Source organism: Lontra canadensis, unplaced genomic scaffold, assembly GCF_010015895.1.
Source record: "Lontra canadensis isolate GAN:19392208 unplaced genomic scaffold, GSC_riverotter_1.0 scaffold3, whole genome shotgun sequence".
NCBI lineage: Eukaryota > Metazoa > Chordata > Mammalia > Carnivora > Mustelidae > Lontra > Lontra canadensis.
In genome coordinates, this window is record NW_022630997.1 from 6462650 (window position 1) to 6605233 (window position 142584).

Consider the following 142584-nt stretch of genomic DNA (forward strand, 5'->3'; position numbering starts at 1 on the left):
AGGAGACAGATAATTTTAAAAAGCAGAGATTCTAATATTCAGGATCTCAGGTGGCAGTTCACTGCAATTAAGAACATAAAACAGGGTAAGGGTCATGGGAGGTAGTTAGCTGAGGAATGGAACAGGTCAGGTGCCATCTTTTTTAAGCTGTTCCCAGAAGGCTGTTTTAATGTGACACTTAGTGGACACTGAAGACAATGGAGGGGCTAACAAAGCCAAGAGGAGAGGGTTTGTCTTCAAGCTGCCCCACTTCAGGCCCAGGAGGCAAGAGAGTAAACAATCAGAACTTGGAACAGTTCAGGATAACATAGGGGCCAAGACACTGAGTGTTCTAGCATGTTCCTAATTTTGCATTCTCGTAGAAGCTAAACAGAAATATCTTGATCAGTTTGCAGCCTCGCTTTAAACCATTAAAAATATTTTTTTAGATTTATTTATGTATTTGAGATAGATGTGAGGGGGAGGGACAAAGGGAGAGACTCTTTAGGCAGACAACCCCGCTGACTGTGGAGCCTAAGACGGGGCGGGGCTGCACCTCAGAACCCTGAGATCACGACCTGAGCCACAACCAAGAATTGGATGCTCAACCGACTGGGCCACCCAAGCGCCCTGTGTTGTAAACATTTTTAATAGATAAAGCCAAAATTTCAAATATGGTGTTTATCCTTTCCATGGATTGGATCAACCCTGTTTTATTTCTTATATTTTTGGGGAGCTGGCCTTTCTACTTTAGTCACAGGCCTCACAGAGTGAGCTTTTCTAAATTGGATTGTTGGATGAGTGTATGGCCTATCTCTTTGTATTCTTTTCTTGGGTTATGATCACAGTTCGTGTTAAACTACTACATGCTGCCTAGTCATACACGAGGATTTGGTCACCCACATAAACATGATGCTGTTGTGAGTTCATTTTTCTATTTAGAGAAGCATGTCAGCTAGAAATACCTCCACCTAATTTCCCGGGCGCATGCGTGCTGTGTGAGTCGCCAAAATAGCCCCTTGAGTAAGTGGCAGCTTTAAAAACCATCCAGCTGCTGACTTCAAACTAGAAGGTCAGCAAAGGAAAGTGGAAGTTGGATTTTGAATGATCAAGGTCCCCGCGGGGATTGAACTGTGGTCAGGATTTGGGAAACTTGCACAGCTAGCCTGGGACTTTTCCTTGGATTTCTTGCCTGTTGCCTAGATTTGTCTTCTCTCTTCGGATATCAAGATGGATGTGCAGGCTTGCTCTAGGTGTGGGTATGGAGTTTATCCTGCCGAGAAGATCAGCTGTCTAGATCAGGTCAGTGGACATTTCTCGGCCTTTGGAAATAATAACCAATATGGTAGATTTATCTTCTTACAGAGGGATATGTAGGGTTTTTTGAACCATCAAAAGAAGATGTATTTCTCATCTTTCTTCAGTTCTACTCATTTCTATCTCTGTCTTCTATGTTTCTTTAGGAAAAAAAAAGTTATTTATTCATTTAACATATTATAGTCATGTTTGTGTCTATGTGTGTGTACATTACCATTTTATCTCTAAGGATCCATTTTTACCTGGAAATGAATAAGAATCCTGAGTTTGGAAGAAAAGGTAATTTTGCCACATCTTCTCTATGATTTCTAGATCTGGCATAAAGCATGTTTTCACTGTGAAGTTTGCAAGATGATGTTATCGGTTAATAACTTCGTGAGTCACCAGAAAAAGCCATACTGTCACGCGTAAGTGTTTGGTGCCCGCCTCCACCACTTCTTGAGTTTTATTTATTTTTTAACAAGTAGCCAATCAGAGTTTCCAATCACACAGCCCAGAGTTAAATCCAAGAAATATCTTCCCCAAAGTTTTCATTTACATAAAATCACTGACGAGCCCTAAGGCAGGATTTTATGCAAAGGACAGAAAGTTGGAATTTTCAAATTTCTTCCAAGTAAAAAGTCAAATCTATCTGCTATAACCACATGTCAAATCATTAGTACTGTGCAGAACAGTGTAATTGCCATAGATATGCCTAAAGAGCTTTAATTTTTTTTCTTTAAAATAATTCCAGAATCCATTTCTATATTTTTTTTCCTGAAAGTTTTTAAGTGGCTGTTTCCAGTTAGATTTGGTCTTGTAGTAATATATACTAAATTTATTTGATTTCCTTTTTTTTTTCCTTTAAGACATTGCCTGGAAAGTCATAAACTTAATTATTAAGTTTTATATTTATCAACTTAAAAAATGACTATACCTTTAGGGATACTCAATCATCTTGGGTAAAAGTACATTTCTAATTTTGGTTTATGTCTATTTTTTCTAGCCATAACCCCAAGAACAACACTTTCACAAGTGTCTATCATACTCCATTAAATCTAAACGTGAGGAAGTCCCCAGAAGCCATCCATGGGGTAAGTGACTTAATTTTGAACTTCAAAATAGCCTTTGAAGAAAATTTCTTACCTCAGGTTTTTAAGTGTCTGTGTCAACATTGAACCTGCTCATGTTTTTCATTTAGAGGCGCAAAGTGCATTTAAGTAACAGATATTGCTCTTTGTCCTACCACAATGTAAGGTAGGACCCAAGATAATCCAGCTTAAATATCTGACGCCTTTGTAATCTCTGTCTGCCAGCTCTGTTCACATTGATGATGGTTTACCCGGCAGGCCCTGTACACAGTAGGTGCCTAATAACCCAAAAGTTTATATAGCTGGAACACATCACAAGAGCCTTTCCTTACTTTCTCCCATGATTATTTTGATATAGAAAATTAAAAACCTCTAGTTCCACACTCTTAAAATCTCTCTGAATTCAGGTGTTTACCATTACTAGCAGCTTCTCTTTCCCCTGGGGGCAGGGGTAGGTCAGAGATAATTTGATTTGGAAGTGATGTTCGGATAGACCAGGTAGCCTTGTTGATACACCAACCTCTTTTGAAAAACCAACAATGGGGTCTTGTCAAATAGCTAGGGATGGCTTGGATGCCTGCATTTATTAAGATGATGACTCATTTCACTTCTTTCCCCTGCCCCACGGAAGCTGCTCTGTGGGATGGAGCTAACAACTTTCTAAAATTAGAACATTGCACAGGAGGTGGAAGTCTGTTAGAGATCTGCCCTCCTCACGTCACCTTGCCTCAGACTGCCTCTCCGGCTGGCCCAGGCTGCGGGTCTCCTCAGGAAAACGTGTGTTGGAGGGAGCTTCCCCCACACCTCCTGCCAAACAGCTTATTTTGCTAAGAGCCCTGGACTCATTGTGAGCTTATTATTTTTTTTAAAGATGCTTATGTAACGTTTACTGCACAATCATTTAATTCACTTAATACACATGACTGCCCACTAGGGTAAGTACTATTGTTATCTCACTCTGCGGATGAGGAGCCTGAGGTGCCGAGCTGCTTAAACATCACTGATTTCGAAGGATTTGCAAACCTTAAGAATTCACAAGCAATCTTACATTACTGAGAGCATTCGTTCTATGGGGATCTTGTTCTCGTCTCTTGATGTCTAAGGGCAGCTACCCAAAGCTGCAATGAATACTGAGTGTAGCTCTCACTTAAACAGAGGACCTAATGTGGGACTCTTCTCCTGGGCTCTTTCTCTATCTTATCTCATTTCTTCTTCGCAAGAATCCTCTGTAATATTACTGTTTTATAGCCGAGGAGGCTGAGGCTCGGAGAGGTTAAGTAATCTGCCTGGTTTTACCCAGATACTGGAGTGGGTACAAATCCAGATCTATCGGACTCTAGAACGCTTACCCTAAACTGCTCCATTGGCCTATTTCTATGCACATAGCGTAAACCGTCCAGGAGGAGAAAAGCATTTGTTTATGTTAACGAACATCCAGATGTTTCTACCATTGGATAGCCAGGGTTTTACAGATTCAACACCAGGAGAAGTACTTACACCATCCGAGTGCTGTTTGTAGGTATTACACACTCTACAACAAGATCCCGAATGTCTTTACTTTTCCACGCTACACTAGCTTCTAACTGGCCTGTCCCTACCTTCCAGTCATACAGCAGGTCGCACAATGTTACCTTTCTTTGAGGTGGTAGTGGATTCATTCTCTTTTTACCGTGTGTGACAGGCCCGAGCTGGAGTGAGAATTGTGCTGGTTCTGGTGCTAGCCACAGACAGTGATGTGAACTTACCGGGACGCGTGTGTGTGTGCGTTTGTTTGCTTCTGTGCGAATATGTGTGCGTGTGTATGCATATGGTTGTGCGTGTATGGGGAGCGTATGTATGTGTGGGTGTAGGTGTGAATAGGCATTCACGGACACACATATGTGTGTATGTGGTACGTGCATATACCCATGTTCGTATGCATGCCCATGTGTGCGTATGTATATGTGTGTGTGGTGTGTGTGTGTATGTGTACATCTCTGTGTATATTTTTGTGTACATGGTATGTGTGTGTATACATGCATATTTGTGTGTGCATGTGTGCATGTGTGTGTATGTGTATGTTATGCCAAACAATTGGCTGTTGAGATCACTTTCTCCTTCTTCCCCATCAGGAAAAATTTCAAATGGACAGCTGTGCCCCTTCTAGGCCCTGGGTCTCATAGGCACCTGAGGAAGGGGAATGGATGATTTTTTTGCCTAACTCTTGCATCTCTGAGTTTGCCCATTGAGTAAAAACAAATTCAATGCACTTGTGCTAAAGGAGGGAACAAAAGGGATGCTTCAGTGATGGTAATGAAGGAGAAAAGGAAAGAGTTTGAGCTGGCATTCAAAGCAGGCTGACAGTTTTGTGTTTCCTAAATGTCACCCTTTTAAAAATAAATAAATGTCTAAGCCAAAATTTCCTGTTTGGTAGGTGTGCATGGAATTTTTAGGAAAATAAAACATCTAGATTCTCTTTTATTCAGCGAGGGGACTTTAGCTTTTAATGCTTCTTCCTTACCCTACTAGCAACACTTACTATTTTTCCTCTTCTTCCTACTTCCTCAGAATAATCCAGAATCTCATGAAAAGTCTCTGGGGAGGCAGGCACTCCCCAGTGATGGATTTGTTCCATGGGTGGAGAACAAGCAAATAAGGCTTTCTAACTATTTTGATCATGCGATTCTGATTCCTTAAGGCAATGGCTCTCTAGGAGGGCGATTTTACTTCTCACAGGACATTTGTGATGTCTGGGGATGTTTTAGAATGTCACAGCTGGCAGGGAGGGGTACTGTGGGCATCTGATGGGCAGGGAGCAGCTATGCTGCTAAACATTGTGCCATGGCAAGGACAGGGCCCAGGAGAAAGACTTAACCTGCCTCCAGTATCAGCAGTGTTGCCGCCCAGAAATGCTGCCTTCAGTCTATGTCACGTTTGTGGTAGTTTCTCAAAATCCAGGGGAAGAAGCAGGTAAAGCACTCTCAATTTCTATATTTAAAAATACACATATTCTAGGTGCACTGGGTGGTAGCCAGCCTAGAAATTCGATGAGAGGAAGTGCCTTTCGTGTGGAAATAGAATTCCTAGATTCTAAGCCTGGCTCTGATTACCTGTTGAATGATTGAATGACTTTGGTAAGGTCACTTCTTTGCCTTCAGTTTCTTCCTTCATCTGTAAAATCCATGATTTCAATTTCCACTTGTAAAAATTGTAGGTTTCTGGGCCCATTTTAGACCTCATTTATTATGATATCTGGGTTGGGACCTAGGACCTTTTGATTTTTTTCTTTTACGGCAGGTCCCTCTTATGTTGTCTTTAAGAACTCTTGGCCTACACCCAAGGCTCTGAAGATACCATCGCGATGTCAGTTCCGCCCAAATTGATCTATATGTTCACAGTAATTCCAGTCTAAGTCTTGGCATTTTTCGTAGAAATTGACCCAGGATTCTAAAAATGGTGTGAACCACACGAAGATTCTAGAATAGCCAAGAAATTCTGAAGAACAAAGTGGAAGGACTTCAGTTACGAGATTTCAAGATTTACTACAAAAGGAGTAGTCATGAACTTAGCGTAGTATTGTGTAAGAATAGACCAGCTAGTGGAATGCAACCCAAGGTCCAGAAATAGAGCTGTGCCTATGCAGTTACTTGGATTATGACAGATGTGCCACTGCAGTCCAGTGTGGCAAGGACGATCTGGAGTTATTGGATATTTGCATGGAAAAGAATGGACCCGGACCCCTACCTCACACCTGTACACAAAAACTAACTCAAGATGTATTACAGGTCAAGATAGGAAAGGTAAAATTATAAAGCCCAGGGGAACATATACATGAGTCTGGGGAGCCAACCTGTTAACCAAGTTCCCCAGGTGATTTTCACACAGACTAAAATTAAGAACCACTACTCTGGTATCTAGCGTTTTCTGCGGTTACTCTAACCTGAATACTGGGTGTCGTGTGATAAGTTCATTGAGACCCTCAGTCTTTTTAATTACACTGCTAGCTAGAGCTTTGCACTCTGCAGGGGCTCTGCACGCCTCGCCTGGCTGGTGGAGCGGGTGAAGCCACAACGCGACAGACCCAGTGTGTGTCGTTGTGCCCTTATGAAGCTTTGCCTTTGCGATTTAGAACAATCCCTCCGATTTAACTCTATGTTGTCTATTTTCCTTCTCTTCTCCGATGGAAACGTTACTGACAACGTCTCCGTGGTGCAGATTGATGACCAAGATGAGGGCGGACAGTTTAAGTCGGTTTTTCACTGGGACATGAAATCCAGGGATGGAACAGCTGCACCTAACGGGCAGCCCCCGATGAACGAGGTGAGAGGAGACGTGTGACCAGGTTTGGGTAAAAGGGAAGAGAACCACGCACTCTGCAAGTGAGACGCATCATGAGTATTACTTCTAGAGAAATGGATTAGGCTTTCATTTACCCACTTTGTGATTCCAGCTGTCTACAGAAGACATCCCGCAGCCTGTCGTGGGGTCATCTCCACTGTTTCTGCTTCCAGCCCAAACTCACTAGTGAGTTTGTCCCTTCCAACTACTGTGTTTCTGTCCCTGGGAACAAGCACCCAGGCTGGGAACCACGGCTGCCCTTCCTCCCTCTGATACTTCCCTCAGCTCTGCCCCTTCTCCTGCATTTCACTCTCCCTGCTCCAATCCACATCAGCTCCTGCCTGGACCTTCGCCAGGGCCCCCTGGTTGGCCTTCTCCCTTCTGGCTTTGCCTCTGTCCAGCCTGTCCAGTGACCTTGGTCACGCACAGCTTCCTAGATGGCCCTAACTTACTCTTCCTGCTACCTGAGAATTTATGCTCACTAGGGAGAGTCTCATCATTTCAAAAGTCCTCAGCCGTTTACTTTTCATTATACACGTAATATTTGTGTTTTCCTTGTTGTAAAAAAAAAAAAATCCGAAGTACAAAGCTAACCCCTGTGCACCGTCTCCGATCAGTCCCTCTGGAGAGGGACCTGTATATTCTTTCAGACTTGACTCAATTACAAATATAGATCTATGTCATCTGTCTCTTAGTACTCCCATTTGAATACGACCACTGCCATGTACTGAGGGGCCTTTGATGAATTATTTAACCATTCTTTTCTTTGGCTTTCTCATCTGTAAACTGAACTTCTGACAATTCCTGACTCACAGAACAATGGCGAAGGTTAAGAGAGTATATAAATGTAAAGACCTTAGAACAATGGAAGGCACAACAAATATTAGCCATTATTTTCGCTGAAAATTGCATATGTATATTGCAATTGCATATTATATGTATTATATGCATGCATTATATGTATGCATATGCAAACATATTGCATATGTATATTTCTATTGGGATATTTCTATGTTTTCCCCATGAAACAGCATGCCTTGTTTTGCAGCTTATATTTTTCAATCAACAAATATCTTGGAGATATTTCTGTGTCAGCCTCCTTTTAAGTTATTTTGGATGGATATGTCATGAATGCAACCATTAAGAATGGATGTATCATGCTCTTCTGTTGATGGGCAGGATTCTTTCCATTTTTTTTTTTTCTATTATGAAGTTGCAGTGGACATCCTGTGTGTGACCTCTTTTGGACACAAATGAGTGTTTTTCTAGAACAGGTAATGGAAAATGAAAGGGCACATGCCTTTTAATTTCCATGGCCGCTGTCAAATTGCACTCTGAAGTGGCTGTGCATTTGATACTCCTACAGGCAGAGGATGGGAAGACTTATTCCTCTATACTCTCACTGATCCTTGGTATTTCCAGATAAAAGTTTTTGACAATTTTTTTATCTTGTTGTTTCAAGTTAAATTTCCCTGATTGCTAGTATGGTTGAGCATATTTTCACATATGAACTATCTGTCTTTCTAGATCTCCAAAGCATGGTTCTACCCAACCTGTTCAATTTGCCCTATGTCTAGCCCACTTGGCTGCCATCTCTTCCCCCCGAATTCCAACCAAACCCATCTCCTTATGGTCTTTCACATGAAGCCCATCATTGCCTTCATGCTTTTATTCATGGTAGCTCCCACTCCTGGAATTTATTCAACAAATATTTCTTGAGTCTTATGTGCCAGGCACTGTTCCAGGCTATTGGAATACATCAATAAGCAAAACTGATGGAAATCCCTGCCTTCATGGAACTGACCTTCTAGAATGGATGTCCTTTCTCCTTTTGCCCCTGTTAACTGACCTCAGCCTTGGCAGTCCAGCTCAGTTCCATCTTCCTATCCAGAATGGGGTCCATCACATACAGATCGCTTCTTAAAGCCTCATGTTTGTCATCAATACAGTACACTTAAGCATACAGACATTTTCTAATCATTATTTGTTTCCTGTGTTGGTTTCATGTCCCTATGGAGGCCACAGATATCTTAAATAAGGAACAGCCTTCTCTGTTTTTGGCTTTTCTTTTCCCAGTGTTAATTGCTTATCCCAATATTAGGCACATGACAAGTAGTAGGGTTTTGCATCATGTGTGAATCATGCTGGTTAAGCTCGTATTGCCTGTCCATAGCAACTCCCCATTGGCTCAGTCTAGGTACAGTGATGAGCCAAGAAATGCCAAGTTACATTTGAAACCCTTCTAGAATATAAATGAATCCCAGAAAGTTCTACTTTTTAGGATATTGGATTATTTTCTAGGTGGAAAAAGTTGAACATTTCTTTTAGCTGAGACCCACCATAGGCCACTAGGAGTTTATAGTTTTTAGAGAATTTCTCTTATGTTGACAGTGTATGTGAGCATTGCTAAGAGGGTGGGGTAGGTCTTACCAACCAAATGTGTGGGGTATGTGTTTATGCATTTGTTTGTTTCCTTTATAGAGAGCCTATTGGACTGGGTATGGCGAAGGGAATGCTTGGTGCCCAGGAGATCTGCCAGACCCGGAAATCGTAAGGATGGTTGAGGCCCGAAAGTCTCTTGGTGAGGTAAGGGCTTTAGAACTTATTCTAGGAATGAGTTTGAATGTTTCTTTATCTTAAGATTGTGGTAGACTACTGGCCTCTCCCCTAAAGATTACCATGTCCCAACCCCAGGAACTGTGTATCTGTTACATTACTGACCAAAGGGACTTTGCTGATATGATTAAGTTAAGGATCTAGAGATAAGAATGTTACCCAGGATCAATAGGGTGGGTGAATGTAATCACAAGGGTCCTTTATAAGGAGGGAGGCAAGATGACCAGAGTCAGAGACAAGGTGATGTGATAACAGGAGCAGAGGTCAAAGCCATTGGGAAACAAACACTAAGAGATGCAAGTGGTCTCTAGAAAATGTAAAGAAATGGATTCTCCTTGAGAGCCCCCAGAAAAGACCAGCCCTGATAGCCCATTTTAGACTCCTGTCCCCCAGCATGATAAGAGAGATTTTATTAGACTTTCATGTAGAGAAAGCAGTTTTGGCCCAGACTATGGAAATCCTTAACGATTTACACACAGTACCTTCTGGTTCTCTCCACACACCCCAGGCCCTTGCCCTTTGAAGAAACCACTTTGGAAACCATTGTTGGTCTTTAGTGACTTAGCCTTTAGCAGATGGAAAGAAGACAGAGACACAAATGCTAGGAGCCATGTCTTAGTAGGAAGACCAATCATCAGCGATATTCAAAAAGTGAGAAGGGAAGCCTAACACTTCGTTCTCAATGCTGTAGAACTAATTCTAGCAGACAAGTTATAGAAAAGACTCCCACAAATTATCATACAAATTATGTATGATAATGCTGCATTATCATACAAGCCTTTGAGTCAAAGGGGTGGTGTTCTCTTTGGGTCCCTTGGGTTGGGCCAGGTTCCATGCAATTTGATATAAGCACGGAAGGGGAATCCCTTTGACCCGGAAAATAGGATTTCTTTAGTGTTGAAGGTGCTATTCAAGTCACCAATGGAATAACATTTTTGAATTCACTCCAGGTGATTGAAATGGTTTCTAACTACCTTATAAATTCAGTTGCATTGGTTCTGATGATGCTCACAGTTACAGTTTGTTCATTCTTATCTGATATCATATTTGTTCTTGTGCTGATATTGACTCTGACCAGCAGGAGTATACAGAAGGCTATGAGCAGCAGAGAGGCAAGGGGAGCTTTCCAGCCATGATCACACCTGCTTATCAAAGAGCCAAGAAAGCCAACCAGCTGGCCAGTCAAGTGAGCATCCCAGTGCTTATTCACCGTAGATTATGCTAATTTTTGTCACTAATGAAACTCTGGGATTCAGATAAAAACCAGTAAGAGAGTGCTTGTGGACAGTAGGTGTTATTAGTGTGATATTATGAAGAGAACTGTGCTGTTCTGTTTTCCCTCTCCCTTGAGGGAAGACTCTCTCTCAAGAGTTTATCTTGCCTTGAGAGATCCTCTCTGCCTTGACTGGGCCACATCTATCAAATGGAGAGACGAGGTATCTCCTCCAAAGACTGGACCAAATAATTTCTTGAGGTCAATTTAACATTTTAGATACTGATTCTTGTTAAGTAGATGGCACGTCCTCCTGAGGAATAGAAAGCTTGTTGGCTAAGAGCTCGGATTTTAGAGTGAGAGTGCTAGGATTGGAATCCTGGTACTCTCACTTACTAGCTGTGTACCGTGAGCAAATGATGAAGCTTCTCTATTCCTCAGTGGTTCATTTGAAAAAAATGGGGACAGTAAGAGTCTTGCCACATGCAATGGTTATAGAGATGAGGTGGGTTAATATTTGTTAATGGTTAGCCATGCCTAGCATTCTCTTGGACTTAACACAGTAAGCACTGACTTAAAAAAGTAGCACAGTAGCTTTTTGAAGAGGAGCCTAGGAAGCCTGTACTAAAGACTTGGTCATAGGCTTGTATTGATTCTAAGCTGATGGTATAGCTTCAGGACAGCTACAAGGAAGGGTCCTCACAAAGGCTGGTGAGTATGACCTTGACTCCATGCTATCTCTTCATCAGGTGGAATACAAGAGAGGGCATGACGAGCGTGTTTCCAGGTTCACCACAGTGGCGGATACCCCTGAGCTGCTACGGGCCAAGGCAGGGGGACAGCTTCAAAGTGATGTAAGAAACGATGGATGCCTAGAGGCTTTTAAGATTCTCCATTCCTTCCTTCCTTAGAGGTAGAGAGAGGAAGAATGGTGGAGGCCTCTTGGTCCTGCGTGAGAGGCAGGGGGAACTTTCTAAGGTCAAGGACAGTCAAGTCCCATAAGTTAGCCAGCACAGACCTTGTGAAATCTCTTCCTTAGAGAGAAAGCTTAGTATCAGTCACAAGTCAGATGTATGTGATTAATCCAGAAAATTTCAAACCTTGTTGCTGCAAATAGAGAATATAACTTCTAAGGGTTTTCTACCATTTGCCTTTTCACAGCCCCATTGTTCCCTAACATAACAAGACCAAGAACTTTGTGTCTTTTTCTGAGCAGGAAGTGTAAGCACAAATCCAGGTCCAGCTTAACAAGTAGCTTCTGCTCACCTTGGTTTGAGAAGCCTCTTTTGTCTCCTAGACTTGACTGGTGGCCCCTTGAGGGCAAAAGCCTCCTCTCCTTCCTCTGCCTAGCCTTACCACCTGGCCCACAGCATGTGCTTCATGTGTTGAATTCTGCATTGAGTGTCTTCATGTACTGGCACTGTGCTGGGTTTGGGGGAATAAAAAGGTAAAGAAGATGCATATGGTACATCAAGCCATAAGCCATTGATGGTGCCATAGGGGCTGTGAGTGGTGATGTGAGGGTTTCATGCAAACCCTTGGCAGGGGTTCTCATCAGACAACCTCATACATAGCATGATTGTGGCATGAGATTCCTTTTCTTTTTTCATCTTCCAGGTGAGATATATGGAAGACTATGAACAGCAGAGAGGGAAAGGTAGTTTTCCTGCCATGATCACACCCGCTTATCAGATCGCCAAGAGAGCCAATGAACTGGCCAGTGATGTGAGTGTCCCTGACAGTGTATTCGTGGTAGGAGAGGAAACAGGAAGTTACCTGTGTCGGGCGACTACAACTTCCTGTCTGCTTTTGTATGCTCCATGGTCCAGGGAGTAGCTTTCCTTCATAGTTTTTTTTTTTTAAGATTTTATTTATATATTTGACAGAGAGCAATCACAAGTAGGCAGAGAGGCAGGCAGAGAGAGAGGAAGGGAAGCAGGTTCCCTGCTGAGCAGAGATTCCCGATGCGGGGCTCAATCCCAGGACCCTGATATCATGACCTGAGCCTGAAGGCAGAGGCTTAACCCACTGAGCCACCCAGGCGCCCCTCCTTCATAGTTTTTAATGGGTTTTATCAAGACCATGATCTGGCACTTTGATGTCTAAGACACAATCGCTGGACCAACGCAGAAAAAGAACATTCCATGAGACGTTTGTTTTTACTCTTCTGGCTTCTGTGCATAGAAGGTAAAACTCACACCAGGTTTGTCCTTCCCCTTCATTTAGGTGAGGTACCATCAACAATATCAAAGGGAAATGAAGGGAATGGCTAGTTCGGCTGCTGGAGCTGCAGGCACAAGGGAATGCATGGACCAATACGGCCAGGTAGGTGATGAAATCACTCCCTGGGAAACTGCCCTTTCTGATGGTCAGTAGCCCACTGGCCTGTCACACAACTGATGGCCCTGGAGTTAGGGGTTGGGTTGTGGTTTATCTAGCCCTGTTTATGAATGGTGGATTTTCAAGTCAGAAAGCAATGATAAACAATTACATTGAGCTCAAACTGATCCATGTAGGAAAAGAGTTTCTAAGCACTTTTTCTTTTTTCTTTTTTTTTTTTTTAAGATTTTATTTATTTATTTGACAGAGAGAAAGAGATCACAAGTAGGTAGAGAGGCAGGCAGAGAGAGAGGGAAGCAGGTTCCCTGCTGAGCAGAGAGCCAGATGCAGGGCTTGGTCCCAGGACGCTGGGATCATGACCTGAGCTGAAACCAGAGGCTTAACCCACTGAACCACCCAGGCGCCCCTCCTTTTCTTTTTTAAAAATAAAGAACCCCTGTCAAGATGGTGAATTTGTCAAGAGTAAAACATTCTCACCTATTCAATGAAGAATGGTCCCAAGGCCCAAGACTGGCTAATTTTAGCTCATCACTGTGTAAGCACGAAAGGGATCCAAAGGCATGTCTGGAAAAATATTGGGCACTTCACTGAGTAGCAAGTCTCACTTCTTAGAAACTACATATCTTATCTAGGTTGTTAGAGGAAGCAATTTGGCAGAGAATGCAAATCTTTCCCCCAATTTCACTTCTCACGTGAACTACCTAGTGATAGGGGGTAAAAAGGTTGAGATGATAATTGGAAGCTAATTTTTATTTGCACATCCCTCTGTATTTTCTGGTACTAAACAGGTATAGGAAAGAAAGGGAATATTATCTTTTCATAGTTGTAAGTAAAGAATACTGGAAGGCTAAGTATGTGTACCAGAAGAATGCACTCAGTGGACTTAGTTGATTTTTAAAAAAATTGATTGGAAAGTTGTTTGAATTTTTCATCAGTGGGCAGATTCTACAACATACATGATTTATTCAACATACATAATTTATGACAGAAACAACTTGTTTCTTTTCTTTAAAAGAGCGTCTAGGGAGACACTCATGGAAGACTAAGGATGTGTATGAAGATGGGGGTGTGACCCCTTTGCAAAAGTCTGTCTGAACAAAAATGTTCAATCTTAAAAGAAAAAGTCCATTTTGCTAAATTTTGTAAGTTACTTAAATGGCCTCAGTGCTTAGCCTCAATAAAATTATGCTTTTAGAGATTTCATGTTTTAAATCTGTTGTATAGAAGGCTCAAGTTGACTTTTAAAAATCACTTTAAAAAATATTTGGTTCCTATATTCGGCAGAAAATATTTTGTTCTAAATGTGGTCAGCATGTTCTGGCAGCACATGAACGTGTTTAGACATGTCTGTACCCGTCACGGAGATGCAACCTCACAGTGTGGTAGTTGGTTCTCGCTTATTAGGACATGTTGGCTGAAGTTCCCCGTCATGGTAATAACAAATCTTAGGATCAAAGTGGGTGATGTTTGATAGGACCGCCAACAACTGTCGAGAGGATCAGCCTCGTGTGGCATTTCCTGGTGTGATTTAGCAGGACCCGCCAGGCACAAGGAGGAGGGAGTGAGAGAGAAGCAGACAGACAGTCAGATAAACTATAAATATCTGTAATGCCTAAAATGCCAAACAATGCATTCTTCCTTTTCACGAATAACTTTTTTTTTAGGTCAATGGACTATATCGTGTAATTGACTTACTGTTTGTAACCAGCCAACTCCCCGGTAGGATTGAGTGTCTCACTGAAAGATTTACACACCCAACGTGGATACTTATAAGCAGAGAAGTTAAAATAAAGTTCTAAGCCAGCCTAACCCATACAGCAAAAGGGGCAAAAAGAGATTACCAAAGAATTTGGGAGCCTTCGTTATTATTATTTTTTTAGCTTAATTTTTTTTACTTACTGCATTCGGCCCAGAACAGTTTGGCAGTCAAACATAAAGGAGCACTCGGGCTGAACAATTGTCATTACTGGATAAAAGGGAAGCCTGGACTTTCTAATTCAACCCAAGTGTTTTATTTTTAAAAATGTGTGTGCTGGATTCTGACCCCGCTGTGGGAGTAGGGCAGGCCCTTGCCTTGGAGGAGGCCATAGGAAGATGGAGTCATGAGCTTGAGGGAGCACTTGGGTTTCTTTAGATTGATGGGAACACGGAAGAGGAAGCAGCTGACTCTGCCTGGGGGAGGACTGGGAATGAGGGAGGCGTTTCCCGGAGAGCAGGTAGCATCAGATGGGGTCTTGAAGTACATCCCATCCCATCCCAGGAAAGTTTTATGCTACTGACATCACGACAGGTCCATGAGAGAGAAAGTTTTGTTTTGTGGGAGTAGGTGGGTGGTGTGGGGAAGAGGAAGGAAGAAACAGGCTCAGATTATAATAGTCTGAAAATTCACATTTAGCCCCATTTAGAGCCTCTTAGGGCAATTTGAAATTTCCCCCTGAATACAAAAAATTCAAATAGTTATAAAATGCTTTTCTTTGCACATGGGAAAACAGTATCTGGGATGTTAATGGGTTTCTCTGCAGGCCCAACAAAGGCAGCTTTTGGGATTATTGGAAGGCAGACAGACCTCCCTGGTGTCAGATAGGGGATGAGAACTCCATAATCCATGAGTCTGGGAGACGTGTAGAATGTCTGGATTTATCCAGTGGGAATATTGATGATGTTCGTTAGCATTTATTTAGTGCCGACTGTGTGCCAGGCACCATTTAAGTACACCTGACCACAGAGTCCACAGTCTTAGTCACCTCATGGTTCTGCTCCTAGGGTGTTCCCTGCAATGTCCATGGTGGACGGGCCTCTATAGGAACAGGCTCTAGGGGCGATCATTTCCAACCCCCCACACTCTGAGGGAGGGGAACATCACTGAGGGACATTTTTGATTCTCCCAGCAGGGCTACTTGGAGGACTATCAGGAGCACAGAGGAAAAGGCAGCTTCCCCGCCATGATCACCCCCGCTTATCAGAATGCCAAGAAAGCCAACGAACTTGCCAGTGATGTAAGTACCATATTGGGATGACCCGCAGAGCCGCCAAAGCAGTCAGGATAAATGAGATTCTGAAGACTATGTTTAACGGAAGCCTACACACAGATCAATTAGCGCTCGATTTCTCTCCAAATTTCTGACACCTTCTTTCAGACCGTTTGTCACATTTACCTGCTTCAAAGGAGCGTGACACCGACAGACGGTGGAACTTACTTTAGGCGAGTTGAAGCAGGTGCCAGTGCTGGTCCAGCCAGATAAGCTGGGGTTAGGAGAGGCTTTGCAAAAGAAGCCATCTAGAAACCTAGCACTTTAGGGGAATAGCTGATGAAAACAGGTCACATGATTATCAAACTGGGTATAACCCAGTGGATGAAATGATTTTAATTTGCAGAATGCTGGCCAGCTGGCGGTCCTTGAAAGATAGACTATAATTAAACTCAGTCGAGCGATGTGCACATGCAGATCCAACACTCCAACTTGAGCTTGGTCTATATATAGTCAGAAGCCGCACATGAATTTCACACCTCCTTTGCCCTTCTCCTTTGCTCTGTGCTCTTCAGTTATTAAATCCATTTGCCCAGGACAGTGCATTCTTGGCCCAACAGGGGATGTAAAACATGTGACTCACTTGGCCCCTCGTTAGTGGGTTAGATGAGAAAAGACGTTGAAACCATGGGCAGACTGGGTTTGGAATTACACTTTTTGGCATGCTTGTTTCAAGACGTTTCTTCATGCAGAATTAGAGTATAAAGTACCCAAAATGTGTAAAGGGCCAGTAAAACTTTAATACAAAAGGGACTGAGTGGCTTATGGATTTCATGGAGGAAAAAAAAAGCCTAAGTAGTTGGTTTTTTTTTCCCCCTTCAGAAAATTCTCTTAAGTAACTATTGACATGAAATGCTGGGTCATTTTGGAGTAATTTCTCTCACGGAGCATGAAAATAACAACTCTGGGCCCTCTTTGTGTGCTTCTTTCAGATAAAATACAGGCAGGACTTCAATAAGATGAAAGGCCCTGCACATTATCACTCCCTCCCAGCCCAAGACAACTTGGTCCTCAAGCGGGCCCAGAGCGTGAACAAGCTTGTGAGCGAGGTGCGTACAGGGCACCGTGGACGGGGCAAGCCCAGCGTGAAAAATTTTGTTCAGTGCCACAGGAGCTGCACACGGTTGCCACTTTCCATGGAACAAATGGACAGTAAAGAGAGCAACTCACGAGAGAGCCTAGAATCAAACAAATTAAACAAATTAAGTCTCTCCAAGGGTTCCGAAGTTTCTTCTCAAATTCTCACAGAGCTTCTCACAGAAGTTTCAGGCAGTCAACTTTTAGTTGCAGAATAGTGACCCCGCCAACCTTTATAACCATACGTCACTCATACGGAGTGGTAATCAAGGATCAGAAAAGTGTTTCCAACATGGAACCTCTCATTGTCTTGTTATCGGAGTCCGGTTTCCCAGAAGCTGTGTGTCTCCTCTGAATTCCTGTAGGTTAGAGGCTGGACTGGCCGCCAGACGGTGCATTTTGTTCAGTCTACTCTGTGATTCAGATTTCTTGAATTGCTGAGACTTTGGCAAGGAAATAACCCCTCAAGCTCCCAAATCCTTATCACGCTCTCCAGTCTTTTCTTTCACAGTGGGGCCTCATTGGCATTTCCTCTCTAGACCCTAAAGGCATCTGAGTTAACAACCTCTTTCAATGGGAAGAAGGAGGGCTATTAAAAGTACTCCCATAACAAGTTATCTGCAATTCAGAAGAAGATATTCAAGTATCCTAAAATATTTTTCTTCCCTAACTTCTAAAGGCCAGTCTTCAGGCCCCCAACTATTCATCTGTGGCCCTCTAACTGTGGGCTGCTCAAAATCTCCAGGAGTGACATTTTCCTGATCTCAAGTATTTCGAAGTAATAGATAGGTGCCTAGGTCTTGGAATCTGCATTTTAAACAGATGTTTGAGATGGTTCTGATACTCTAGGCCAGAGGTCAGCCAACCATGATAACCTGAGTGCCAAATCTGACCTGTAGCCTGGTTTTATAAATAAAGTTTTATTGGAACACAGCCACGTCCTGCTTGGTTACATTTCATCTCTGGCTACTTTCATACCACAAGAGCAGAGCCAAGTAGTTGCCAAACCTTGCTCTTGATTCACGGAATATTAGGTCTAGATGGGACCTCAGCAATCTTTAGGTCCTGATTTTGTCATAGGCCTAGAGAAGTAACGTGTCTTATTCTGGTTCAGAGAGAATTTTAGGGAGAGAGTTGGAACCAGATCTCTGAAAGTACATTTTTATCACCCAGGAAAAATACTGTTAACATTTTGGCCTTTTTCTAGGTGAAGATATTATAAACAAGTATATGAATATAAAGACATTTATAGATTAGAATTAAACTCTATTTATAGCTTGGTATACTTTTTTCACTTCTTATCAGATTGTGAGCATTATAATGTATCTTGCATACTTTAAAAAGCATGTTTCCACCATGTTTCATAAGATAGGATAACAAATTGTGGGGGTTTTTTTGTTTTGTTTTGGTAAGAGGTCACAAGAGAAACTTCCATTTCTTTTTGCCCTTATGTTTACCCAGTAGGACAAACCAGTCCTGCTCTATTTGTGGTAATCGGCCTTCAGCTGGCTCCTCCAATTAATTACCTGGGACGACTTGGGGCCTTTTCAGTAACTATAACCTCTCATCTTACATCCAGCTACCCAGGGGAGCTCAACTAGCCAACCCAGTTAAAATTAGAAGATGCTCTGTGCATCTGTGAGTGGTCTCATTTATTATACTCTTTTGTCAAGTAACTTTTGTGGTTAGATTTTATTGAAGTGTACATAAAGAGAAATGTACACGCCATTTGTGCCTGATGGGAGAGATTTCTGCAAGTGGACACATCCATGTAGCTAACACCAGATCAAGAAACAGAACATGATTCAGATATATACCCCCACCCCTGACCCGCAGACACTTTTCCCCAAGAGTAACTGCCATCCTGATTTCTAAAACCTATTTTTCCACTTTTTGGGCTGTATGATCTCTTAATGGATTTTTCTCTTGGAAGGGACCATGTTTCTTTAAATTTCCAGAGCCAAACTACTTATTTACTTATTTATTATTTGAAAGGAACACATGTACTGTTAACTTACGGTGTCCAATGCCTAGTATTTTTAAATGTTGGGTTGAAAGTTTTCTAAAAATAACCTAGTAAAGTCCTGGGGACATTTTCAAGAGTGGCTTTGGGCCTGGTTCTATTGTGTGTCTGGTGTTTTGGTTTCCAAGGTGGAATATAAGAAGGACCTGGGAAGTAGTAAAGGTCACAGTATCAACTACTGTGAGACGCCTCAATTCAGGAACGTGAGCAAGATCTCAAAATTCACCAGCGATGTGAGTTTTTAACACCTAAGCATTTGTTTGGGCTTTTTTTTTTTAAAAATGAGCTAATCTCCAGGTCTCTTAAGAGACAGTCTATGTGAATATATCTGTTTGTCTCGGAGAAGCATGGCGTCTTAGGCACAAATACCTAAGAGTGTTGATTAAGATTGCCTGCAGGGAGTAGTCCACCTGGTGTTAATTCTGTCCTACCATGCACTTGACCTTGAATCCTTAATAGTAGCACCTTTCCTCTCGTGTTCTCCCTGTGTAGCAATGTCGGCTCCTGCTGGTGAATGCTGGGAGTCTGGCTGAGCATGCGACATCCCCTCTCAACGCGACTTTGTGCTTCTTAGTTAACGTCTGATCTCTTCTCACCTGGGGACCCAGATGTGCTTTCCTCATTTTACAGAGGAACAGATGGCATTTGTAAATTTGGAAATTCTCAGCGAAGCTCTGGGGATATTTCCGTGAGAACATCAAGGACTTATACTAGATGATGTGATTTTATTTCTGCCCCACGGCATACTGTAGTAGAATTTAAGATCACGAGGGACTTTGTAAGGCTCAGGGAGGAATTTCTTTTGGCTAAAGGTAGTGGTGAAGAGCACCAGCCTTGGAGCTGACAGTCCCGGCTCCAGAATTAGTCAAGTGTTCGACTTTGGGCCTGTGGTTTAAGCCCCCTGGAGCCCCTTTGTCCATGTGTAAAATGGGGATGATACTAAGTCCTTCCTCCTCATGGAGTCCTTGTGAAGACGAACTGAGTAGAATCATGTCTGACACGTGGTTAATAGTATTTGTTTAAATAATCTCAGTGCGTAGAACTTCGTGGCTTCCCAGGGAAGGTGATTTTAATGCAGCTTCATTAGAAGCTACCCAGATTTTCCTATTTATGACTTCTTGGCATCCTGTTTTGGTTTTCCCTTCACTTGGTAAGCTGCATTTGGGACGTGACATCTTTATTTCACATGGCTTTAGTAGCCACCAATTTGTATGTAAAAAAAACCAGAATTTGGCGAAGCTCAGGTTATATTCTTCGTGTGATTAGAAACGGAGGTAACAGCACGTAGTGATTTGTACCATTCCCTAGTGTGGGGCTTTGTACCCAGTGTCTGCACGACCAGTCTTGTCCATTGGAAAGGCCCCGCTCATGGGAGGTTTTCACATGGGGAAAATCGGACACATTCCCAAGTGAAAACGTTAAAAAGAAAATTGGGTCTGTTGACTGCTGCCTGTACTCACCAGATACTATGTTTGGCTGTGTGCTTCTGTGCTTGTCTCCCTCCATCTTCCTGTACTTGCTTGAAATTCAAGTGGTTTTTTGAAAGAAGGTTTGGGGGCGCCTGGGTGGCTCAGCGGGTTAAAGCCTCTGCCTCTGGCTCAGGTCATGATCCCAGCGTCCTGGGATCGAGCCCCACATTGGGTTCTCTGCTCAGCAGGGAGCCTGCTTCCCTTCCTCTCTCTCTGCCTGCCTCTCTGCCTACTTGTGATCTCTATCAAATAAATAAAATAAAATCCTAAAAAAAAAAAAAAGAAAGAAGGTTTGGCTTCTTTTTTATTCAGTGATACACTGACTACTTAAATAGGTTCTATTTAGTCGTTTTTATTTCCAGTTCGTTGCATTAAGATGGGAAGAGAAGTCTTTTATTGAAAGCTTTGTGTTTCCTTCTAGAATAAATATAAGGAAAATTACCAGAACCACATGAGAGGCCACTATGAAGGAGTTGGTATGGACAGACGGACTCTCCATGCTATGAAGGTTGGAAGCTTGGCCAGCAATGTGAGTCCAGGTTTGAAGGGCCTGTAGGTCTGGGGACCTGCTGGGGTGGAGGGAGGTAAAATTTGAAGAATTCAGCCAACTCTTTTTCAAACTTCCTTTTTAAAAGTCGGTGTCCTGTTGTATAAAGACTGACCCATAAAATCTTCTAAACATTAACCAATATAACGAAAGCTAGGTAAAACCCTTGAAAATTTTCAAAAGCTTCCATTTATTTATCTCAGTTTTCTCTGGCTTGAAGAGTACTTAGATCTGTTATCTTTGATCCAGTGTGAGAAAAACATCCCGTTTCTGAGACATAAAGAGAAATGGATGAACATATTCTTATTCGAAATTTCTCAAACTTCCAAAGCATTTGTGATTTATTTGGAGTTGGTTGGTGGGTTGGTTGCTTCATTCATTTATTCAACTGTAGTGTTCAGTGAAGACCTCCTATGGGCAAGTACTGGTCAAAGTAGTGGGGTAACAAAATAGATCAGATCCCATAGCACGGAATCTCTTAATACCTCCTTGGCTTTGTCAGTTCACCTGACAGTTTGTAAATGCCAAGTTGTAAATCTTGAAGGTAAAGGGCACTTCAAAGGAACCGATTTCATTAGTAAAACATACAAAGGTCAAATTTCCTCTGCTTGAGAATGTCAAATTTGACCTTTAGGAAAAAAATTTAAATACTCTGAAGACTCTTGACTTTTCATTTATTTTCTAGGGGGTTAGCCAAGAAGACCTTTCATCATACACCCACATGCCGGTGTTTCTTTTTAACTAAAACTATAAGGAGGTCCATAATTAATAAGAAAGATAAAATAAATGTGCTACAGATGGAAGTTAGTTAATTTTGGATTAATTAGGAAGAATTCAAATTAATTAAAGGCAAAGTATGAACATAATTTTCCTTGGAGGTGATGAAATGGAATTAATTTTATTTCTCATTACTTTTTAAAAAATTTCCTATGACATTCAAACAAGGTCAAAACAAAGAAAGTGGGGACTAATTTCTTTTTTCCTTTTCTTTCTTTCTTTCTTTCTTCGTGTGTGTGTGTGTGTGTGTGTGTGTGTGTGTGTGTGTGTTTTAGATTGCCTACAAGGCTGATTATAAACACGATGTTGTGGACTACAACTACCCAGCCACTCTCACTCCTTCCTATCAAACAACAATGAAACTGGTTCCCTTGAAAGAAGTAAGTCCTCCTCCAAGAGCATCTTCTGCTTTATTCCTTGTTACTTCCTCTTGTGGAGTGATTCTTAAGTAGCAAGATGGGAAGAAAAAAGTTCTAAAAGCTCCTCACAGATGGAAGGGATTGAGAAAGGGAACTCTTCCACTAGGAGAGTCCATTCATGCGTGTGTGGAAACTCTTAGATATTCCATGTAAGGTGGGGACAACTCTGTTTTCATCCTGAAAATAATCTGAAGTTCAGTTAAAATTTGGTAGAATATGTCTGTCTTTGGGCCCTAAATTTATTCTTCCTTAACAATGAGGAATAATCAATCTTTCTTTCTTTGCTCCTATTTGAAGTTTTGGAGTGTGTTATGTTGAGGGACTAAAGGAAGTAAAATATAAAAAATAAAATATATAAAAAATAAAATAGTTATAAGTTGAGAGGAAGTAGTAATGTTGACTTAATGTGACTCAGGAGCACTTGGGAAGGTAGATGTATTTCTTCATATAGCAGTGATTTTATTTCTTCACAGTTTGGCTTATCTTGGTGAAATACATATAATTAATTAAATTTATTATTTTCTATTATAGGAATTTTACTATATATGTTTGTTACAGGAAATTTAGAAAATTCTGAAAAACACAAGGAAAAAGATTAAAATCATCTATTTTCTTAAAAAGTAGTTAAGGTGGTTTAGACCTGAGTGTATATCATAGTTATTTGTCAGTGATGATTATCTCTAACCAATTAATAATTTAACAAATAATTCAGCATATACTTACTAAGTGCCCAGTGCTACTTTCCTTCACATTCCTTTGGGCTCAGCGTGAGCCTAGTAACATTGACTTGGGTTTTGCTCTTGGTAAGATGGTCTTCACATTGCTCTCCCTTTTGCTCAGATTGAGAACAGTGGGGGTCCTGCTTGACATCTTTAGTGTTTAACATGGTTTATAGGACAACAAAGGAGGATCATTGGCAAATGATAGTTTAATGGATGAAATGGGCTTTCCAAATGTATAGTAAAGCAAAGGATGGGAAGTTGAGGGATATAAAGGGAGACTAAGCCTTGCTTCTTCTTTTCCCAAGAAGTTTGGTTGTGTTGACTTACCACTGCGCGTCATGAAACCCAAGGATACACTTGACTACCTAAGCTACTTCCTTCCTTTTTTGGCTGCATGCATCACCTGGGACTTGAGGACTGAGAGCACCTCATTAGAATGGGAGCTATTCTGTTTGTAGACCTCCATCAACCATGTTCGAGAGCCCAGTGAAAACTAGAGAGATTCTTACAACTTTGTACTCCTGTTGTAACATGACTTGCTATTATGTTTGTTTGTGTAAGGCTGTGGATCAAACTAAGCACATGAAATATAGCCTGCTCACCTGGGCAAACCCAATAGAAGAATGAAACCAGCCTGGGTTAGAAGGATTAATTAAAAGCAGAGGGAGATTCTGAACTGAAGGCCCAGGAGCCTGATTGAGGTTGCAGAGGTGTTTAGTTTGGCCGCACAGTATTTAAAAAACAATGGTGCCAACATATAGAGATTTGGGGGGTTGATAAAAAAATTCATATTTTCATCTCTTCTAGAACAATCTAGAAACTCTGGAAATGACAGCCCCAGTTCCCATGTGGTAGCAGATGCCTGGGACTGAGTGGCAGGTGCTCTGTCTTATCTTAGTCTCTTTGGCCTTCCCTTCCTGGTTCCTGTATGAATTTGAGTTTATCACCCCTAGTGTAGGGACTTAAATATTCAGGAAGTTTGGGAAATCCATTACAAGAGCATTTATGGTCTCTCTGTCTGGTGGCTCTAAAGGTGGTCAAATAGCTATGAAATTAAATAAACAGGCATGGGTGTTTAATTAGAGGGCTTTCCTTTCAGAGGGATTTTATCAGCACTAATAGCATTAAAATGAGACTCCATCCTCAGCAAAGCGTTCCTTCAGAAAGTAGATGGAAGCAATGGCCAAGGACCTATGATGTTGCAAGGATGTGATTAATCATGGAAACTGTTAATTATGTCCCGCAGAGGAGAGTAATTGTGCTCTGCAGCACTTTAATGCAAAATTATTGGGAAGGAATATGCCTTTTAAAAAATACAGTTTTCATGACATTTTATCATGCACAATTCTGAACTCTAATAGACTCTTTATTATGAGATGATAATTTCTCCTCTGAGTTTCTCCTCTGAGTAAATGCATTAGGATGCCAGAGCACTCTAGTCTCATTAATAGTTGACATTGAAATGACTTTGTATTTCCTACTTTTTCTATATACCCTACATCTGCAACTGAGAATGAGCAAAACTTCTGTCATTGAACCATTAACCCAAAAGCACAAAGTGATGCTGTTCTTTAGCTCTGAATCCAACAAAATACCCCGTGTCCTGCTGTCAGGAACACTCTGTTTTTCCTAGATGCTGTCCTAGAAATTAATGTATAAGTCATTTGTTTGTACTCAGAATATATTTCCCTGTCTAAACAGTAGTAGCTTTGGCTACAGGGGACCCCAAGTTCATCTGTAAAATAAAAGTTCCAAGCACACTACACTAGCTTTGGCAAACTGGGTTTAAGTGCAGAGGATGAGAGCCACTTCGGGAGGTAGAGTGCTAGAATTTGAATCCTGACATTAGCTGGGTGACCTTGGGCCAGTCACTTCAGTTCTCTGGGCCTCAGTTTTCACATTGTAAGGTAGGGATAATAAGAGGGTGGTGGTCAGAGGAGCATGGCCAGAGGCGGTCAGTGGAGGTCTGGGCAGAGATGGCAGCAGACTGTGCGGACACAGCAAAGGGATGTTATGTTCTTAGGCTTGGTGTAAGCCTAAAGAAGCTGCCCCACTGTGTGGGATACCAGGTGGGGTCCTGGGCTTCAGGCAAGAAAACAGAGGCATGAAGCTTAGGTGTGAGAGGTCCAATGGTTCGATTGCTGTGAACAAACCCGGAGGGTCGCTGATGTATAGGGCCTCACCTGGAGCCTGTAAGTGGGAGGGGGGGTAGTGTCAGGTGTCCCCAGGACTGAGTCAGTTTGGGGTCCTGAGAGCAAGGACCCAGCTGAGATATCTACATAGACAGGGCTGTGTCTGAGTGTGCTCACTCTGTGCAGAGTAGACGCTCTGTGACTGTTTGTTTAAGGCATGAATGAATGAATAAATGAAGGACAGGGGACCACGCCGGCAGAGGTCATTCACTGGCCACAACCTCACACTCTTTCTCTTCACTTGTCTGCATCCTGGCTCCCCTTGCCCCCATGCGGGTCCCTGGGGCTCTCAGTCAGCTCCCCTCTACCCCTTCCCCTTATTCCCTGCCCTCAAGCCTCCAACATGCTCTTCTACCTCCCTGCTCAAGTCCCCATTCCCTCTGCAGTGGCTCTTAGGAGGTTTGGAGGAAAATAAGATGATTGGATGAATATCTTCTCATGGGCAAATGGCTAATAATCCTTGAGTCTCTGAGGGGCAAATTGTACTTTCAGAAGGGAAAATCCACGAGTCCCCAGTTTCTTGAAATGGTGGGAAACCAGAAGTCCCTGTACCAGGCAGTCCTGGAGGCTTCTCTTCTAAACCCACCCAGCCTTCTTCTTTCAGGAAAGTGCCTAGCTTCCAGCCCTTTTCTCAGGGACTCGGGCAAGGCCAAAGTGAGGGCCAGGCAGGGGCTGGCATACAGGGTGAAGCCATGTTTAGAGTATCCTCACCCAGAGCCTGATGTGCCATTGCCTCCCACTTACCGTATCAGCTGGACTTTTTGTCTCTCTTTCATTTTTCTTTCCCGTTTTAAAAAACGTCTTTTCTTTTGAAGTATAAAACATATATAGAAAAGTACATTAAGTATAGACAGGCAGCTTGAATTATTATAGAGTGACCTTGTGCATGTGTTTTCTTTGGAAGTGCACCTAGGAATAGAATTGTGGAGACTTGGGGTACGTGTGTGTGCCAAAGCGCCATATTGGTTCCCAAAGTGGCTGTGCCAACCCTCACTTCCGCCAGCTGTGTTGTGAGAGTCTCCGCAGCTCCACATCCTTGCCAGCCCTTGGTGTAGTTGGCAGTTTAAATTTTCACTCTTCAGGCAAATGTCGAGGGGTGTCTCATTGCAGTTTTAATATACATTTCTCTGATTCATAATAACAATGTGGATGGGTGCCTGGGTGGCTTAGTCGGTTTGGTGTCTGCCTTGGGCTCAGGTCATGATCCTGGGGTCCTGGGGTAGAGTCCCGCATCGGGCTCTCTGCTCAGTGGGGAGCCTACTTCTCCCTCTGCGCTCCCCCTGCTTGTGCTCTCTTTCTGTCAAATAAATAAAATCCTTAAAAAAAAAATAACAATGTGGATGAGCAGCTTTTCCTATGCTTACTGGCAGTTTAGTTGACCTCTTCTATAGTTGACCTGCTCAAGTCACTTACTCATCAACGACTGGGGTTTTTTTTGTTTTTGTTTTTGGGTGTTTTTTTTGTTTGTTTTTTGTTTTTGTTTTTGTTTTTTTGGTTTGTTTGTTTATCTGTGGGCTTGGAGTATCTGTTGGTTTCCAGTTGGAATCTTCGATCCTTCTTTCGTAATAGGAGAATTAATAATAGGAGAATAGAATAGGAGAATTAGCTCTGCTGGACTTGGGGGGTAGGGAACTAAGCAAATCTTAGAGAAAACTGCTGGTGACATCTTGTATATATATATATATTTTTTAACCAGGTCAATTACAGGCAAAGCATCGACAAGTTGAAGTACAGCTCTGTGACCAACACTCCTCAGATTATCCAAGCCAAAATCAATGCCCAGCAACTGAGTCACGTAAGTCCCCGGCCCTTGCCTAGCCAGATGTGGGGGACTCAAGTGCTTTGTGGCCCCTGGATACCTGGCTCCCCAAGGGTTTGGCATTCATTAACAGTAATAGATGTCTTGTGACAACCATGAGATGGGCCCCCTTAATTTAAACTTTTTATTATGGAACATTCCAAATACATCTAATTGTAGAAAGGATAGTGTTTTGAGTCTCCATGTATCCCTCATTCAGCTTCTATCCATCATGGCCAGTCTTGCTTCATTTGTATGCCCATCCCCTTCTCCCTCCTCTGTTATTTTGAAGAAAATCCCAGAGATTAAATAATAAAATCTATCAATATTTTAGGGTACCTCTCTAAAAGATAAAAAAAAATTTAAGCATATTTAAACAATTTACTACATCACACCAAAAACTAATAATAATTCTTGGTGTCACCAGTATCCTATTAGCATTTAACATTCCAGTGATCTCATAAAGTTATAATTCTACAGTTTTACATTTTGTTTGAATCAGGATCTGAATGAAGTCCATGCTTGTGGCTGGTTGATAGGTCTTTAAGATTCTTTTCATCTTTAAGGTTTCCTGTTTATCTCTTTTCTTTCCTCACAAGTGGTTTATGGAAGAAGCTGGAGTGTTGATCCTGTTATGTTTCCCATGGTCTGAGCCTTGTGAACTGCATCCCAGTGTGGACTTCATGTGTTCTTCTGGCTTCCAAATGTCTTATAAAATAGTATTTGCATCTGTAGGTTTGATCAGGGTTAGGTTCAGTTTTGGGACAAGGATGCTTTGCAGATGATGCTGTATTTTTCCACTGGAAGTCACATAATGTCTGATTGACCTTTCTTTAGGTGACTTAAGGTGGCTTTTTTTTTTCAGTGTGGGCAGCCATGGGATAATTATTCTCTGAGTATCTTCTCTGTATGTAAGCAAGATGTGCAGCACTGCGGCCGTTAAAACACACACACACACACACACACACACACACACAAAAAAGCAAAAAACAAATTCTCTTCCCTCTAGTGCTTCATGGAGAGTTGGTGAAGTAACCACAGGGAAATCTTTTATAAACTCATAACCCTGAATGTGCCTTTGAATCATTTTTCTTTTCATTCGACCTCTTTAATCAGTTCATTTAAACCATTCCTAAAATTGCAGGCTTCCTTGTCAAATGCCTTTTCTAGAAACTCCTTCTCAGCTATGGGCCCAAGGGGAAAGTAAAAAAGAGAGCGTTGCATCCAGAATTCACCTCTGTCTATCTAGACACCTTGCGCTTACTCTGTGGGTTTATTTTAAATCCAACAGGTGAATTATCGTGCTGACTATGAGAAAAATAAGTTGAATTACACCTTGCCACAGGATGTACCTCAGCTGGTGAAGGCCAAAACCAATGCTGAACTATTTAGTGAGGTGAGCAAGCAACGGAGGTGAGAACATGGTAGAGTTTAACTAACCAACGTGAGGATGAGGGCACCAGGCCCGGCAAGCAGAGGCTATTGTCTTTGTGAGAGACGTTCATCAAAGGCGCCCATCATGTTACGGTTTTGAATTTTGCTGTCTCATGGCACGTGGTTGTTCCCTGGGGATAAACTGATCACAGGAATTTAATTTTTATTATGTAGACATGTGTTCAAATGCACACAAACCATCATCATCATTGTCATGGTCCTGGTGAATTCTGACTGCTGCTTTGCTGTGCAAAGAAAATTTAAGATTTTTTTTTTTTTTTTTTAAGATTTTTGTTATTTATTTGAGAGGGAGAGTGAGAGAGAGAGGGAGCACAAGCAGTGGGGAGAGGAAGAAGCAGTGTCCCCACTAAGCAGGGAGCCTGAACCGGGGCTCGATCCCAGGACCCTGGGATCATAAACTGAGCCCAAGGCAGACGCTTAACCAATTAAGCCACCCAGATGCCCTGAAAATTTCAGTTTTAAGATCAATATTAATCACTAGATTGTTCCTGGAGTCACAAGAGGGCTATGATTAGGCTTCTTGTCCTAGATGGGGGCAGGAGAAGAAAAAAAGGAGCCACCATTTATTAAATGCCTGCTTTATGCTGCTCATTGAGGTGGGCACCTTACATATGAAATTACTGAATCATCCTAACCCCTAGCACCTATTTATGGCATAGACACAGTAGCATGGGCTTTGGTATCAGAATGCCCTGAGTCAGAAATTGGTACTACCATTTTTAAGCTGTGTGACCTACGTAAGGTCGTTTGATGTCTCTGAGCCTCACAGGCCTAAAGCAAAGATTGACCATTGAAGAGTAGAAGGCGATTAGATAGGTGTTGTTACCATGCCAACATTAGTAACTTATGTCTTTACCAGCTTAGTTCCCAGGTTCATGTTCTTTATCCAATTTATCCCCACAGCAACCCTGAGACAGGTAATAGGAGGTTTTATGTTGGGTTTTTTTTTGTTTGTTTGTTTTCTTTTCTTTTTTTCTCTTTTTCCCTTTTTCTTGCAAATGGCAAAGCAAGGCTGAAAGAGGTAATGTGCTTTGCCCAAAGTCTCATGATCAGGAAACAGCACAGCCTGGATAGACACGTGACTCTACTCTTTGTTCTGTCCCATCACCGCTGCCCTGCATGACCCCACAGCTCAGGAATCAATGCACTGTCTCAAAAATTGCTATTTTGACAATAATAGCCGAGATTCTGGTCTGTAAACAGATGAAGAAACCAGCTTTGTTGTTGTTGTTGTTTAGAGAGGGAGAGAGGGGAAGGGCAGAGGGAGAGAGAGAGAATCTTAAGCAGGTTCCACGCCCAGCACAAACCTCGGTCTCACCACACAGAGGTCATGACCTGAGTCAAAGCCAAGAGTTGGATGCTTAAGCGACTGGGCCACCCAGGTGCCCCTGTTGTTGTTCTTTTAAATGTCTTTTTAACTTTGGGCAGGAATTTGGATCCTGACTCTTAGTCACCTGTGTTTCTGTTTGCCAGGTTAAGTACAAAGAAGGCTGGGAGAAAGCCAAGGGGAAAGGATTTGAGATGAAGCTGGATGCGATTTCTCTGCTGGCCGCCAAAGCCTCCGGAGAGCTTGCTAGCAATGTAGGTTTCCTCTCATTAACTCAGAAATGTATAAGAAATGGTTCCCATAAAAATGTCGGCGTTCCTGCGGAAAAAAATAATGACTGCTTACATTGTAAACATCCCAGGACTTTAATCTTCTTCTGGGTTCGCGGAAGACCTGGGAGGTTGTTTTCAGAATTATTCCTGTTACCTTGCGAATACCAAAGCCCCTGAGGTGGCACAGTTTCTCTTCCCCTCACCCGGGAGGTTGTTTTCAGAATTGTTCCCGTTACCTTGCGAATACCAAAGCCCCTGAGGTGGCACAGTTTCTCTTCCCCTCACCGTAGACTTTCTTCTTTCTCTCAAGATCAAATATAAAGAAGAGTATGAGAAAACGAAAGGCAAAGTCATGGGCACTACAGACTCGAGGCTTCTGCACTCCCTGCAGGTGGCCAAGATGAGCAGTGAGGTAAACTCTTTACTGTCCCTCAACCCCTTCCTCAGACTTGTGCTGCTTTAAGTGTCCTTCCAGGGCCAACTTCACCCAGGACCTTATGGTTGACTTCCACCTACAAATTCTCTCGTGGCTTGTGTGAGGAGTTTGTTCACTTTCTTTATTTAGATGAGGCGTGTGGGCCCAAAGGGTGACTGGCATCTACGGCTCAAGGTACAAAGGTGTCCGCCCACCTGTATTAATTCCGCAGAAGTCTACCAAGCAACTACGATGAGCAAGATCCTGTTAAGACACCAGGGCTGTAGGAATGAACAACACATAACAGGTTCCTCCCCAGGGGAGCTTAATCTTATAGGGAGAGTCAGACACTAAGCATCCTGCTTGTTGTGGCAATGTCCCTGGTGGGTCCTGTGGCCGTGACACACTTGATGTACAAAGTCATTAGCAAACAACTGGAGCATGGAGACTGCAACCAACCAAAGTGACGCTGCTTGTAAACAGCTATAATGGCTGGAGATTAACCCTCTTAGGTGTCATTTACCAAAATGCTTTGGGGGGAGGACAGACTTGGTGTCAGGTCAGGTCTTCCCTGACGATGCTGAGCAGGACAAAAGGACACAGGAGCGTTGAGTTTCTGCTTTACAATTGCCGCTCCAAGTTAGGAGGCCAGCTTATGCTGCTCCCATGGTGAGGCCAGATATAATAACCTGGTGAGTCATTCAGGAGCCATGGTTTGACTAGAATAAGAGAGTTGGCATCTGGGTTGCCATTTTGGATGTGACTATGGAACAAGTCCTGTGAAGCACATAATCATGAAATATACTAAGACATTGAGAATTTGGCTTCTTTTTAGACAGAGAACAAAATGACATTTCTTATTTGCAGTGGAACAGTCGGGACCAAAAAGATTATGTCTTGTCCAAAGCCATATAGTAGTCAGTGATAAAGGTGGAGGGGTAGCGTTAGAGCCTAGGACTCTTAGTACTGGCACTATACTGCTTCTTCTGTAGCATGCCACCTCTCCCACCACCATTACCACCATCACCATCATTATTATAAGCATCATCACCATCACCACCACCATCATCACATATTCACTATAATCACTATCATCATTGTCACCACCACCATCATTACCATCACCATCACTACCACCATCACCATCACCACCATCTCCACCATCACCATCATTACCACCATCATCATCATCACCACCATTACCACCATCATCACCACCACCATTACCACCATCACCATCATTACCATCATCATCATTATAACAACCATCACCATCACCACCATCACCATCATTACCACCACCATCACCACTACTACCACCATCATTGTCACTATCACCACCACCACCACCATCACTATGACCACCCTCAACAACACCATCATCACCACCACCATCACCACATATTCACTATAATCACTATCATCATTGTCACCATCACCATCACTACCACCATCATCATCACCACCATCTCCATCATCACCATCATTACCACCATAACCATTCATTACCACTGTCATCACTATCACTATCACCAACACCACCATCACTATCACCACCACCACCATCATCACATATTCACAATTATCACCATCACCACTGTTACCACTATTTTCACTATCATCACTATCACCACTGTCATCACCACCATCACCACCATCATCACCATTATTACCACCATCGTCATCACTATCAACATTATTACCACCATCATCACTATCATCACGATCACCACCATCGTCATTATCATCCTCACTGTGAACATTTTTCAGGTGTTTGCTCTATGCCAGTCCTTGTACTAGGTGGATTTCAACTACTATTTTGTTTGCTTATCACAACAGTCCCCTGAGAACATTAGCCCTTATAGAGGTGATGTAACTTTCCAGAGGTCATCCAGCTGGCAAGGGGTAGACCAGCTTGAACTCGGGCTCATCTGGCTCTGGAGCCCAACCTTGTCATTCTGCCTCTTAAAGAGTCTACAGAAACCTTGGATAGAGCCTTCTCCTCCTGGATCAGCTAGATAAAAAGATTTAATATTGGTGAGAGGCATTCCTCCTAGAGACAAAGTAGTGTGGAACCATAGCTCCCCAGCACTGCCCCCTTCTAGATCCAGAAATTGAGTCACACCTTTCTGATAGATGAGTGGCATTGCCAATTCCTCATGAAAGCCCAGGCTTCTTTCCTGTGTTGTAAATCACTCCTGCAAAGGCAGATTTCAAATAATGGCCTTGTTGATAACGTTCAAGGTTGAATACAAAAAAGGCTTCGAGGAGAGTAAGACCCACTTTCACCTCCCCATGGATATGGTACACATCAAGCATGCTAAGAAGGCCCAAGCTCTGGCCAGTGACCTGGACTACAGGACAAAGCTGCATGAATACACTGTACTGCCTGAAGACATGAAGACTCAGTGGGCCAAGAAAGCCTATGGGCTCCAGAGTGAGGTGAGCCCCCACTCACTGCCAGTTCTCCTCACGCCTCTCCTGCAGTTGAGTACAGGGACATTTTGAGGGTGATTTGGAACCCGTGCATGAGTCTATGATATAACTCGTAGGAGCAGGAAGAACTGCCAAGAGGGGCTGGACCCAGGGAGGACAGGCGGGGAGGTAGAGCTATGGATATTAGTCAAGACAGCGGAGGCTAGAGCGTGGAGACCTGGGGCTCCGAGCTATTGCAGGAGTCAAGATGTGCTGGTAATGGTGACAAGCAAAGAGGAAGAAGCAAGTGTTGAAGATGGCAAGTAAATCTTGGAAATTTAGCAGGTTGGTAGATAAGATTTTTGGTGAAAAAGTCTGAAAAGCCCTCTTTGTCGTCAGTGGTGGGGTTTCAACACTGAGACAGAACATGCTATGAGGTGGGCACAGTGGCTTCACCCCCAAGGAGAGTGCTGTAAAAGTGTAGGGGGACAGTTCTTTTAGGAAAACAAAGGCAAGAGTACGGATTCCCCTAAGTCTCCCATCACCTTTGCCCCACCTGCCTCCCTGTGTCCCATTACAGCCTGGGTTTTCTCTCACAGCTTCAGTACAAGGCCGACCTAGCATGGATGAAAGGAGTCGGGTGGCTGACGGAGGGAAGTCTCAATCTGGAACAGGCCAAGAAGGCTGGGGAGCTGGTCAGCGAGGTAACCCGAGCGCAGGCCCTGGCTTCTAGTGGCTCTCAGTCCACGAGACCCTGAGAGCCGTCTTTCCCTCTGCTTCTCCCTCCCCAAGCCCTGTGCTTGTTTAGGGCCTGACTCAGAGGAGTCCTTCTTCATTTTGGCACCTGCAGTGCACTCCGGGTAGTCTTCCACACCCTTACGCATCCTGGGCAGGTGTCTGCAAGGAGCCTCCCGGTTTACATAGAGTAGCAGTGGCATCCAAAGAAAAATTCGGAAGGGTGGTCATACTCAGTCGATGGGCACGTGGGGAAATGTGTTTGTCACGGAGGTGTGTGCGATTCCTCCTGAATCAGAGAACCTGATGTTCCGAGGTCAGCGTTCCCATGATGCCGGTGCCTTACCCTCACTGCCGACTCCGGGCAAGTTTCTCGAACCTTCCGATCCTCTTCCTCTTGGATAAAACCGAGACTGTTAGAGCATCCCTGCGGCTCTAAGCCTCTGCTTCTCTTTGCACCATGCAAAGCTGGCTTTGGCAGAGGGCAGAGGAGGACTTTTGAAGGGCATTTCATTTGGAAGTGTGACTATTTCAGGAACTCTGTTTGGGCTCTTCAAAGGGAACTCTTGTTTCAGGATCGGGAAGGCTAAGTCGGCATATCTCTTGCAAATGGTAATGATAATGGAGCTGACCTTCGTGGGCTGATAATAATTATGTCGTTATTTGATGGCTTCGAGTGCATTACGTACATATGGCTCATTTATGGCTCACAACCGTCCTATGGGAGTAGACACTCTGACTAAGCTATCAATATCCTCATTTTCATGAGGAAAGAGACGGAGAGTCACATTTCAAGCAGGCGGCAGAGCTGGGCTCTGTTCCGGTGTGTGTGATCCAAGGCCCCAGCTCCTGCCCACGAAGTGGTCTTATATCCCCAAAGCACGTTTTGTAAATTAATCTTATTTTTCCTGCTCATCATTCTCTCAGACACAGACACACTAAGGGTTGGAACATAGAAATAAGGAAGGTAGAGAAAAGTGAATGACACATTAGGGTTCCTCTTACTTAGCTTCTTTTCCAGCCTGCTCAACTCCAGGTGGAGCAAACAAAGCCCCGTGTATCTTGGATAAAGGTTTGGGGAAGAGACCCAGCTGGCTGACCTCCATCCTTGGGAATTCCCATCTCTGCCTGACTTTCTGGGCCTACTAGTTATTAAGCTCCTCGAGGGCCAGGAAGACAGCACCCTCTTCTCCTGTTTTATATTTCTATTGTGCCCTGTACAAGGTGGATTCTTGGCTCCTCAGTAAGTTTTTATGATTTGACCAAAGGCAGAGTTTGGAACGACTGGGAATTTCCCACCATGGAAGGGTAATGCGACTTCCTTCAATTGTGTGGGGAAGTTTTCCCATTCAACACACTAGAACGAGAGAGGAGAATAACAAGTCTCTTTGGAATATTGTCTCTAGAATTTCTTTTTTTTTTTAAGATTTTATTTATTTATTTGACAGAGAGAAAGAGATCAGAAGTAGGCAGAGAGGCAGGCAGAGAGAGAGGGGGAAGCAGGCTTCCTGCTGAGCAGAGAGCCTGATGTGGGGCTCGATCCCAGGACCCTGAGATCATGACCTGAGCCGAAGGCAGAGGCTTTGACCCACTGAGCCACCCAGGCGCCCCTATAATTTCTTTTTCCTCAAGGGAGGACACTAGGAAGCTTCGATATTCCAAACCCTATTCTGGGCTCAGCTGGTATCCGTGACCCTCTTGCTGACGGCCCCGGGGGTTTGCTCCTCTCGGCTCTCCCCTCCACGTGAAGCTTCAGCTTCAGTCCGCCATGCTCAGCTGCCTCCTTTCCCGTCAACTTTGGCATGTCCCGTGGAAAAGCCAAAGGAGCCAACCTCCAGGAAGAACAAGGAGTCCCTGTGGGGAGACAGAATTAGCACATCTGAAATATTGCCAGTTACTTTGTGGCTGGGAGGTGGGGACACCAGGAGGACAAGATCTCAGTGATCTGGAACACGGAGAAACTGTGAGGGTGAATCCCACCAGGTCGCCAGCCTGCTCTGTCCGCGACCCCCCCACATGTCCTCTCCCTAGAGCACTGGGGCTCCTTGGATGGTCGCAACAGCACCGCGCGTTCCGGTGATGGCTCACGTGAACACTCTTGTGCCCCCGGACTGCCCTTACCGAAAGCAGAGCCGTGAAGCTTCTGGCCCTCCCACAGTGGGGCAGCTGCTATTTTTTGTACCATTGTGGCCATAGTGGCTCTGGGGATTAAGGGATGTGCCCAAGGCCACGAAGCTGGAAAGAGGCAGAGGTGAGCTTTGGCCTCTGTCTTCCCGGTGGTAAAGTCCCAGTTCCCTCCGCCCCACTTTCCTATGCCAGATCTCGATTTACAAAATGGATGCATCTCGGGGCACAAGGAGGGATATAAGGGTTAGTGGGGGGAGAAGTTCAGGGCCTTGCTCAGGACCAGCAGCTAGGAGAAGCTCCCCAGAGCAGGCTGTGTCAGGTCTGAGGGGTCCCGATGGAGCTGCAGGCCCCGCGGGAGGGCTCCTGCCCAGAAGATGGGGGAGTCACTGAGAACGTGCGTGTGGTCGAGAGCACAAGTGCGGTGGTGGGGACAGCCAATCCGAATGCCACAGGGTCCCTTTTCTTTGGAAACAGAAAAACTACCGGCAGAGGGTGGATAAGCTGAAGTTCACCAGCGTGGCCGACAGCTCCCAGATGGAGCACGCCAGGAGGAGCCAGGAGCTGCAGAGCGGGGTGAGTCCCGGGCTGCCCCAGCCCCGCCGGGCCGCTGTGTCGCAGGCTGGGCCCAGGCGTGGTCTAGGAACCGTGAGCCTTTGCTTTTGACAGGCTGGGCTCGGCTTGCCCGGAGGCCTCCAGGCTGTCTGTGGGAACCAGAGTCCCTGCTCTCCCTGCCTCACCCACTCCCCTCCTCGGCTGGTTTGAGGGAGATACCCACTGACATTCTTCTCTTCTTCTGAGTGGGCTCTCAGAATTGCCCACTCTCTTCTCTCTCCCTCTCCTCTCTCTCTTCAAAGACTCCATAATTCTCTGCAGCCAGTAGAGAATTACCTTTGAGGAGGGTGACCTGAGCTCAGATCTGGGTGGCACGACAATGAAACAGCACGTGCCTTATTTACACATCAGTGTTCAGCACTCGCCACCCCTGCCACCGAGCATGTGCCAAGCTGCTACAATGGGGCCAGGACCTTACTGGCCTTCCTTCCTAAAGGTCTAAGTACACATGCCAGAAAAGGTGCCATCAACAGAGCTCAGAGTCAGCAGATAGCCGCTGTGTGGGTGGGTGGGAGGGAGGGAGAGCGAGAGAGAGCAGAGTGCTCAGATGCCCACCGACGCTGACTTTCGGGTCACTGCTCACTTTCCGGTCACTGCTCACTTTCTGGGTGTCAGCACCTGTGAGTGCACTGGGATTATTGGGATTGATGGTGGGGGTGCAGGCGGCAGGGTAGGCTTCTAATTTTTCTCCTTTGGGGAGTCTGTGCTCATTTGAGACCTCTGGGGGGTTATTTCCTGCGGCTGTGGGCAGCGTAGATGGGAACAGCTTGGGAAGGTTGATGCCTTCTCATGGCAGAAGTGTGGGGACAGAGACCCTGGAGGTGTTGGTTCCCCAGCCACGTTCTCCTCTCAGCTCCTTACTGCTGCTGCTTCTGCCTTCACCCCTCCTGCCGGAAACCTCCTTTATTGGATTCTGCTGGCCAGTGTCTGGTCTGGGCGGTTTTGTAATGGACTGCCTGTGCAAGTCACAGAGACGGCAAGCAGATCTGAAGTCACGTCAGTGATGCCAGCCCACCCTGCACCACTGCTCCTGACCCAGGGCTCTCTCCCAACAGGTGGCCTATAAGGCAGGAAACGAGCAGTCTGTCCATCAGTACAGCATCAGCAAAGACGAGCCTCTCTTCTTACAGGCCCGAGCTAACGCTGCCAATCTCAGTGAGGTATGGCAAGAGGGAGAGAGCAGCTATAGCCTCTGCTTCCCCATGTAGGCCCCTGGGCAACAAAACCCACCCACCGTATTGGTGTGTCAAGGGAGGTTCCACACATCTGGGCACTGTCAATAGCCCATCCAGCAGACCTTGATCCTGGCCAGTGTCTTAGGGGGAGGGAAGGACCACCTTTCCTAGAACAGAGTTAGTGGGAGTCTTGAACGACTGAGAATATAACAGGGTAGGAGGCAGTGGTGATTGCCGGGTCCTATTTAGAAAAGCATTAGAGTATTGGTAAGCAAGTGAAACTTCAAGGTGTTCATGCCACACTGCTTGGGTTTGCTCCTTGGGTCTACCACTTACTACGTATGTGGCCTTGGGCAAGTTCTTTGCTCTCAGTTGTCCCATTGGTAAAATCAGGGTCATACTAGTTCCTGTCTCATTGGGTTGTCACAGGCTTCAGTGAGTTAATATACAGAAATCCCTGGAAGGAGTATGTACAATGTAGCTATTACTCCTAGACACAAAAGCATGCATGGTCCCAAATTCCTTCTCTCTGTCTGCTAGGAGAGGCCTTCCTTAGCTCTCACACTCAGCAACCTGGTCCTTGGAGTCCTGGTCCGAGTAATAGGTAGAAGGGAGAGTTAGAAGGAGCAACAGAGGCTAAATCAATTCACACACATAGAAAGAGCAGGAGACTTGCAGAGGAAGGAACTTGAAATCTGCAGGTGGGGGCAGGATAAGAGATAGGAGGAGCAAGGACAGACCCAGGGGGACTAGAGACTGGGGGCAGGAAGACAAAGGGAGGTAGTAGCTGTAAATGCAGCAGCAGCTGGTCTGGAGTGTGAGTAGGCGGAGGTGGGGAACAGGCCTTTCAGAAATATTGCTGTGGGTTTTGGAACGTTGCACCACGGCCATGTGTTTGAGACCTCCCTGAAGACTCCTGGTCTCCAGGTCTTTGGAGTTTGAATTCTGCTTCTTTTGACGGAAGCCCTGTGTGTCAGGAGGCCCTGAGGCAAGAACAAGGAGGTCCGGTGGTATTGCGGGTACCAGTTTGCTGTGGAGGGACGGTCAGTGTTGGCCTCTGAGAGAGAGCATTACAGAGGCCAGGGTAGCCCTCGCATGGGAGGATGATCTCTTCTCTCCTGCCTTTCCTCAGAAACTGTACAAGAGCAGCTGGGAAAACCAGAAGGCAAAAGGGTTTGAGCTGCGTCTCGACTCCTTGGGCTTCCTGGCAGCCAAAGCCAACAGGGACTTGGCCAGTGAGGTGAGTTGGTGCTCAAAGAAGGCTGCCATTTTCCATCTGGGAGAGTCAGAGAGTTTCTGCACAGGCTCTTCAGCTCTCTGAGTGTCCGGGTCCAATCTGTGAAGTGGGGAGAGAGGTGACCACTTTGCAGTGAGACTGCCACATAAGTGCCCAGCACACTGCATGCCACACGTTGGTTTTTAGTAGCTGGAAGCATTAGTAGTAGTAGTAGCAAGACTAGTGAGCTAAATGGGTTATTTGACAGATTAACTGATGCCCAGAGACCTTCCAGGACTATCTAAGGACATTGTGGCTGGTCACTGACTAAGAGTAAGGGCTCTGGTAGCAGGTGGACCTTGATAAAATCCTCACTCCATCCCCTCTCAGCATTGTGACTCTGGGAAGGCTGTGCCACCTTGCACCTCTCCATTAACTCATCGGGAAATTGGCAGTTGCAAAGCAGTTATGAGGAAAGGAAACGATTTCATGCGTACTGAGTTTCCGTCGTCCAAAGCCATCTGCTGGGAGTCTGATGTGAGCTAAGAAGCCTAAGCCAGAATGTAAGGCCAAGTCCGCTCACTTCATCAAGACAGTCTGGCTTCCGAAATAGATGCACACCCATAAATGTACTTGTCTCTATAAATATATGGAGATATCAGCTGAACTAAACAGTGGCTTGGTGACATGGTCGATCTACCTTCTGGCGTAAGCTCCTTCTCTGCTCACCTGGGAAGAGCTCACCAAGCAGCCCTGGTCTGCAGACACGCTCTGAGGCCTGGAGTATGTGTGTATGTGGGGGGGGTGCACGCTCACCTCAGAGTGAGGGTTCAGTAAAGACTGCTGTTGTAGCTGGCACAGAGGAGAGGAGAGCCCAAGTCTCCTGATAATGTTGAAAAGGTTGCCACATGCTTGTGTCCTGTTACAGTTTTTAAAGCATTTCCACACATATTTATTTCTTCTGATCTTGGCCTCACATCTTTTTCCAAGCCGGTGTGCTCCCTCGTGCTCCCCACACTCCTGCATATTTCTGTGGGCTCCAGTTGTGTCATTTGAACTCTTTTCTCAAACAGCAATCATATTTTGGCTCTTCTGTGTCTTCTTCTTTTCATGATGACTTTCTGCTTATGGTGTTTTCACTATTCCCAGGAAGGTATTTAAAGTGACTTTCGTGAAAGCAGCAGGCCACTTAAAACTAAAGCCAGGAAAAACGAGGTTGAAGAGTAGAGACAAGAGACAGAATGTCACCAGGAACTCGGGAAAAGACCGTAGCGTAGCTGAGCCTTCAGTGTAGCTCTGAGCTGACGGGCAGCTGAGGTGAAAAGGGAAATAGCGAGTAATATTTTAGTTCACTGTGTGACGATAGCAGGCACACTCCTTATGACTCTAATTCTAATAACATTCTGTTGTGTGGCTGTGTTGGAATTGTCGTGCCTTCAGTCTGAAAGTGAACAACGGCTTCAGGAGATGCTAAGGCACTCTACTCTCTTCCTCCCATTTAGGTGAAGTACAAGGAAGATTACGAGAGGTCCCGAGGGAAGCTCATTGGGGCAAAGGACGCCCGGGGCGATTCACAAATGAGTCACTCACTGCAAATGTCCAAGCTGCAGAGTGAGCTCGAGTACAAGAAAGGGTTCGAGGACACCAGATCCCAGTGCCACGTCTCCCTGGACATGGTCCACCTCGTGCACGCCCGCAAGGCCCAGCATCTAGCCACAGACATCGGCTACAAGACAGCATCTCATCAGTTCACGGCTTTGCCCACGGACATGAAGGTGGAATGGGCCAAGAAGGCGTACGATTTACAGAGTGACGTAAGCTCCGTGTGTGCACGTGTTCAAGTGTGCTAGTGCCCCCACCAGTGTCTGCCCGAGCCACCCCAGACAATAGCTGATGTATCCACATACCTGTTTCTGGACCGCAGGGCAGACCCATCCTCCCTCTCCTAGCGGCTCCACTTTTATTCCAGCTCTGCCCACTTTAGATCCTATACCAGCACCCAGAAAAATCACGAAGGGACTTTCTTCTCCTGGGGTTTGCTCTGCCTTCGTTTTCCCTGTTTCCTTTTACTGCAGAGGGGGCAGATGTATGTGTGACATTCCTAAATGTGGCCTGTTCTGGGACAGCATCTCCCATCCTCCTTCCAGCTTGGCAGTCCCTTTTCAGGAGCAGCACGTTAAACCCCAGAGCCCCCATCCCTTTCTCCCTGTGTGCCTCACCTGGCTGTTCCACGAGGGGCTGGCGAGGGCAGTGTTGACACCCCCTTCCTCCTCGAGCTGTTTCCGGATAGATGGGCGATATGCTAGTTTTAGACAAGTGTCCATTTAAATGGCTTTCCATGAAAACGATCAATGGCGAGTAAAGAAATGAGAACCCCCCCATCCCCCCGCGCCACACCGAGGTGTAGGAAGGAATACGGCGCGGTGGGAAACCTCGGCTGTCTTGTGAAATTCCCTCAAATAGCTCCCCACCTGGGTTCTGTTGTGAATTCTCATTTTCTTCTCCCCTGCTTGTCATTTTAAGCAAGGAAACGGGGAAAGCAGACAATGAGGACGCTCCTCTTCCCGAGGTAGACACGCGTCCTTAATGAGGGACCAGGTGGATGAGCCCCGCCCGCTCCACCCCTGGCGCTGCTGGGCGGGGCCTAACGCGCTGGCCCGGGGACGCTCCAATTACAGGGGAAATTAATTGACATTTTGGAGCCCTACCTGTGACTGTACAGAAATGGATAAGACAAAAGTGGCATCTAATTTGACTCAGCTGGCACCAAGGCGACATCTGGGCGCCGTTAATAGCCCTTTAAATGTCTGCGCACCGACAATGGCCTGCCTTTTTTTTTTTTTTTTCCCTCTCTCCTTTGTCAGAACCGATACAGGGCAGATGTGAGGTGGATGAAAGGCGCGGGCTGGGTCGCCACCGGGTCATTAAATGTGGAGCAGGCGAAGAAGGCAGGAGCACTCATTAGCGAGGTGAGATTTCCTGACAGCGTGCAACAGGCCTGGCTGCACTAGGCGTGTGGCATTTCTGTATAAAATTAAAATAATTTCCACTCAAAAGGCGAAGAAAAAGGCAAAGCTACATGAAAGGCCTGGAAACCCAGACGAGGGCTGGTAATTAGGGGGAAACTGCATACCAAACACACACCAGTAGGGGCCTACCGAGCCCTGGCAAAAACAAAGTTGGTGACAAATGGTATTAGGAATAGTAACGACAATCAAAAAAGAGCTCAATTGCTACCCACCAACTTACCTTTTTAATGAAGCAACAAGGGAGAGAGGAGGAAAAGACCCATTTATTGCACCCAGAAAGCTCTTTCATGACTTTCTGTGCATGTTCTCCCTCTCCTTCTGCTACAGTGTAAACAGTTTGAATATTCACGTGGAGTGGAGCATGTGACTTGGGTCTCTCCTGATTGGGGAGGGGGGGGGTCTCATTTCTATTTAAATCTCACTCCTGTCTACTTGTAGCCTCCCTGGCTGGACCCGAAGGTGTCACGGCGTGTTAAAAAGAGCCGTCTGCTCATATTTTAGGAGAGTTTCACTAAACAGATCGTTTAAAGACTAGGTCAAGTTTTCTCAGTCTCAAGACTATTGACATTTTGAAAACTCTTGCTTGGGGGGAGCAGGGGGCTGTCCTGAGTCTTGTGAGGTGTTTGGCAGCACCCCTGGCCTCTACCTTCTAGGTGCCAGTAGCACCCTCTTCCCGGTTGTGACAACCAAAAATGTCTCCAGACTCTGCCAAAAGGTAGAGAACCACCAGACTAGACAGGCCAGGGAGTGGTCCTTGCCTCATATTCACACTGTGGCTGCATACCCTCCAACAACCCAAGTCCCCCTCTGTTCATGTCTGTTTGCTCAGGAGGCAAGTGAGAATTTTTTTAGTTGCTTTCAGAGTAATCTGGTCTTTCTAGACTTTTCTGGATCAGGGGGAGACCACAATGACATAGCCCCGGGAAAACCTGTAGCCTTAGTTACTAGTCTCCTGGGACCTTGTTTTGAGAAGACTTTCCTACTAAGTGAGTAGGTAAAACAGAAAGACCCCTCAGTTGTTTTTTCAAACACACCTGCCTAGCGTTGATATTTTCCTGGGGAAGGTTATTCTGACATGTCACAGAGTGGGTTCTGAAAGTAGGATCGGTCTGAGTGGCCTAATTTTTTGGAATCTTAGTCAACACGCAAGCCTTAGAAGACCCTGGGAGCTCTGTGGCTACTGTACTACCCTAAGTAATTCAGTCTGATTGAAGAAAGGCCCCTTTAAAAGGATGATTTTGATTTTGCAGGAGCAAACATCTAGGTTTGAGGATTCATGATCCTAAACTCTCACTGGACCCACTCATAAAAGGATGTAAAAAATGAATTATACACTCAATTTAGACTTCAAGATGATCCCTTCATGCATCTAAGTCTGGCACCCAAGGGATCTTTCTGGAACTATTTATCCCATGGTGGGCTTAATTTTCCACCTCATTTTGCAAACCTACTCAACAAATGTGCTTATCTTCTACGCTTCACACCAGTTCTCAAATTCAGTCAGGCAAGAAAATCCTTCGGTAACTTTCCCCAATCATCTCATTTCAGTTTGGCACATTTCCAGTTTAGTGTCAAATTGCCTGACCTCTTAATTTTTGGACAGAATGCCACACACTGTTGAAAGAGCCACAAATGTACACACGCCTATCACTTAAAGCAGGAGCTGGCAGACCTTATTTGTCAAGGACCAGATAGTAAATATTTTCAGCTTTATGGGCCACACGATTTCTCTTGCAGTTCCTCAACTCTGCCATGTAAATGAATGAGCACGGCTGTGTTCCAATAAAACTTTATTTATAAGAACAGGTGACAAAACAGAGAGGGCTGGATGTTGAACTGTATCTGCTTTAAACAAAACAGGATACAAAAATGGAACCTGATAAATGAGGAAGTGTTTATAAAATAACTATTCAATTTGTGGAAAGATACACTTTATAATTCCATTGAGATAGCAACTGTGCTAGTCTTCTGGAAATGTATTTGGATTAAAAAAAACACAATAGGAATTAATTAAGCGTGACTTTTAGAATCTGAATGGGGTATCTAGATCTTTGCCAGCATTTGAATTCTTTGTAATTCTTTGTCCCCCCCCCCAATGTCTTTCAAAATGTATGATGGCTCCTTTCAATAATAGCGGTCTTCTTTGTGTTATTGTAACATTTTAAAGAATTCTTGCTTGTGTTAACTGGGTCCTAAAGTGATTGAATTGTTATATCGTTGGCTGTTAAATGCAAAGGTTTTGACTGTGATGATCTCTGCGGTGTCCTTTTGGGGAAGGAAAACTGGACACCTCAATTGATAAATGTGACTTCCTTCTTGCTTGGGGGACCCAAACTAAGATAAGTAAACAACCGTGACACAGTATTTGAAGCCTATAAAAAGAATCCTTCCCTAAGTGTGCATCCCACAGTATTTTACGGGAATAGCCTAATTTTGCGATGTTTTCTTTGCACCAGGTAGAAATACTTTAATGTTAATTGACATGAGGTTATTCTTAAATTGAAACAAATATTAACCTGAAGGCACTGAGGATATAAAGATGGAGGAAGCCGAATAATAATTATGTTCACAAATTCACTCTAATCTCAAGCAACCTATGATTTTCCCTTTCAAATGGCATGAAAGAGCAGCACAAAATTCACAGCTTTGATCTTTTTCTGCTCAACAGAAGAAGTACCGTCAGCATCCAGGTGCTTTGAAGTTTACCAGTATTAAAGACACTCCGGAGATGGTCCAGGCCAGAATTAGTTATACCCAAGCAGTGGATGTAAGTGATAATATATATACATTATGACTCTAAGAGTGGGCTCTTCTTTCAACACCGCGATTGAAGCTGAGGGGTTCTTGTCTTGCTCCTTCTGTTGTTCTAAGGATGAAGGAACTTCTTGTCCTTTTGCCGAGACACACCTTAGCGGGGGTGCCTCCTCATTAGGATGCAAATGGGGTGTTACCGCTCTTCGGATGCCAAGTGGGGCTCCGCCACCCCGCCGTCCCCATGCTCTCCTATCTTCCCATTTGCATGTTTTCAAGAATTGTCTGTGGTGGGGCCTTTTCCCCCTGTCCTTCTTGTTTTGAAGTGTTGTTTTCAGAACTGGAACTTTGGGGGCCAAAATTCTTGGTAATTGGCAGACTCAGCCCTGCTAGGACTCCTTGGGACCCAAGGGCAGAAATTCTTGCTCTCTGAATTCCCCTAATGACTTTGAAAACGATTTGGGTCTTGTGTACTTAAGACTAACTTTGAAGTCATTTCCCAAATTCCTTTTATAATGTGGAACTGAGATCTGGCTTTTTGCCCTCATGGCACAGTGTTTGTTGGGGACTAAATTGAACCATGAGATCCTATAAAAACTCACTTTAGGATATGGATCAACCCCATTTGGCTGATTTTATTGAGACAGGCCCATGGATCCTTATGCAGGGCAGGCGCACCTTAGAAATATCTTCAAACCATTCAACTTGCCATAAGGAAAATTTACAAAAATTGATGGGAGAGGAGTTTTAAGATTCTCTCTGGCTTCCCAGTTGAATACATTATTCTGGGGATGCCTTATTCAACAGGCACTTGGAAATGTCCTCAGTGCCTGTCAGAACATGTTATGGGATGATTTACACACTTATGGGTTTAGGAATTTATAATTTATTGACGAGCAGCCCAGCAGAAGCACCCTGAATTCTGAGAAACACAGATGGTCAAACAAGAACTTTTTTATGAAGGAAAACACCACCAGATTCTTCCTTACCCTAACCGACTCTAGGGGGCACTGCTGTGATACGGAGAAGCTTGAACACACTAATAAGATTTAGGATGGAAAAGGCTGGTTTAGAAACTCTCTCCGGTGGTCGATGCCAACTTCGTGTGTCGTCTCTACGAGGATGCCATGAGCCCAAATCAGAGTTCTGGGTGACTAGTACCCCAGACCCACCGAGTGGACATTTATTAGCACAAGAATCCTTGAGATGAGGAGAGGGAACAAGGACTGAAGTCGGCCCAGGGCAGACCTCACCTGTGGAAGAGCCACGTCTCATGCTTCTAGATTTCGATGCCCTCTCACGGTTTGTAGGGCATAACAGAATTACTAAGGTTTAACTAGATCTCGTTTTCTGCTCACCCACGGTCAGCAGATGCTACAAGTGGAGAGTGTTCGCTGAGAGGCGAGTTTCAGCCTATCTTGTCCCGAGCTGGGAAGGGGGGCTCGGGAGGGGATGAGGCGCACGTCGCCGTGCTGGCTGTGAGATCTCGGTAGAGGCACCCAGCATCCTGTCTCTGCGGGGAGGGGGCAGCCACCCCACCCTTGTCCCCGGGAGTGCAGCTTGGCTGTTGCCTGCGTGGAGGAGGTTCCCGGGTCTAATACAGAACCTCTCTTTGTCCACAGAGGTTGTACAGGGAACAAGGAGAAAACATAAAGCATCATTACACTCAGACAGCTGACCTCCCTGAAGTCCTGCTGGCCAAGCTGAATGCCATGAATATCAGTGAGGTGAGGCGGATAGAAGGGGTCCTGGTTTTAATTAGGGGAGACCAGGGGGCCTGGGCGGGGCATAACAGCCTGGGCTCAGAAGGGCCTGGAGCCTACTTTAACGCTCTGCTGTCGCCATCTTAAAATGTGTCATATCTTCATTGGCGTGGAGCTCTGCAGATTAGGGAAGCTGTCCTGCAGAAGAGTCAAGCCCATTTACGAGAAGGAGACGGGAAAACTGCCTTAGTATGAAGGGCATTTGTACTGAGGGGCTGAAATATGGAAGCATCAGAATATAGGCAAGTGCATCCAATGGCTCCGCCAAGGAGAGACCCTGCCCTCCGGGGATCGTGATCAGCAACATCCCCCCACCCTGTCCTTTGATAGAGACTGTTGAGTTTTCTCTATTTTACGTAAAGAGCTCTGCACACTCAACCTTATACTTGCTGCTTCCTATTCAGAGACATGTGGGTCTGTCTGACTCCAAGGAGTCCCCCCCCAGGAGGCTCTACCCCCATCATGGGTGGACACAAGGCAGGATCCAACTCTTGGTGTTTGCTAAGACACTGTGATTTCGAGCTTCAACGGGGGGCGGGTTGGCGGGGGGGTGGGTGTGTGCGGGGAGAAAACCCAACAACAAAGCAGATCCCCATGTCGGTAATGAGAATTTCAGAACCGCCAGATCCCATGACGTCTTTATTTGTCCACATCTTCCCAACAGACACGTTATAAGGAATCCTGGAGCAAACTTCGGGACGGTGGCTATAAGCTGAGATTGGATGCCATTCCGTTCCAGGCAGCAAAGGTTTCTGGCGAAATCATAAGTGATGTGAGCATCCATCCCCATTACCGTGTCAATGTTTAATACTGACCAATTTTTACTGCATTTTGCCCCTCACCTCTGCCTTCTTTTGCCTGTGGATACAATCCTCTGCTCTCCCAAATGACTGTGTTAGGGCGATCGGATAACGACCCGCGAGAAAGAACAGACCAGACAACAAAAAATTCCCTGGGCCCGGATACAAAGCCCAATGCCGGACTGTAACTCCAGACCCCGGGCAGATGAAATGCACCCTCCGCCAGGCACTTTCCTAAAGCGAGTCCGCGGGCAGAGACTGCTAACAATGCACCCACCTTCCTCCAGCGTGGGCCGCCCAAGTGCTAGCGTGTCCTGCCACTTCATACCCAGCCCTTTAGTCATTGGGAGTCTTGCATATGAAAGACCGGGCCTTTTGACGACTCCTGCGCATTTTCTTTTAACTCACCCAGTCACTGTCAAAAGAACAAAACATTTTCGCCCAATACCCACCTCTCCCATTCCGTGTCCCTTGTCCCCGAGCTGTTACTCTCTCCCGCTCTCTTTCCCTTTAGTACAAATACAAAGAGGCATTTGAGAAAATGAAAGGGCAGATGCTTGGCTCCCGGAGCTTGGAAGACGATCTCAGCCTCGCGCATTCAGTGTATGTGAACTCGCTGCAGAGCGAAGTAAGTGGGAGAAAATACGGTGGAGCTGGTCCCCCACACCCCCGGCTAATGATGTCCAGCCAGCTTACGTCCTTGGTCCTTCTGGTTGTGGCCACTGGTTCTGTCCAGATGAACTCTGTGTCGCTGTTAGGTCCCTTGGCTCCTCTGGGCTTCCGCTTCTTCCTCCATCAAGAGAGACTTAGCTCCCTTTGGGACTGGACATTCTGTGATTTGACTGGTGGCCCCAAATGGGCGCTTGTGGGCTAGATTTGCACAGCAGAAGCTCTTTGGTCTGCAGAGTGAATCGATTGCAAACCTTTAACAATGGAAATTTTCACATAAAAGTTTTAGACTTCTGGCCAGAAGCTGGGCCTGGATCCCTCAAGGCTAGAGTTGAAGTGGACTGCAGAGAGCTCCATTGAGAAGGGATCTCTGTTTCCCTGGTCATGCAGCTCCCCCTCCCAACCCCCTGCCACTACCTGCTTTACTCCCTGGTGCTACTTGTCTGGCCCCTGGAAACATCTGGGTGTGCAGCCCTTGATTTCGATCTCCTGGGTGCTGGCACGAGTGTGTACATGCTGTCCCCTTGCACACATGTGAGTTGGCTGATGGATCCACTATGTCACAGAGGACTAAGCCCTTTTGCACGTTGAGCCTCACTTGACCATCAAACTGACCTAAGAGTGTGGGGTTGGACATGCATTGTCCTTAGCTTTATGCTGGGAGTCGGGGAGGATTCATGGAAATGGGAGCAGGAGGTTAGGGAGGGGTAGCTGGAGCTCTGGGAAGGATGGAGGAAGTGGAGATTATGCATCAGAGTTCCAAGAAAGCCTGGAGTGAGTTTCATCGATCTTTCAACAGCTTCTCTGAGGACTGCAGTGGGGCTCATGGTCTGGAATAGGTCTCTCCTTTCTTCCTTCAGCATGCATGTTGGGCTCTTGGGAGCGCCATCCCTCAGAGCTGGCCCCTCTGCTCCTGGCCCCCAGATTTCTTAGGAAGTCTCATCTGGTGCTTTGAAGAAGCTCTTCACAAGCTCACCCAAGTAGACAATTCCTGATGTCAAAAATCTGAACTTGAGAGGGTGATGGGGAGAATCTGGTATGTGACAGGGAGAAAACCAGGTTAGCCTGTAGCTTCTTCCCTCTGGAAGACAGGAAGATCTAAAGACTCGAGCAAGGGAATCACTGACATTATGTCTGTTTCTTGAACTTTTGTATGGTCTCCAACTGGGGGAGCCATGGGCCTTCATCATCCAAATCAGGATGACCTCCAGGAGCTGGGGGTGGTGAGTGTCAGCCCCGGTCCCCACTTCTGAAGCCTGTCCCCGCAGGAAGGGAGCACTGGTCTGGCCAGGATTGTCTCCCCAGCTTATCTGGGACAACTGCATTGCCACCATTCTCCCTGATGGTCCTTCTGCAAATGGTGGCTTTGAAACAGGCGCTGTTGTTCTGTCTGCCCCTCTAGGTGAATTACAAGAAAGGCTTTGAACTCTCAAAGGCACACTTCCATCTGCCGTTGGACATGGTAACCCTGGTGCATGCCAAGAAGGCTCAGGGCCTGGCCAGCGACCAGGACTACAGACACCCGCTCCCCCAGTACACTTCCTTGGCCGAAGACCTGAGGCTCAGCTGTGCCAAGAAAGCTCATAAGTTGCAGAGCGAGGTAAGGAGACCCGGTGTCTCTCTTGGGGCTCCGTCAGCTGAAATTTGACCATGATCATGACCATGAAGCTCCTGTTGGCACTGTAGGGGTCTCTGGAGGTGAGAAATCCTAAACCCGGGTTTTCTTTGGAAACACTGCCCGGTGTTCCTGCCCAGCATGATTGTACGGATTTAACAGCAGCAGGAAACATTTACTGTTTCTGAGCATTACGTTTTCATGCATGATCTCATTTCTACCTCAAAAGAACCCTAAGTCAATAGTCTTTATCCTATTTTAAGGATACATTATAGTGAGGCTCAAAGGAGGGGAAAATGTAGCTTGCCCTAGGTCCCACAACCATCAGTGAGAAGGGGGGGCTCGAACTTACATGGTGTCTCACCAAGATGCCCTCGGTTCACAGGTCTGCATGTTTAGGATTTGCCAATGGCATTGCCTCTGGCCTCAGCTCGGACTGGGCGTTCTGTATGGGGCTCAGTACATTCCTGAGCTGCCCATTTTCTGCGGGAGCCTATGCTCTGTTGGGAGAGGGTGGGTCAGAGCGGACCCACTTCAAGCAGAGGAGAGTGTCCAGCGGAGGGCAGGACATCGGGCCCCAGAGATCCTTCCTGGGTCCCTGAAGGGAGTTGTAGAGGCCTTGATGGGCCTCCCACATGCATTTCAAGCTCATGCCGCCTGTTTGCTGAAAGAGGTGGCCCGGGAGTGTTGGGAAGCTTTGAGGATTTCCTTACTCCCAAAGAGAGCCTGGATGTCTCCTCTCAACAGGCAGGGGCATCCTGTTCAGTGCTCGCTTTATTTCCCAGCTTGCTGGGTTTCCCTGGGATGGGGTTTGCAACTAACGTGCCAGGATTGGAAAGCAAAACACCGTACAAAGACTGCTTCCTGTTCCGGCAGGGGCTGGAAGCAGAGGGGTGCTCAGATTAGGGATGTCTGTCATCCATTCGAATCTTCCGGCTGTGTGCAGTGTTTATCGGATGACATGAACTGTCAGGAACCCCAGAGCCACTGCAGGAACGAGGGAGCAGCCACGCTCCACTTGGAACCCGTGTGTTGCCGGAGCAGAGCCCTCGCCTGCCGTGTCTCTCATTGTGATAGCAGTTGGAAGACAGCACGCCCAGGGGTGGGGGGCAGGGCAAGAAGGGGGGAACACCTTGGTGGCTCTGCAGGGAAATGAATTTGGGGACCCTTTAAACTGTCAGCCCAAATCACTCAGGTGCACGCACTCGTGCCTACCCGCGATAGACTCAGGCCTGTGCCAGATGATTCTGGATTCATTTATTAGTTCTTTCTTAACCCATGATTCATTAATGCCGTCCTCTGCTGCTGGGTTTTGTTTCAGAAGACGTATTAAGCCATCATTTCCACATTTGCCCCAAGACGACTGACTTCCTAACCACATTATTTTCTGATAGCCCACATTAAGATAAAAACCTGCCTTCCGGGGCGCCTGGGTGGCTCAGTGGGTTAAGCCTCTGCCTTCGGCTCAGGTCATGATCTCGGGGTCCTGGGATCGAGCCCCGCATCGGGCTCTCTACTCAGCAGTGAGCCTGCTTCCTCCTCTCTCTGCCTGCCTCTCTGCCTACTTGTGATCTCTCTCTCTCTCTCTGTCAAATAAATAAAATAATAAAAAAAACCCACAAAAAAACAAAACCGCCTTCCGTCCCTCCGCAGCTCCTGAGACAAGTGACAGCAGAAAAACCTTTTGTCCTGACCTACGTTTTTGTTTCCCCGATGAGCGTTAACTGAGGGGCATCGTGTGTGCGCCGAGCGTGACCTCTCCGGAGAGACTGGCGTGGCCTGGCGTCCTAATTCTGATGTGGCCCTGCCTTGGGTCCTCTGTTTTTTTCTTCGCTTCCTTGTTCTGTGAGTTTGGCGTTTCTGATGCCTCGTGTTGTTTCTTACAGAATTTGTACCGCTCAGACCTGAACTTCATGCGAGGTGTTCCCTGTGTCATCCCGGGCACGTTGGAGATCGAAGGGAGAAAGAAAGCGTCTGAGCTCATCAGTGAGGTAACCGGGGATCCTGGATGGACCGGTGATGGGGGTCAGTCTCTTGCCATGGCAGAAGTTCCCTCCCAGCTCTCAGCTTGCTGCTCACTGCTAGAGCGAGTGAGACGTTCAGCTTCACAGTGGCCTCTCACGGCATTATCTCTCGGCCGGCCCTTCTTCTTACTAGATTCTCCATTCTGACTGGATGTCATTTAACACAGTTTTGCAAACATCGAGCCGGCTCCTCAGTGAACCTATAAGAATCATTCATTGACTCGTAAGATCTGCTTTCCTAGGGTACAATGACAAGAAGGCAGGCCTTGGAGACCAACAGAGAGGGAGACTGAGATTCTAGGCCAGCGCTTATTGGCTGTGTGACTTCTAGCCTCTCACCTGCCCCCTTGGTCTCAACTTCTTAGTCAGGCAAATGCTCCTACCTCCCTCATTTAGTTTTTAGGGGATTAGCACTAACAATCTACGCAACAGTCCTACTCTGGTGGCCGGGAAATGATTGATAGAAGCTTGCTGATAATTTCATAGTAAAAATACAGAAGACTAGGATTCTAAGCTCTTTGAGCGCCTGAGGAATCTTACTTACACCTGCGAGGGCTCTGAGACTTCCACTCGCTTACAGATGCAAGGACAGGAGGGCATGTTGGAAGGCACTGGAAGTGTCATGTGGGCTCACACATTGATCAGAAGCTCTGGGAAAATGGAACTGACCTCACCGTGGGAGTTTAGACTGAACTCTGTGCTTTCTTTTTCCAGTGAAATCTCAAAAGAGAGTGGTTTCTGAACCTGGTGGGTGCGTCAGAATCCTCTTTGGAACTTTAAAAGAAACACAGAGGCCTGGGCCCATGGGCTCCAGGGTGGAATGTAGGCATTATATATATATATTTTTAAAGCCACACAGTTGTTTCTGGGATACCCCCAAAGCTGAGCACCTCTGGGTCTCCCGTGAGCAAAGGTTGGAAGGAAAACGTGGATGTCAATGGTCACGTTCACAGAGGTCGTGAGAGCAGGCGTCAGACTGGGTTCCGGGGGCGGACAAGCAGTTGAAAAGTGAGGTTTTGTAACTAGTGTTTATAGCACTTGTTCCCCTTCTGCTTTGGTGCCTTATCACGTCATCTTTCCCCCTCAGAGTAAATACCGTCAGCATCCCCAGTCATTCAAGTACACAGCAGTGACAGACACGCCCAGCCTCCTTCATGCAAAACTCAGCAACCAGATTACCAATGAGGTAAAATTTGATGGCTTTAGAATGGGCTTTTACAAAACTGCTAGATTGTTCAAAATACGCCTGAATATGTGTGGGTCTGGGGCTGGGAGAAAGAACGCGTGTTTGCACGAAAGTCTGGAAAGAACGTCCTAAATGGGATGTAAACATTTTCCAGGAGGAAGGCAGGCTGAGTTGGAAATCAGGTTTAGTCTCTGGTTCCACGGGCAGTCATGGACCAGCAGCACCAGCATCTCCTGGGGTCTTGTTAGTAGCACCAACTCGGGCCCCGCCCCAGACCCACGGAATCCACAAGGTCATTGAGCAGGATCCTTGCGGGTTTCCTCCGTGCGCTGAAGTTGAGATGTACTGATCGGTCACTCACCTGTTCTGTCTAGGCGCATACTGGCTAACCGCATGTGTCCGTATAGTCATTCTGATGATCAGCAGAGGGAGGGTGTGTGGTTACCCAGGGGTGGTTACCCAAGGGCGGTCATGTGGTATGTTATGGGTCAGCCTTCTGGAATTTCTGCCTCCTCCCCTCACCTGCTGTGGGCTCATTTCATTTAATCGTCTCTAGCAGAGGGGCACACAGGGGAAGGAATCTCATGGCATCAGATCACCGTTCCAGCCCCTCTGGCGGCTCTCTTGCAAGTTTGAAATAGAAATTGAGCTTGGCAGAGAATTAAATTTGGCATCGTCCTTAGTTTTAAAAATCCTCCTTCTGACTCTTCTGGAAGTCAGCTGAGGCTTGGCTACTTATGCAGTGAGGTTCCACTCTCACCAAAGTCAAAAAGTAAGACAGAGCAGCTTGGGAGAAGAATGCCCCCAAAGGCTTGTGTAGCAACGTTCGCAATTTTCAGTTCCTCTGGGGTCTTTCCTGCCTGCTGCGTGAGCTGGGTGCTGTGGGCTAACAGTGCCTCTTATGGTGGCCTCTGGCCTCAGAGAACTCCCCAGCCACAGACCCATTTCTGAGCACGAGAATAGGTGTTTCTGGAACAAGCTGAAGCCTCTCAGGGCAACACTGCCATGAGTTCGTTCATGGGAGGAGCTGGGCTTTAGGAAAGGATGCAGAACAGAGTTTGGGAGCCTATCTTCCACCAACAAGAGCTTCTCCTAAATTTCCCAGATCTTAGTATTTATTATCTTTATACCATATCCTCAAGGGAAAAGAGAATAATGAGAAGAACCTTAATGGCGTTCCTAAATGTATTTTTCTTTCCTTAGCCTATTGTTGAGTAAAGTGTAAGGGAGGAAAAAGAAGAAAAACACCTTTTCTTTCCCCATCTTGGGTTCTCAGTGGGGATACTGTCACAAAAGACAGATTAACAAAAGAAAAGCATACGAGTTTATTTAATGTAAGTTTTACACGACATGGGAACCTTTATAAGGAGCTGGAGGCCAGAAGAAACAATTAAACTTGAACGTTTTTGTACGAGGTTCAATGAAGAGCGGAAAGTCATGGGCAGATGTGATAGAGTTAAGAATGGGAATCCTGAGGAAGGTGTGTTCACTCAGCTTCCTCTCAGCAGCCCTCCGTCTTCGGAGAGAAGGATGCTCGGTTCCTCTGGGTGTAGGGAGGGCGCCTTTCACAGGAGGATCTCATGACCTGCGTCAGGAGAGGAGAGAAGGAAGAGCTCTTCTAAGCCCCGCTGTGTCTCACATTTTCAGCTTGAAGGTTCCATATTCCGGGGTAACCTGTCCTGAACCCCATCAAAAGCAACTTGCATTTCCTTACACATTCCTTTCATGTCACTCAATTTGACTCATGAAAGACTGTCTTTATTGAAAGAAAGATCTTCCCCAAGGCAGCAGGTGTATCCATGACCCGGCAAGGGGCCTTCCGGGAACCTATCTCCCACTTGCAAATGAGGGACCTCCAGCATTGCAGAAACCAAAGCCTTGTCTCCTTGCTTGTTTTTTTTTTTTTTTCTTTTACCCAGCGCCTCTATAAAGCAGCTGGAGCGGATGAAATGCACCGGTACACCCTGACCCTGGGGCTGCCCGAGCTGGTCCGAGCGAAAGCAAACGCAGCCAATCTGAGTGACGTAAGCCTTTCTTGTTGCCAAGCTTCGGACGGACTCCCAAGCCACGCATGTCTGTGGCTGGAATGGGATATCACAGCGACCCTTCCGGTGTTCCCAGAAACCTAAAAAATATGTCTTTTCGGGACTCACAGTACATACACCTTTTCGCAAGTGTGTTGTGTCCAAATGCGTCAGCGCGCACTACAGTGTGTGTGCTAATGAGATTGTCTTCGCAAAAAAGAGAGATTTCACTCGTCAGGGATCGATTCTGGAACACTGTATTACAAATGAAAGGGGTAGCCTTTGTTCCCCGAAACATGTCATTTTTTTTTTTTTTTAAGAAGATCTACATGTGTTCCTACTGTAGGCAAAATACCAGGAGTCTTGGCGTAATCTCCGTGCTCAAGGCTACAAGCTGACAATAGATGCTCTCCCCTTCCAGGCTGCTCGTGTCTCTGGAGATCGAGCCAGTGATGTGAGTTGAATGATATGACCTTCCATCTTGCCTAATGTCTGTTAACTTCATGTAGAACAACGTCTAGGGCTGATTTTCCTGAATTAAAGCAAATCTATCACCCTGTGAGACAGGATGTCACCTGCAGAATATATTAGTTAGAAATGAGATTCTTTGATGGAGGGAGGGAAAGAAAGACTCTGTTAATCAGGGACTAAATTCAGGTAAAGATCTCCAGCAGGAGAGAGATGACGATCTATTTCTAATTGCAGTTCCTGAGCCACAATCACAACCACCCCCAACTCCCCAGCCCCCAGTAACATGTGCACTGCCTAACTTCACCTGGAACTCGAAGCAGAACTTGCTCTAGAAACCGTAACACAGCCCTAACACATCTTCCTCTTGGCTCTCTGTAGTTTCACATGTTGGCGTGAGGAATTGCCAGCTGTGTTTCAGCCACTCTGTCGATAGCGTCCATAGCTTTGGGACATGAAGGTGACTTTCTCTTTCCCACAAACAAATCACAGAAAATGTGGACTTCAAATAAACGGATCCTGTCTTTTGGGTTTCATGTTTTGCCAAGTACGCACGGTTAAAGCACAAGTTTCTCTTTTACCTTTTTTGATAAATTCCTTTTGGCCACAGGACACGTTTAAGGGAGTGGGCCCTTTTCTTTGGTTCTGAGGATCTGGTTTTAATTAGATAGGAAGAATGGAGCGATGTTTTAATTGTTCATCCCCCAGGGAGGAAGCATGCTCTCGGGCCAACCTCACTGTGGTTCTTATAATCATCACATCCTCACCAAAGACTAGGTGATTTTTCGAGGGTCTGCAGTGAAAACGTGCAGATGGAATTGAAGCAGGCCGAATGCTGGCCCCTGACAGCAGTCCTCCTTGCAGTTTCTCTACAGACATGACTTTGTGAAGGAGCGAGGAAGGCTGATCGGGGTCCGGAGCGTGAGCGACGACCCCCGGCTCCAGCACTGCTGGCGGGTGGGCCAGCTGCAGAGCGAGCTTCAGTACAGGCGAGGGGCGGCCAGCAGCCACGCCCAGTGTCACCTGCCCTTGGACATGGTACACCTGGTCCATGCCAGGAAGGCCCAGGCCCTCGCCAGCGACCACGACTACAGGACACGGTGCCACGAGTTCACGGCTCTGCCTGAGGACCTGAAGATGTCCTGGGCCAAGAGAGCTCATGCCCTGCAGAGTGAGGTAGGGGGCCTTCGGGCTGCACACCAGCCTTCCTCCTCCCACCAAGACTGGGTGTAATCTCTGCTTCTCCCTTACCTTCCCCACCCCATCAAAACCAGGACTTGCTGGGTCTCCGTGTTAGGACATCTGAGTTGGAATCAATCAATCAAGTTGTTTCTTGATTGATTAATCAATCAATTAATTAATCAATCAATCAGGAAACAACTGTTTCTTGAGCACCTGCTATGTATCAGGCATCATTCCAGGCCCTGGGGATACCACAGTCAGTAAGAGTAAAAAAACTGCTGTGCTCATGGGGCTTCCACAATATGGGAGGGAGACAGAATATGAGAAGAAGGATACGTAGTATGTCTGATGGCGACACATGTCTGATGGTGACGCATGTTGTGGAGACAGACAAAGCAGGGCGGCAGGGTAGGTGCGAAGGTGTGTGTGGACCTGCACACGTGCAATTTAAAATCAGGGGTGGGGTCCGGGCAGTTACCACTGAAAAGGCGACATTTGAGCAAAGACCAAAGTTGATAAGGGAAGGGGATACCACTCCAGCCAACAGAAGAGCAAATCCCAAGGCCAAGTCCCTGAGTGGAAGGAGCCTCAGCTTATTTGAGGCTGGCAAGAAGCAAGTGGGCGAGTGAGGAGGACGTGGCCTGGAGTGGAGTCTGAGAGAGCTCTGGGGCTGGACGCTGAGTGGTGGGGGTGAAGGTCATGACCGGAAAACAGTAGATCCAATCATGGCTGATGCTGACTGACTGACTGCCATTACTGTCCCTCTTGCTCTCATGCCATGAGGCAGGGACAGTTATGACTCATCTTTAACAGACAAGGTCATGCGGGAGATGCCCAGGCAGGACTGGCAGTAGAACCCACGATCTCACCCACCTTGCTCTCGTGGAGGGAGTTCAAGGCGGGGGAGTCATGCTTCCCACAACCCCAGTGTAGACAACAGACACAGAAGGGAGAGGTCCACACCCAGGCAAGGGACCCAAACAGGTTGGTGGGGAGCTCCCCCAACGTGTGCCGGAGTCCGTCCCATCCCCCTCCACTCCTCAGCTTCCTCCACTTGGACGTGTTAACAACACAGTGTGGGCGTGGTCGGCACCTAGGAACCCGCTAATGAGGCAGTGTGGGCGTGGTCGGCACCTAGGAACCCGCTAATGAGGCAGTGTGGGCGTGGTCGGCACTTAGGAACCCGCTAATGAGGCAGTGTGGGCGTGGTCGGCACTTAGGAACCCGCTAACCACCCAGTGTGGGCGTGGTCGGCACGTGTGAAGCACGTGCAGTGCAGCAGGTGCTGTGCCACGAGACCGGGCACATGCTGTCTCTCTATACCTCAGAGCAGCCCTACGAGGAAGGAACTCTCATTTTAGAACACAGCCCATGGGACTGTTGTCACATTAACCCTTCCCATCCATATCAGGGTTTCTCAACTCCAGCAACCTGGATGTTCTGGGCCAGAGAATTCTTCGCTGTGGGCCCCGCCCCGTGCCTTGCAGCATCCCTGGCCGACTGGTTGGTCTATATGAAGCACCCAGTGTGGCGTCTGGTCCATAGAAACGGGCCAGGAAGTGTAAGCTATTTGGATTGTTCTCTACACCAATCCTTACAATTCCGGTTGTCTTTAGGGCAACGACTGCTCTTAGGTTGAATGATGTGGCACAGGTAGAAAATCATAAACACATGAGTGGGGGTTACTTATGAGCCAGGGCGGTGATGGTTTAAGGATCACCTAATTATTCATCACAGTCTGCTGGAAGAGCAGCAACACAGGGTTCACGAGCAAGTCCAGTGTGGAGTAGGGGGAGCTCACGGGGCTCCATACAGAGGGCGTGGTCACCACGGCGCCCGCTGCGTTCTGCTGGAAAGGCCTTCCGCTTGCTAGATGGCCAAGCCTCGTCTGCAAGAAGAGCTCGCGGCCTGACCCTCTTGTCAGTGGGCTGCTCCTTGGAGACAGGGAGTGGGAGCCAAACCTCTGGGGCAGGGCATATCCCAGAGGGAGATACACAGGCCATCTCGCACCAAGCTGGGAACCCAAAGATGTTGGTCGGAAGCCCCACTTTGTCACTTACGGGCTACGTGTCCTCGAGCTGTCTCTTCACTTCCTAGGCAACAGAAGACTAGAGAGGGTTGATTTGATTGGTGACCTCAGATTTCAGGGTTTGTGGGTAGATGTTTATAAGAAGGTGGCATCCATATATTGTGTGTTTTTTTTTTTTTAGCTAAGTGAGAAAAAAAAATTACCTCAAGCTACCATTTATATCACTTTTTTTTTTTCTGAAAAGAAAGGATATTTTAGCCCTAAAGCCAGTAGGAAGAATAATTTAAAAAGAAGAGGACTTCCCAGGAAATGGTGGTTGGCACCCTTAAACGGACGTTTTACGAGATAGGCTGTGGACTACAATTTTGAATGCTGAGAACCTGTTGCTTAACTTTTTAAATCACCGTATTGTGCTTCATACATGGCTTTATAGATCTGAAGTTTGATAGTTTGGGAGTGTGGATTCCAAGCTGCTATGAACAGAGGACACCCCATCAAGCCCAGCTGCTTTTGAGGCTTCCGTTTTCTTGTGGTCGTTATTGAAAATCTAATTTCATGTGGTTATGATGCATAGGAAAAGGAACAAAGGCTCTACGTGTGTTCATCCAATTCAGCAGAGTCTGGGGGAGGAGCAGGACCCCTGGCCTGCAGCTGCTTCTCCTGCCTTCTCCTACGTAGGCCAGAAAGAAAGCTGTGGGTTGGGCCAGAGGGAGCCAAGAGGTGCTCACCTCTCTGGCGAAGGTTTCAGGCCATGATCGCTCAAGCCTTGCCTGTCCTGTGCTTGGCTCTGGAACATATCTGAGACTCATACTCTGCCCAGGGAATGCTCTACTGTGAATGGCCATGATTTTGCACAGAAGCTGCAGGGAGACCTGAAAAACACCTGTAGGGACTGTCAAGGAGACAGCCCTGGCCCCACCTTTTACAGCTGCATGACCTTGGGCAGACTCTGTAAGCTTTTTGAGCCTCAGTTTCTCCATCAGAAACAATAATAACAATAGCTAAAATGTATAGAATATCTATTCTGAACCTGGCATTTGCTTCAATACTTTGCACGAACTATCTCATTTAGTATCTAAGTATGTGCTGATATGACTCCCATTTTTACAGATGTAGTGACTAGAGTACTATGATTTTAAGTAACTTGCCCAGGGTCACAGGCTGGCAGGGAAATGACTTGCTCCAGACCTCACCACAAGTCAGAGCGGAAGCGGGGCTCTGGTCTCCAGACTCCTGGTTTGGTGCTCTTTGGCTCCCCCCGGTGGCTGGATTAGGAACCCAGGCTCTCTGGCTCCTGAGGGTTCTGTTAAGGACCCTCTGTCTGGTTCACCCAGAGACCAGCCATCCACGGCTCTTCTGAATCTGAACAGTCCCTTGAACACCAAAATTGTTCTGCAGATGTGTATAAGAACCCCGCCTTTGCAGGGTGGTGTGAACGTTGCGTGAGGTGATGAGTCTAAGGCAAACCCCGGTTGGCAAGAGGGTGATTATAAAGCAAACCTCTCCAGAGGGTGAGTATAAAGATTTTCATTAATAGGACCCAGATACCTCCTCTCCCAGTCACTTCCTGGGTGCAGTTGTTGACATTGTTAGGAATTGGGGACCCAAAACTGCAGCCTGTGCTCCAGAACAAGGGTGCCAGGAACCCCCACGTAAGAATCTGAAGGTGGCTTCCAAGCCTTAATCCGTGCAAGGGAAAACAGCAAGACGGCCATCTGGGGAAGCCAGGTGCAGCTGGACAGCGTGAGAGGGTCTCTTATTATCTTAGAATCCTTCTTCAAATCCTTCTTTGGGTAGCTGATTCTTCTCGACTCCCCTCCTCTCTCCCATTCTTTCATCGTGAAGTCCGGGGCAGGCGTGTTGTTTTTAGGGTCTGCGTGAATAGTCAAACCTGGGCTGGGAGCTGAGATATCAAGAGACAATCCATTTATAAGAGAGTCTGAGGCCCAGTCAGATCTTTGGGGAACCAGCATCTTGCTTTCTGACTTACCTGCCATTGTACTGCTCAGCGCAACAAAAGGCGAGTTGAAAGCGTGCTCCCCACTTCATCTTGCGTATGAAAGGAGCAAGGCCCGGCTGTGAAGAGGCCCTGTAGGATTATTCTCTCTAACTTAGAAATTTATCCAATTTTCTCTGTTCTTTATCAGAGTGGAAGGCAAAAGCTTTGCCGGTGTAGACCGAAAGATCGCGGCATACAAAGCAATCTTACTGACATGGGGTTTTGAGACCTGCTCCTGAACTTGAGTGATGCCTCCCTTCACCAGTTGGAAGGCAGAGTGGAATTTGCACAGGAGCATTAACCAGCAGACAGTAGATCAGAAACGGACCCTCTTTGAGGCCAGCTGTGAGGGACGCTGTGAATCCTGAAATGAAAGGAAACTAAAAAGGCCAGAAGACTGGTTTCTGGAGTGGTATTTGGCGTTACAGCAGAGCTTATATCTAAATTAGAGAAACACTATCAACCTCGTTTAGATCCAGATTTTAGATTTCCTTGGAGAGTCCTTTTCCACCTTTAAAAATGCCTAATTTCCATAAAGTAGAGAAGAAAAGCATTCCTACAACCGTCTTGTCCTAGGTAATGGTGGGCAGATCGTGGAAGGGTAATAAGATTTAACGTGTTAGGAGACTCCTAATCAGACCTATTGTCCTACTCACCGCTTAGGATTTTCACCCAGGAATGCTGCTGTAGTTCTAATCTTCTGAGTCCTTAAAATGAAGAAAATGGATGAGACCTAGCCCGTCGTTGTGATATAAGCAAATCCCGAGCCAACAGCGGGAAGGGGAGGTAAATCCAGGCACAAAAAAATTAAAATGCCTCTCATGCTGTAGGCCGGTTGTATCTAAGTGTGTGTGGTCCTCAGAGTCCTGCTGGCATTGTCTCTGCCCCCTCGCTCCCCCCCTACCACCACGAGACAAAACCAGATCCAACGCATTGAGTGGCCTTTGCTCTCGAGGCCTCTCAGGAGTTCTCATGAGAACAGAAGGGTTGTGATGACCTTCAGCTATCACAGAGAGAAACTGAGTCACATTTTGGTAAAGCGATTTGCTCTGAGTCCCAGCAGGTTTGACCCAGGGCTCTGGGCCCTTTGATCACCTGAAGGTGGGTAAAACTGTTCTCTTTAGGCAGGCAGGAAGGCGGGCAGGCAGTCTCCTCGCTGCCAGAAGGGAACAGAATGATCCAGACTGATGGCTGGGCTTGGGTGTGAGTCTCTACTCTTTTTTTAAGCAGTCATGTGCATCCATTCCCTTGACTTTAACCCTGCCCATTCACAGGTGGGGCCTGCTTGGATCTTCTGCATGACCCATTATTTAATTCCTGGCAGAGTACATACCCTTGTACGGTTTGACTTAATGATGTGCACAATGCACTCTGAATGAAGATGTTGACGTGTTACGATGAAGATGAATACAGATGCTATTACAAATCAAGCACCTTGAAATAACCTGATGGTCTTTGGCCCTCTGTTGGTAAAAGCCAATGATCTTCTTCCTGCAGTTTCGCTACAAGTCAGACCTGATGGGCATGAGGGGAACGGGATGGCTGACACTGAGTTCCCCCCAGCTGGAGAGTGCCAAGAAGGCTGGAGAACTCATCAGCGAGGTACCACTCACCCAACTCTCTCATAAATGCAACCTGGCATTTATTTCCTCCTGAAGAGGGAACCTGTTTATGGGGTAAAAACCCCAAGAGGACCCCATGGCCACTAGACTCCCAGTTTTTTCCTGGCCTTTTGCAACCAAATCACAAGACAGAACAAGATTTCCCTCCAAATGAGTTCACTTGCTGGGGCGTGAAATTCATGTTCTGTACTGGGTAATGAGAGACAGATGATGCACTAGAAGATTCCCGGTAGGTACATTAGATGGCTATGAGCTAAACTGGGTCATTGTTTTCTTGGGGGCAGAATTTGCCATCCACCTACAGAGTTTATGCAAAGCGTTGTGTCTGCGGTTATCTGATTTCAGATAACATCACGTACTGCAGAGGGATGGTTACCTTTACCAACCCCCCCACAATATTGCTGGTCTGTAGACTCAGGTCTGGGGATCCCCTCAAGGGTGGCGCTGCGACCTTCCATCTCTTAGTAGCCAAACTTATTTGGACGGGGTCTGCATTGATGCTGAGTCCTTCCCTCTACTGAATTCCTTTCCTGTGATATGCCTTGGAATTGTGCAGGAGCGTGAATACTTGTAAAATGCTCCTTATCACAGAGACAGCTTAGAGACCCTGTGAGGTGCCCACCAAGAAGAGAGACTTGTTTTTCAGTAGTGTCATTGGCACATCCAGTACCCAGTGGGTGGAGTGAAGCTGCACTCAGAAAAATACATTGTATTCAACTGTTTCGTGGGAATCCGTGTCTTTCTCTTATAGACCAAATACCGTAAGAAACCAGATAGTATCAAGTTCACCACGGTGGTTGACTCCCCAGACCTGGTTCATGCCAAGAACAGCTACATGCATTGCAATGAGGTGGGTATGTTTTCGTCATCAACTGTAGGTGCCCAGGAGTGGGTAGTGTTGCTCAGTACTCAGTGCTTAAGAGCACGGGCTTGGGATAGATGGGAATGCAAACCTTCTGTCTACTACTTGGGTGATGTAGGGCCAGTTAACTTGTTCTCTCCTAACCTCCATTCCCTTATTTGAAAGGAGGGCAATTAAGTGAATTAAATGAGAAATAAATAAACATATGTGAACCTTTTAGCACATATGGGGAATGTAGGAGGTCCTTAATGCAGGCCCCTTATTATGGTTTGGTTCATAATCATAATAATATTAATACTGTGTATTATTGATGATCTTTTACTAACACTAGATGAGATATATCTGAATTATTGATAGATGGTAATGAAATTAAAAGCTGAACATAACCCAGTTAGAAAAAAGAAAGAACAGCTATATTAAAGGCTTCTTTCTGCTTCTATTCTCTCTGTATGATTTAGCCTCATTTCTTCCCTCCTATATTTATTTTGAAGTATAGGAACTTAAATATTTTTTCTCTGACCTCGTCGAGGGATTTGATTTTGCACACACAGTGACAAAGCTGACCCCTGGTCACACAGAGTCCAAATATACCGACAGGTTCACGTTCGTGAAGCCCAAACTGAATTTGGAAAAGGATCAGAATATTCAATACTATATTATCCTCTCTAAAAGGAGATGAGACTCTATCCTGTTCTAAAATTCTTTGTAGCTCTTAGATCACTGCTCTAAAAATAGCAACTAAGAGAAAGCTTGAGTTTTAAACTTGTGTCTTCCTGGGACCCAGGTAGACTCTGAAAACTTTAATTTTCTTAAAACATATTAAGGCATTTTTAGGATTAATGGTTGTGTCTTTTTATTATTACTATTCATTTATTATTAAGCAATAAGGGCATTAATCCATCTTCATACTAGTAGAAAACTTAACAATACTCAATTGCAAAGAGTCTCAAAAGAGCCCCACACCTTATACTGTTTGTAAAACCACACAGGTGAGGCCAACCAGGATGCTGGTTTGGGGCCTATTTGGAGCAGATCTTGATAAATATTTAAATGGGGGCTACTTAGCACCTGCCAACCCTCCCTGACTCTCGGCCCATGGGCGCGGTGGGTCCAGTGGTGGGTTCTGGAGGGATGCTCTCCCGTGGGCAGGGCTGTGTTCTGCTCCCATGGCACCCAGGGGGAGGGGCAGCCTGCTTCTCACCCATAACCTCGGCCAGCTGCCTGTTCTGCATTGACCGCAGCCTGTCTCCCCCACAGCGCCTGTACAGGCTGGGGGATGCGGAATCCCTGCACAGGTACACCCCGATCCCCGACCACCCAGATTTCAGCCGAGCCCGCCTCAACGCACTGCATCTGAGTGACGTAAGTGGAGCCATGCTTTGTGGGGCGTGCCCCTCCTTCTGCAAATGTGTCTACACCCGCACTGGATTGTATTTGTTGGGGGGAGAAAAGTCCCAGGAAGGAGAGGACTTGAGACAGGAAGAACCCAGAACCAACAGGGAGACAGACAGCACGTGTGAGTCTGAGCCACTTTCCTCTCCAGGCCCCAGTTTCCTCAACTGGAAAATGGGATGGAGCAGGGCCCACCCATGTCTGCGGCTCCTTCCAGCTTGAAAACTCTGGTTCCCGGGCACGATGGGCGAAGGCTGCTGTCAGGGGCTCCCCTGGCCCTGGCAGGTGTAGACCCCTGCTCCGTTTCTTTCCCGGACACGTCTCCTCGGAGCCGGGTGACTCGGCAGGCCCGGCGGCCCTCTCTCGCCACGCAATTGTCGTCCATCGGGCACAAACACAAGCGGCCCCTTTGTGCAGGAGGCGGCGGCCTCCACACTTCTGTCCCCCTCAGATGTCTGCCCTTTGCGTGCATAACCAAGATGCTGTTTCCTAAACCCGGGCGTGTTGTTAGCGGGGGTTGGAGGCCCCGGTTGCCACAGAATAGGCCGCCGATCGGCCGGCGAAGCTGTGATCTGGGGATGACAGGTAGGCGGGCGGCAGAATCAAACGGCGGCGTCAGATCAGAATCACACAGGCTGAGTGTGTCGGCCTGGGGCCGCGCGGGGCCTCCCAGAGTCCAGCCATTCTTCCCGGCCTGGCCTGGGCATTGTGTCCTGGGGCTGCCCGCGGATCGACAGCTGCTCCCGCGCCCCCCAGAGGTGGCTGCCTCGCAGGGGGGCGGCGCCAGGCGCCTTCTAGTTAGCGTGTGTATTAGTTTGTGGCGTTTGTAAAGCCCTGTGGGATCCCACGCGGTGAATGCGACGGTGCTTTGTAAATATGAGTTATTATGACCATTTGAGGCTTTTGAGGGATGTGTGAGTGATAATTTTAGAACAGCAGCTCTGGTGGGCTGACCTCCATCTGGGGGAAGCGGGACCTCCCCCTCAGCAGAGCTGGGACAAAACCTCCATGGCGTTCGTGCTCCGAGGATGGGGGGGAAGGCCCGGCCTCCGCCGGCCGCCGGGATTGGAAGCCCTGAGCCGGGAAAACCGGGGTGAGACGGCTAGTCCCTTTGGGGCCCGGCCGAAGGAGGACGGCCACCCTGGGCTGGCGACAGAGCGCCTCTCGGCTCACGAGGGATGCCAGTCTGCAGAGTCCCGGAGCTGAAATGAGCCGCTGGGGCATGTGGGATGTGGGGAACTCGTGAACCTCTTTTGAAAGAGCACTTCTTCGGGGGCGTGGAGAACGCTCACAATTGGATCAAGTGCTCTGTGAGGAAGATGTGCGGGGAGAGTGACCTTCCTGGGCAAAGAAAGCCGTTGAGATGTGTAAGGCAGCCGAAATAACTAAAAATCAAATGACTCTAATGTGTGAGGATGAGGACAAAACTGCGCCCACTGTGATAAAGAGGAGGACGCCCAGGGTTCCAAATCAAAGGGCCTACGGAATCTAAAGGCTCCCAGTGGCAAGGCAGAAACCTCAACAGAATAAAAAAAAACTCAGGCAGGAAGTGATCGCCATCAAGCAAATAGTATACAGGGGGAAGGAGCAGGGGACAGGGAGCGGGCGCCTTGGGGAGAACCCCAATTTCGGCCCCTTGCACTAGGTGAGCCTCCGTTGTGGAGGCTGGAGAGCTGGGGTGCATCAGACGCCAGAGTGGGGTGATGTCGGAGCTTGGTGCTGAGGAAAGTTTGGCGTCCTTGCCTAGCCCAGATCCGGCGTGGAGACCCTTTGTAGGAAGGCGCCAGCTGTCCCTTTCCCAGGGGATGCTAAGGGCTTGGACTCTATTTGCTGTATATGCTACTGTTTGTGGGGCCACCGTATCAGGGGGCGGAATGCTAAAGGTGATGCTTGCTCTGTCCTTATCTGAATGTTGCTCTCTGTCTACCTATCATTCCATCCTGCCTGCTCCATCCATGGTGACCCAGTAAACTGAATCCTCGGGGCTATGTGTGACCAATCAATTAGGCAAATAGGCCCCTGAACACAGCAGGTATTTGGCTCGTGGTTGGTGGGTTTGGATGTTGGAGTTGGAGATGATGATGATGGTGAAGGTGATGGAGGGTGAGCTCCACAACAATGTGGCTCCTTCTCCGTGGGCCCCTCTGGTTTCAGGCCCAGTTGTGCAGTGGTGCGAGGCCCTTTGCTTTTATCTGCCATCCCTCCTTTGCTTAATCCCCTCAATCCCCTGTAGATCATAGCCTCAGCCATGACCTCTATTTCCAAGTGACAAAAGTAAGGTTCTTCAGGGGCCTCCTGATCTGCTGTGACTCTTGGAATGAGTGAGCCACTGACACGGTCTGGGGCTGTCACTTTGTCGTCTGCTGCTGATGTGTCTCACCTGCTGTCCCCCTTCTCTGTGGCCGAATAAAGGACAGCCCTCCGCTGGGATCTCCAGATGGTTCCTTTCATGGAGCCATTCCCTTATCTTAAAAAAAAAAAAAAAATAGTAGCTACATGAAGGCATGGGAGATTTTGATGCTCTCTCCGGTATGTGGGTCTACCTGAGGACCAAGAGGATGTGATTACAGACTCCCGGAGGGTGTGTGAGAACAACTTCAAAAGGGAAAAAATGAAAGAGGAAGATGTGAAATACATGGGTCAGGAACTCGGTCAGTTTCTTGGCAATCAATTTAATTCAGGTGAAGGCTCTTCCTCCCATGTGGGCACCAGGGGGCTACCTGTGGGAGGCGTAATGCTTCATTGTGATGGTGGGACTCGGCTTCAGAAGTAGCCGAGGGGGCCCCCAGGAAGTCATTGGAGCTAACAAACACATGGGTGCCTGGACCCAAGGAATGGAGAGCTTTTAGCATGAGGGAAGAAGCAGAGTTCTCGAACTTTGAGTTCTGGCATCCAGAAGCTGCAGACCCGAGGCACTGAAAGTGAATGTAAAGACAGGAAAGAGTAGGACAGGACCTCTGGTACCACCAGGATGTAGCAAATGAGCCAGACTCACAGACCCCAGACCCCCCAGAGCAGGGCCTGATGCTCAAACCAGGAACTTAGAGCTGAGCGCCCCCCGTGGCCAGCCCCACCAGTTCCAAGAGCTTGGGGAGCTCCTTGGGATGGATGTGAGGCCATGGCTCTGTCCTTGGACACCTGCAGGGTGGAGGGTATGCATTCATTCCTGCTCAGAGCTAAAAACATACTAGGTATGGGGTTCCCACTCCCTGTTCATTCAGTTTTCTGTTTTCCCCATCTAGAAAGCCTACAGAAGCTCTTGGGAACAGTCCCGGGCTGGCGGCTATGACTTCAGGCTGGATGCCATTCCATTCCAGACTGCCCGGGCATCCAGGGAGATCGCCAGTGATGTAAGACCTTGGGCTCCCTGTCCCTCTGTCACTAATAGGTCTAACTGCTTTTCCCAGTTCTGTTGAAAAGCAAACCGTCAGGCACCCAAACCTGACAAGTATTTCAAATGAAATTAAAAATAGGCCCTTAGTTTCTAGAACCTTAGCCAGAAATTTCAGGTTGGGGAGGACACTCTTAGAAGTTGACGTATGGGTCCCTAGAAGTGAACTAACATGTGACTGATGTGTTAATCCACAATAAAGGGACTTCTAGCTGAAGTGCAATGTGACAGGGTAGAAAGAGATTGAGCTTTTCCCCTAGATTGATTTTGAGTTCAAATCTTGGCTCAGTCACTTGGGACTTGGCTGTGTAGTGTTAGGCAAGTTGCTTGCATTCTTCGAAAGCTCACATCTACATCTGTGAAATGGGGATACAATTTTCATCTCCTAGGATCAATGTAGGACTGAAAACAACATGGTTTCCAGTGCCATGCAAGTAACAGGTGTTCAAAACATGGCAGCCATTTTTATGGAAAAGGAAGGTAGATCATGGATCACTCGTGACTAGCTCGCATCTGCCCACAATCGGTCCAGAAATCAAGAACAAGCGTTCAGAAACATTTTTGGCAACCAGTCGTTGTGACAACCAAGCCTGTGCCCGGGGGACTCGTCTGCAGCAGGGCAGAGGCTGGCTTGGGTGTTGCCACAACATATGAATGAGATGCTGTAGAACCACCTTTGGGTCTTTGATGGGTTGGAAGTTCAAAAACCAAAACAAAATGAATCTGATCCTTCCCTATAGATAGTTTGAGGAACCGTGGACGGGGTCCCTGGAGGCTGGGAGGAATCAAAGGAAGAGTGGCCGCTGAGAGAGTGGGCGTGCTCCTCTTCCTGTTGAGTTAGTACCTTAGTTAGCCTTAGTACCCCCAGCTGCTGCTCGCTGGGCACGAACCTGAATCTCAGCCCCCAACTCACTGAATCCTCTCCGTGTCCCGTGGGGTGGAAGCTCGTTCTCCCATTTTATCGGGTGAGGAAATGGAGGCTCAGAGAGACTCAGTAACTGGCCCCAGGCCACACAGCTAGAAGGTAGCAGAGGGAGCTCTAGATTCCAGGTCTGCCTGAATCCGAAGCTGTCCTCTTACCCCGTGGTGCACTTCCTGCTGAGAATCCTGTGGGCTGGCCCGGGAGGGCAGGCAGGTCCCCAGGACCCATCTCTGTTTCTCTGACCTGCAGTTCCGGTACAAAGAGGCCTTCCTACGGGACCGGGGCCTGCATATTGGTTACCGCAGCGTCAACGACGACCCACGGATGAGGCATTTCCTCAGCGTCGGCAAACTCCAGAGTGACAACGAGTACAAGAAGGACTTTGCCAAGAGTCGGTCCCAGTTCCACAGCCGCCCGGACCAGCCCGGCTTCATCCAGGCCAGGAGGAGCCAGCAGCTGGCCAGCGACACAGGCTACAGGCAGCCCCTGCCCCAGCCCACCTGCGACCCGGAGCAGCTAGGCCTGAAGCACGCGCAGAAGGCCCACCAGCTGCAGAGCGATGTGAGCTGTCCCCCGTGCCCCCGACTCCCGCCCAGCCAAGCCCCTCCTCCCCTGCCTCGGCCACCACACAGCATCCCCCATGACCTTCGGGGGGGAGCGGGGCTGAGATAGAATCTGGGAGACCTAACACTGTAGAGCCAGAAGGACTAATAATTCTAATTTGTGGAGTCTCTACCGTGGACCAGGCTCGCTGCCAAATGCTTTCTCAAGCATAGCGTCCTGGAGCTTCCACAGCAACCCGTCCCTGCCTCAATTTCCAGATGAGAAAACGCAGGCCTGGAAAGGTTAGGGAGCTGACTCAAGATCACCCAGCGAAAGGGGGTAGGCCTGGAATACGAACCCCATTTGGTTTGATGTGAGAGCTCAAGCTCTCAACGGTTCTGCCACATTGTTTCTAAGAGGTCCTAGCCGGTCCCTAACTCTGTCCTTGCACTTTCCCTGGGAGGCAGCTGAAGCCCAGAGAAGGAAAATGGTTTTCCTGAGGCCATGGAGCGAGTCGAGGTGGGAGCTCAGACTTGAACCGATCCTCCCCACCCTGGGCCCCCAGTGTCACTCCTGTTGCTTGAGTCAAAAGATGCAAAGCCCAGGGACATGCCGGCCTGGCTCATAGCACATCGGGCCCTCCGCGCAGCAGCTCTAGGAGGAGTTCACTCCCCTTGTCCTGGCTTTACTGACAACGGCATATGTTCCACCGCCCCAGACCCTGCTGACCTATTTGTCTTGCTTCCCTCCCCTAAGGTCAAGTACAAATCTGACTTGAACCTGACCAGAGGTATTGGCTGGACACCTCCCGGCTCCTACAAAGTGGAAATGGCTCGGCGGGCGGCGGAACTGGCCAAGGCGAGGGGCCCGAGTCTCCAGGGGGCTTCTGTGAGTTGCCAGCTGCAAATCCACCCCAGCCGGCAAGGCCGTGGGGAAAGGCAGACTCATTGTTTCTTTTCAAACTTTATTTTTGGCCAAAGGTCAGCCGGCTCTGAAGAAGTAAGGAACACAGCTGGGGCAAGGCGCCTAATTTCATGGGTCTGAGATGGCCGGGCGGGTGACACCCGGGTTAAACTTCCTGCAGGGTTTTCTCTGAAGTCACAGCCATTAGTTGTGCGGAGACAAACCTACCGGGGCTCTCCTTCAATCGCAGGCCACGGCAGCCCAGGCTGCGCTCACTGCTGGTTCATTACGTGCGTAGAAAGCGTCAGGGACTCGCTGGCTGCAGCGGTCTGGGTTTTGAACCCTACTTTGTTCTGAAGAAAGACACCACGTCTAAATGAGACATTGGCTTTGCTTCTTTCTCCTTCTTGCCTCGAGGATCCTTTCTCTCGGGGAGGGGGGAGGAGGGCCAGGGCGGGGTGGGATAGCATCTCTCATCCTGTGGGAGCCGGGCGGAAACTTCACTCTGACTCAGGGACGTGTGTTTGATTTCCGCAGGGGGGGCCAGAGGCTGTGGGGCCCACGGATAATCAGAGGGGGGACGTGAACCCAGATGCCATGGAGATTCTACATGTCAACAGGAGGAAGGTTCTGTCGTTGTGAGTGAGCTACATCCGCCCAGGATTCTTGGGAAAGAGGCTCAGGAGGAAAGGTGCCCAGCAGAGACGTGCTTCCGTTCGAGCGAGCTGAAAAAACCGTGCGGCAGCCCTTCCCCGAGCCCCCTTTACTAAAACAACGACTCTCAGAAAGCCACAGAGAATCTTGTATTTTTGGTTTCCCGTCTAATCCTGGAAGTGGGTGGCCCATTCTGTGGCATACCTTGGATGTCTGGGATGAGGAATAAAGATGTCAAGGTGACTCCCGCTGGCTCCGGTCATTCTGAGATCCCACGTTTGCAAATATCTGAGGTGAAGGCGGTCTGTGATTTTCTAGAAGGTGTCCATGTTTGAAGGGAAGCCAACAAAGTATCTATTGGGTGGGTTCTGGCACTTCTTGGGTTACCCACGAGGCAGCCTGATAAAGCAGTGGACGTGCTGGTCTGGGGTGGCCCCAGGCTGGGAGGCCGTTTTCTCTGCTTAGAGCATGGCCACTCGGCTATATGGCCTCCTGGGGGCTCCCGGGGCATCCAGTGCTGCCCAAGAGGCCTGGCCTTGTCCAGGTGCTCGGGACAATGGGCTCTCAGGTTCAGAAGACACCTTAGAAGCTACCCTCCTTTTGGATGGTGGCTCTGATCCAACTCAGGAATTTGGTAACTTGGGTGTAGACTCCTGGCTTCTTCCCACATTCCAGGCCCCAGCTCACTATCCCATAGACATAGTAGGTGCCGTTCTTCTCACAGGTCAGAGGGCCTCCAGAGTCACCCTGAGGGAAAAAAGACACCTGAGTTCAGCTTTATGAATCAGGATACATTCAGAGGCACACTCCGCCTTCCATGAGGAGATGCCAGGGGGCAATGGAGGAAATCGCCCCAGTGGGTTTCTCTGGAAAGTGGTGGCAGGGCTTTTCCAACGCCTCCTAAGACACAAAGCTCTGAAGGGAGAGAAGCGAGTACCACCATAGGCCCCTGAGTCCATGAGCGGTTGGCAGAGAAGCCAGAGGGCTGGACCACAGTGGTCACGCCCCTGCTTCCACACACTTAGTCATGACTCGTAGTTACAGCGAGTTCTCAGGGGCCCCCAACTTCTCATTCCTGCAAGGTCTGGTGTGGGGGGGTGTTACCCTGTTTGGACAGAGTCCTCCCAGGCCCCACAGGGCACACACAGTGTGGGGAGGATGGGGCTCAGAGACAACATAGTCTAGATTGTCAACACGGTCTATGGGATTAGATCTTCTTAGTTCCAAACCAGGCCCGCTGAAGTGGGCCTCAGTTTCTCACATGTTCTCCACATGGGTTGTGGAGAACAACAGACCTCCCCCCACCCCGCCCCAGCTCCTGTGCAGATTAATGTCTGTCAAGTACATAGAACAGTGCCTAGTTCTGGTTGAGCCCAGCTCACATGGCAAGAGGAGGCTGGTGAGAAGGGACGGCTCTCACGGTGCATCATGGCTTACACTAGCCAGTGAGAGGATTTTTAGTGAATCATCTCTTTGAATCTTAGCCACACTTTAGGATTTTATGCATACGTTATTTCCATATTGTAGATTAGGCACCCGAGATTGGAGAATTATTTCAGTGTAACGAGCTGAAATGTGTTCCTCCCCCAAATCCCGATGTTGAAGCCTAACTCCCCAATGTGATGCTATCGGTGGGTGGGGCGTTTGGGAGGAGATGAGGCGAAGTCATGGAGCATGGGATTAGTTCCCTGGGAAAAGGGGCCCCACAGGGGTAGCCCCCTGTTTCCTCCTGTGAGGTCACAAGGAGTCGGCTGTCTGTAACCTGGGAGAGGGCGTCCCCTGGAGCCTGACTATGCTGACACCCTGATCTGGACAGCCAGCCTCCAGAACCGGGAGAAAGACATCCATGCTATTTGAGTCGATCTATGGGGATTTACTAGAGCAGCCCAAGCTGACAAAGGAATTCAGTGATGGACAAAAGTCAAAAGAGAAAGAGCCAGGATTCAAACCCGTGACTGTTTCCAAAGCCTGCGAGCAAAGCCCTCGAAATACCTAGAGAACGAAATGATCTGTTTCCTTACTCATCTTCCAGGGGGTTCAGACAAATCACACCCATCAGCCCGCAACCCTCTTTTGAGTAGGTGGATATCTGCGGCCCCTTGGGAAGGCACAAACCTGAGAGAGAGTGATGGTGATTTCCCATCCCAGCTCGAGGCTGGCAGATCATCGCTGGGCCCCTTTGTAAGAGGGGGAGCTGAGGTTTGAGTGTGTCCACACTGGGGTTTCCCAGACAGCTGGGGGACTTTTGAGGATGACAGACAGAAAATTCTAAGCTTAAGTGTTCCTTGGAGTCTAGGAAGGATGTCTCTGGTGAGATATGACCTCTATAGAGAGAGACACCATGGGGCCTGGTCTCCGACGTGAGGGAAAGGCTTGAGAACCCTTGGCACCAGTCAATGGAACCTCCACCCTCTCCCTGTCCTGCAACCTCTGAGTCACCATAGGCTTCCATGGCTTGAGGTCCCCCAAAGTCCTAGACTGGAGGGAAGGCCAGCAGGATAAGGAGCCACTCAACCACTTAGTTTGCTACAGCTGAATCCCCACCCCTGTCTTGGTCTCGCTCTCACATACACATGTACATACATATGCAAATCCCAATGCTTAGTTATTATTATTGCGAATTCTCAGGGCATGTCATCTTTCTCCTAGACACTGGTCTCTTACCTGGGTCCTCGTTGGGATTTTCAGCCCCGTTGCCCAGGGCCGAGACCAGAGGCACCATCTTCACATTTAAACACAGGGAAGCAAATTCTCGCTCTGCCACTCACCACCTAGGTACTCTAGGCCAAGATCATTTCTCGAAATGTCTGTGATCTGGTGATGATGATATCCCCTTCACCAGGGTCATGAGAATTAAATTAGACAGGGCAGGCCAAGTGGCTGCTATAGTCACTGTGCCGGATCCTCCTGGATGGATATGGGTACCAACTTGCCAGAGGACAGGTGCACCTGCCTGAGCCTCAGCTTTACGGCAGGTGGGCCTCTGAACCATTCTCCCAGCCCTGGGCTCTCAGTCTGGCAGCACAAGCTCTCACCCACGTCCCCCTTCTCCAAGTGCCATTTGGAACCTCTGACCTGGCAGGAATCTTTCCCAGGCTTCTGCAGGTTTCCTGCACAAATCATGCTGTCGTCGATCATGTGGTCGTAGAGTCGGTGGGAGTTGCACAAGGTGTTGGCAATCAGCTTGACCTTGGCATCCAGGAGATGGCGGGAGCCTTCCCCTGTGGGGTAGAGGAAAGAAGTCACCACTGTGGGGACCCGGGTAACACCTGCCCCACCAGAAGCTAGCATGGATAAGAAGATGGTCCCATGTCTAAGCTTGGCTTAGGAGTCTCCTCTTTCAAGGACGGGAGCTCTTGGCCTCCTGGCTTCACCATGGTTTTTTAGACCTTCCGCGCTGTGCTTATATCACAGTGGAACAGAGACATTTATTCTCTCTTCTCTCTTCCCAACTAGACCATCAGGTCAGAAGGGCAGGGATAGTGTCTTAAACCACTTTTTAAATTTCCTAGCGGAGGGCTGGCACACAGTAGATTCCTAATGACAGGTGCAGTGTCCTGGTTGCTCTGTTAGATTACCCACTTCCCAGAGCAGGTCCTCTGGTCTGTTCAGTGTGCTCTGGTCAGCACGGTGATATTGAAAGGTTTAGGTGCACGACACTGATGATCCCCGTGAAGACCGGTCTCCCGTTAACCCTAGATCTGATTAACCCGAAATCTTCTTTCCCAAAAGCCTTCTGGTAAATTTGTATATTACATTTCATTTTCTTCAGGAATACAGGTCTATTTAAGTGTTTCTTGCTTTCTATTATTAAGGACAAGATTTTTTTTGGGGGGGGGAGAAATCTATTTTGAGTCTTTGAGAAAGACTTGAAACACACTTCTGAAGTTTATATGTTAGAGAATATAATCTTGTCAGCACATGAGGAAATTAATCCTGTGGTTACTTTTTTGGATAAGACCACATCATAGAGACAAATTAATAGCTTGGTTTAAGAAAGTTTATAGAATGCCTACAATGTGAAGACCCCTGAGCAAAGTACTCCAGGGGAGACAGGTGAACAAGCACGGACTCCGCCCTCCAGGGGCTGACTTAGTGAATATCTCCATAGAACTCTATCAGCTCCTTTTATCATGATTCCAAACCTAGGAGGTAAGTGTGGTTGTGGAGGAACTAAAACTCAACTGTCCAAGTGACAAAGCCAACAACCTAACCCAAGTCTGTCTGATGTCAAATCCATCTTGTTTATAATCTATCCTCTTTCCAATCTACCTAGGGAAGGAGAGAGATCTCTGTGGATACAGGATCAATACTTGATGTAGGTCAAGGTAGGGGACAGGGACAGAGAGAAAGATCAAGGAAGGCTCCCTGGAAGTAATGAGATTTAACTAGAGCTTTAGCCATGAGGTAATCTCTTCTTTTGGTAATACATCTTCAACAGAACACTGATTTCAAGTTCAGAAGGGATGTTGAGTTTGACCCCTTTCTTCTCTGGTTAATGCAACCCACCTTCATCTCAGGAGGGTGCACGGCCAGACTCACCTGTTTCTGTCACACCCCAGCCAGAGATGTGACACTCAGTCCCAGAGGGGAAAATGTTATCCGGCAAACATACAGTCTTCACGTATTTGGATTCCAAAGCACAGTGACCATCCACTGGCTTTAGCTTGAGCAAAGCTAGTAGGGAGGGAGAGAAAGAGGAAATGAATGATGATATCTTCTCTGTCATTAGCTTCATCTTGATCAGGAGGTAGACAGAGCAAAGCCCCACTCCCAGTGCCTAACAAACAAATGCCTCGCTCCTTGGCCACTGCATTCTTTTAACTTCTCTTGGGGGAGGAATCACTCTTCAGGCTGAGCATAATATTAAAAAAAAAATAGAGGAGTTTGAAATAGTTTCTAATCCATTTTTTAAAGAACAAGCTTCAAGAGGGAAAAATAAGATATTGAGGAAAGAGAGAGAGTGACAGTTTCCAGGAATGGAGAATTTGGGTAATGCTGAGCAGCCAGTAGCTTAACATCATTGCCTTTACATCCAAGCACCTACCAGATGCCAGATGTACATGGGGACATATGCACGTCATGTCACTGAACACACAGGAAGCTGACTGTTGTACACCAGTGTATTCATTTTACAGAAGAGGAGCTGAGGCTTGGAGGAGTGAAGCCAGCTAGAAAGGGAGGAGCTAGGATTCAAGGCTGACTTCTTTGTACAATGTAGCCTTGCTAGCACTTCTTCCCCTCATTTATCCATAACATCAACACAGACCCTTAAAACTAAAAGGTTCTGGAATAAATTCTCCACCTTATAGAGTCTGTGAGGGACCAAAAAGATAAAAGCATCTTTTAGGACCAAACCTCAACTTTCCATCAGTCATGAAATCTACCCAGGAACAAGACCCATAGGAGATCTGCCATCGAGTAGACTTGCCAATGTCATTGTGGGGAATCTCTTCTCTTTCATTATAGTGGGTGTACTTGAAGATCTTCTCCACCCCAAATCTCTGCTCATGGAATTCTGTCTTCTTCAGGTCCTGGTCCCCTAACACCACTTTCAGATGTTTGGTCTTTATGCTGCAAGGGAAGGTAAGAAGGTATTTGAGAGACTGAAGCTGAGCACTGGTTGCTGGCTGACCTTGGACAAATGACCCAACCTTCTGCAGTCTTGGTATCCTCATCTATAACTATTGTCTTGCTCACAGAACCTTGCTGTGTGGTCCAAATAAGAAAATGTGAGGAAACACAGTCTCCAAATGTAAGCTGTGATGTGTATTCCACATTTCCTGAGAGACCTCCTGTTCCCCCTGGGATTTGCTAAAGAGCAGTCAATGAACTTCTTGAACAACTATTCTCTGTGGAGGTTAATGTTTGCGTGTTTGAGGAATGTCAGAAGAATTTGCTTAATGACACTGGATAGGAAGACTTTCAAGGCTGCCACAAAAGTTCATGGTCTTGGGCTGGTCCCATGTAGCCTGGGCTACATGGGACCAGCCCAAGACCATGAACTTGGGGAACTCAGGGGAAGTAGTGCTGGCTTCTTTAGGCCAAACAGGAGTCATGGCTGAAGACACACAAAACCAGGAGGTTCATGGTAATGGCATCCAATAGGAGCATGCTGTTGTCTCTGTTCAGGGCAAGACTTGAGAGGTTAAGGAAACAGGCCAATCTGGGTTCATATCCCATTTACCTACTCACTTTACACATGACTTTACACAAGGTCCTAAACCTTCCCAAGACCCTGGGTCGTTGTTTACGAAACGAGAATAACAATAAATTTTTTCACTGCACAAATATTTTCTAAGGACGGGCACTGTATGAAGACCTGCACTAGGTATTGGGTATATTACAATAAATAAAAGTAAAAATCCCTGTCCTTTCTCAGCTTGTCTTCCCGCAGATTGTGTTCAGGATTAACTGTCATAATGCATGTAATGTCCGTGGTAAGCATTCTAGACATGGTAGCTCTTTTCCATCTGGTTTTAAGGAGCCACTCTTTTGCTCTTAGGGTTAGATCAGCCCCTCTGGTCCTGCCAGAGTCACCAAAATGCTGATCTGATGGGAAGGGGAGAACACCCACCAGAGACTCGAGTCTCTCTAGCCTCTGCTTTCAGTAGGCACCTACTCAGTACAGTGGGCAGCAGTAAGCACCCAGCAGGGGTGGATCAGTGCTCCCCCACAGAAGTGGCCTTGGGGCATGGAGGTGGCCAGTGGCAATGAGGTCTGCAGGGATGCCTGCCACGGGTGCTTGCCCGCCGTGCTCTTAAAGCCTCCATAGATCCTCTTGATCTTCTTCTCTGTCATCCCAGTCCTCCCACATGAGTCAAACCCTGGAAGGTTGGTCAGAGGCTCTGTGGGGCTTCCCTCTGGGTCAGCAATGTCTGTGGGACACAAGAAAGACAAATCACACCACTCACTTTCCTTCCAGGGCCTCAGAAGGAGGCTGTCGGAGGTATGACTCCGAGTCCAGCAGCTTAGCAAGCTTCAGAGTTAAGAGACTGCACTGATGTATACCAGGAAGGCAGGTAGTAGGTGCACAATTAATATGTGTTAATACTTGGATTCCTATGAAGCAAGTCTATAGAATTAATGATAAACATGTTGTTTTTTACTTCTTATTCTGACATGTATACAAAAACTTGTGTGTAAATGTGTAAATCCATCACTGGAGGAAGGGTTACTTGAGTTGATTTTTAAAGAATAGTTGGAGATGGACAAAATCAGACATATGTCAGTATTCTAGACAGAGCTGACCATGAAAGCAAAGGCACAGAATTGAAACTATCCAGGGAGGTAATCCCAACCACCCGACGTGGTTAGAGAGGTGGGCCAGAGAGGACTGCCAGGAAGATCATGAGGCTGGAATTCTGTCCATGTCGCATCCTGAGAGGCTATGGAGTCTCAGCCAATATTTGATCACCACTGTATACTGGAGACCTGGCATAGTACTGGGCATAAAATCAAGAAATCCACAAGTATTTGCTGAGTACACTGACTGGGAGTCAGGAAACATGAGTTTATAATTGGATCACTGGCCTCAGTTTACAAAGGTATCCAGGCATGCTAGGCATCCTGAAAGGGGAGCAGAGGATTGGGCATTTGGGTTTCCACTGGGATGGCAATTGGTAAAACCAGTATGGTGGGTGGACAGTGTAGAAGAGATGGGGTGCAGGAACTTCTATCTATTGACATGCAACCTCACCCTTACTGGGACTTTGGGACAACCATGGTCTTACCTAGGGCTGAGCAAGCTGAGATATCACAGTACTCCCATTTCACCTTTGCACTGTTGGCTTTAATGAAACACCAGGGCTTTTTATCTCCATCTGGGTTTCTAAAATGAAAACACAAAATAATCCAAGGTTAAGGCTTGGTGAAGCCACTGAACTTCATCAAAGGACCTTTGGATAAGAGAGTACCAAGTTCCTACATTCTTCCAGGGACCACTTTCCATTCCATTCTTCCAAAAGCTTAACAAACCCTGGCACATAGTGTTTTTGGAAAAACTTAACTTGCAGAGAAGAATCCCAATGATCAGAAAATAGTTGACAAGCCTTGTGCCAGATCCATGGGACATATCAAATTGTTTGTAGGCAAAGAAATGAGATCCCTGTTGAAGATTCTCCTTGGTCAGGAAAGTGAAATAGCCACAGACACATGGTAAAAGAAGAGCTCCTCTGCCCAGACTTCTAAATCCTGTGCATGAGAATTCTCTGAGGAAGCCTACCATGGGCATCACTCTGAAGAACCTTCCAAGAAGGAAACAGCTCAAAGTGAGTGAAAGTGGGAGATAATTTGTATTTCACGCAAGGGAAATCCTCTGGCTTAATGAAACCAGCCATACAAAAAAATTCCTGTTCCTTGTAAGCAGATGATATGCATCCTTGGCCTTGGTTAGAGCAGTGGAGGAAGCCATCAGAGGTGTCTGGAGACAGCAGAAAGGGAAGAAGATAACTAGTCATCACCATAGTAGAAATGGGGTTATCCTGATGTGGGAAAACCTGAGCATCCTTGTGGCAGAGATTGCAATGCTGACTAGACATTCCATTTTATCTTTTACATTTTTCCCTTGAAGTCAGGCAGGATAAAGCATGACTATTTCTGTCCAATAAAATATATGTGCAGAGATGATGCATCCATTCTAGATTCAGGCAGTAAAAAAAATTCAAGCTCTGTTTTCGAGTTTCTCCTTGCCTTTCCTGGGTATTTGAGTAACTCTGTGGAGCTAAGATTCTCCCTCACTCCTCATTCCCCAGCCCTCATGACACATGCAGCCACAGTGAAAACTAAACCTCACGGTATTCAAGCCACTAGGATTTGGGAGCTGTTTGTTACAGCAGCAAAACCTAGCATATCCTGTGTAGGAAAACCTTCCCAGAAAGAAAGCTGATGAGTTTCAGTGTTCCGCTCCCCAATTTCTAAGCTGGCCAAGGAACACTAGAAGCAGGGGAAATGGACAGAGAAACCCTTACACTGACAAGCGCCCAAGACTGCTCATGGAGAAGAATGTTAGTTTTACCTGCAGAAATTGTGCTCCCCAATCCCATGGGTCTCAGCATCTTCCATAAACATGTTGTAATTCTCCTGCAAGAGGAGGTGGGAGTTCCAGTAAAGGCATGAGTGTTGGTTGACTGTCTTACTCACTTTCCCTCGGTAGGAATAGCCATCACCAACGTAGCAGTCATCAGGACCTTGGAAAGAGTAAGCAGGGACACGGGAACTGAGAGGGACTGGCATGTTGCTCCTGAAGAGGACCTGGCAGGTGCATCAAGTAGGGAGAGGATTGGGCCTGAATACTGATCACCCTGAGATTCCACCATGAATTCTAGAGAGTGGCTTGTATATCCCATGTTCAACCCAGCTTAAAAACTTAAAACATGGTGGTTGTGGGTAGATGGAAATTAATTCTTTAAGTTTGGCTCGCGCAAGGGATGGTGGCCTGTGGGTTGAGGCCCAGGGAGGCCCAGGCATGCTCGATTGCCCTATACTACATCCCAGTTTGTGACTTTATTTACACAGAGCTTGGTGCACCCTATGCCCTTTGGTTAGAAGGCCAAGGCAATAGTAGAGTTTGGGAATCTTGACGTGAACTCCATTCTGGGAACAAAACCCAAACATAAAAGGATCCCAAAGGCCTCCCTGTGGCCCAGAGTTTCTGTTGAAGAGGCGGTAGAGACCCATACCTATTTCACAGAATCTCCCCTTGAACTGGTCATGGCAGGTACAGGTGAACTTGGTTCTCCGCCTATGCCGGGAGCAGGTGCCACCATTTTGGCAGGGATTTGGCCTGCACACAGGAGCCACTGTGAACACAGGAAGTGGGGCCAGGAAGTCTCTTCAGAAGGAATTGTAGCTACATCAGAGATGATGAGGAGATATTGGTGGCACTCTTCTGGTGCCCATCCTTTCATAAAAGTTGGGTTACCACAGGGGAAAGACAGACCCACTGACACTCTAGTCAATGTACACACGAACCTTAAGAACATAAGCAAACCTGGTTGAGTCAATATGATGGAGGCCATGCAAAGAAGAACACCTAAATAGATGAGTCACCCAGTAAGGAACAAGGGGTATAGACTGAGCAGGAAACTGGGGACCAGTCTGGGCTAGGCTGAAACCTGGCTCTGCCCTTCGATGGCTGTGTGACTGTAAGCAAGTTAGTTAACTTCTCTGAACTTCAGTTCCTTCGTCTGTAAAGCTCTTCCTTGTGGCATTTTTGGAAGAATGTAAGAAAAAACATAAATCCCTTGGGACAATGCCTGACTCATAGCAGTGACTAAGTACAGATTTAATCCCCTACACAGCCCATTCCAGAAATAGACCAGGCTTACTTCCTGGAGGAAATGAGTTTCAAGATTATTCTTTTTGGATGGGAAGGAACACAGGTTAGTTAATTCCCCCAGACTCTCTAGGGGTGATGCATTTTATTTTTTTCAAGATTTTATTTTTAAGTAATCTCTATGCCCAACATGGGGCTCGAACTCAGAGCCCCAAAATCAAGAGTCGCACGCTTTACTGACTGAGCCAACCAGGCTCCCTAGGACGATGCGGTTTTAAAAAGTCCTAGTTAAGGGGCACCTGTGTGGCTCAGTGGTTTAAGCCTCTGCCTTCGGCTCAGGTCGTGATCTCAGGGTTCTGGGATCGAGCCCCGCGTCAGGCTCTCTGCTCGGCGGGGAGCCTGCTTCCCTCTCTCTCTCTCTGCCTGCCTCTCTGCCTACTATGATCTCTCTCTGTCAAATAAATAAATTCTTTAAAAAAATAAAAATAAAAAGTCATAGTTAAAAGGGCCATCTCGGATGCCACTAAAGCATCAGAGGTATCTGGACTTCCACACCGTAGTTTGCAGACATCCCAGGCACAAGCCAGAGAGAAAACCTAGCAGAGAAGGGCCTTCAGCACTTACCTGTGGAGCAGTTGGATCCCCTGTAAGGGTGTTTACAGGCGCAGCGGTAATAGGGAGGACTCTGGATAATGAGACATTCGCCCCGGTCACATGGGTTGTTCTTGCACTTGTTTTGCACTATGGGAGATCCATAAGGAAGTGAGTGACATGACTGGGGACACATTTTACTTACCGGGGTACCTGCACAATATGATGTTTGGGGATGGGTGGTGAGGGGCAACTGACAGAACGCGTGCCCTTGTCTGTGGTCTGGAAACACCATGCTACTCCTGGACAATTAAAAAAAAAAAATCCTTGGGTCATGAATGATTGCATCCCAGTTCCTCCCAGGGCTCATATTCTTTTTTTACTCTATCTTGATTAAAAAAAAAAAAAACTTAATAATTTTTGTACCTTCCACAAACAAATAGAACTGCAATTTCAGTTTCTCTACTTTGTAGTTGATTTTATATTCTGTTGACAGTTTTTTCGTTCTTTGGGGAAGTTGAGGGATGAACCCAGATATTATGTTAATGCCTGATACCCCAAACCATCCTGATACATTTATTGAAGGACTTACAGGATTGCAAATGGAAGGAAGGGGCGAAGAGGGCACAGGGAAAACAAGGCAATCATAAAGCCCTATTTAAAGGTCCTCACTGGCCCCCTCACTCCAGTTAGATGGTGGCTAGATGAAACAGAACCATGTTCTCTCCAGGGGTGCACTTAGCCCGTAAGAGTTCTAGTCTCAGTATCTTATCACATAGCTTCATGTTATGCCCAGAAGAGGTCACCGAAGTCAGACATCGTGAGGATGGCAGGAAGAAAGAGCATGGGGATGGGAGCCAGGCACCAGGGCTCTAGTTTCTGCTCTTCTAACTAGCTGTGTGACCATGAGCAAGCCCCTGTATCTCTGGGCTTCCTTTCTCTAACTGGATTGGGCCTCATGTGCCTTCAGATTCTTCCTGCTCTCTCATTCAAGAACAGTATTTCTCTGTTGTAGTTAGTCTAAACACTCTAAACAACAAGCCCTGAGTGGAGAATACAGCTTGGTCAGAGTCCAGCTCTTATCTCCTCTTAGCCTCAGTGTTCTCATCTGTAGAATGGACATACCAGTCTATCCGACAGGCATGGGGGAGGATTAATGAGATGCTGCTTGTTATGGTGCCGAAGAGTCCGTTATGGGGGATACAATATGTGTGGTTATTCCCTTTTCCACGGAATCATTCCGCCCTTTCTGGCCCCTAGAGCTGGAGGAGGAAAAGCCTCTTGTTCAACTCAGAGGGAAGAGGAAAGCCAGTGAAAGCACACTCACCATTCTGACACCTGTTTCCAGAGAAAGGGGCCGGACAGCTGCACGTGAAGGTGTCGCCACTGACAAGGCAGTCCCCGCCATGTTCACAGGGGTTTGACAGGCAGGGATCTATGAGGGCAGAAGTCAATGATTGCGATTCACAGCAGGTGAGAAGCCCCCTGCTGGCCCATCAGCCTTCAGCCTCCTGCCCGGAATGAGAGAGGGAATGCGTCGCCGGTGATTGGGGAAAGGGGCAAATATGAATTCCCCTTAAAGAGCAAGGAAAACCGCAGTCACAGGACCAGAGAGAGATTCAGGTTAGTAAGAGGACAGGCGAGAAGGAATCTCATTGAGTTTCTCATTGAGAAACTCCCCTTTTCCACCATCAGTGTTTTTCTCCTCCCAGTCTCGCTGGGAGTGCCACGGGGTCTGCCTCTGATGCTGAAGGCATTTCATAAGCCTGAAGACCTCCCCTACTCCCAGTGCCCGGGGGTGGAGGTCAGGAGTGGGGAAAGAAAACCCACCCCTAATGAAACACAAGCTTTCTGAACATCAGGAAAGAAGACCAAAGGCAAGAGGGTGACAGAAGAATTGGCGGCGAGGAGGAAATGACCCAGTGGCCTTCATCTTTCTTCAACTACTTGTTCAGTTAGATTTTGTCATATTTCATCTGTGCCTTTGGCTTTTCATGGTTGTCTGAATGGATCTTCCCTTGGGGAATTCTTTATCCTTCTGTTCACACACATTGTTCTTTGGTTCAGGAACTAGGATCCCTGGGCCCAGCTCTTGTTTTGATGGTCCCTTCTGATGTTCCCCTGATGCCCTGTATCTTGGCCCTGCCTTCCTGGCCACTTCGCACAGTTACAGTTTTTATTCCAGCGGCTAAGTACGTTCCATTCCTTCTCCTGGCTTCATCACATGGTTTTGCTCGGGCCCCACTTCTCATTTTTCCTTCTGTCCCATTTCTTGGGTTAAGAAGCCATAAAAACAAAAACAAATGTAGAAGCCCATGTGTGAGTGCGTGTGCACACACACACACACACAAACACACACACACACACTAACAACGATGCAAAGCTTCCGAGAAGTGTAAAGAGAAAGAAAAACACAGCCCAAGGGGAAGGTGAGTTTCAATGCCAAATTTGTGAAGCCTACCATCTGATGCTGAATGCCAACCCAGCCTTTTCTGCATAATTAGGACCTTCCTGTATAGCAAAGCTAGGAAGTGATTTTGAACATGACTTTTAATCACCGTGTCTGGAGTCCCAGATGATGATACACTAACCTTGCTGTATGACCCTCGCTAAGTCAACACCACTCCTGGCCTCAGCTGCTTCCTCTGTCACTTGAAGGTAGGAGAAAGAATCTCTAGGAACCCCTCCTCCCCCAGTCCTCCTAGTGTATGATTCGAACTGAAAGAAGCCAGTCTTAGTCATTTACTCGATACCCATTCTCTGACGCCGGTCAGAGAGGAAAGAGAGGTGCTTGCGTACAGTCACACACAAACTCTCTTCTAGCGGTGCTCCCTCCTCCCAGGAGGGCCCCTGAAGAGTGTTGGAACCTACCATCCTCCATGTAGTACCAGTCAGGATTCTCCTGGTAGGCAGGAGCATTACCGCTGTTCTCGTCTTGGTTGTATTCCTCATAGCTATTCTCGTAGTAGTCAGGGGTCCAATCTGCAGAAGTAGGAAGAGAACGGAAGAAACGCTAATCAATCAACCCAAAGATTTTCAGATCCTGAAGGAGCACCCATGTGTCTTTCTAGCTCCTCGACTGATAGGGTGGACAGAGGGGGTTAGGTGCTGTGAGTTTTCATTGGGGTGAGTTATGCCCAGCAAGGCAGTGTTGGCATTTGTCAGGGTCAAGAGCACCTGACTGGAAATGAGGAAAAGTCAAGATCTGGCTTTCCACCGACTGTGATGTTGGACAAGTTACTTGTATTCTCGGGGCCTCGGTTTGCTTATCTGTAAACAGTAGGAAGATGATTAGGGTCTAGAAGGTCTCCAAGGTCCTACACAAGATGTGCCCATGGTCAGACCCAATGGTGCCTGAGCACCTCGTTGGGCGGTTCTGTGAATTAACTTTCTCCCTGGGACTTTATTAGTCACCTTAATTTACGAAGTCAAAGAAACTCATCACTTTCCTCTTGGTCACGGCACCAAACTACTTCCCTTGTATCTCTAGCCTCGTTCTAACAGCTAGGATTTATTGAGCTGTTACTATGCACTGAGCCCTGCACCAAGCACCTGGACTAGGGCAGCTAATCCCCATGGAACCCCTAAATTGCATCAGCTTGATTGCATTAAGCTGGTCTCTTCTACTGCCTCCATTAATTCACACTTATCCTTGGGGAACAGGGTCCAACCATCCCCATCACATACCCAGCCTGCTATGTAGGATTGGCCCAAGGACAGCCTAGAGAAGGTTCCTGGATTTTGTCCGGGGAAAGACAAGACAGGGTGTGGTGCAGCCCCCCAGTTGTCGAACTCACGCTAGTCAGATCCATTGGGAAGAACAAGTGCCTGTGTAAGGCTCAGCTCTCTGTCCTCTGGGGACTTAGAGGGTGCTGGTAACTCTGTGGCTAGTGGAGAGAAGTTTGGGATTTGAAGAAAGTTGGACTGACTTTGCTCTCTCTGGCTGGCAGGAGTATGGCAAGGTGGCAACTTAAAGCTAGAAAGACAAGGTCCGGAGATGCATATGGTAATGAGGCCGGAGCAAATCCAGCTTGCAAGACTTGCAAAGGCGCTCCCACCGAGCCCGCCGGTGGCTCCGTGCGTGGCACTTTACCTCAGTCTGATTATCAACCGCATTATCTCCCTCGTCTCTCAGTCATTCCCTTCTAGTCTTTATCTCTTTGGCTTTTGAAAAATCGACTTTTGCACAATGGCTGTTTTATATTTCCCATTAAAATGGAACGATCTTTTTATTTCCTTTTTGAATACGCCAACTCTGGTTCCTTGCCAAAGTTTCACCTCATTTATCACAGTGTCAAGTCAAGACTCCCTTTGCCTGCTCATTATTTCTCGTGAGCTGCTTTTCCCCACTATGAAAATGCTCCCAGAGGAGGCCACCTTTCCAGGGACGAGGATCTAGGTTGAAGATAAGGCCATTGTCTTCCTGGAGCAAATAAAGTTTCTTTCCATCTAGCACGATAAAGCGGAGAAAGAGAGTGAGAAAGTGAGGGGGGGAGAAAAACCATTTTTCAGAGTTTGACATGAAAGATTTCAAACTGACATTTGGGAGAGACAATGGGCTGGTAATGAGCTGATTACATCATTTATTTATTTCTTTCTTGGTTTAGAGAATTTATTTTTGTTTTTCCAACAGGTGTGTGTAGATAAGTGCCTCCAGAGTGCTCCTGTAATTTCTCCCGTCCCACCCCCAGGCTGAAGGTCGGCTGGGCTAATCTCAGCTCGGCCATTAAGAATCATTCCTTTCGCAGATATTTGGAAATGGGGAAGGTTTTTACATAACTGGAATCGCGTGACTTTTCTAGGTGGTGGGGGATGGCTGAAATGTCTGCTGGTGTATTTTAACTGGAATCCAGATCTGCTCAGCCTTCAGTGACGCTGAAGAGGGAATGAGACATGTAGTCTTTGAGTCATACTTCTGCTAAACAAAGCAAAAAGTCCCTGCTCTTCCCCAGGGGGCCTAGGGCCCTTGGTTAAGATGGAGAGAAGCAACAGAGAGGCTCAGTGGCCCCATGTCACCAGAAGCCAGCCAGTTAGAGTTCTGTGCGAGGAAAAGCACTGAGATCCTCTGCAGCTCCTGCCCCATGTTTTCAGAGTGCTGTATAGAAGCATGCCCTCCGTGGCAGGGGTTCTCCTCCTCCAAACTTAAAGTTTATTTTGTCTTTTTTATGCTGTTGGCACTTAATCCCATTGTCTACATAAGGAAAGGGTGTTGTGCACCTACGATGGGCCAATATGACACCAGGTTCAGGAAGGCACTGGGAATAATGGAGAGATATACAGAAAAGAGTGGGATGTGGCCTCCAACACAATAGTTTCTGGGCCAGGGTGAATGGGGGAGGAAAGCCAGACAAGAAGGGAGATGAACAGGGAATGGAGAGGCAGGGGAGCTAGATATGGCCAAGTCTAGGTGAGGTTGCTTCACATTCTATGTTGGCAAGTTCAGGCTATATGAGCCAATCTGATGGAGGAAGATGGTCCCGACTCCCCACCCTTCCCTGTCACCTCATCTTTGGCAGTGAGACTTTATAGCTCCTCCTACCAAGAGATGGAGTTGATTCCCCCCACCCCCGCCGCCTTGGGTGTAAACTGGCCTTGGGACTTGTGTTAGAAGGACAATGTGCCTGTTCCAAGCTTGGGTCTCTAAAGTCTGGCGTACTTCCTCTCGCTTTCTTTTCTCTTGGGCCTCTGTGACTGCCCTGTCATACAAGTCTGGCCTATTCTATAGAGGATAAGAGAATGTGTGGGCAACAGAAGGTCCAGCGCTTCCAGTCAAGGCCTCCAATGTATAAGAACCCAGCTGATCCATCAGCTGACTGCGGACACAAGAGAAGGCCCAGCCAACATCAGCCGAGACTGGTCTAGACCAGAGGAACTGCCCGGCTGAACCTGGTCCAAATTGCCAACCCAAAGAATTGACACATTACTCTTCTTCTAGGAAGAATACTCATGGGTGAAGGCACTAAGTTTAGGGTAGTATACTCTGTAGTAATAATGAATGAACACACTGGGATTGATTGATCCTGGGTTGCCAGTGGGATAAGAATTTTAGAAACTCCAGCATTCCTCAGCAGCCTTGTAGAATGTTAAGTTTCATGGCTGGCGCTCAGATGGTTTATTATGCAACTTTGTCCATCTGATTGTTCCCTCCAAGTAGGCAGTTGGTGTCTTAAGAGTGAGGGCCTTGTCTTTTCCTCAGACCCAGCACAGAGCCCTATATGCAGTTAATGGTTGTGTTCAACAAGTGAGTTTTTCCCTCTGTGGCAGGACCTCCCTTCCTTCTGACTGGCCAGCACACAGCAGGCACAGAGCTCGGCCAGCAAAGTTGGTATCTGCTTGGAGCAGAGGAAACAGGGAACTTAGGAGAGAAACTATGTGAGATCCGGGTCAGAGGTATTTGGTGAAGAAGATGCCTGATGGGTTCTGTAGAGTCTAGAAATTTGTCCAAGTGCTTTCCTGCTTGCTTTCCTGGCCCCCTCCTCTGCCACCCATGGGTTACAGTCTGCCATGGAATTTGCTTTCTTTGCTGGACTGGAGAAAAACACTCCAGGACTGAATACAGATTTTTGGAGACATTCTCTAGACTGTAGAAAAGGAGAATGCTTCAGGTGAAGAATGGAGCAGCTGTTGGGAGCATCTTATACTAGGCATCAAAAGAAATCCTTGTGGATTTGTCTAGTTATCAGAGTCTGTTTCTAGAACTTACCAGAAAGGATGGTGAGAGTATCCTGAACTTCCTCAAATCATCCTGATAACTTGTTATTATCTATGTCCTGGACACTAGACTAAATAAATGTGGTGGTGGAGATAGGAGGACGTGGCGTCACAAGCCAGGTCTACCTCATGCCAAATCTGGTTTGCTTTTCTACTGGCCCAGGAGCCTCTTGTGGGTTTGTGTTTCAGGAAACTCCATGGGTTTCAGCTTCCAGGAAGTAACACACATCGAGAAATCTTTTTTAGCACACGCTCCAAGTCCCTCGACCGGGATTACCGAGGTCTGGACCCAGGGTCTCTCGGAAAAAGCTCCACATTTGTGCGATGGGGACTCTGCAGCTGCTTGGTTAAGGAGCTTGCCAGATGTGCGGAACGGAATAAAAATCTCCGGAATGCTGTCCCTGTTGGCGTCATCCATCACCGTGGCACAGACGGGTCCTCCGAGGGCCTCCCTCAAGCCCCAGCCCTGTTGGCCCGTATTTGACGCTTCCCATCCAGCTGACAGGGCAAGCTCAGCCGAGACCCTCACTGGCAGGCGGCAGGACAGCTGATGGATGGGCTTTAGCTTGTGTTGCTGGGCAGAGCCCAGCCAGCTTTGAAGAGGCATTTCCGCAGGCCCGTTGGCTGTCACGGCACCTGCTTTGGGGAGATGAGCGGAGTCTGTGCTGTTTGACGGCCCTCCCCCTCTGCCACCCACGGGGGACTGTGGCCCAGGCGCCTTCTGCTCCCACCAAACCCTCGCCATATGCTGTGTCCAGCAAGACCAGCTACAGAAGCTGCTTGCCTGTGGACACTGGCATGGAGTTTCCTTGGCCACGCTGCTCTCTAAAGTCAGCTGGGATCTGACAAATTCCATCAAAGCACCACCCCCATGTGCAATTAAAGCAGACACTAACAGGGGCATTTTTAAAACCTAACCTGCTCTGTAGAAAGGCCCAGCTACACATCTCACCCCACTCCTTAGCCAGAGGTCGACAGAGCACCTCGAGACGGACTTGGGAGCCCGGGGATGGTGGGCTCCAGCGTCCTTTCATCTACTCACCAAACTGACAGAAGCTATTGACAGAGTTCTTCTAGAGCCTAGAATTTCAGAAGGTTAAATCCAACACTCTCCACTCCCTCCTAAGCAGCCTGTGTTTAAAGCTGGCCAGTGATGGAGAACTTACTACCTCCCAAGGGCCCAACAGCCCATTCAGATTTTTTTGATGACTTTGATGGTGAGGAAGTTCTCCTGTTTGCAGACCAAATCTGATCCTATCGCTTCTAATCTCTTTCATTAAAGCTAAAAGCCTTGTGAACACAGAGATTGAATCCTCCCTTTCCTGTGATCCATGTTTAGTGGGGCCACTGCTTCCAGTTGTTCACGTTGTTCACTGCACAACTTCAGTGCCAGAGTGTCAGAAACTCATGGTCACTGTAGATGTCTTCCGCAATTTTCTGGAAGATGGCAATACCGTGTGTTGGGGTAAAGACACCTCTTAATTCTCAAAGTTGACCTCATGGACTGGGGTGGTTCTGCTTTTCAAATCCTTGAAGAGAATGAGGTTTCTGGGCTCCACTATGCTCCCCACCCAGTGTGTGACCCCACATTTCTGGAGCTCCATCTGTATGACACCTGGTACCTGAGTGGTGTGTGCTGAAGGCCATGGAGGGGGCAGCTCTGCCAGTCCCCTTGGCTTTGGACCCCCTGAGCTCCACATGTGGATGCTGATGTGGGCAGCTGGGGGAGCCCCCTGAAACACAATTACTCCAAGAACTAAATTATATGTTGTTGAATAGGACAGTCTCCTTTGCACTGGGGAAAGACATAGACCCTTTCAAAAGCCACATGCCATGCTCAATTCCACAAACATCCCCTGAGCATAAGGAGTGGACAAAGATCGGACATCATCTGTCTTGAGCCAGCCACAGCTTTGCTGCAGGAGAATATTGACTGTCACATGGATTTTGACCCAGTTGTCCCCACCTTGACTCCAAATAAGCCCTTGACCCAAAGTTCAGACATGACTGCCATCTCCATGTGCTGTCTCCCTGGCTATGGTCCTCTGTGGGGTGACCAGCACAGGTCACCGCCAGTGGGAATGCCAGTCTCCGCCCTGATGGGAGTTTTGCGTAGCATTTTCTCCCTTCGGTCTTGGAGCAGAGAAGGGAGACTTGGGCCCAGAGTCAAAGACCAAGATTGGATGATGGCAGAAGGAGCAGCTCTGCTTGGCTTGGGCACAGCTGAGGGCACCGGGCAGTGGGTCGTTGTTGGGGGTGCTGGTGGGAGGACACCACAGGGGCAGGTCAGCCTGGGGACTGCCTGCGTGGCACAGCACAGAGGACCTGGCTCCCCACCCAAGGCGTGGAGTGAGTCGGGGCCCAGGGTGGGCCTGCAGGGGGCCAGTAAGTGCCCAGTGCCACCCTGGCTTTGCATTGGCCTTTTCATCTCATCGCATCTCTAATGGGCTGTGTGACCTGTAGCCTCCCCTCCCAGGACCTCGATTCCCTTCTCTGTAAAATGAAGAGATTTAACTGTACCAGCAATTTTTCCCTTGGGGTCCTGACAGGGGACCGGGGGTATCCACGGGCAACTCAGAATTGAATAAAGCATGGTGTTTGTGCACAGAGACACAAATACCGGGAGTGCATTTTTCTGGGAAATTTCTCTAAAGGGGTCTACAACACTTCTGAATCATTTGAACCCTGAGCTTGTGACAGCACTTACATGCGTGGGTCCCCTTTCTTCCATCCCAGAACCAGCCTGTGGTATGTGAGGAGCCCCAGGGCAATCCACACACTCACCTGGGTCCGGGTCTAGGAGTAAAGACATCAGGGAGAACTGAAAAAAACAAAAACAAAGATAAACCCACACAGGGCTGAGCTAGGTTGAGTCAGCTGACTGGCTGGGTGCCTCCCTGACTTATGGGGCTTGTGCTAACCTGCCTCCTGCTGGGGCCTGGCTGCCCAGGTATGGACAACCTGTTTGTGATAGGGATTAGCATGGATTGAGCATCTCCTGTCTGCCTGATTGTGCATTGCTGAATCTCATTCTTATAAAAGCCCTCTGAAGAGGCTTTTGTTGGCCCATTGACAGATGAGAAATTTGAGGCTCAGAGGTCACACAGTTGTGATAGAATTCAGATTCACACTCAAGTCTAGGTGATGGTCTTGGTTGACAGCTCCTTGGGCTGGGGATGGACACATGCTTAAAACTCTCCAGTGGCTTCCCATTGTTCTTGGAATAAAATACAAACACCAGCTACAACTTATAAACCTCCTTCCATACCCTTCCCTTCCACTGACACTTACTAATCTCCAGCCACACGTGGGTTCTAACTAGCACTAGCCAAGCTCCCCTTACCCCAGGGCCTTTGCACTTGCTCTTTCTTCTGTCTGGAAAGCTGTCTCCATGACCATCACTAGGTCCCAGCTTAAATGCCATCTTCTCAAGGAGGACTTCCCCAACTCCCCTATGGGTATGACCCCTCCCCCATTGTTTCATCACTATGTCCATTCATGCTCCATAATTCTTTTTTTTTTTAAGATTTTATTCATTTATCTGACAGAGAGAGATCACAAGTAGGCAGAGAGGCAGGCAGAGAGAGAGAGAGGGAAGCAGGCTCACTGCTGAGCAGAGAGCCCGATGCGGGGCTCGATCCCAGGACCCTGAGATCATGACCTGAGCCGAAGGCAATGGCTTAACCCACTGAGCCACCCAGGCGCCTTGCTCCATAGTTCTTATTGCGACACATAGTTTACATCTGTTTATCTGCACGCTATCTGTTTCTCACATTGGCTCTGTCCTCCAGAAAGGCAAAGATCTTGTCTGTTTCATCACTGATGTATTACCCCATACTGAGCATAGTGCTCGGTGCACGGCAATCCTCAAAGAGTTTTTGTTAAATAAATAAATAGTGTTATGAACAGTTCCTTCTAGAATACAGTACTTACCGGAAAAAGAAAGCATTACTCATTTAATAGCTGGAACGTTTGCTTTTACTTAATTCAAGGGTCAGCAAACTAAGGCCCCTGGGGCCAAACCCGGAAATGTGGCTTTACAAATTGAATTTGATTGGGACGCAGCCAAGCCTGTTTTTAAGTATTCTTTGAAACCTCTTTTGTGCTACACCGCCGAAGTCGTGACAGAGACCAGACAGCCCCAAATATTTCCTATCTGGCACTTTACAAAGTTTGCTGACCTCCTATTTAGAAAAAGAAGTTTCTAGCCCCTGACAGGTCTCCCTTTGGGTCTTAGCCACCAAAAAGCTTTGGTCAATGTGGTCATCCCTTTGGGTCTTAGCCACCAAAAAGCTGTGGTCAATGTGGTCATCTTCCCAGTACCTTCCTCTCCCCGCAGTGGTAGTTTTGATTTTCTGTTCTACTGTCAACCTCTTTAACCATTTTGGGAATTAGACAGATGGACAATAAATTAGAAAAGGCAGGAAAAAGAAAGAATGCGTCCTGATGGGAGGTACCGAGCACACAACATCAAAGTGTGATTCTTGACAAAAATGCTTATCCTGTGTCTGTCCATGAGGAATACGACAGGTGCAGACAGTGGCCATTTCAACAAAACAACCAGCCTCGACCCTACAAAAATGTCAGTGTGTGTCATGAAAGACTAAGAAGATGGGAAGGCTGGTTTTTTTTTTATGTTTTTTAATGTTTTTATGTTTTTTTAAAATGAGACCTGACAACCAAATGCAGGGAGTGATCCTTGATTTAAAAAAGAAAAAAGCTATAAAAGACATTACTGGGGCAACCGGGAAACCCAAATATAAACTCATATTAAAGAATATTAGTGTATCAATGTGGAACTTCTCAAGAATGATAATGGCATTGTGATTATATCTATATTCATGCTCAGTGTGCTGTTCCTTCCACCCTCTGTAGACTGGACAACATCTACCACACACAGCTGAGGAGGGAGGTAGATGCAGAGCCCTGAGGACGTTTGCTCTCTGGATGATGCCTGTCCCCGTTTAATTGTCTCACAGCCACCTGGCTTGATTTCTGCAAAGAATGAGACAAAGGCTGGGCATTTTGTTTGGGAAGGGGGTTCCGAGTGGGGAGCCTGACAGAGGAAGACTGAGTTCGGGTCTCAGGGGGTATTCCCGGGCCTGAGGTCTTGAACGGGGAGCATCTGATGTTGACCCCTCCAGGCTTGAGGGGCAGGGTGGTGCCAAAAGAGGGGTATGAGACAGCCCCAGATGCCAACGTTACCCCTCCTGCCAATTCTGCCTTGATCCTGTCCCTTACCCCACCTCAGCTTCCCTCCATGGAGCTTGTCCGGAGCTTGTCTATCCGTTATTTGCCCAGCCCAGAGGCGGTACCACCTGAATTCTCCCATATAAATTGCCGTGGCTGTTCACCGTAGGCCTCGAGAAGTGGGCAGGACAGGAGGGAGGACTTGGAGGAACAGACTTTCTCGGCACCCAGTGCGGAAAAGGCCCTCTGACACCTGTGCCTGGACCAGAGCCCCAGATCACAGCTCTGACCTGGACCAGGAGGGCTGGCCAGGTGCTGGGCCGCCCACAGCCAGCAGGTGGCAGACGTGCCCTTTCCAGGAGCAGGTGCGGGCGCTCTAAGGGAAACCGAACAAAAAGAAACCTGGACCTTATGGGGCTGAGGGCCCTGAGGATCCCACTGGGTCTCTCGGAGTGGGAAGCTGCTGCCGCTCAGCTGTGCAGCTTGGGCTGTGTGTCAGGGGGTGCCAGGGATCCGAAGCCGGCCCACTCGTTTTGTGACTCACCGGGTCCTCCAGCAGAGGCCGCAGTGAAATGCAGAAACGGGGTGCCCCAGCACAGGCTGGGTAACTGGAGGCCCAGGCAGGAAAAGCCCGGCCAGTGGCCATTGTTTAGGCCGGACGTCTGGATCCTGAAACTAACCTGGGTGGCGGGGCAAGGGGACTGGGTGGACACAATATTTGCCTCTTTTCATCCCATTATGGCATTCCATTTTTCCACGGTGACAGGGAAATGAAACAGCTCCTAATCCTGGGGCTGGAAATCCAAGGAGGAAGACCCCTAAAGCAAAAGAATTAAGAAGAAAGAGGAGACAACTGTCGTCTCAGTCGACGTGTGTTGACAGCTGACAGTGTGCCAAGTGATGTATGTGCGTTTGGTCTTACTTGCTGTACACAATCCTTGATCATTGAGGTTCTATAATTATGCCCATTTTAGAGGCAAGCAAACAGATGTGCAGAGATTAAGCTGCCCAGAGGAGCTCGGCTGGCCCGCTGCTGCAGCCAGGATGGCCGGCCATCAGAGGCCTCAGTCTTAATCTCCATTACGAAGGGGGATGAAGGCGCCATGGTAGGCATTCGCTGGGAAGGAAGAATGAAGAAGGAAACAGAAGAGCTACCTAATTCTGAGAGAGGCAGGGCATGGAACTGGGTGATGAGATCAGACCCCTGTCCTGTCCCAGGAAAGGCCTGTTCAGACTAGCCCAGGCCTGGCAGGACACAGAGAGGGCCAATGGGCACCAGTGACAGCTGCTGAAGGTACAAAAATCAGCTCCAGCCTTGCCGGTCCACTGTGGCTAATGCATCTCAACGCACATCTCCACCCAGATCGAGGGGCATGCCAGCCACGGCCTGCTTCTTCCACAACTTGTATTCCTCGTCTCAAAAGGACTAAAATAGCAGCTTCTAGTGTCTTCTAGGCTAAGGTTGGTTAGTGGGAAAGACAGAGAGGGCAGAGAGAAAGATACTGTCTCTTAGTCTTAACTGATTTATGGTGTAGTCTCCTTGGGGGTGAGGAGCATTGCAGTCTAATCTGCTTTGTCCTCTCTTTAATCTAGTTTAATCTCTTTCTAGACTATTTCAATTCTGGTTCTTCCCCTACCTTTCAGAACTCTAGATCTTCTGGAAAACAAACAAAAAGGCAGAGACTAAACCCCTGAGTTGATGAATTCCAAGCTTGGAAAGCGGAAGATGGGAGATGGGGAGCTAGACCTGTCCCTTGGGGCCAGAAGCTTGGCTTGGTGTGAACAAACAACAGAAAAACCTTTCCCCTGGTAGGTAAAAAATGGGGACCCTAATCCCACCATCCCTTCTTCCTTGGATGATCTACCATGACCTGGTGGTAGATCAATGAGGAACAATTGCATTTGTCTCGGGGGCAGCTGGGTGGGAGAGAAGTCTGCCCTGTGGCCAGGTGAAGCCACAGCCTTGGGACTGGAAGGTGAGCCAGAGACAGGAGTGCGCAGTTCAGCAGGCCAGTCCTCACTGTTGGACAAAGAGCTCAAGGTCAGGGTGAGAGGTGGCAGTGACAGAGGACAGAAGTTGTTAGGATTCCGGTCACCATCCCAACTATTGCCCCATACCACCCCCACACTGGGACTCCTGCTCCAGACAAGCAGGTGTGATGAAATTAACAGTTGTGCAAAGCCACTTACACCTTTTCCAAAAAAAAAAAAAAGTAATAAAATACTCTTAACTGAGTACTTTTTAACTTGAACCGTTTGTAAGTGGGCTATTCAGGGACATTAGCCACATTTCCGTTGTGCATAACGGTCCCTGCTCTCTTTCACCAAAACTTTCTCATCATCCCCAGCAGAAAGTCTGTAGTCACTAGACAACAACGCTTTCCTCCCTGCCCACAGCCCACCTGTGTTGTCTTTTCTGTCTCTAGATTTGCCTACTCTAGGTACTGCATATGTGTGGAATCCCAGTGTCTGTCCTTGTGACTGGATTTGTTTCACGAGGCATAATGTTTTCGAGGGTCGTGTTGGTAGTGTATATCCAGATTTCATTCCTTCGAAGGTGGAGTCGGATCCATCGTATATCCATTTGGTTTATCCTTTCGTGTGTTGAGGAACACCTGGGTTGTTTACATCTTTGGCTATGGTGAGTACTAGTGTCCAAATAGCATCCAGTTCCTGCTTTCCATCCTTTTGGGTTATACCTAGGAGTGGAATTTTCTGGGTGCTAGGATACTTCTACGTTTACCTTTCTGAGGAACCACCATCCTGTTTTCCACGGCAGCTGCGCCATTTTACATTCCCACCAGCCACGCGTGAGGGCTCCAATTTCTCCGCATCTTCACTGACCCTGGTTCCTTTCCATTTTTAAAAAAGCTCTAGCCATCCTAATAGGTGTCAAAGGGGTGCCACTTGGCTCTTTCTTTCTTTCTTTCTTTATGGTCACAAGGAATCTTGCCTTTCTTGGTTTAGCCCAGAAGCTGCACAATGCTCTCTCAAGACCGGCAGGTTCACTGTGGCTTTGCTATAATCTGAAGCCCCCGGCAAGGAGGCAAGGCTCTAAGAGGGAGGGAAAATAGGGAGGCCAAAGAAGAAAGCCCTGCCTAGTTGTCTGGGTGGGTGGTTTCCTTCTTGGGAGCCTGGGCGAAGCAGGACCATAGTGACCAGCAAGTGAGCACTGCGGAGGAGAGGGTCTAGAGCCTTCTTATAAGGAGGAAGAAGCTAAGGCCCCGGGGTGTGTGAGTGTGAAGTATTCGTTTAAGGACCTGAGCTGACTGGGGCAGGGGAGGGACTCAAGACCTGACTGCCTTTTTCTGAAGTCAGTCTCCTGTGCCTGGCTCGGAGGCACTCTGTACAGCTTCTCTGCTTTCAAGCTCAGAGCTGTAGAGCCCACCGAGCACCCCCCCGCTCCCGCCCCCGCCCTGGTAAGTAGGGGCTAGACTGACTGTAGCTTCACGTGACAAGCAGAGAGGGGGTGGGGTGGAGGGAGGAGTTCCATGGCAGTTGTCATTCTTGGCTGGAGAGCTGGATGAAAATTCAGATTCCAGGGCCCGATCTGCAGGTGTCTTACGTCTCTGGGTCTGGAGTAAGCCTAGAATGTGAATTTCAAACCAGTACCCAGGTGACTTTACCCTCAGCCTCACTTTGATTGTATCTGCCTTAGGCATGAAGCTCCTGGCCAAGGAGACTGGGGGCTGATATTTGCTCCTATGCAAGGCGTTGGATCCCTCCGTGCCTCAGTTTCCCCAATTGTAAAACTAAAAATTTCCTTGCCCTGATGTTTTATTCAAGGGGATGCTGCTGCTCCCTGGGAGTGTAGTTTTCAAGGAATTGGGGAGGATTGAAGGTTAGAGAGTAAGGTCATTTGGGATGGGGAGATTGCATAAAAACACTCCTTTCTAGATGTGATAATGCAGTTGGAAGGCCCTTGGAAAGGCAAATGAACAAATAAAACAAAAGAGTGGGATGGGTCTGAGGCCGGCCATAGGAGCATAACCCCTCAAGTTAACCTGGGCCAGTTGGCCTCAGCAAATAGCTCAGGGGCTCAGAAAAGTAGCTTCCCGCTGATGGGAACCCAGTCCAGCCCCGAAGCTGTGTCTTCTAGGCCGGACCCAGGGATCTCCAGGCTGATGATGTGGGCAGTGCTTGGCCAGGGCGTGACAGCCAACACAGCAGGAGGCGGTCACTCCCTTCCCAATTCTACTGCCAACCCTTCGAAAGCCATCACAAAGAAGAACTCGCTGGAGCTGGTAAATCTCTACCCTCTTCCCCTCTTGCTAGTCCCGCCTTCCCACAAGGAGAAAGCAGGCTTGAGGCTCTGACCATCTGCGTGACAAGTGTAGCCAGGAAGAATTCAATGACATCATTTTCTGTGATTTTTGTTTTTCCATTTATAGTAGTGACAATTTCCTCTAAAAATAAATCTATCGAGATAGAGAAAAGATAAGTATGTTTAAGGAACATATTAAGAAACTGGCTTGGGCTTTAACAAGATTTCATTCATGAGTAAAGTTTGAAAACACTGAACTTATTGGTTAGCCATCTGGCAAGCCTCAATGCTTCTGGGGTTAGAAAGAAAAACTTAAGGGACTGTGGAAGTTGCCTCCAGGTGGGAGTAACTTTGTCGCCTGCTGGAAGCTGGAGTCTGAGACCACTGCCTCTTCTGACACCTTCCACACCACACTGAACCTTCTCCTTTGTTCTTGGGTAGCACCTGACATGGCCAACCTCTAGCTCAGTGGTCGTGAGCTTGGAACTGGGATTGGGCAGATTTGGGTTTGAATCTGCACTCTGTAACCGTGCCCCACCCCCCGCCCAGCCCCAGGCTGCCGTCTACAGCAGATCATTGAACTTTTCTATAGTTTAGTTTCTTATTTGTCCAATGAGGGTGACATGGTCCCTAACTTGTGGGGCTATTCGGAAACTTTAATAGATCATAAGCAGTAGGCACATGATAGCTGATACACGGTAGAGACTTAATAAACTTAATAAATGGTTGCCACTATGATTATGATTATTAGCCACTGTTGTCAATGAGTTTGAATTTCTTTCTTCCTTTCTTTTTCTTTTTCTTTCTCCTTCCTTCCTTCCTTCCTTCCTTCCTTCCTTCCTTCTCTTTCTTCTTCCTTCCTTCCTGCCTCCCTCCCTCCCTCTCTCTCTTACCTTTCTTTCTTTCTTTCTTTCTTTCTTTCTTTCTTTCTTTCTTTCTTTCTTTCTCTCTTGTGGGCATGACTGAGGAGGGTTCCCTAAGCATAAACTCTTCCTGGGATATGTTTGTTGGGTCAGAGGCACATCACACCAACCCACTAACCCCCACCCCTTCATTTTTCCTGGGATCCTTGCCAGGTCCTAAGCCAGAAAACCTTGTTATATTAATTATGAAGAAAAACATGTTTTATTTAAAATCCCGGCTGCCGAATATTCTGCCATGCTGTTTCTCTGTGACAGCAGCATGGCTTTTGCATTTAGGGAACCCTAATGAATTTCAAATATAAATATATCTGTGCCCATCTTCACATGCGATTTCCTGCGACCTGATTTCCCTAAATACCAGTGCACACCGCCAAAGCTAATGAGTTGAAATTGTGCTTTGGATCAGTCAAAAAAAAAAAAAATGTAGGAGAAGTCTCAGTGAAATTCAGTCGCTCTCTTTTCTATAAGACTCTGTGTGGGTTCCATCAAGAGGGAGGGATGTCCCTCCTGGGTTTGAAAGAGACTTGGACATTCTGGAACACTGAAGCTTAGAAAGAGGTGGCCTGTATCTTCCCATCAAAGGCCTGGTTTAGTCCTGGGGGATGTGTAGGTTTGGATGCTAAAATGAATCAGACATTGAACCCAGTTATGTGACCATCCAAAATTGATTCCAGTTCTTCAACATCCACACTGTTTCTGCGTCATAACAGACAAACAGGGCTCCCTCTTGTTTCTTTCTCTCTCTCCAAGCTAGAACCCAGCAGATAATGAACATTTGTCAAGCGAAAAGGTGTCAACAGTAGAAAGTGGTAAGGCCTATGGACTCGGGGGCTTGAGTTTCTTCTAAAAATGGGAGCAATAGCCCCTCATCTAGTTGGTGCCAAGCAAGAATGTGAGCCCCATGTTACTAAAATGTTTTCAAGAGAAGCTGGGAATTTGTATTTCTATGTAAGATGTTCCGATTTGCAAATGTCACCTAGCAATTGAAAGGAAATTAAAATACTCTTAGGCTGACCTTCTACCCACCAAATAAAACCCAGGCTGTGAGCAGAATGTACCCCAAGTCGCCAATCTGTAGACTCCAGCCTGTTCAAAAATTTCAATGGTGCTCTGCCTGGGAGGATAATAGAGTTCTGGAGTTCTTAGGTCTAAACACTAAGGTTTAAAATGTCCAGAAGTGGGAGCAAACACACTGAGGAGAGGAAGAGTCATTGTTGTCTGTCCTCTCTGGGGATCGGCTGAGCTAAGTAGGGCAGGCCTGAAGAAGCCTTGTCCTCTGGCTTCTGACTCTGGAAGAGGTCAAATTCCACTATGACCAAGACCAGAGGTACCCCCAAATCACCCAAGAAGCAGAGCAAGAAGAGATTTCTGAACCCTGGATGGCGGTGCCCATGCTTCATGGAGTTGAGCGGGCTTCCTGTAAGCGGGGAGGAGTTGGGCAGATCTGGGCCTCAATCCTGGCTGGGAAGTTAGCTGAACAACTCTGGGTCTGATTCTCACCCATCAAATGGGGACAACCCTACAAGGCTGTGCTGGTGACAGATGTTCATTAAGGAAAACCAAATGTAGCTCCGGCGAGGAAGAACCCATGGTTGCCTCTCTGGTGTTGACGGCCATCACATTTGACCTATACGTCTTCAGATCATGGGTATCTGAATAAAAATCTAAGTTAGATGAGCTCATAGAGAAGACATTATAAGGTTTGCTGCATGACCTAAATTCACGGGAGAGTGTCCACACATCCTTCCAAAAGATAGTGATCACAGGCCTTGTGAATGTTTTTCTCTAAGTTCCAGAAGCACGTGGAGCCATTACACCCCAACCAGCACACAGACTCCCGGTCTAAGAGATTCCTGTTCCTACACAAAGGACCACGTCCCTGAAGCTCTGTGGACAGAAGAAATCTCATCTTTAACTGGGGTCCAGGCAAAAGACTTGGTCCAGACAGTGGACAGCAGCCCATAGTCTAGAGCTCAGCTCTGCCACTTCCCAGGTGTATGACTTGAGGCCAAGCTGTCCATCATCTCACCAGTAAAATGGGAGCAATAAAGGTACCTTCTTCTCTGGGTGCTTCCCGAGATGAACTAAGCCACCAGAAACACAGAGCCCAGCTCATAGGACTTCTCATTAAATGATAGCAGTTGGTTATTATTTTTAGCTATGTGGGGTGGGAGACGCTCCCCAGCCCATCTGGCTGCGTGGCTTCCTCCCCGCCGATGATCTCCCGAACTCTCCAAAGCATCTGAGCAAGTTGGCCACTTTCCTCTGGATGTCTGTGGCCTGGCCCGCGGAATGCAAGCCGCCTTCCTGACCACCTGTCTGGCACACATCTGGGGTAAGAAAACATTCCAAAGCCCTGAATCCTCTCTCTGGAACCGACTAAGCTCATTGCCTGAAGGCTATCTCTCATATTTTCTCTTTTATCCATTATTGACTTATAACTTCATTGCTAACCCTAAAAATTCACTGGGGCTTGCAAAAAAGGGATTTTTGGGGACCATTATAGTTTCGTGAATTTCAAACAGACTGCATCAACCCTCTCCTTGCCTGCAAACTTTAGGCTCTATTTCTTTCCGACGGATACTTTCTCTGGGCCCCTTGTGCACCTCTGATAATTTCCACCTCTTCTTCTAGACCTGTGCAATTTCTGCTGAGCCTCTGCCCCAGACATCCAACAAGCAATCAAATGAGGTGGGGGCTTGAAAATTTGTAATTGCAACCCCAGCACACATATACAAGTCATCACTGTAAAAGAGAACTCTCTCAGAGGTGAGACAACTGATAGGTTAATATGGGGCTAAGGTAAGTGTCTGAGGACAGTTTGCCGAAAGGGAAGGAGAGGCTCTTGTTTTTGAAGTATCTATCAGAAAACCTAAAACTGAACCTGCTTCCTCCAGGAAAAGCTCTATGGAGTAAAATGGGAGATAAAATGCAAAGGTATTTCATAAGATAAAGAGGTTATGACTTTTAATTCAGTTCCCATCCCCACCTCCTTCTCTATCCACCAACCCCCTGCCCTGATGCACAGCACAAAGGAGTGCATTCTTTGATTTTTACAGAGAAGTTGTATTCATTCTGGAAATTTTGAGGGAAAAGAGCTAACATTTATTGAAAGGCAATGCATTGCCTCATTCAATCAGCTGTGGCCCTCCCCAGATCAGTAAGAGATTATCACTTGGTTTGCAGTAGAAGAAACTGAGGTTCCGAGAGATTATGTTGCCTGCCCAATATCCCACAGCTAGAATGTAGCAAAGCTGCGACTCAAGGCGCTGGCTCCCAGACCCACACTCTTGCCTAAACCACATCCAGTAGGGAACTCCAGAAGGCCCTACTTCTGTTGATGGCCCCTCTCCTGCGCCCACAGAGATCCAGTCAGTACTCCGGGACCATAATGGCACACAGCAGGAGCCAACCTCTCCTCTACCCCTCTGCTCCCAAATGCCTAGTGCCCCATGCAAGACCGTTAGATGGCATTTCCTTTCCTTCCTCACCACTACCTCCCTTGGGTCCCTGCTTCCCCTTCCTGCCCCATCTACTAGGGTCCTGTGAAAAGAAAGAAACAATATTACCCACAAAGCTTTCTCCAAAACGAATTCGTCTAAATAAACCTGTGGCCAGGATCATATGCAACCGACAAGATTTTCCTCTAGAGCCAAATCACAGGGGATCTTACCGTTGTGTTGCCTGAAATGGCTAGAATACTGTGTCAGTCTATCAATAGGTACAAGGAGAGTCAATGGCTTTCAAAGGCTTCTCAAAGGGTTCTCCAAGATCCACCCCAGATCACAGCCCACTGTCTTAGCAGATTTTCTCACTCAGTCCCTTTAGTTAGAAGGTGCTCAGGGAGACTCTCCTCCAAGAGGGCTCAAGTCAGTTGCATGGCCTAGTGGAATGGACTTCTCAACGGCAACCAACATCCCAGGTGTGCAATGACGCTTACAATCAAGCCATATACAACATGGCAACACCAGCCCTTCACAACTGAAGTTTCTAGTCACTCCTGGCCCTTTGGTCCTCTTCATAACCTCAGTCTCTCCACTACAGATATTTGAAAGCAACACTTACCCCGACGGCTGTCTTCCCTGCTAGAACCATTAACAGCAGAATACGGAGAAGAGACATTCTGGCAAACATCTACGCAGTCTAAGAAACCTTGCGTGGCCCGACGCACAATTTCTTTTGTTGTCTGTGGCTTTAGGGGGGGAAATGTCTGTCTCCAGGGATTCAGGAACACATGAAGAGGATGCCAATTATTAACTAGGCATCAAATACTGTTTAATGTTTAATGTTTTGCAAACCAACTATCTTGATTAAACAAAGGGTAACTTTGCAGCTAGGCTGAGTCACGGGGTGGTTTCTTTTCTGGGGAGAAAGTCTCCAAAGAAAGTGGCAGAGTTCAAGAGCCCTGGCCCCTGGGTGCACCCCAGGGGCCTCTGAGGGTTCATTGCAGAAGGTCCGAGAGTTAAGTACCATCCCAGTAGCAGGATGAAAGCCCCGGTTCGGGTAGGGCTTCTGCTATAGGCCTTGGCCATTGCTGATTCAGACAGAATGTTAACAGAGTTCTGATTCATCAAATCTCAAACAGAATTAAGGCATGGATGGGCTCCTAATAACATCACACTTTCTATTCATGAAAGATAAAGGATGCAAAACTGCTATTGACAAACATTGATTCTGGGCCCTTTGAAGCACTGCCCATCGTTGCTTGTTGGCTTCAAAAGTTTTCTTTTAAATCTCATTACATAAGGTTTTTACTTTTTAATTATTTTTTTCCCCTTTCATTGGAGTCTTTCTTTGATCAAGAGGGTGAAGAAACCACGATGCTCTCACTCGGGCCCCGTTTTTCCTTCTGTTCCTTATTTAGCTACACTGGGTTTCAGGAACGACTATATAAGGCAACGTTACCCATGAAGCGTGGGTTCTCAGGAACACAATCGATTTCTTTAATAGGCATCATCTTGAGCTCTCGTAATCACCTGATTGCCCGCAGTAATCTATGGAAGGGCTCCAGGAATCCTCCCGCCTGAGTTCTGAATCCAAGTTCTGAATCCAAGTTCTGAAACCTCGCTGCCAGCTGAGGCAGGTGCTCCCCTGGCCCTTCTGCTCACCCATCCGCCATGACCTATTTGTTACACGTGCTTGGACAGCGGCATGGCTGCTTCCAGCTTTGGAAGCCAAGTTGCTAACCAAGGAGGGCCCCATAGGTACCAGCCCAGGAGAAGGCCAAACTCAAGGCCTCGGCCACCAGATGTCCTTGGAGGACAGACCAAGTCACACTATTTTACCTCCTAAATAAGTCCAAAGTTGTCTTCTTTACTCTACTTATTTTGTCTCCAGCTATTTTAGGCAGCCATCAACTCACTCTTGGTCAACATCCACCTGACTTCTAGGACAGTGGAAAGTTTTTTTTGGAAAGTGCTCTTTCTGGAAATTTCTTCTTTTTCTGGAAAATTCTTCTCTGGACTCACCCTATTCTTCCCCTAATCTTTACTCCATGCTAACTCTGCTCTTAACTCCAACCCTAATCACTCTTTAGCAAGTTTACTTAGTTAATGCACCTAGTTCATGCATCTTTCTGGTCTCAACACAGACATGACTTCCTCAGAAGCCCTGCGTGTGCTTTTCCTTCCTAGCCCATAGCAAGGTCGCCCTTCTGTGCCTGCATTGCTGTGTCATTAATCCTCGTTCCCCACTGTCCCCACCAGACTGAAAGCTCCTGAGGGCGGGCATTCTGTTTTGTTTGCCATTGAATTCTTAGCATAGATGCCTGGCACTTGCCTGGCCCACGGTAGGTGTTCAATAAATGTATCTTAAATGAAAAACCACTCTGTTAAAATGACAGTTGGATACCTTATAACCAGGACCCCTAAAGTTAGCAGCGCTAACTCGATATGAAAAAAAAATTGTGAAATTTTAAACATACTCTAACCTGTGCTTGAAGACTACATTAATATCCGTCAAATATGCCCCAGTGATCTGCCGGGAGCCGGGCACTAGTGACCCGCCGGGATCCGGGCGCTAGTGACCCAGAGACAGAGCCGGCAGACACGAACTTGGCTTTTGAGGAACACATGTTCTGTCTGGAGACAGGGACAATGAAAAAGTGAGCAAGTTCATCTTAGTTAGTGATTGGTATGAAAAAGGAAGGGAACAAGGTGATGGACAAGGCATCCTTGTGGGTGGGAAGTTTCTATAGACTGGGAAGCAGTGAAGGTGGCCATGTTTGCAGAGCAGGTCACCCATGTAGTGCTGGGGACACCGTTGATGGCAACCTGACCACAGAGCAATGGCCAAGGAGGCAGAGCACTGGGGAGTTTGCTGTTTTCCAGATTTAAGATGGGGACTTCCCAGCACCTGTACGGTTGGTAAAAAGTACAAAGAGATGTTTTCGCCAAAGTCAAATCCCTGTATCACTCATGTGACTGGGGCGTCTCTTTCCCCCCCACCAGCCTCGTGTGAACTTGAGAACTTCTGACTTTGTGGACAGAGCCTCAGAAAACAAACCAGCAGCTTTTCTTCCTGTGTCGACAGGAAGTGACCTCAGTCCTTTTAATCCAGATTAATTTCCCTGCCATGTCATCTTCCCTTTATCTGAAGCAAAAAACAGTTTTGCTCTTTGTGTAACAATCACAGGCTTCCCACATACGGTCTCTTATGTCCCTACAGTCTTGGCATCACAACAACATGAAACTGAATAGATTTCTGCACAGAGCCCTAAAGGAGCGCGGTCTCTAAACGATGCGTAGTCCTTTTAATTTAGGAAGGAAAAAGGGGGAGCTTATCGTGTAATATGTCTTTATCTGGGGAGTTGGACTAGCCCTACCTGGGACCTCTGTTCTTTTGAATTCAGAGCCTTCAGTTCTCATTCCGGTGTGGGTGTCAGGAGCGATCAAGTTCCTCTGCTCTGTCTGAGTTCTGGGCGACATTTTCCCATGAGCTGGGTTACACATCCTGCTGGAGAGAGCTCCTATGCTGCCTTGGGTGGGCTTGGGACTCTGATGGTCTATGGGCTAATTCTTCCACTCTAAGAAAAGGCTTCCTCATGATGCCCTTGCCAGAGACCCACTCTTCGATGTCCTGGACTTGGGGTGGTTTTTATTCTGGAGGCACCGGTTGGGCCTGAACCAACCTGTTTCATGTTTATTCATGTTGAAGTCACAACAGTCTTCCTGCTGGGCCTTCAGCACAGGGAAGCAGAGAGAGGAGTGCCTACGAACAGCATTCGGGACTCAAAACAGACCTGGGAGAGCCCCCACTCTGCCATAGCCCTGTTACAGGACACTATGGACTTCATTTATTCTCTCTGGGCCTCAGTTTCCTCATCTGTAAAGTGGGGATAATATAGTTCCCATTCCATGGCATTACTGAGAGGTGCACATGAGAGCATGGAGGTATCTTAGTGCAGAGGCTGGCACAGATGAGACTTTGCCAAACGTGCTGCCTTTGATGTCAGTCAAGTCTTTTTATGGGACGGTACGTGCTGAGCCCCCAGACCCTCAGAGATGAAAGGGCCCTATGTTCAGTGAGTCTAATCTCCAACCCAAGAATGAGCCCCTTCTTGAGGGAAAACCCTTATCTCATTTGTTCAGTCTAGGATAGGGATCAGCAAACTTTTCCTGAAAGGACCAGACAATAACAATTTTAGTTTTTTTTTTTTTTCCTGGCCATCCATTTCTGTTATGTCCCCTCAATCCTGCTGCTGAGAATGCTTACACCAGTGAACATGGCTGTGTCCCAATAAAACAGTATTAACTAACACAGGGTCACGACAGATGCCTGAGTGTCTCAGTCTGTGAAGCGTCTGGCTCTTGGTTTCGGCTCAGGTCATGATCTCAGGGCCATAAGATGGAGCCCCGCATTGGGTGTCCACGCTCAGTGGGAAGTCTGCTTGAGATTCTCTCTCCCTCTCCTTCTGTCCTTCACTCTGCTCACACTCTGTCTCTCTAAAATAAATTAACTAAAAAAAAAAAGAAGAAGGCGGCCATGGCTTGTGAAGCCCTGACCCAGGAGGAACGGACGGGACACAGCCAGAAGATTGCACAACTTGCAGGGGCCCCTGTGGAGACACGGGAAACCAGGGGAGGGGCCTGAACCAATGTGATGTCATTGCCCTCCAAGTGTTCTCTGAGAAGTTATGTCCCCTGGGGCACCTGGGTGGCTCAGTGGGTTAAGCCTCTGCCTTCGACTCAGGTCATGATCTCAGGGTCCTGGGATCAAACCCCGCATTGGGCTCTCTGCTCAGCTGGGGAGCCTGCTTCCCCTTCTCTCTCTGCCTACTTGTGATCTCTCTCTCTCTCTCTCTCTCTCTGTGTCAAATAAATTATTTATTTAAAAAAAAAAAAAGAAGAAGTTATGTCCCCTGCTCCAGAATCATCAGAACTTTGCAGGGTGTGGGAACTAATGATGGTTGCTCATTCATTCCACAAGAATTTATTGGGCACCAATAATGTGCCAGGACAAAGACAGGCCAGGTGCCAGCCTCATGAAGGTACATTCTTTCAGAGTCCACATTTCATGGACTTCCATTAAGTTCTTTTTTTTTTTTTAAAGATTTTATTTATTTATTTAGAAACTGTGTGTCAGCAGGGGGAGGGGCAGAGAGAGAGGGAGAGAATCTCAAGTTGAGGACAAAGCCTGATGCAGGGCTTGATCCCAGGACCCAGAAACCATGAACCAAGTTGAAACCAAGAGTCAGATGTTCAACTGACTAAGCCACCCAGGTGCCTCTTCCATTAAATTCTTAAAGTCATCCCTAATCAGGAGAGAAGACATCCTGCAAGGAAGTGCCATTGTTTCTTCCCATTATTCAAGGCCCCTCACTGATCTGTAAATTTCCAGGGGGGTGTCCTCCTTTGGGAGGGAAGGGAGAAGGGGAGATGCCTTGTTAACTTGGCATGGGGTGAGTAAACTTTCCCCATGCTGCCCCAAATCTCCCCAGGATGTTCATGTCCATGGTAAACTCGTCGGTAATGCCCACCCCATTTTCTTACCTAGGAGATACTAGATGACCATCACCCTGCAGTGTTTGTAAAAGAAAACCAACATTTATGGAGCAGCTTCTGTGTGCCAGGTGCCTTTATAACCCTAAGCTCATATATTCTTTATAACTACCCCTCAAGATGATCTGATCCATTTTATAGCTAAAGACACTCAGAGAGGTTCAATAAATTGCCCAAGGTCATCCAGCTTGAGATGGAGCCAGGTTGGAAGCTCCTTCCACTCTACTGCTTGAACCCCAGGGTCTTGAGGTGGCAGCTTCGCCTTTTACTCCAAGCCACCTAAGAACTCGTGGAAGAAAACAACATGTCTGAAAGCAAAGATTATCTATTGCCTGGCCAATTTCCACATTCTCTCCATCCTGGATAGTACATATTCTTAGGAGTGGCCATGTGCCCAGTGGGAGGTACAGAAGGCCTTCTGTACTTCCTCCTCCAGCAGCAGCCACTATTATTTTAGGCTGGGTTTTCTGGGAAATAGATGGAGATGTTGAGATTTGTGGACAGGAAGTTTATTGGGGAGTGCTTTTAGGATCAATGCCCACAGGGGAATGAGAGGAGCAGGACAAGTAGAAGAAGTTGGGCTGAAGTATAGTCATAATAGAGCTCACTCCTGGAAAATTCTAGAGCTTGGCTGACCCTCAGTGTTGTCCTGCCATGAGCCATGGGGTAGGCCCTTGTACCGGGATCATCCTGTCAAAAAGGAGTTATATAATACCTTTTATTTTATTTTCTCCATTTGATCTAATCTTTATTCTGATGCTTTATTTTATTTTTTCATTATGTTCAGTTAGCCAACATATTGTACATCATTAGTTTTTGATGTAGTGTTCAATGATTCATTTGTTGCTTATAACACCCAATGTCACTGGACATGGGCTATCCCCACAGAAGGAGCAGGAGTTTGGTCAAAGGAATTCTGGGTAAGGGTAATTCTCCAAAAGGAACTCAGCTGAGTGCCTTCAGGAGCCAACACCAGGCAGCTGAGAGAAAGAGGGCCTCATTTGTGAAGAGGGATCCAGTGGAACACCACAGTATCCACTCCAACTATTGACTGGAAATTTCCTTCACATCGCTTAGTTGGAAAATCCAAGTCAGGAAACCTGAATGGCTCAGTCAAGTTGTGGATGAACCTCCCCAGTCTACCCTTCGTCTAATTCAAGATGGCTGGAGCCACAAACATGGCCAGGCTGATCCAGGTCCATGGACCAATTGCAGATGTTTAATTGGGGCAATCAATATCAAGCAGAAAACCAGACTGCTATTATGGAAATCATAAATGCTACACAGTTAATAAGCCGAGCTACAAATTTATAGCTAAGCTCCCTGTTGGCCAATGATAAAAGAAAACCCTGATCGTTTGGCACGATTTTCATTATACTTAAGTCAGTTTTCCAGGAAAAATAAAGGTTTTTTTTTTTTTTCCTCTTTGGTCAATTCCAGGTTAATTTTGATTAAAAGAAAAAAAAAAAAACCCCTTCTGATCTGATGAGCACAGGTTGGAGTTGGGTAAACAGGATGGGGAATTCCACTGACACGCCGGCAATCTCTAGCCAAAATGAACCCTGGTCTTTGGTCATCGGTGGTTGTGGGCTCCTGTGATCTATGAGGTTTGGAAAGATACAAGAACCATTTGTGCAGCACAACTGTGGGACTTCCAAGTATAGCACAGCCCAATATGAATTAAATACCTCAGGATCTTCACACAACAATTGATCTGCCCATTTGTAGTTCTTTCCTTTCTTTAATCTTCCAGCAGGGCTTCAATCTTCCCTCTCATATTTTAAATTTCCTCTGTTCCGTGGTTGTCTATGGCAGGGAGTGTATTTTTTTTCCCTCCGATCTCTCCCATCCCATCAATCAGTTCTGCGAAAACACGAGTCCGCCCCCTTGGATCTTTAGACTCACAAAGAGCTATCACCTGGCTGTGTGATGCTTCTTGTTCTAAGTGCACCTTTGATTTATTAAACATTTTTGAATAAAATTCTGCATACGTTTTGCATGTTGGGAAGGCCTCCACTCCCCACTTCAGTAGAGTAGAAAACCTGAAAGAGAGAAGGGATCTTGAGAGTTGGGTGTCCCTTTCTGTCTAGACTTGTCGGCTTTCTGAATAGAATGTGCTGTTTTCAAAAGGCTTTTTTCCCTTTTGGGGGTGGCAGACCTCAGAACACCCTTCAAAAATGTACTTCTAGATGCAGCCTGATGTTGACATCTTTTCTGAGCGTGCCTGCTTGCCAGCTTTGTGTGGTGGTGGCAAGAGCCAGTGGCAAAACCACACACTTGCTGTGTGATCTTAGCAAATTTCTTAATCTCTCTGAGCCTGTCTTAAATAATCTTACGAGGTGAGTTAAATGTGATGATATATGTGAAGGAGTTAGAAATAGAAACAACACACACACACACACACACACACACACACACACACAGGTGTGTGATTTGTCCCTTTGAATCATGCATTCTCTCACTCATTTTCAAAGCCCATCTTAGGGGCTGGTGTTCACACATAGGAATGGTGGAGCTAGGGAGTTCAGGGTTTGGATCCAGTGCCTCCATTTTCTAGCTAAATGATCAAGGACCGGTCATCTGGACTGTGGGTTATCCAACCCACAGGGACGTAGGAGGCCAACTGAATTTGTTAATATGCATGAAGATCTTTGAACAGTACCTTTCATGGGGTAAATACTCAATAAATGTAACCATTACTTTCCTGGGCTGCCTAAAAGCAAGACTTTCAACCATCACAGAAAAATGTACATATTGCAAGGCAAGATTATTAATGTATTTTATGTAACATCCTAATGGTTCTTTTATGAGGCTTGCATTCTTCATTGGATCCCTCCATTGGATTATGTCTACCTAAGGAAATCACAATAAAACTGTTACACGTCTAAATTCATTTCTAGAAAAAAAAAAAAAAAAGAATCACGTACTTTCCTAAAGCCAAGCACATTTTGCGATTGGATTTAGGGCTTTGTGATCACAACGAGGCCAACAGACCACAGAGGACTACAGTTCTCTTTCTAGACAGAATTTCTTCCAGCCTTTCTCAGGAAACCAGTTCTCCCGTATGTTCTTCATAGAGGTCTCGCTCCAACATTTACCCTGGAGATGGTACCAGATCCTGAGGGACACACTTATACAGAGAGCTGTCAGAAGTTTCCAAGGTTTTTGAGGGATCATTGGTTCCCTGGTGATATTTGAATCAACTAGTCAGTTCCTGGTTTTACACACATACGTGTGGTGTGTGCTGCAGCTGGCCTGTACCGGCTCCCACGAGCTGACTGTGACATCTCTTCTCAAGCCTACATTTGGTAGCATCACACTGGTAGCTTGAAATCAGCCACATGGAGATATTGATATCACAGAAATTGGCAAATGCTACAGATGAGGCCCCCTCCCCAATGGAAATGAGAAACAGAGAGATCAAGTGACTTTCTCTGTGCTACACAGCTCAGTGGCTTAGAAGAGAAATGGTTGAGCAGACATTTTTAGAAGATGTAAGGCTTGAACTGGACTTTTAAGGGAATGTGAATAACATAGAATAGAATAGAATAGAATAGAATAGAATAGAATAGAATAGAATAATGGCTCTCAAATATCCATGCTCAAATTACCGGGAAGCTATTAATATGGCAAAGGGACTTTGCAACTGTAAGTAAGGGTATGGACCTTGAAATGGCAACCATCTTGGCTTATCTGGGTGGGCCCAATTTCTTAAAGAAATGAGTCCTTAAAAGCAGAGAACTTTTCCTGGCTGGGGCAAAGGGAGGAGACAGAAGAAAAGAAAAAGAAGAAATTCCAAGTCCTAGAGGGTCTAGACTTTGAGTATGGGAGAGGAGGGCACGTGCCAAGAATGTGGGTGGCCCCAGCACCTGAGGAATGGCCGAAAGAGGTTAATCAGCCTGCCGTCTGTCCAACTGCTAGTCCACGAACTAGCCAGAAGGTGGACCAAGGTAGTCAGACTGTAGAGCCCTTGCTCACCAAGGCCAAGTGCCTCCCAGAACTGGTGGCTGGCTCAAGCCTTGCTGTAATCAGCCCCCATGACCCTGCCAGGCCCTGCGGGCTGACACCAGCCCATGCTGGGCCCTCACCAGTGACACGTGTACCTACAGCTACAAGGAGGGATGTGCTGCCTCGAAATGCTGCAGCAGTTCAAGTTTTGACAGACACCACTCACCCGAGAAAGGTTCTTTGGCTTTGATGGGAGGCAAGATCCCATCCACACAGTTACAGGAGATGGCTTTGCTCTGAACAGATAACTCAATATCAAGGACAGGGAAAAAACGGAGGGGTGGAGGGAGGGGAGAGGAAGAGAGAGGGGGCGGGGCGAGAGGAGAGAGTCAGGATTTCACAGAGCCCAGCCCCAAGGAGACACTCTCTGATGACCAGGGGAAAGGCTTTGAAAGTGGAGGGGCTGGGCCTCAAACCCGGTCCCTGAAAGTGGGGGTGGATCCCGGCAGAAATCACATGGGGACCCCTGCTGTGGAGCCAGGGAGACCGGAAAAGAGTTCAGGTGATAAAAAAAAAAAAATGTTAATAGAGGACTGAAATGCATCTGGCTGTAATTCCAGGCTTCAGGTCCCGCGCCTGCAGTCCAGGTTAGAACGCTCTCCCGCTGCTGCTTTTCTCGCCGGCTGGACCCCACTGTCCCCGGGCGAGGATGCTCAGACCCCGCGCACCTTCTGTTGTCCATGGCACGGGATTCACTCTGTGGAATGTGGCCCAGCAGGACCCCTGGTTTGAACGGCTCTTCTGTTAGAGTCTTCCTTTCTTCCCGATCCTGGAACCATTTGTTAGTCACAGATGTACCACCTGGAGAGAAGATGGACCCCTTTCCCCAAGAAAGATGGGGTGTCCATGCCTCTAATTAGGATAGAGGAGTCCTCATGTTTTCAGCCTGTTCTTCAGAAAGGACATTTTGAAGCACAAATGTGGGGTCATGTCTCTTTTCTGCTAAAAGCTTTGAGTGCCTTCCTGTTGTGTTCCCACTGATATGGAACTCTTGACTTAGTCAACCAGGCCTGAGAAGTCTGGCCCTTGCCTCGGGCCACCTCGCCTTGGACCATTCTCCGCTTTGCCTGACAAGCTCCAGCTGAAGGGCCTCCTCTCATTTCCTAAAGATACCCTGTTCCCCATTACTGCCACAGGGCCTTTGCACGTTCTCTCTCCTCTTCTCGGTTCTTCCTTCAGGCTGCTCTTTGCATGCCTGGCTCCTTTGTCTCCTGCAGTCTCAGCTTAAGTGCCTAGTGGCATTTCTTTTCAGAGAAGAGAATGTCTATTATTTTCTATCTTGACATCCTTTAAGGCACTTCTACACCATGTAGTTAATCTATTTATTCGCTCTCCCTTTTAAAGTCCTCTTAAGCCCCTTTCCCAGAACTCAGGGACCTTGTCTGTCTTTATGCGCCTCTGTTCTCAGTGTCTAAGCACAGGGTGGTTGCCCAGTGACTATCTGTTGCATCCATGAGCGGCTTAAGAAGGACAGGAGGCAGAGAAGTCGAAGTGAGAACCGCTGCAGGGGGAATGAGAACTGTACCCGGGGGTGCCTGTTCTGGGGGCACTGTTCCTGGGGGTGACTGTTTCTAGGGGGGGACTCTTCCTGGGAATGACTGTACCTGGGGATAACTGTTCCTAGGGGTAACTGTGCCTGGGGGGGTGAGTTTTCCTGGAGGTGACTTATCTGGGAGTGACTAAATCTGGGCGTGACCATTCCTGGGAATCACTGTACCTGGGGGTGACTATATCTGGGGGTGGCTGTTTCTGGAGGTGATCGTATCTGGAGGCGACTGTGTCTGGGGGTGGCTGTTCCTGGGGGGGTGACTGTTCCTGGGGGGGTGACTGTATCTGGGGATGACTGTTCCTGGGATGACTGCTCCTGGAGTAGGTAGGAACACAGAGTCAACAACCAGGAGCTGGCAGGTAAAGAGGGAAGATTAAGGAAGGGAAGACTAATGCAGGCAAGAAGCAGCAGCCTGTGCTGATTTGCTTCAAGGATTTTCTGTTTCTAGCCTTTCTCTTGGCATCTGACCGTCCAGTGGCAGATGTGCATGTAGGCAAAAGTGGGGCAAACCTTGATTCTTTCATTTTATTCAGGCCGGTTTCCGGGGCTGGGGACATGAGCTCCTCCTATGTTTTACTCTCTCCTTCGTTTTGCTTATCTATGGGACAGCCATGAACCTGGACGTGCTGAATTCCTCCAACATCCAAGCAAAGTTTTCAACTATGTTGACATTGCGTAGTTGAAGGTGTGGTAAGAGCGATGACGAAAGTCAGGAAAGAAAGACTCTATAATCAGTACACACACACACACACACACACACACACACACACACGGATGTACGTAAACAGTAGGTATTCTAAAATAGCACGAATGCATACATTATGTAGACAAAGGTGACCAACAGAGGAAGTCAGATGAGCTTTAGTTCTACCAGGAAGGAAGAAAGATAAGCGCTGAGTGTTCCTGAGTGAGCTGAGTCCTCATCTCTCCAAGCACAAGAGCGATAGAGAAAATTCACCATCATTAAAGCACAAAGTAGTAGATTTGGAGACGTGGAGGTGACCACCAAAGGAACTAAAGAAAGAAGCCATGTTAAAAATTAAGAAGTTGCCTCTGGGCTTGACAGAGGAGGATGGTTTTTCATTAGATGCCATTGAATGCTATTATTTTTTTAAACACATGTACATATGATTTTGATATAACTTAAAAAAATTTGGTGTACATTTTGGTGGTTTTGATAAATATTTTAAAATATTTTATATTTCCTAAAATATTCGTACATTTAATTATTCGTCCCCAAAATGGCAGCAGGGAAAAGGCAATAGGTTAAAAAGAACACATGGGAGCCACACCAAGCCTGGAGAACAGAGTAAGAGTGTGGAGCTCTCCATCACTGTATTTGTCCCCAGACTCCCCAGGCAGGTGGCATGGACTGTTGGTGCTTCTCGCAGGTTCCCCCATCCTGCCTGCTCTCTTGGGAATATCTCAGATCCTGGAAAGGCATGCAAGCCCAACACCCTTCCTTACAACTCGACTGTGGGTGGAGAAAACCAGTTACAGAGAAGACCAAGGGACCCTGAGCTCAGTCAGTAAGCAACACTTAAAACTCATGTCCCTGAAGTTCCCAAATCCCTTCCAGGGGGGCGTCCCTCCTTGTGCTCACAAAGCTTGGAGGAGTGAGGACAGGGAGCTGGCATCTTTCTGGGGGCACCTTCCCCATGTGGTCTCTATCTGTGGGTCTTCCCTCCGTATGGACCCACCAAGACCTGCAGACCTCACCCACCTTTCCCCGTGTCCATGCAGGCCTCCTGGATGGGACTGAAATCAACTGGCATTTCTCGAAATTCAGGAAGCAGCTGAGAACACCGCAACTTTTCCTTCCGCCAGGAGCCTTCTCACGCCCTTCTGACAGTTCCTCTCTTCCTCTTCTTTCTCAACTTTTAATAGAACTGGGCCCATCACTCGGTGGCCCTTGGAGCCCCTGTCCCTGCCAGCCCCCCACCAGCACCCCCACTGCAGGGTCTTGCTATGCTCTGGCTCCTCACATCCCTGCCCCTGCCCAGTGCCACCTTCCTAGGTGTGATCATGAACTCATGGGACTGTTATTTTAAGTCACCGTCACCTCTAAAGGAGTGCCATCCCCTTGGAAACTCTCAGCTCTCTTGGATGACCCATGAATTCCTGTCAGGCCACATGAATCACGTTGGGACACAGTCCAACATCAGGCCCTCTGATGGCCACCTTTGGCCTTCAAGCACAGACTGGGAGGAGTCCTTTGGACCCAAAGCCTGCCTCTCCCAACCAGGCTGAGATCTTGGGCTTAGAAACCACGTTTGACGCAAGAGAGGGGTTGGCTTTCTTGTGCATGTGTTCAGGTCCTTTGCAGGCAGACTGGAAGCAAGCCTGGCCTGTCCTGCTGCCCAGTCTTTGAAGAACCCAACACTCTGCCATTAACAGTGTAAAGGCAGGCAGGCTGGTGGTGCCCAGGCTGAGAAGGAAAGACAGGCTGGAGGTTTGGCAGAACGTGTGAGTCTCACCCATGCAGCCACTGCTGGGCCTCCCCGTCTCCTGCTTCGCTGGATCGTCCCAAGGAAACTCTCACCCTCTATTTGTCCTCTGTGGGCTTGTCTTTCTGTCCTTTGGCTGCAGGGAAAGGACACGATCCTCATTTCCACGAACAGCTCAATGCGGGGGCTTTGCAGAGGGGCTCTCTCTTGTCTGGGCTCTCCTTTCTCAGAGCAATGTTCAAGGCCGATTTCAGTTTGGGGATTAAGCGAACCAAAGCACAGAATCCACATCTCTGCATGGAGAATGCTGTCTATCTGTCCTCCTCCCACGCCCCTCCCTGTTTCACCCTAATCTTTGGAGCTTAAAAAGGCTTACGATGCTTCTCAGACACGAAGAGTTCTTATAAGGCAACTATTGATGAACCAGGCAGAAATGACTTCCAAACGTACTGTGTGAACTTGCCTTCATGACTGCATTGCTGGACATCAAGTAAAAGGGGGGAAAAGAGGGTCCTCCTGTTGTCTTCTAGGATCAGCTGTTTTCCTCCTATAGAAAGGCTGGTCATAAGGACATTCAAAGGTGGACCCTTGAACCTGCCCAACGAGGAGGGCCAAGCCGCCCCTCCTTTGTCCCTTTACCCACTCCGCTAAAATGGTGACCGTGTGCTCGACAGCCTCGCCCAGCGCAGAACACACCCTGGGCGCTCTGGCCATCCCCTGAGGAGAGGAGCTTTTCCTTTCACACTGCCCTGCAGCTTCTTGTCCTATCAGTCACAGCAAAATGGCATGAGTAGCCCCCCACCTTGTCTGCAGCTTCATTTACCCGCAGTCAACTGTGGTCCAGCAGTGAACGTTCCTCCTCTTGACGGATCATCGGAAGGACGATGGTGGCCTTGCACCATATGTCAGAGTGCCTGGGTCACCTGGGCCACTCACCTCACTTCATCTCGGCACGGAGGGATTTGATCGTCTCACATCAGCACAAAGAAGAAGGGTGAGTATAGGACAATACGGTATTTCGAGAGAGACCACATTCACGTAACATTGTTACAACTGTTCTATTTTATTACTGTTGTTGTTAATCTCCTTCTGTGCCCAATTTATAATAAATTTCATCACAGGTATGTATGTATCCTTAGGTACGTAGGTATGTATACATGTATGTATTATCTGTAGGTCAGGCATCCACTGGGGGTCTTGGAACATATCCCCTGTGGATAAGGGGGCTACTGTATTAGAATAGAATCTTAACCTCCAAGTTGCCCCCTGCATTTTGAAAACAGCGTTGTTATGCATTGCTTCACTTTCTGTAGACTACAACCCAAAGAGGTAAGCACAGTGACTCCCATTTGCCAGATGAGAAGACTGAGGCTCAGAATGGCGAGAAGACTTGCCAGAGCATCTCAGTTACTGAAGTGTACTGCTTGGATGGAACCCACGGTTTTGAGGTCGCCACCCTCCCTCAGCCCGTTCCTGGTCCAGCTCTTGCCCATAGTGATGAGGGAAGCTGTGAGCTGAGTGACAGTGGGACCTTGGGCAAAGCAGGAGCCCCTCGTGGTAATAAGAAAAGGAAGGTCCATGAATCCATCCCAACTCAAATCAGTTGGAGACTCCATGCAACAGGCTGGGAAAGAGAAGGACCCAGAAGTAGGTATCTCTGAGCTGAAATGAACATGCAAAGAACAATTTATCTTCATGACTTAGGGAATTAGAATCCAGTGACCCTCATGCCTACCACCCAGGGCATGTTAGAGCTGACCCTGAACATGAGAAGCTGGGTGGGAAGGAAGGGCAAAGCCCGATGATTGAAAGAGTGCTGAATATCTTTGAGAGAAGCCGAAGCTAGAAGTCTCCTGATAGTTCCGGGCCTTCCCCTTACTCCGTATGTTTAGACAGGCGGGACCAAAGGAGCACAGAGAATTTATGAAATGCTAACATGCCTTAGCAGCCTCCATCAATGCCGATTTCAGAGGGAAAGTTTTGAGGTTAGAAACCGTTGCTGACATTTAGCTTTCGGACCCACAACTCACATTGTTGAGAAAGCTGTGAATGCCTGACACTTTCTTTAAGGTCTTTGTGAATTCTCCCGATGTGGAGGAATAACGCCGGCACGAGGTGAAAAGCAGGAGCTCAGTAATAAGCAGAGAACCGAAGATGCCCAAATGGAAATCTGGGGTTATTTGTCCTGAGCTCTGGAAGGAACGAGCCCCCCACCCCCCACTGTCTTACCTAAATCATCGAAGGAGCGCGTGATGTCTACTCAGGGACTCCCCGAATACCCAGTGGTGTCCTAATGAAATAATAATGGGGCATATCCTCTTCCTCAGCATTTCTACAGGGAGGACTTACCATTACCCCAGACAGGGATTAGGCCCAATAAATTACACTTCAGGATGCAGGATGGACACAATGCAGGATGGCCGCGTGCACGTACGGATGGTCCTGGGCACAGAAAATTCATCATCCTGAGCTTAGACACACAGCAGGCGCCAAGCAGCAGGAAGTGGCCTGGAATGTGTCCCAATTAAGTGGTTCTTGGAGTGGAGAAGGAAATACCACCAGTAGTGCAGGGAATGTTGGGAGAGTCCAGGGCTCCAGGGACTTGGATCCTGCATTCCTGGCTCCCGGCCGTCTTCCCAAGAGTGTACTGCCCATGCTTAGGCCGATACCTATCTTTCTCGGCCTTGGTGCCATTGACATTTTAGACCATATACTTCTTCGCTGGGGAGGACAGGCTGCCCTGTGTGTTTGGGGGTGTTTAGCATTATTGCTGGCCTCTACCCACTAGACGCCAGTAGCACACCCCCACTCCCCTCCATTCACGATGACCAAAAAATGTCTCTAGACTTGGCCAGAGGTCCTCAGGGTGGGCCAAAATTGCCCTCAGTTGAGAGCCACTGATCTCCGCTCGGAAAGACAAAGAGTGATTTTGTTTCTCTGTTAGACTTCCCAAACCTCCAGAGGCTTCTGGTCTCATTCAGAGTCTACCAAGCACTCCAGGCTCCTCCGTGGTCCGCTGGCTCAGCCTCACCTGACCTTTCTTCCCCTTGCCAGCTCCACACCAGCCGCTCTGGCCAGCTAGTCTTCTCTCTGTGTACCCAGCCCCCTCCCTTGTTAGCCTTGATGTCCTTGCCTTTCAAGCTGCCTGGAATGCCTTTTGACTACCCCTTCCCTGGGATCCATATGGCTCATTTCCATTTATTCAGGTCTCTGCCCAGATGTCACTTAGACACCTCTTCCTCCGACTATTCAACTTGAAGAGTACGCCACTCTGTCACGCTCTAGTCCTTGTTCTTCTTATCCTATGGAGACTTACTCTCCCAATAGTTCTATTCACTGCTGGCCAGTCTCCGTCTTCCTCATCAGAACGCGCTCCCCTCGAGGACAAGACCTCGTCTGCTATACCACTTACTATCGTCCCAGCCCTTCCAACAGGGTCTGGCCATCGTAGGTACTCAGAAACCTGCTGATGGGATTAGGACAGAGACCGTGCCTGTACTGGGCACCCATGTGAATTTCTCAGTGCCCACATCATGTTCAAGAGGGCTGTGGGGTTATGATTAGGGAATTCTTGCATGGGTGTGAGATGTCGATAAAAGAGAAATCAAAAGTAACCAAGAAAAATGAATGTACTGGGTACCTGCCTGGGCCTGGCTCTTCATGGGGCTAAGAGGTTGGCTTGGGGTCAGACTGATCAAGGTTCAAACATGTGCTGTGAGCTCTGTTGAAAAAGGCAGACATTGGCCGGTAGGTATTTGGCAAAGTGTTCAACTCATTGAAGCGTCTATTTCCTTATCTAGACAATGGGGATAGCAGCAGTCCCATCCTGGCAGGGGTCTAGGGAGAAGAACATGAAACAATGCCTACCAAATGCCTACATATCCTGCCTGCAAGGGAAGGCTTCTCTTAGTTGTGTATGAACATGGATCTGGTCCTCAAGAGACTTACAGCTTCACTGGAGACTGGGGAGAAGACAAACTAGAATCAGGTAGAAACACTTCATTCCCAAGAGGGGATTGGGAATCTTGTCTGAGAAGACATCAGAGAAGGGAAGGAAATTCTGGGTACCGGGTAGTGTTCACCACAGACACGGGACAGAAGCCAGGAATGCCCTTGGTTCATAATTGTCAAAATCCACACCGCAATTGATTCACAAAACCCTTTCCTACTGTTGTCTCATTTGACCATCACAGCACCGCAGAGCAGACACAACATTGTAGAGCAGGTGGAGTGGGTTACAATGCACCGAGCACTGTGCTGAGGGCCCCGCTGGCGTTGTCCATGTCATCATCATGACGGCCCTGTGAGGGAGGTCTCCTTATCGATTCTTTGCAGTCTGGGAACCTGGAGCTCAGAAAGATGATGTTTGCTCAGGGGGCAAAACTGGATGTACATTGAAGTAGGTCTGGCTTCCCTCTGTGTCTCTAACCTCTGTGACATTCTGCTGGCCTTTCGAGCAAAAGCACTCTTGTGTCCCATGTCCCCTCTCTTGCTGGGACCAGTGCTGTTTGAATAGGTTGGATGATGGGAACGAGATGGAGGTAAGAATGGGTCTGTACCTTTGGCCCAGGCAAGTCCCACCAAACACATCTGCCCAAAGCATCAGTGCGCAGCTTGTTTAGCTGGGAGACCATGTGGTTCCCCCTGCCCACCTGCCTCCTCCCCAGGCCTTAAGTGTGGTCACCTTACCACTGTGTCTTCTGGTCATGCCAGAGGGGAAGAGTCCCATGCGTCGCTGAGCTTCCAGAGACTTGGGGCTGTTTCAGCTGGTGCCTGAGATCTGCTCTCCTCCAGACTGCAGACATCTCGGAGACTATGACCATTTTGGCTTCGCAACCCCCACCCCCTTGCAGCAAGACTCCTGGCACAGAGCGAGTGAATGCTCAGTGAAGAGAGTGATAAATGAGTGAATCATGAACGAGTAGACTTCAGTCTTTCATTCCATGGCCTTCTTGTATCCAACTTGGACTTTGGGTGGACCCAAGGATAGGACAGCATGAAGTTGCTGGGGACTCACTCTCCAAGGGCCCTGTAATGTGACACACACTGGCATGCTTCTGACCTCTACCATTTCTACTGGAGGTTCGTCCTAAGACTCTGGGATCCACCACCATACCTTAATGCCAGTGGCTGCAAGAGAAATCATACGAGTCCATTTCCTTGGGTGTCCCCTTGCTCCTTCTGAAGCTGGGAGCAGAAGAACCCCACCCGCTTTCTGCCGCTCCACTCTTGCCCTCCCCTTCTCTACAGCTTCACAAAAGCAGACATAGAGGTAGGAACAGAGATCAAGTCCTCAGTTACGCGTACAACAAGGAGAGCCATTCAGCTGGGTCCCTGGGCCATCTCCCAAGTTCCTCCACTAGTTGGGAGGAGGGTGGTGTAACAGGGAACTTTTTACCTTTCCTATTAAATACTGTTTGGGGATAAGAAGAATATATGGGTAAATATAGGAATTAAAGAAATTCTCTCAGTGTCCTATTTATCCCCAGGAAAGGAACAAGAAGATCAAAGAACAGGGGCCCTTAGAAGAATCCAGCAGCTTCCTGACAGTGACTCATTCCTGGGAACATCTGCCAAAAAGGTTCTTTATCTGGGTGTCTGGTACCAGGCAGGACGTTCTGCCGAGGTGTGCTCAGGCCTGGGGAAACAACACTTCCGAGGGTTGCCTTTGCCACACAGTCTCTCCTCAACTTTACATGGTTGCCCTCCCCTCCCTCAGGTGTGGACTGCGGTCCTGGGACACAGCTGGAGCACGGTCATTACGGTCCAGGCTCTGCAGTCAGACTTCCTGGGTTCAAAGCTCTCTTCTGCCACTTAGTTCATCTTAGTAGCTGTTAGTTTGCTAACATCCCTGGGCCTCTGTGATCTATCTGTAAAATGGAGATGATAGTCCCCTCATAGGTTGCGGTGAGGATAGAGTGAGTTGGTACATACGTAGAACAGTTCCTGGCCTTTAGTAATTGCTCAGCAAATGTTAGATATTGTCAGTATACTCTGAGTTTAATCCTCCTAAAAAAATTGCATTTTTGCCCTTAACTCCAATCTATGAATCAGAACCTTCCAGAACCTTCCAGAGTTTTAGTCTATTGCTGGCCGTCAGTGGTAGGACTTTTCCAAAGTGTCCTCAAGGACAGGCCTGCGACCAAATAGGGACCCCATTTATGCTCACTCTCCTTGGCTCAAGGACATCTTCTTTAGGTTGTTTAGATGTCCTCACCTATGGACCATGGGGACTATAGTGCCAGTCTTATGTGATGCCTCAGGAAACATTGGCAGAAAGGGGGAAGGACACAGGATTGCAGACCTCAGAGCCCTCCACACCTATCTGAGGCACAAGACCAGAGAAGATGACCAGTAAGCTGGTTATCTCCTGGAGAATTCTGGAAACCTCCCCCACTTTGTCTTTTATTGGATAATGTGATGGACTTAAACAAAAGAAATAAATGTGCTCTGCTGGTGCATATCAGTGTAGGGTTTCTCTGCCACCATCAGAGGACTTCCCAGGCTCATATCAGCCATGAAAAGATGCACTGGTTGTTTAAAGTCTGTTCCTAAAAAAGGTTAGATGATAAGATAAAAGGACAGCTCTCATCCATTCTATTCTTATTACTGATCAAGTACTGAACTAAACCTTTATGTACATCATTTTATTTGATTACCACCACAGCTTTGTGAACGAAGTACTCTATTAGCTCCATTTTATGGATGAGGGAACCAAGGTTCAGAGAGGTTAAGTGCCTTGTCCAAGGTCACACAGCTAGGAAGTGCTGGAGCTGAGGTTCAAATCCAGGTCTGTTTGACCTTTGAGACCAAGTGACTTTATTAAACATTAGGAAATGGAGTTTCCTAATAAAGGAATTGTCCCTCTGACCTCTCTTCTGACTGCTTGGGTATTTCAGTTAAATACACACTTTCTTTCTTAGCGATAGGGACATTAGGGGTCCTGTGCATGAGACTTACTGTTCCCTATTACCAAAAACACATTTTTTTTCCTACTCATTTTAGGTGATATTGTGGAAAGGACACTTGACCCAGATACGCAGTATCTTTTGGAATAACCGGATTGCAGAGAATGCCTCTTAATTAAGCCATGACCTTCACCCAGTTCATCTTTTTCCTGAATGCACGCTCTCTTTTCCTACCCAAACTGCTTTGAGTAAAAGAGAGGCTGGCTCTGTAAAGCATTAACCTTTTCCTCTCTTCCTCTCTAATATTTGCAGCTCTAGCTCTGGTTGCAATCTCCCATTTCCAGCTGCCCACAGGAAATTGCCACTGGATGTCCCAAAGGTACCTCCAGTGCCTGAAACAAAGCACATCCTCTCCTCGGAGTCCCAGCCCCCCTTCCTGCTGGAGGTGTCATTATTCTCCTGGCCTCCGGAGCTCAAGGCCAGGAAAACAGATTTGCTGGCACCACTTCCTTTATTCCTGATGTGCCGGGACTCACCAAGCCCGCCAGAGCTTCCTTCCTAGCATCCCTGGACTTTATCTCTCTCTGCACCTTGTCCCGAGTTCCAGCCCTCTGCACACCTCCTCAGGGTTCAGACCCTTTTTTAGTCACCTGGCACTAGCTGAGTCACCAGTGAGATCTTGCCCTGAAACTACTGCTATCACATATTCACCTGCCCAACGGCCTTCCCCTTGCCAACTTTATGGGCTAAGGGGCTCCACAAAGTAGCCCCTTTCTAACTAACTTCCTTTTCCTGGCACATCTGCCGTCTCACTCATATTTCAGCTTACTTTACTTCCTCTGGATAAGATGCTCATCCCATTCCTCTATACATCTTTAACCACCCAGGTGTTAAGACACAAAAAGGTAGATTAGATTGCATGCCATTTCCCCATTCTGCTTAATTGTTGTAATTGCCTAGAGCCCTATACTGAGAAATCCAAGATTATATGCTTGCTTTATGTGAAAGAGGGCCATGACTGATTAGTGATGTCTGCCATGTCATAGGAATGACGTTGGCCATGGGTTTTGGAGGGAGAAGTGATTGATTAATGATGCCTGCCAGGGGTGTGGGAGGGAAAGTGATCTATTAGTGATGTCTGCCATGGGTGAAGCAGGGAGAAATTGAAACAAGCTGACTCTGGCTAGAGCCAGGTGGTAGCCTGCCTCTTCCATGCAGCCTTAAACAAGGCAGCCCTGTGGGTCATCTTGCCTGTGATACACTATCACAGTAAAAATACCATATTGTGATGAGCTTTAAGAATAAAAAAACCTGAGATCTGCCTTTAGGAAGGCCAAGATTAGGGATGTATTTGCCCTATTCTTTATTACATCCCACCATGTTCTCTATCTGCACTAGACAATTAAAAATCGTACTTATAACAATAATTTCTAGCATTTATGGGAATTGCTCTGGGCTGGGCACCATGCTGAGGTTTGGACACACACATCTCACTAAATCATCATGACTCCATGAAGGAGGAACTCTCTTAGTGAGTCCATTTTGCAGACGAAGGAAGGTCCAGAGTGACAAAGTAACTTGTTCAAAGTCACCTAGGCAGTAAGTTGTAGGACCAGGATGGACTTACAACTCTGCTGGATTCCAAAGCTATGCTGTTAGGTTGACAGACATTTTTATGATTCTCTATTAGTACACAGTGTCATGCGGCATCATGCTGAACTTCTGACCAAGGCATTACAAATAGACTGTGAGGTGTTTGAGGGGAGAAATCTAACCACACATTTTGTCGTATCCTTCTTTTTCATAGCCAAGTACCCAACACACTTTTAAGCCAAAGCTGATAGATACTTGGAGTCTCTTGGATGCTTACTTTGAGGCCAGTTAGGCTCTGCTGGTTATCTATCTACCATCATTTTAATGTATTTTCAAGGCACTGGAGAAGGGTCACAGATACATCTAGGAAATATGGAACCAGATCAGAGTAAGTCAGGGGACCCTAAGAAAACCTCCTCCGACAGGCAAAAATAACTCCCTCTCTCTGGCTTCAGTGACAGCTCTGGCTTTTTCAGATGCAGCAGTAATTTTTGGCCACAAGAGGGAAGTAAAGACAAGGCTACCAGAACCAAATCTCCCAACCTCCATCCAGGCCTCTGGAGCAAGGGGAGGCCCTGGCAGTGGCTGTTTCTTGTTCTAAGGCCACTATCAATAATCTGCAGATGAGATGAGCCATAATAGGCTGCTGCAAAGACCTAACGTCTGACTTCTCTTCAACTTCCAGCATAAATTAAGTTAAATGGGCTTCTATTCATGAATATATTTGTCCCATCTGCATTTATTGAGCACCTACTGTATTCCAAGCACTGTGCTGCTACTGAGGATGATGGATAAGTAAACTAACAACCCAGCACACATTTCCAAAAAGTATCTGCATTCTCAAAGGAGGCACTCACCATGTTCCTGGGAGGGTCCAGGGTGACGTCTCAGAGGAGGTGACATTTGAGCTGGGTCTTGGAGAAGGTCTGGGAGTTCCCCAGATAGAGAAGGCTGGGAAAAGGACATCCCAGACAAAAAGAAGAGGAAAATGGCAGCTGCAGAAATCACTGGAGTGGAAGTGAATTCTTTTGCTGCTTGCCAGGGGCTGGAATTTGATGGCCACTTTCAGATAAAGATTCCTAAAATTCTCCTGTCCTTTTGGTCAGGTTTATAACCACCTACAGGAGTGGAGCTATCGGGTCTGGTTAAAGGGTAACAGTGGAACCCATCTTTTCTAGAAAGTTCTCATTTATATTCTTCCTGAGCACATTCATGGGAGTTCCCAGCAAGGGCAGCAAGATCTTCCTCTGGAGCAAACCCAAAGGGACATGTCTGGGTGTGAACCCCTGGGGGTATTCCTACCCCACCCCTCCCGCATTGGTGCAACCCTCAGTCCCGGAAAATAGGCTGCCTAGCAGCTGGATTTCCAGCTCTTTTCCCCTGGGCTCTTTTCCGAAAATGGTCCTTATCCCTTTGCTTCTGTTTTAGGCCTTGTCCAGAGTCTGGCAAACAGCAGCCTTCCTGGCAGTTGATCTGAACCTCTGTGTAGGAAGCAAGGCCAGGAGATCACAGGGTTGTTGAGATCAACCCTGAGCTTGAATTCTGGCCCTGTCCACATTGTGGCTGTGTGAGCTTGGACTTGATACTTAATCTCTCTGGGCCTCTATTTCATCTGTAGAATGAGCATCACAGTCCCTTCCTCCCAGGCCTGTGGTGAGAGGTATCAGAGGTAACCATTACCTGGGGTCCAAGTGAGGACCTGGGCTCTGGACCCCAGCATGCTTAAGGAACTGGGGGTAGCAAATGGGCATCTTGGGGTGTCAGGAGCTAGGCAAGGGCCATAGTCTAACTTCCCAGAGAGCCCACTGGAGTAGTTGGTTGCCCTCCCTCTTCCAGCATGGGGAATCTCAGTGGGAAAGGACACCCAGAAACTATTGAGGAAGATTGCAACTATTGTCTCCTCTGGTGCTCTTCCTTAGCCAAGGAAGCTGGGAGCCCAGAGGGTCTGAAGTGGATGAGGGAGAAGCCAACCCTGGGGAGTGCTGGGGGGACATCATTGCCCCTTTCAACCAGCCCATCCCAGTTCATTGTCAAGAGGAGCCCAGTTTGGGCAAGACTGGGGTGGAAGGAGGGGTCATAACACTTTCAGTGTTGGGGCTGTACCCGTGGCAAGGAGGGGGGACTTCATCCCACATCCCCACCAGCTTCACCATGACCATTCCCACCATCGCCATCCCCATCACTTTTACCATCACCATCATCACCATCATCATCTTCATCACCATCCCCTACCATCATCTTCATCATCTTCATCACCACCATCCCCATCATCATCATCATCACCACCACCATCCCCCATCCCCATCATCATCACCATTACCACACCTATCATCACCTTCCTCATCTTTATCACCATCCCATCCCCATCATCATCATCATCATCACCACCATCCCCATCATCACCATCCCCATCACCACCATCACCATAGCAATACTACTGCTAATAAAATAGTTAACTAATTTACTGAGCACCTGCACACTTCTGGCATTTTCCCTACATGAACTTCTCCCAGTAGTATTTCTAGTAAGTGTCTTCACAGATGAAGACACTTGGGCTCAGGGTCTAAGGAGTCCTTCTCTCTCCCACCCCCTCAGCTCTTGGGAGCCATTTCTCCCCTGGGCAAGAATGTGGGCCAAGTCCTTTCAGAAATGGAGAGAAGAAAAGTGACTTTTAAAGTTCTTGGGGGAGGATTTCTTTCTGTATATCCTTTTTAGGAGCACAGCTGACTCCCACCTGTTCTTTGAAAGTGAGAACATTCGTTGTGTTGGCAGGGGGTCCAAGCACACCGCAGAACTGCACTAGGGTAGAACTTTTCTTTCTGCCTTAGTGGGACCAAGTCTTCTGTTCCATCCCCAATTCTTGACAGCTGGCTTTCTGAATTACGAGGCCCTTTCACCTTCTAGAAAGACATCTATCATCTTTCTGAGGAGGAGAAGTCAGTTTGGTGGCTCTGAACACCTGTACTCGTGATTGACACGGGAGCCACTGGTCGTCCATCAGCCGGTAGGATGGTGTTGCTGGCAGGGACGGGGAAGGCCACCACCCCCAGCCCATCACATACACATTTCCTCATGGCTTTTGCCTCTCTGGCTCTGGACCCTTTGTATTCCCTTGGCCAGAAGTAGGGAGGAGGGAGAGGGCAGAAATCATCAAGGATGCTTCTGGCTTCGAAAAGAGACTGGCTTGGACCCTGCTCAGAGAGACACCCACCCTCACTCGCACAGGTGGGAGAACACAGATCCATCTCACCACTGGCTCTTTGCTGGTCAAGCTAGCCTGGGCTTCTCTAGCAAAGACTTCATTGCTATGTATACCCATATGCACCCACCTAGCCATCAGGGGAGTACCTCCCTTACCCCCAGCACCTTTGATTTCTTTCTCCCTAGAACCATCTCTGGGTATATGGTTATTACATACTGAGCTAAGGCCCTTGTGTGTGGATGGACAGAGGTCCTTCCAAGCTGCCCTGGAAACATTTATTCTTCAAGAGACATGGAATGTTCTAGAGCCACAAATAACAGCGCTCAAGCCATAGTAGGGGAGTCCATGGATATCTCATTTTTGTAGAAATGAGCCACATTTTTGTTTCTTGTTTGCCCAAATCTTCCTTCTTGAGGAGACAAGAAAAGAGAGATATGTTTAGATAAAGAGAGGGTGCATGCCAAGTCCCCCATGCGGCTGCAGAGCCCAGCAGAGATGCCTGAGAATCAGCTGCAGCAGCCAGCCATTGGCCCAAGAAGGAGGCCCACCTGGGAAGTAACTGCAAAGCCAGAACCAGCTGAAAACAAATTCTAAAAAGACTGAGCACTGACCCAAAAGATATGGGTTTAATTGAGAAATGAGTTTAAAACTAGAAGAGAATGAGATACAGAGAACGAGCGTGTTTGACTTCAGCCTCCTTCTCTGTTACGTGGGCATCATAGGACAGTCCAAATTTCCTTCCTGTCATTCTGAAAGCCAAAAATCTCAGAAAACACAAAGCCTTTCCTTTTCTTCCCAAATGTTTGGCACTAAAACCCATTTAGTGGTGAGGTCTGACCAGAATTCATGTGAAACAACTTATAACTTTTATTTGTCCCATCAAATGGGAAAATACAACTGTGTTTGATTAAGGGGTGCTACCGCAGACCTACTGGGGGGGGTGTGATGGGCTGGTCGACACCCCCATTGTTTCCTTGACAAACTCCTGGGGGGAAAGACCTCATTTTGAAACACATCAGTCCCCAAGCATTTTACGACAAAGGCCTGATGACCTTCAATCCAAGAGATTATTTTGGAAATCAAATGAGAGAACACGTGTAAAGCACTTAGCATGGGATTTGGCATCTAGCAAGCAAACCTTTCCCCAGCCCCTACTCCCGAAGGACACTGCGGCCAGGGGGAGCCTGAGACAGAAAAGACAGCTGGGCATTCTTTCGAAGAGGGGCTTCTTCCCTGATAGAGCAAAAGTGACTTCCCGTAACCCCAGAAGAAGTTCCAGGATGTGCCCCATGCACCCCCACTAGATTTCTCCCAGTGAATCAAAGTAGTCACCCCCAATACCTCCCAGTTTTTCCATTAAAATATGAATTAGTTTTCAGGGAGAACGTTGTATTACACAGAGCTCTCTCCCCAGCTGCTTTAAGTTGCAATACTCCCTGTTGATTACGAAGCCGAAAAATACATTCACATCTGTCCTTGATCTGGTGAGTCAAGAACATAAAAACTCAGCTACACAAAGGCATTCTTCCACACCCCTTCCAGAGGGGCATTTCCATCAACCGCGCAGGAGAGTAAGAGCTGCTTTACATATGTTTTTGATGCTGAAACTATAACATTTGACTTTTTTTTCCTGCTCCAAAGTGTTAACCAAATAAATAAGAATTAGATGGTGTTTGTGTAAACTTAAGATACGTGACCTAAGATTCTTGTTTCCCTTCTGACTTCAGCATAAGACTTAGCTACTTAATCCTTACACTTTAAAGCATGTGTTCTCTTTATGTGCTTTATCAAATCCGTTTCTGCAGTGAATAACTTCTTTCTCGGCAAATACAGAAGCCAGGAGGTTGTTTTGTATTTCCACTGAGGTGGGATGAATGCCACGGGAAAGCCGGTGGCTACCTAGGGGTCGGTTCACTGTGCTCCCTTATCTGGTCAAGGTGGGTTCTTCTCTGTCCTCTTTACCTAGATTGCCTGACTTTCAGCCATCAGCCATGGGGAGGAATGGGTGGAAGGTGACCAGTTGTCTCCGCTTGCCTGAGACTGAAGGGCACAACATAGGAGGACCAAATGGTGAGCCTGGCCTGGGGGAAAGAATAGGGTGTCTCAAAGTAACTTATCCCAGCTACTGAGTGAGAATGCACGGACATTTGTCCGGGGCCACTACTAATTCTGATGAGGTGCGCTTACCATATGGGCACACAACCAAGGGGAGTGTGTTGGTGGGGAGTCATCCTGGATTGTAGAGAAATGGGAGGCCCAGCCTCCCCTGACAGGTACCAGCCACCAAGGACCATGCCATGGGACACATCTCTGGAGAGCTTGGTGAAGACCCAGCTCAAGAAGGAGATGCCCACAGACATGCCTCTCCCACAAGGCCGGGATGGAAGAGAAGATCCCTTCTACAAACAAACAACTACAACTGGGAACATGTAGGCTGTCCCAGGGAAGAGGGCTGAAGAAGGGGGTGAAGAAAAATCCAGAATCAATTGAGATCACATTCTGAAAAGACCAAATGTTTATCCCAAAGAGTTCGTCTTAGATTGTTTTAAATGGGAAGTGACTGAGACATGAGCAATGTCAAGTACGAGTTTTATATTGCTCTATGGTGAGGGTGCAAGGTCACACTGATGTTCATTACAGGGGGAAAGTAACGTTCTGAGGATACATTTGAGCCTTAGAGTGTAAGTGTGGACACACATCCTCCAGTGGCTTTATGATTATGACGGTTTTTTAGGATACAGCCCAATTCAGTCCCACAAGCCCCTGGATGACATGTCCCTATGCTGTCCCTTCTGCAATCTCATTTGGTGCCATTGGCTCTCCTCCCACTTCATGCACCACACATTGCCCTGCTTTCCAGTCCCCATTCTCAGATTTCCTCCTGCCTCAGGGCCTTTGCACATCTCAGTCCTTCCTCTTGAAAAATTCCTTTACTTCTCCTGAATCAGTCTTTATTTTCCCCTTGTCTTCCCACATTAGATATTCTTTCTTTGGGGATGCAATTCATGACACCTGAGATTATAATGGTCATGAGCCTCTGTTGTTACATGGATTCAATGGTAATTAGTTATTTGTGATTGTCTTTTTACTTTGACCCAACTACCGGACTGTAGATTCCATGAAGGCAGAAACTAAGTCTGTTTTTATTAGTGTTTCATTCTTAACAAGTAGACAATGCTGGGCACATCTTATATCTGTGGAAGGAAGGAAGGTACAAGAAGGAAGGAAAGCAAAAAGTGGAAAAGAAAGCTGAAGAAGGAAGGATGCATCCAAATAATTGACTAGCACTCTTCACGGTGCAGTTTTTGTCGTGTAGACCCAGATTATTTTGCCAAGAGTTTCTGTTCATCTTAAAGATTTTGATCTCCTTAGGACCAAGGACCTTGACTTATTCTGTATTTTGTCTCTACCAACTCTCTAGTACATAAAGTTGTATAAAATATTTATTTATTTTAAAAGATTGTATTTGTTTGTTTAGAGAGCAAGAGGAGGGGCAGAGGGGGAAGGAGAGAGACTCTGGAGCAGACTCTACAATGAATGCAGAGCCTGATGCAGGGCTCAATCCCAAGTCTGCAAGATCCTGACCTGAGCCAAAATCGAGACTCAGAGGCTTAATTGACTGAACCACCCAGACGCCCAAAATATTTATTTTTTTAATGAAATAGTTGCTTTTGGGGCTGACAAAGTGTTGCCTGGCAAACAGCAGAGCTCAACCAAATAATTAAGAGATTGTTCTTTGGCTGCTGTCATGGCCTACAGCTGTTCCAAATTAACTAGAACCTCTAACATGTTTACTCTATCAATCTGATGGCCACCTATTTCCAAACAAGGTCAATTCAGCCTCGACCTAATCAATGCTCTCCAAGTCCCAGATGCACATATTTAATTTAAAGAGAGAAGCTTCAAAAAGGTCAGTTCTGAGCTGCCTAGGAGAGGATTGCCCTTGTCTACTATGGAGTTAGAAACAAATACCAAAAGTAACAGAGCAATGGCTACCACTTCTGAGTGTGACCCCAGAAGCTTAAGGGAAGGGAAAGGCAATGTCTAGGAAACTACTCGTAAAAAGGACTTGGCCCAATTGCCCTTGGCTTTTTTTTTTTTTTAAGATTTTATTCATTTATTTGAGAGAAAGATCACAAGTAGGCAGAGAGGCAGGCAGAGAGAGAGAGAGGAGGAAGCAGGCTCCCTGCTGAGCAGAGAGCCTGATGCGGGGCTCGATCCCAGGACCCTGAGATCATGACCTGAGCCGAAGGCAGAGGCTTAACCCACTGAGCCACCCAGGCACCCCCGCCCTTGGCTTTTTAAAGAATTCTGTCCTCCGTGACCTCACTTGGGAGTAGGAATCTTGACCTTGAGCAACTGTCATTTTGTACCTTTATTTCATGCACCACAATCTTGTCCCCTACCAGACTGTAAACTCCCTGAGGTTAGAAGCCATGTTTTAATCCTTTCTGCATCCCCATTACCTAGCCCAATGTGGGAATTACAAGATACTTACAAGACTGACATCAGTGAAAATGGCAGAATAAGGAACTTGAATAGCTCATTCCTCCACGAAAGCTATGAGTACTTGGCAAAAAACTCAGAATCAACCCTTTTGGAATTCTGGAAACTAAACAAAAGTATACAGCAAAAAGGGGGAAACTTAGTAAAGATTTTGAAAAAAAAAAAAAAAATCCCAACCCCCAAAAGACAAAAACAAACCTAACAACTTTACCTCAGTAAAAGACCTTTGCAGCATTTTTAACTTATCCTGGTCCTAGTCCCCACTCTCTAGCTCAGCAGTGGTCTTGAAGACAATGTTCCACAATCCCTACATAGGCACTGGTAACTTGAGGGAGAAAAATAGATCTTTTTCTCAGGGAATTGTGGTTGGTTGTTTTGACCTGTCTGGTGGCTCCCTGGAGCAGTTCAAAGAGCTCACCTTTACCTTGCCTGACTCAGAACTCACCCAGTGCTGGGATGGCTATCCATGGGCCACTTGTCAAAAACACTTAAAGGCCAGGGTACTAGTTCCTGCTGCCTGGGCAGTGGATAACAGTTGGTGCAAATAATAGACTAACCAAAAAATTTGGAAGGAAAGGCTGGGGAATGAGATGGTTTGGAAAATAAGGGCTCTGAAAAGCTCTGACATTTTCTTGGGAATCATGATGGCCACATGCATGCCCAGGGCTGTTTGCCTACTCAGGAAAGAACTGAGCAGTCCCTAAACCCTCCCTTCTGCCTGACATTCAGAGGCTGCACAAGAATGAAGTAAAGGGTCAAGTGAAGTTGTCAGCTGCTCAGCTGAGTATTTAGGACAAATCCTGGTACACACACAAAGCCCATCTGCAAAGACTGGGAGTTTTGTGGTTGTCATTGTTCCAGACATTTAAAGAAACCATTGTCCAATATCTACCCGGTAACCAGACAAATGAAACAGAGTCTTAAGTGGCCAAAAATGACAAGGAGTCCAGGCTTTATGAAGTTAGTTGAGTGAAATCATTCAACAAGCCAATAGCTAGAATATCCAGCATTGATACACCCCAGGAAGGATGAATTTCCAGATGTTACATCAATATTTAGTGTCCAGTTTTCAACAAGAAGAAGAACAAGATCAACAACAACAAAACTGTGAAGTATGCAAAGAGACAATAGAGTATGGCCCATGCAGAGAAGGAAAGTAAGCAACAGAAACTGTTCCTGAAATTACCTAGATGTTGGACATACTAGACCAAGACTTCCTAGCAACGATTTTGAATATGCTCCAAGAAATAAAGGAAACCATGGGCATAAAGCTAAAGGAAACTATGAAAATGATGTATACAACAGCTATAAACATATACACACTTGACAGCAGAATTCCCCAAACTGTATGAAGCAAAAACTGGCATAATCAAAGGGAAAATAGTTCCACAATAATAGTTGGGTACTTCAATAGCTTGATTTAAATAATAGAGAAATTAGATAGGAGAACAGTAAGGAAATAGAATGCAAACAACACCGTAAACTGTAGACTAAACAGGTAGCTGTAGAATTCGCCATCCAACAAGAGCAGAACACCCGCGCTTCTCAAGTGCACATGGAGTGTTCTCCGGGATAGGCTCTACGTTAAACCACAGAACAAGTGTCAGAAAGTTTAAGAAGTTTGAAGTCATACTTTCCTCAGCCACAATGAACAGAATTGGAAATCAATACCAGAGGGAAATCTGGAAAATCCACAAATATGTGGAAATTAAATAATACACTCTTAAATAGCCAATGGGTCAACAAAGAACAACTTCTGGGAACTGGGAATTAGAAAATACCTAGAGATGAATGAAAATTTAAGTACGACATACTGAAATTCATGAAAGGCAGCAAACGCAATGCTCAGGGAGAAATTTGCAGTTGTAAATACTTGTGTATAAAAAGAAGAAAGATTTCAAATCAATGATAGAATCTTTCACCTTCAGAAACTAGGAAAAGAGAAAACTAAATCCAAAGCAAGTAGAAGAGAGGAAATAATAAAGCTTAGAGCAGAGCAGAGATAAACAAAACAGAGTAGGTGAGCTGGACACTGACCTTGGAGACACCTCTGGGGAGGGTGTGGACTCATTTGCATTAAAAGCTCAGAACCTACTGGGAGAGATGGAATTAGAACCCCAAACACTGCTTTCTGAGATTAAAAGTTCTAGAAATCTGATAGGATGGCTCTGGCTAAGGTTCCCTAGCAAGAAAAAAAAAAACATGGGCTCCCTAGAAGAACCATGGAGAGCAGAAGAGGGAGAGTTAGCCTGGACTGATGGCCAGAAATACAACCCAAGAGTCCAAGAGTTTTGTTGGGGAGCAGGCAGGTGGCCTAGAATGGTGTGTCCCTGGCACCCTGGGACCCTGCTTATGTCGTGTTCTGAGGATAAATGGCTTACATGATAGTGAATTGAAAGAAAAATGTGAGGTCCATGATGGAGTGCCCAAGACCATGGCAGGAATCTCGAACATGGAAGTGGGCTGCAAAGCACCAGCAGGGGCACCACGGGACCATGGCTGCATCAACAACCCAACAAACCACTCAGTTCTCTGATTCTCTCTGTTAATCCAGAAACTGGAGGCAGGACTGAAAGTTTTACTTCTTCATTTAAATACTCAGGGTTGATTCAAGGGGTGCTTGGGTGGCTCAGTCAGTTAAACATCCAACTCTTGCTTTCTGCTCAGGTCATAATCTCATGGGTTGTGGGATAGAGCCCCACATTGGTCTCTCCTTGCTCAGGGGGAGTCTACATGAAAGATTCTCTCCCTTTGCCCCACCCCCTCCCTAAAAATAGATAAATCAAAAAATAGTCTCAGGGGTTCAGAAGTAGGTGGGAGGCTGGACATTCTGCTAACAGAGGGAAGATGGTGCTTAGGCAGCGGACTGGAAAATCCAAAGAGCTATGACTGTATTTGTGTCCTAAGCTGAAGAAACCTACAAGCTACACAAATGTATATACAGACATATGCACACATACCCCACACCCATGGACACATAATAGGGCAAGAACAGTTAAAAACAGTTAAAGAAGAAAAGGAAAAGAAAAACAAGACTAGAAGAGTTATCTTGCACCCAGAGAGGGAGGCTAATTCACCAGTTTGGGGCTGGGGAGCTCTCTGCATGTGCTAGAGGAGGGACCAGACATTTGTCTCCAAGTTCCCAGGAGTTGCTGTGAAATAGGTTACTCGATTCACGGTACTTATAAGGTACATGTGTATTTGTTGCTTAGATATTAGACGTGAGAATCTTCTCTCATGACTCCCCATGGGGTGGTCACTGGTCACTTACATCAAGGGCAATGCCCCTCATTTTTACTGAAACAAGTGACAAAGCAATACAGTAGTCCCCCCTTACATACGGGAGAGACCTTCCAAGACCCTCAGTGGGTACCTGACACCACAGATAGTAGTGAACCGTATGTAGACAATGTTTTGTCCTATATGTGCATGCCTATGATAAAGTTCAATTTATAAGTTAGGTACAGTAAGCAAGTCACAACCGTAACTAATAAAAAAAAATAGAATAATTACAAGATACTGTAATAAAAGTTACCTGAATATGATTTCTCTCTCTCTCAAAATACCTCATTGTGGTGTAGCCAACTTTCCTCTTGTGATAAGGTGAGGTGATAAAATGCCTATGTGATGACATGAAGTGGGATGAATGACAGAGGCACCGTGATAAGTGTTAAGCTACGACTGACCTTCTGACCATGTGTCAGAGGATGATCACCTTTTTCCACCTCCTGCCCATTGACTGAGGGTGACTAAAACCACGGAAGTAAAACTGCAGGTCGGGGGAACACTGTACAGCTCTCTTGTGTAAAGCGCTCTGCGTCAGTTGATGGCCCACCCACCCCCAAGTGCAACTCAGTAACAGAATTAGGAAGGGTCAAGTCCATGTTTTTCTGATGACAGCGATGCACCTTTATTGGGGCACAGACCGTGGGGAATGTGGATGAAGAAAGGGACCGTGCATCTTTCATGGGCTCAGCTGGGGTCTGGTAGCTGGTGAGGAGCTGGAAGTTGGAAATCATGCTTTCGGTCAAGAACTCAGAAAGAAGGTTCTGGAGCCTTGTGGTTCAGAGTGCCAACTCAGGAGCAAACTGCCTGGTCTGAATCTAGTTCCCCAGTCACCATCTGTGTGATCTGGGATGGTTTAACATCATGGCATCTGTGCTCTCATGAGTAAAACCAAGGCTTCAATGAGGTTGTGCATGTGACAGTCTCACTGTACTAGTCAGGGCTCTCTAGAGCCACAGAGCCAATAGGAGAGATATCTTGTAGATGAGGAGCTTTATGGGAGGAATGGACTCATGTGGCTGTGGAAACCAAGAAGCCCCATAGTCTGTTGTCTGCAGGCTTGAAAACCAAAAAGCTAGTAGTGTAATTCAGTGTGAATCTGAAGGCCTGACTATCGCGGCTGGTAGTGTGAGCATCGTCTGAGCCCCAAAGCCTGAGAACCAAGAGTGCTGATGTCTGAGGGCAGGAGAAGATGGACACCTCCGTTCAAGCAGACACAGCCCATCGACACTTCCTTAGCTTTTTTGTTCTACCCAGGCCCTAACCGGCTTGGGGGGTACGTACTCCCGTTGGAGAGAGCTATTCTCTTTTCTCATCCTACCAATTCAAATGCTAGTCTCTTCCAGACACACACACACACACACACACACACACACACACACTGTTTTGCCAGCTATCCCCAAACCCAATCAGGTTATGCTGAGCTCTGGGCTTGCGGCATGAATGGAGCCAGGTCCCCTCACTCATAACGATTCATTTAGTGAGAGAAGACGGGCAATAAACCAACAGGTGGATAGAAGGTGTCACACAACAGTAAATACTTCCTAGAGAAGTCTCCGAGGGGAACGGCATGAGACCTGGGGGCTGGTTGTTGGTATTTTATGCAGAGCATTGGGGAATGGCTTGAGCAAGGAAAGTGTCTTTGAGAGCGACCTGACAGAAGCAAGTGGGAGCCATGAAGATATGTAGGGGGAGGGTGTTGAGGCAGGGGCAAGGGCAGGAAATATGGGCAAAGTCCAGGCTGATTCTTCTTTTCTTGTGCGTCTTTCTCCTGCTCCCCATCATCCTCTTTCCAGGGGGCGTCTTCTGGGCTTCGTGTGGCCTTCCTTGCCTCTGTGTGCACAAGCTGCCTCTCACGCATGAGACTATACAGCCGTCCTGACTCTGCTCAACACTCGGTTGACCATTCTTCAGGGGAAGAGTCACAGGCTCGTCTGGGGCACAGCTGCTGCTGAGACGTTTGGAAGAAAAAGAGGGAGCCCCTGAAAGAGCGTTTGTACTGGAGTGTAGGTGCGGTTGTGTCTTGGCTCCAATGTTTGGGTCTTACATGTACACGGTTGGCTTCCACGCTTGAGAATCCCCTTCCCGGAGGCGTCACCATGAAATCCGAGCGTCCCCAGCACAAGTCAAGGACTGTGCTCTGCTGGCTCTTCCGTGGTTCTCACAGGGTTAACCCAAATTTGCTTGTGTTCCCCTAAAAGAAGAAGAAGAAGAAGAAGAAGAAGAAGAAGAAGAAGAAGAAGAAGCAGCAGCAGCAGCAGCAGCAGCAGCTGGAAGCATTTCTGTTTTATTTCTGTTCTCTGCTTAACTATTTTCCTACACCGTCCTTCTTTTTTTTTTTTCCCAAGAAGTATTGCCTTTGTCCTTTTGGAAGGATGAAGTAGTTTTTTATCTCATTGTGTTTACCCAGACCCTTATCACCAAGGGCTTTGTAAGTTATGCCTGCTATTCCTTCGCTTCTGGGTATAATTAGTGCCCATTGTAATCACACAACTGACCAATCGCGGGAGGCCCCCAGGGGGACCAGGGCTGGGAGACAAAGCTATTCATAAAATCATACTTAATATAGTCTTATCTTGCCAGGGAAAAAAGCCATCTGTCTAGCATGCTGCAAGCCAGGGCCGTGCAGGTACTCCAGCCCTCCTTGAGGTAACAACTCTCCCCAGAGTGTGTGGCACCCGGGCTTCAAAAGGGAAAAAGCCACACAGAGGAAATGACTGGAAAGTTTATGGACATTGTTGAGGGGAGTTGCCGATGTGCCATTAGGGGACAGACGCACCTTGCAACCCAGAGAACAGACAGGATAGGAATGAGAGAAGGGGCACTCCCTACTGCCTCTCTCTCCCTCTATAGAAAAGCAGCTGGCTTTCCTCCTCCTAAAGATTTTTCCTTGAATCTGCTGCAAAAAAAAAAGCATTGCCAAGAAGTTAATGAGTCCCGCCCTGTCCCTTTCTCCTCTCCCCTCCCAAAGAAGTGAAACAGGCTTATTTATATAGGTCAGCATCTGAAGGTCATTAGCAATGTAATCTTATATGTGCAGCCAGCTCTCTCATCTGCAGTACATCCCCCCACCAAGTGATGCTACTGCTCTATGTCTCCCATGCACTTGAAGCTTCTTCTTACCCTCTTCTCACTTATGTAAGGGAATCAGATCTTCTTGGCCATCTGCCCCAGCTCAGTGGATAGAAAAGGAATCAATATTCCCATTTTACAGATGAGAAGACTGAGATGCACACGATTCCATGACTCACCTAAGTTTAGCAAGGCCAAGGCTAAATAAACAGCTGGTTTTCCTCATTTTCCGGTGAAGAGTTATTTTTCCTGCACCATGAAAATGAGAAGGTAGGTTTGTTCTGCTGTGTTGATGTCTTTGGTTGGTTCCATTTCCATATGTGCTGTAAAATGTTCAAATAATAAAAGGAAGATACCACTGAAGGAGGATTATATGTAGAAATTTGGAGCTAGACACTGACTTACAGCACACATAGATGACCCCTTACATCATGGACAGAAACGTGTGCCCCAGAGAAGGGCATGTCAGCCAGGAGTGACAAACAAAGGAAGTAGCCGTCCAGGCTGGAAGGGTGATGCAACATCTTCCAATGGATCCAAAAGTTTTTTCCAAATACTACTCCTATATAACCTTGTCTACGCATTTTCTCGGTCAGCATTTTGATACCATGAGTGATTAGGTGACTTTCTGGTTGTTTGGGTTCTATATGGAATTTATGGTCTTAAAACCGAGTGAACACAGATCAGAATGTTCCACCAGAAAGCAGCATCATGTAGTACGTAGGACAAACACTTGACTGGGAGTCCAGACATTTTTTTTTTTTTTCTGACTCAAGTTCTGTTAATTATTCCTCTGATTATCTTAAGGAAGGGGTTGGAGGCCAGGATCTCATTCCTCTTCTGCCATCAACTGGTTGTCTGATTCCAACTTCTCTGACACTGTTTTCTCATCTGTGAAATAGGGAGGGAGGCATTGGACAGATTGGTCTGGAAGGGCCCTTCTGCCTTGAGAAAACTTTGGTTCTAGGGCATAGAGACCCATAGCACAGTCTCTCTTCTATCCCAACCGCTGGGAGAGCATCTTGGAATTAGCAAATAATTTAGGAGGACAAGTCAAATCTCAACTGGACCTCCAAAGGAGCTTACATTCTATTTACATTGTACTTTCGTTCCAGGGGGTATCCAAGGAGGGGTGGGGGGGGTGGGAGCAGTCTTTAGTTCCACAGCTGTTTTTGCTCAAATATAATGCTATTTGTTCTAATCGAATTTGATTTGTACCAGTAAGTATTTACGTTCCCTTAATAAAACATCTTCCCTTCCCTCAGTCCAAGGGGCTCTTGTCTTCCAGCAGATCCTTAACCTGGTGGTGACAGCCAGGGGACAGTGTCGAGAGATCTGCCTGTCCAGCCCCTCACTGTTCAGATGAGGGGACCAGTGGCGACTGTAAGCATCACCAGGGCTCACAGTTAGCCATGGCCTCCCCAGCTACTGACCCAGAAAACAGAAAAGAAAGAACAACACAGACACCAGAGCCGAGCATTTTTCTGACTGGTCGTCCTTCTCCCAAGTCCTAGAGAAGTTCAATTGCAGACCCACAGGGAGTCTGCCTCCATGGAGAGCACCCTGTTAGCTCAAGGGGTAGGAAAGGGGAGGCAGTGGGGAGAGCACCCCCTTTTCTTCCACGATTGGAGTCCGGAGCAAGCCTCCTTCATCCCTTCCACTTCGGGCTGCTTTTGCACATCGCCTCCCACCCCCAACCCCTGACGCACAATCCTGAATAAATACGCCTGGCCCTGGTCCATGTGGGAATTCTGGAGAGTTACGATTGTTATTTCCAGGAATGCACAGACACCAGCAAAAATTCATTTCCCAGACGCATGGCTATTTTGAGAACCAAATCTCCTGCTCTGTAGCAATCAAATTGGGGGCTTTTCAAGTCTTGCTTTACAATAGAAACCTGTTCTGTCTTCAGCTGCCTTTTACCTAGAAGAATTCAATAAGAGAGAGAAAGAGAGAGAGAGGCCATTAGAGTTTCCTCTCCCCATCTCCGCTTTGGCACGACATACATTTCTGGCCAACTTTCCTGGCTCTACATCTTAGTAAATTCTTCCTGACAATAGTTAGTGACAAGCATGTCAGAAACAGCAAACTCCGTCATCTATACGGCTTATCAATAATTTAGTCTCTTGCCCCTCGTGAGAGCCTGTGTGTTTTGCAATAATGAAATATATGATTTTAAAAATAAATAATAGGCTGTTGTCAGCCCGATTGTAGCTGCTAGTTATGAATGTGATTGATTGATTGAACATTTGACTTCATCTGCTCTAGCAGGATCAAAGGGAGACTCTTCTACCCGCCTAAGGCCACTGGCAATTTATTTAGAGACTGTGTTCGTATCCCAGCAGGTAGCAATATTGGACTGAGGTACACAGAAAATCAGCTCTTTGAGGTTTTTTCCAAGTCCAAGGGAAGCAACAAATGAGATTTTTTTTTTAGTTCATTAAATCATTAACCACTTAATCACTAAAAACAAGACATTTTAAGCATTCCCCTTAGCTGGGATACCCAGGAAGCAGAAGGAGTGTTGCTCTGCCGAGATCTGGTGTTAGAAGGTGGACCCTTTTTACACAATGTGACAGTCTCTAATTTTTTATTTATATGGCACTGTAGTTTTTTTTTTCTTCATCTTAACTAATCAGTGTGGCAACAGTCACGTTGACATCCGAAAGTGACAGGTGTCTGAATTACAATGAGGTGTCTCTACCACCGCGGACGTGGGGGCAGGAAAAGACAAAGGTGTGCAGGAGATGTTTGTAAAAACAAATATTGCCACTGTGAGGCTGGTTCAATGGAAAAGGAAAAGAAAGGGAAGAGAAAGTGGGGTGTAGGAGATTTCCGGCGGTGTGGCGTCCCCGAGCCCTGCTCCCCCACCTTTGGCTAGGGCAGAGGTCTTCCTTAGCTTGGGTGGCCAGTTGGCTTAGGAAAGACTGTGTCCTTTCCTTCTCAACAAGGGTCTCGGGGTCAAGTGTGATTCTTCATCTCTCACAGGACAGCTTCCCTGGGCTTTTAAAAACCCTGCAAGCCAGAGCTCTCCCCAAGAGCAGGGAGCTGCTCGGCATTCCAATGAGTGGAGCTGGGTAGGAGCCCGAATCTGCCCCTAACCAGGGTGCTGGGAATAAAGGAGGCAGGATGAGAAGGCCCGAGGACATCCACCCACAGAGGGACAGGCCCATCTTCACAAGAACAGGTGACGGTCTTAGTTGTTCTAGCAGGGGAACGGAAGAAAGGGAATGTGTCTTCCCTTTCCGGCTCCCCTAGTCCTGCGCTGTCTGACCTCAGGCAAGGCAATTTAATCATCATCCCGATGCTTTTGACTTCATAGGGCCTTTCATCCACGGATCTCAAAGCACTTCACAAATAGCAATTCATTAACCTTCACAACCCACCCTGGGGGACGAGGGGTGGGCATGTTTCCCCTGTGGTGGAAATGCTCGGCTGGAGGCGGAGAAGCAGTGCTTCCTTCAAGGTCACTTGAAAGTTGACCAGGAAACTCAGGAGTGAGCTCTGGAGCAGCTGGCGTCAAGGTGGGGTGCTGCTGAAGGCTGGGGCCTCAGTTCACCCTCCTTGGCACAGTTCGGGCTGGATCCCCACCCTGAATTCTCCTCACCTGGAGTGGAGGAGTCAAGTTCAGAAAGGACGGGAAGGGCAGCATGGCTCCTTGCCAGCTGCAGGCTCCCGGCACTCACACACACCACACCGCACCCCCTTCCTGTGGGAAGCTGGTGGACCTTCGTTCACCCCATTTTACAGGGGAGGAAACTGAGGCTAAAGGCTGTAAGGAATTTATTCAAAGTCACATAACTCATAAGGAGTGGAGCTGATGATCAATCTGTTTGCAATAATAATAATAATAATAATAATTTATGTATATTCGCAGGCACTGCCCCAAGGCCACCCCTGAGAATTCTGTTTTCATTCATGGGCCTTTATGGGTTTATGACCAACTCATCAATGGAGCCGATGCGCTGTAACAGGAAATGCTGAGGCCAGGGAGAGCAGAAAGCTTGGCTCCGTTTACAGAGCTCCAAAGTGGAGAGCTGTGGGGAGACAAGAGTAGCTCTGGAGAGGGATGGGGAGGCAGAACAGGGGAAAAGGACAGCGTGGGAAGGGTGAGAGAGAGGGTTTAGGGGAGGAGTTTGGCACCAGGGTCGAGAGAGACTGGGGCAGCAGCAACTGTGCCTGCGTGAACTGTGTCACAGTAAGATGGGGAGACGAAGAATTTCAGAAGTTTTGCGTTGCATTATGATGCGGTTCCTTCAGCGCATGCGCCGTAGACTTGAGCTGCTTGTGAGCTGCTCTCGGATGCCGGCTGAAGCTTCGCTCTGCGCGCAACCAGAACGGCTGGGGGTCCCGCAGGCCGCACATCTCTGCCCTTTCACAACCCCCCACTCGGCTGAGCTTCTGTGGCCCCAGGCCATGGAGAAAGGGTGTCGATCGCAGGATTTCCGAACACTTTTGCCACTGTTTTGTGATGGAATGCTCCTTCCCATGAGCAGCCTTGCTGGTGCTTGGCAGGACCAGCGGCACAGCGGACTCTGCCCTCCCGTGAACGCAGGCGCGTGCCTGAAAACGACCAGT

At 47.2% G+C, this 142584-nt stretch overlaps 2 protein-coding genes across 8 annotated transcripts; one reads left to right on the forward strand and one right to left on the reverse strand.

The window, feature by feature from the left end:
• Positions 1-1034: 1034 nt before the first annotated feature.
• Positions 1035-70725, forward strand: NRAP (nebulin related anchoring protein). Of its 7 annotated transcripts, none has more exons than XM_032879501.1 (42): positions 1036-1281; positions 1609-1703; positions 2282-2369; positions 6561-6665; positions 9165-9269; positions 10378-10485; positions 11262-11366; positions 12130-12237; positions 12739-12837; positions 15741-15848; positions 16814-16930; positions 19110-19214; positions 20872-20979; positions 22050-22154; positions 26804-26902; positions 28197-28301; positions 29834-29941; positions 30270-30371; positions 32619-32816; positions 33389-33493; positions 36126-36224; positions 37319-37423; positions 38571-38678; positions 40157-40468; positions 41519-41623; positions 44352-44450; positions 46057-46161; positions 46862-46969; positions 47512-47625; positions 49069-49266; positions 51168-51272; positions 52393-52491; positions 54411-54515; positions 54862-54969; positions 55848-56159; positions 61691-61795; positions 62567-62665; positions 63935-64039; positions 67312-67419; positions 68632-68943; positions 69682-69813; positions 70366-70725. In XM_032879501.1, the coding sequence occupies exons 1-42, from the start codon at positions 1210-1212 to the stop codon at positions 70468-70470; spliced, it is 5193 nt and encodes a 1730-aa protein (XP_032735392.1). In that variant the 5' UTR covers positions 1036-1209; the 3' UTR covers positions 70471-70725. The 7 variants fall into 7 exon arrangements, with proteins under 7 accessions (XP_032735445.1, XP_032735392.1, XP_032735408.1 ...); XM_032879517.1 differs by having other exon boundaries at positions 15744-15848; XM_032879509.1 differs by having other exon boundaries at positions 10381-10485.
• A 66-nt stretch (positions 70726-70791) lies between these two features.
• Positions 70792-102647, reverse strand: HABP2 (hyaluronan binding protein 2). The gene is made up of 13 exons (XM_032879566.1): positions 102503-102647; positions 90845-90881; positions 84221-84331; positions 82677-82784; positions 81383-81499; positions 80163-80282; positions 79499-79670; positions 78216-78313; positions 77105-77360; positions 75914-76056; positions 75025-75159; positions 73558-73703; positions 70792-71229 (listed from the first exon to the last, which is right to left on the reverse strand). Exons 1-13 carry the CDS (start codon positions 102569-102571, stop codon positions 71065-71067), a joined length of 1677 nt encoding a protein of 558 aa, XP_032735457.1. The 5' UTR covers positions 102572-102647; the 3' UTR covers positions 70792-71064.
• Between the last annotated feature and the right edge of the window lie 39937 nt (positions 102648-142584).

What these genes read in the sequence shown, in the direction of transcription:
- NRAP (XM_032879501.1), top strand. Translation starts at nt 1,210, where the DNA reads ATGGATGTGCAGGCTTGCTCTAGGTGTGGGTATGGAGTTTATCCTGCC. An exon ending in CCCGAAAGTCTCTTGGTGAG is followed by an intron (nt 9,270 to 10,377) that starts GTAAGGGCTTTA and finishes GACTCTGACCAG; the next exon opens with CAGGAGTATACAGAAGGCTA. An exon ending in CTCATGCCCTGCAGAGTGAG is followed by an intron (nt 56,160 to 61,690) that starts GTAGGGGGCCTT and finishes TTCTTCCTGCAG; the next exon opens with TTTCGCTACAAGTCAGACCT.
- HABP2 (XM_032879566.1), bottom strand. Translation starts at nt 102,571, where the DNA reads ATGTTTGCCAGAATGTCTCTTCTCCGTATTCTGCTGTTAATGGTTCTA. An exon ending in CTCAGCTTGCTCAGCCCTAG is followed by an intron (nt 77,361 to 78,215) that starts GTAAGACCATGG and finishes TGTGTCCCACAG; the next exon opens with ACATTGCTGACCCAGAGGGA. An exon ending in ACTGCTGCCCACTGTACTGA is followed by an intron (nt 76,057 to 77,104) that starts GTAGGTGCCTAC and finishes CTTCCCTTGCAG; the next exon opens with CATAAAGACCAAACATCTGA.